We start from the raw sequence: 142,799 nt of genomic DNA, 5'->3' as shown, positions 1-142,799 counted from the left end.
ATTTAACCAGCCACCGCTCAAAGGTTTCCAGAGGAACAAAAGACGCTTTATGGTGCTCGGGGCCGGGCGGTGGGAGGCGCAGCCTTGGGAGGGGGCGGGGCGCGAGGGGATGGAGCCGAGGAATCTGCCCCGAGTAGGGGCCAGGGGTGGGCCGGACCCTGCCTTGGGGCCTGGGGAAGGAGAGAAAGGGGGGCTCTACAGGCCCCAGAGGCGACGTGGTCAGCGGTTAAAAAAAAAAAAAAAAGATAATGGGCCTCGAGGAGCCTGCCTGAATGAATTAATGAAGGGCCGCCCGCCAGCCAGACACGCTAACTGGTTCTTGGCAGGTACTTAGGGGATTAAGTGGTTAAACCAGGAGGCGCATCCCGCCGCCGGCTTCCCTCCCGGCCCGCGGCAGCCCTGCCAGGATTACTTTTCAGCGCTTGAAAGCCCGGCTTCTGCTCGGCCAGGGGAGAGCCTGCCAGAGGAGGCGGACAGCTGTTGGGAGGACCCCCCGGGAAGGGGCCAGATGCGCAGGGCCGCGGCAACCTCCCTGCCCCGCGGTCTGTGTCACCCACTAGCCTGGGAGGGGCTGAGTGCATCGGGCACTGAGCTGAGCTTGTGGAAACAGCCGGCCCCCAGATGTAGGCAAGCAGGCAGACCTGGGGGTTACACCTGGGGGCTTTGAAAAATCAGATTTTTAGACCTGTGTTCGGAGTGGGAAAGAATCTGGCCTTTTATCTCCCTTGTTATCTCCAGGATTGTCAGTGATAGGATCTCACGGGGCCTTGGGCTCATCTGAGGACTCGCTTGCCACATGGGCACAAGGATGTGCTGAATTAACTGTACAAGGAAACTCCTCCTGCCCATGGAACCCAGGGCCGGGCATGCTGGGCAAGCGCCCTGCACTGAGCTGCAGGCCTCAAATACTTCTTGTCTCCCAAATTCAGCTTCTTTCTCTTATTCAACTATTGTTTTTAGTAGTAGTTCTTCTTTCCATGCTTAAGTAGTAGTATTTTCTTTTGTAGTGCTTTGATTGAACCCTGGATCTCAGTAGACCAGGCAAGTACTCTACCACTGAGCTATACCCCAAGCTCTCAACATAATTAGCATGATAGTGATTATTATTATTATTATTATTATTATTATTATTAGGATTGAACCCCAGACATTTTATTTCCAAGGTACTTGTTTTATTCATTATTATTGCTATTAGGTTTTTTTTTTTTTTTTTTTGGTGGTATTGGAGGTGGTACCAGGGGCTTTTCTACCTCTGGGCGATACTTCCCAACCTTTTTTATACTTTATTTGGAAACAGGGTCTCCCTAAATTGCTGAGAGCCTCATTAAGTAGCTGAGGCTGGCTTCGAACCTGTGCGATCCTCCTGCCTCAGTCTCCCAAGCACTGGGATTACAAGCGTGTGTGCCACCACGCCCGGCTCAAGGTACTTGTTTTAAAACAAGGCTTGCAGCTGGGCGTGGTGGCACATGCTTGTAATCCCAGCATTCAGGAGGCTGAGACCTGAGGACCACAGTTTGCAGACAGCCTCAGCTACTTAGTAAGGCCCTTCAGAACTCAGTGAGACCCTGTTTCAAAATAAAGAATAAAAAAAAAAAATAGGGCAGGGGGTGTAGCTCGGAGGTCAAATGTCCCTAGGTTCCATCCCTAGACCTGCAAAATACATACATACATACATACATACATACATAAAAATAGGCTTGCTGGGTTTCTGACAGTCTCACTGAGGCTGGTCTTGAACCTGACTGAATGAATTAATGAAGGGCTGGAGCTGAGGAATCTGCCACAGAGAAGGGGCGAGGGGTGGGCCGGACCCTACCTGGGGTCTGTCTTAGCCTCAAACCTGTGATACACAAGTACTGGGATTATAGGTGTGTGCCATCACACCCAGCAATGATGATAATAACTATTATAATTATTATTTGGTACTGCGGACTGAACCCAGGGGCAATCTACCTCTGAGCTACACCCCCAGCCCTATTATTATTATTATTATTATTATTATTATTATTATTATTATTATTTTGAAACAGGATCTTGCTAAATTGCCAAGGATCTCCTTAAGTTACTGAGGCTAGCCTCCAACCTTTGATCCTCCTGCCTCAGCCTTCCAAGTATTGAGATGACAGGTGTACACCACCATGCCTGGCTCAACTCTTAAGTATTGAGTGCCTACTGTATGCAAGGCACTGTGGATTTAGGAAGGACCCAAACATAGAAGTCTCTGATACCATGGGACCTATATTTTAACGAGAAAATACATAAATATTAGTAAATAAAGCTTGTTCTGGTTATTCTTAATGAATTACTTCCAAACTTAGTGGCCTCAAACAACTATTTTAATATGTTATAGATGCTGTAGGATTGGAATCTGATCAGTTTCAGGAAGTGACTTGTGTCTGCTACAAGTGGCTGGGCGCTGGGCGGCAAGTTTATTTATGCCTCTGGCTGCTGATGCCAGGAGACGGCTGGGGCGGTCAGTCAGAGCTCCCTGGAGCTTGTGCTTCCTCACAACATGGCGGCTTCCAGGTTGGCTTCTGACCAGGTGACTCAGAGCTCCAAGAACAAGTACCCAGGGGAGCGAGGGGGAAGCTGTGCTGCTTTTCCCACCCTGCCTGGGGAGTCTCTTTGGTTAGATGCAAAAGAAGCCCTCCTAGGTTCAAGAGGGAGCAAATTAGCCTCCATGCTGTGGGGGTGCCAAGTTTCTAAAATAATATGGAGGACAGAAAATTCCACTGTGGCCATCTTTGAATTATGCAGTCTAGCACAGAGATGATTTTCGATGGTGCTGAGGAATCTGAGTGCCTGCCCTAGAAGAAAGATGTTCTGGGAACAGAGCAAGTCCAGGGGCTTGGAGATGAACCTCTGCATGGTGTCTCTGAGGAACACAAAAGCAAGATTGCTGCTGGGTGGGCACTGAGATGTGGGATGCAGGATGGACAAGTTCTGACCTCTGTCCACAGGTGCTCTCAGATCCAGGAGATCCTGGCTCTGCTCCCGCACCCAACATCCTCGTAGAAGCGAACCAGCTCATCTCCTGCCAAGCTTAGAGAGGTTCCAAATCAGCTCACTAATAAACCTGAATGCCAGGGACAACTTTGTAGACACAGGTCTACAAAGAACTTACACAATTCAACTCAACCACGTCCCCTCTCTTTCTGCCCTAAACAAGCAACCCCCCTATTGGGTGGGAATCTCTATTTCGGCCTACATCAGTAAAATGCATCCTTCGATTGCTGCTGGCTGACCTGTGTACAGTGTAATGAAGACCCCCTTCTCCCACCCTCTCGTGCTTGACCCACTGGGGCCTGACACAACCTTGTTGGGAACATTCTACCCAGAGATCGTCACGGCCCATCCGCTTTCTCACATAGGGAGTCTTTCTCTTCTCTAATCTTCGAATGTTTCCACAACTACATTTATTTCCCCAGCACTTTCCCCCATCCATGCATAACTGTTCGTTGACCTTATCCCGGTATTTTCCTATAAAGGTTATACGTGGAGCCAGGAGTGGAAGCGCACACTTGTAATTCCAGAACTTGGGAGACTGAGACATAAGGATCACAGATTCAAGGCCAGCCTCAGCAACTTAGCGAGGCCCTTAGCAATTTAGTGAGACCCTGTTTCAAAATAAAAAATAAACTGGGGCTGGGGGTGTAGCTCAGAGGTAGAAAGTCCCTGGGTTTAATCCCTAGCACACAACCCCCAAGGGCTATACTCGCCCAACAGCAGGTGGGCTGAAGTTCTCTTCAGACCCCATCTTGCTAAGTTGCTGAGGCTGGCCTTGAACCTGTGACCTTCGTGGCTCAGCCTCACAATGACTGGAATGACAGGGTGCACCACCATGGCCGACTTATTCTTATTTCACATTAATTAAGTGGCACCCTGCTGAGCATGGTGGTGCATGCCTGTGATTCCAGGACTCGGGAGTCTAAGACAAGATGGTCACAGGTTCGAGGCCAGCCTCAGCAACTTAGCAAGGCTCTCAGCAACCTCACTAGACCCCATTTAAAAAACAAAAGCAAACTGCTTGTGGTGGGGCACGCCTATAATCTCAGTTCTTGGGAGGCCAAGACAGGAGGATCACAGGTTTAAGACCAACCTTGGCAACTAAGTGAGATGCTGTTTCAAAATAAAAAATAAAATTGGGTTGGGGGTGTAGCTCAGAGGTAGAATGCCCCTGGGTTCAATCTTCAGTGTGTACTTGAGTGTGGGTACACACACACACACAAACACACACACACACACCCCAGAAATAAAAACAAAAGGATTGGGGACATAGATCAGAGGTAGAATGCCCCTGGATTCAATCTTCAGTACCACAAATAAAATAAAATAAGGGGTATATTTTTAGATAATGTGAAAATGTCCCATGGAGAGGCAGTTTCTAGGAAGCAGGGTGATTTTTTTTTTTTTTTATTAAAGACACTACCTTGGGCTGGGGGTGTAGCTCAGTTGTACAGCAGGTGCCAAGCATATGGAAGTCTCTGGGCTCCATCTCCAAGACCACAGTAATATTACTGATAAAATCCCACTTCTATTTCTATTGAGGAAGAAATATACTTGGAAATCATATCAATAAAAGAGGTATATGCCCTTATAATTCATATCCCCCCCTCTCTCATGCTGGGGATGGAGCCCAGGGCCACACGCGTGCTGGGCGAGTGCTTGTCCACTGAGTAACACCCACCCACCCACAGCCCATTTATAATTCTTTTCCAAAAAGATCCATGTTGAAGTTTTAAAAGAAATTTGCCATCAGTTGGTTCTTTTTCACTACCCATTGTTAACATTTGGGGTTGTCTTTCTTCCCATTTAAACAATGCATGGATAATTATTTTAACGAATAGAATTACACTAAACGCATTATCTGTAAGCTGATTTTTTTTCAATATACCATCATCCCTCGGTATCTGCAGGGGCTTGGTTCCAGGGTCCCCTTGGATACCAACATCACAGATGCTCAAGTCCCTTATATAAAATGGCATGGTATTTGCACATAACCTACGCAATCCTTCCTGGTACTTTAAATCATCTGTCGATCGCTTATAATACCTAATACAACGCGCGCACTATATAAATAGTTGTTTAGGGAATCGTGAAAAGAAAAAGAAGTCGGTACTTGTTCGGTACAGGTGCACTTTTTTTCTTTATATTTTCAACCCACCGTTAGTTGGGTGGGATGAGGGGCCCACAGATATGAAGGACCGGCTGTATCACACACATTTCTCCATGCTTTCTCGGATTTTTCTATGGCATACTTCTTAAAGGTTGGAGAGTAGCCGGGCACGGTGGCGCACGCTTGTCATCCCCGCGCTTGGGAGGCGGAGACGGGAGGATCGCGCAGGTTCGAAGCCAGCCGCGTGCGCTGGCTTAGGAGACCCTGTTTCTAAATAAAATATAAAATAGGTCTGGGAGTGTAGCCCGGAGGTAGAAGGGTTTCCAGGAACCCCAGTACCACCAATCAATCAATCAATCAATCAATAAATAAATAAATAATAAAATAAGACATGCTATAAGTGTAGCTCAGAGGTAGAACACCCCTGATTTCGATTTCTAGTACCTCCCCCCACAAAAATATACTTTTGATCAAATTCTCCAAAGATGTATGTCCCCCAAAGGTTGCTCTTCTAGAATATAATTAGAGCTAGGCAGGGCATTAGAGACCATCTAACCCAACTGCCTCGCCTTGTAGACAGGGAAAGTGAGGCCCAGAGGTAGCTACTGAGATCTGAGACGAGGAGGGCTTAAAAACTAGCTGAGCTAAGAGTGTCTGAGAGTCCAAGGCAGAGGTTGAAAACAGCCTCCACTTTGAGTTTTGTTCAACTTGAATGTTTTTCCCCAACACTTAAATATCAGTCTCAGGTAGGAGCCTTATGTCCATTTTTTCTTGAGCCTGTATCCCCAGGCACAGCAGTAGATCAAAGGTGAATGTCAGAAACGCGTCAGGCAAAGTCAGGTGATGCAGGCCTGTAATTCCAGGGCTTGGGAGACTGAGACAGGAGAATTACAGGTTCAAAGCCAGCCTCAGCAACTTATCAAGGCCCTTAGCAACTTAGTGAGATCCTGTTTCCAAATTAAAAAAAAAAGAAAAAGCAGCCTGGTGCGGTGACGCGTGCCTGCAGTGCCAGTGCTTGGGAAGGCTACGGCAGGAGGATCAGAGATGCGAGATCAGCTTCAGCAACTTAATAAGACTTTCAGCAACCTAGCAAGACCGTGTTGCAATAAATAAATAAATAAGTAAATAAATAAATAAGATAGGGCTGGAGGCGTAGTTCAGAGGTAGAATGCTCCTGGGTTCAATACCCAGTATACGGAGGGAGGGAGAGAGGGAGAGAGGGAGAGAGAGAGAGAGAGAGAGAGAGAGAGAGAGAGGAAAGAAACCACTTTAGAAGAGACACAAACACCCCAGGCGCCCCAACCCCTCCTGGTGCACTTTATGGGGTTCAGTGCGTTTCAGTATGTGACCCCATTTCAGGGAGCTTCCTCCCAGGCCTTCCTCTGTGTACATGCACAGCCAGACGTGGATCCTATTTCAAGCACATGAGCTCATACTGCTAATCTGTTTTGTCACTTGCCTTCTCCACTAAAAATAGGTTGCTGAGCTCTTCGCGTATCAGCATGGAAAGTTTGCATCACCATTTTTTTGGGGGGGAGGGTTAGGGATTGAATCCAGGGGCATTCTACCTCTGAGCTACCCCCTCCCCAGCTCTATTTCATTTTTTCTTTTGAAACAGGGTCTCGCTAGGTGACTGGGAGTCTCACTAGGTGGCTGAGGCTGGCCTCATACCTGCGATCCTCCTTCTCAGCCTCCCAAGTGGTGCGATTACAACTGTGTGTCACCGTGCCCGGCTGCATCATCCTTGATGGCTGTCTGGTGTTCCATTGCTTAGATGGACCACAACTTATCTATCTGGTCCCCACTCCAAGGACATTTACTCATTGTTGTTGTTGTTGTTGTTGTACATTTGGTACTAAGGATTGAACCCAGGGGCATTCTATCTCTAAGCTACACCCCCAGCCCTATTTCATTTTTTATTTTGAAACAAGGTCTCGCTGAGTTGCCGAGACCATCCTCCAACCTGTGATCCTCCGGTCTCAGCCTCCCAAGAACAGGACTTACCGGTGTGCGCCACCAGGCCCGGCTCCTTCGCCCACTTTCTAATGGCAGTGAGCATTCTTGTTTGGACAAGTCTGCAAACAAAAGGTGAAGTTCCTCGAGGTCAAAGAGTTGGCTCAAAGCACGTGCGTGTGACAGAGGATGCGCCCTGCGGGTGACGTCGTCTCTAGAGGCCCAGTCTATAAGAAGGTGCTGAGCGTTTTATTTGAGGTCCACTGGAGCTGAGCTACTTCTCCCTAACTCTCAAGGATGAGCCCCCTCAAATTAGTTTGGCACTCGAGGCCCACCTGCCACAGCTCTGTAGTGAGCAGGAGCTGAGCGCTCTCGAGTCTTTCCAGAGACTTCAGGGATGAATGACTGTTTGCTGATAGTGCTGGTAAACATTCCGTGGCGGCAGGAGACAGCAGTTCTCAAATACCCCCAAAGCCCCCTTCTTCTTCCTCTTCCTCCTCCTCCTCCTCTTCTTCTTCTTCTTCTTCTTCTTCTTCTTCTTCTTCTTCTTCTTCTTCTTCTTCTTCTTCTTCTTCTTCCTCCTCCTCCTCCTCCTCCTCCTCTTCTTCTCCTTCTCCTTCTTCCCCTTCCCCTTCTTCCTCTTCCTCCTCTCCTCCTTTTCCTCTTCCTCTTCTCCTCCTCCTTCTTTTTCCCCTTCCCCTTCTTCTCTTCTTTCCTCCTCCTCCTCCTCTTCTTCTTCTCCTCCTCCTCCTCCTGCTCCTTCTCCTTCTTCCCCTTCCCCTTCTCCCCCTTCCCCTTCTTCCTCTTCCTCCTCTCCTCCTCCTCTTCCTCTTCTCCTCCTCCTCCTCTTTTTTCCCCTCCCCCTTCTTCTCTTCTTTCCTCCTCCTCCTCCTCCTCCTCCTCCTCCTCCTCCTCCTCCTCCTTCTTCTTCTTCTTCTTCTTCTTCTTCCTTCTTCCTTCTTCTTCCTTCTTCGTACTGGGGGTGGAACCCAGGGTCTTTCTACCTCCAGGCAACATTCCCAGACCTATTTTACACTTTATTTGGAAACAGGGTCTCACTAAGTTGCTGAAAGCCTCCTTAAGTAGCTGAGGCTGGCTTCGAACCTGTGCGATCCTCCTGTCTCAGCCTCCCAAGTGCTGGGATTATAAGCGAGCGCCACCACGCCCGGCTGGGCTTCATTCTTCTTAACAATGTCTTTTCAGCTTCCTAATTGGCCAGCATGTCTACCCAGATGGAGGTAAAATGGTAATATGGACCAGGAGGGTTCTGCACGGATGCCTTTTTTCCAACTCTTAGGTACCAGGACTGCTGGAGCCGGGGCCTCCTGGTCAAAATCAACCTGCTTGAGCTGTCAGGGAGGCATGACTGGAATCCCAAGACTTGGGAGGCTCAGACAGGAGATTTACAGGTTCGAGGCCAGCCTCAGCAACTTAAGGAGGCCCTCAGCAACTTAGTGAGACTCTGTTTCAAAATCAAAAGGGCTGCGGTTGTAGCTCAGAGGTAGAATGCCACTGGTTGCAATCCTCAACATAAAATAATCAACCTGCCAGGTGTGGTGGCGCATGCTTGTAACCCCCACACTTGGGGGGCTGAGACAGGAGGATCGCGCAGGTTCAAAGCCAGCCTCGGCTACTTAGTGAGGCTCTCAGCAACTCAGTGAGACCCTGTTTCCAAATAAAATATAAAAATAGGTCTGGGAGTATAGCCCAGAGGTAGAAAGCCCCTGGGTTCCATCCCCAGTACCACAAAAAACAACAACAAAATTCAACCTGCTGGAACCACGACGTTGCTCGTTAATCCACTGCTTCTCAACAGCTGTGGAATTTAGCATCAGCCATGTGTCAGAAATTGGGCTGGGCTCTGGGGACAGAAGGGTGGGAAAAGGGAAAATAAGACATGGTGTTTGGAAATGCACAGAAATTATTCTTGGAGGCCGAGCATCCAGTGATGGACATCAGGTGCCCCGGGACAGGCAAGCGGGGTTCAGGAACAGAGTGAGGGTGACCGTTATGTTTGTATCGTGTGTTGTTTGAATGCTTAACATACCCCTTGTGCAAATAACAAGACAAAAAAGTTTTGTTTTGTTTTGTTTTTTGGTGGTACTTGGGTTCTTGGAAGCCTTTCTACCTCCGGGCTACACTCCCAGACCTATTTTATACTTTTTATTTGGAAACAGGGTCTCCTAAGCCAGCGCAGCTGGCTTCGAACCTGTGTGATCCTCCTGTCTCCGCCTCTCAAGCACGGGGATGACAAGTGTGCGCCACCACGCCTGGCAAAAGTTTTTTTTTTTTTTTTAATTAAAAGTGGGACCACTTGGGAGGGAATCTAGAGTCCTGAGCGTTCTAGGACACGGGAGAAGGGAGTGGGCCTCCTGCCCTCAGCTCTGCTGCGGCTCCCAAGCTTTCTGACTTCCCCAACCAGAGCAGGGCAGCGTGGCTGTGGCCGCCGGGAGCAAGGGTGCGGGGCCCCCACTCCCCGCCCTGCCCGCCTCCCCCTGAGCACTGTGGGTGAAAAGCCCAGGCGGGGGCATCTTGCTAAGAGGGTTCCTCATCTCTCCAGCCATGAGTTTTGGCTATGAATCAGCGTCCAAGAAACTTCTGTATGAACCAAGTTTGAGGGAGCACAGCCCAGGGCAGGGACTTCTAGGGTCCGGTGGATGGGATATTTTAAACTAGTTTTAAATTGCACAACTACTACTTGCTGCTTGAAAAACAAAGAAAGAAAAAGAAAACAAATAAAACAAAATAAAAGTGTTTAAGCACGGTAAGTGTTCTTTTACCATCTTCAAATCTAACTCCCAAGAGTAGATACCAACAACAGTAACAACAATAAACGCAGACCTTATGGGCACCACTGCTTCTAATGTCTTGCATACTTAATACTTTTAGTCTTTACCTCGGTACTAGGAGACTGGAACAATAAACATCACCCCTTTCTACTAAAGAAACCGAGTCCCAGAGAGGTTAAATAACTGGCCCAGTGTCACACAGCTTAAATGTGTGTGTGTGTGTGTGTGTGTGTGTGTGTGTGTGTGTGTGTGTTTGGTGGTACTAGGGGTGGAACCCAGAGGCTTTCTACCTTCGGGCTATACTCCCAGACCTTTTTCTTTTTTAATATTTTATTTGGAAACAGGGTCTCGCTAAGTTGCTGAAAGCCCCACTAAGTAGCTGAGGCTGGCTTTGAACCTGTGCAATCCTCTTGTCTCAGCCTCCCAAGCGCGGGGATTACAAGCGTGCACCACCACGCCCGGCAACTTAAACGTGTTTGAATCAGGTTTTTAATTCAGGCATCTTGCTCCAGAGTGTAAGTGTGCACTAAGTGTTTTTCTGCCAAATTTATAAATACATTACTTCTCTCTCTCTCTCTCTCTCTCTCTCTCTCTCTCTCTCTCTCTCTCTTGCTATATGCCTCCAATTATATATGCATGCATATATTTTCTAATACATATTTATATGCATATATACATACTTATAATTCCTTATACGTACATACGTTGGGCTTGGTTACCTGCCATCCACAGTGCAGGACACAGAGGTGCTGTGCACAGGCTTTCCAAGGCTCTTGTCTGACTGGAGGTACCATCTGGTAACCAACATGTAAACAGGCTCCAAACTCGTCTGTTGAGCAGCCCGGGGCAACGGTTTGGATAAATGTCCCCAAAGGCTCATGTGTTGCCACAGGGTTGGTCACCAGCCAGTGGTCCTATTGGAAAGTGGTGGAACCTTTTAAAAGAAGGGTATAGTGGGGAGTCTTCTGATCATTAAAGGTGCGTCGTTGAGGGGATAATGGGACCCCAGCCCCTCTCTCTTCCTCTCTCTGCCTCCCGGTCACCCTGACATGAGCAGCTATGCTCCCACCATGATACGCCGTCTCACATCATTGGCCAATGGGGCCAGTCGATCGTGGACCAAAGCTTGCAAACCTGTGAGCCAAAACAAACCTTTCCTCTTTATTAGTTGGTCATCTCAGCTATTTTGTTACGGTAATAGAAAGGTAACTAATACACCCAGGGAAAAATCTTAGACAGATTCACTGCAGGCTCAATAATTTACAGATAGGGAAAGCAAAATGAATCCAGGCATGATGGTGTATTCCTGTAATCCTAGACCTTGCTGACACAGGAGGATAACAGGTTTGGGACCAGCTTCAGCAACTTAATAAGATTATAAGATCTTAGCAGCAAGACCTGTTTCAAAATTTAAAAAATTAAAAAGGGGTGGGGCTGTAGCTCAGAGATAGAATGCCCTTAGTTAAAAAAAAAAAAAAACCAACAACAATAACAAAACAAAAACAAAATTAGTTGCTGGTCTTACCTCATTTTGCAAGAAAAATGTCATTTCTTTCGGAAATATAGTCAATCAAAGCTGTAAAAATAGTTTCTCTCGTCTCTCCTGAAGCCTCATCAGTTCCCCTTCATCTTCTAGATTTAGTGAACATACCCAGCAGAGTCTCGGTTCCTCCAATTTTCTGACACAAGTCCTTGCACATCCTGGTCCTCTGTTTGAGCCATACTTGTTCCTGCCCTCCTCATTTAGCCCCTCACGCACCTAAATGATCCCTTCCTTCTTCTGGTACGGAGCCCACACCCATGGAAATGTTCAAGGTCCAGCGCTGACCCTGCCTCCTCTCCGAGCTTCCTTGGTGAATGTGGAGCCATGTTGACCTCTGCATCTCCACATGCATCTCCACAGTGGTTACTTACAGTTCTGGCTTCTGGCTCGTCAAATCCTCCCCAGCAAGACTGGAGGTAAATTGAAGGCTGGTCTTCCCTAGCACAGAGAACGATGCTTAGCACAGAGCAGGTGCTTAATAAACATGCCTTCCGCTCTGCGTGCCTGGGCTCAAGGCAGCACAATGCTGCAGGGCTCCACTGGCTTGCTATCTTTCTTTCTTCCTTCCTTCCTTTCTTCCTTCCCTTCCTTCTTTCTTTTCTTTCTTCCTTTCCTTTCTTTTTTTCTTTCCTTCTTCTCTTTCTTTCTTTCCTTCTTTCTCTCTTTCTTTCTCTTTCTCTTTCCTTTCTTTTCTTCCTTCCTGTACTAGGGGTTGAAGCCAGGGGCATTCTACCTCTAAGCTACACTCCCAGCCCTATTTTTATTTATTTTTTAATCTTGAAACAAGGTCTCCCTAGGTTGCCGAGGCTGACCTTGAACCTGTGATCCTCCTGTCTCAGCCTCCCAGGTCCTGGGATCCTTTGACTTTCATTCCATAGGTCGGTGGCCAGAAACCAACCAAGTGAGATTTTTAGTTGTAAAAGCTGACTTTCGTGAGTTCAAACGTGTGTGTTTATCAACTGAGTCAGCCAGTGACTCTAATTTGATATTATCTGAAAGTAGAGGGTGGTTACACAGCCGTGCAGGGCTCCTACTGTGCTTATGCCCTCACGGGCTGCCGACCTACTGCGCGGGTCGGTAGCAATAAGGCTTATGTCACTGACTTGCAGCCCTGTGACCGTCGGCTAAGGTAGGTGGTAGAGACCGTGTGTTTATGACTCACCCCTTCATGAGGTCAGATATAATTAGTCAGTGTCCAAGGAAGGGGCAGAAGCTACCCCCAAACTCAGTCATCAGAGGAGAGTTTTGGGTGGGGCTTAGGAACCCAGCAAGGGGTAACGGTGCGGGTCCGACAGCAGTTACTGCCCCACCGGTGCTGGGAGGGGGCGGTAGCTGCTTGGCAGGTGCAGTGACCAATCTGTGACCTGCAGGAAGACAGCGAGGAGTAAATATCCATGACCTCCGTGAGCGGCTCCCATTGGTCACACCCAGCAGCAGCCTGTTGGTACGGTTCCCACAGACCAACACTCGCTACCCCACAAGTAACAGGGTGACATCCCACCCACTTTTTCCCTGTCTCTCTTCCTGTAATGTACATAAAGGCTTCTTAGACCACCTGCTTTGCAGCAATGTATAAGAGGTTTTTTTTTTTAAATCTTCCCTGCTAAATATTTATTTATTTATTTGGTATTGGGGATCCAACCCGGGGGCATTCTACCTCTGAGCTATACCCCAGCCCTCTTTTATTTATTTATTTTTATTTTGAAATAGCCTTCTAGCTAAGTTGCCAAGGTTGGCCTCGAACCTGTGGACCTCCTGTCTCATCCTCTCAAGTACTGAGATTATAGGCGTGTGCCTTCATGCCCAGCACTTAGCATAATGTTTTCAAAGTTCCTCTGTCTTGTAGAAAGGATCGGTAGTCCTTCGTTCCTTGTCGTCCTTGTTGTTGTCTTGTATTGGGGGAGGAATTCAGGGGGTTCATTCTACCTCTGAGCTATACCCCGGCCCTCTTTAGTTTTTTTATTTTTGAAACAGGCTCTCACCAAGTTGCGAGAGCCTCACTAAGTTACTGAGGAAGGCTTTGAACCTGCAAGCCCCCTTTCTCAGCCTCCCGAGTACTGGAAGTACGAGCGTGCGCCACCACTCCTGGCTCCTTCATTCCTTTTAGTGGCCAAGTAATATTCTATTTCATGGGTAGACCACATTGTGATTTCCATTCTTTTTCTTTTTTCGTCTTTTGTGGTGCTAGGAATCGAACCCAGGGGACTTCTACCTCCGAGCTCCACTCCCAGGCCGATTTTTTATTATGTATTTTGAGACGGCGGGGGGGGGGGGGGGGTGCCTCATTAAGTTGCAGAGGGCTTCACTAAGTAGCCAAGGCTGGCCTTGAACTGGATCCTCCTGTCTCAGCCTCCCTGGGCTTGTACTGGGATTACAAAATGCACCACCACGCCCATTCCTTAGTTGACGGGCATTCGGGTGGTTTCTGCTTCTTCTAGGGTTAGGGTTAGGGTTAGGGTTAGGGTTAGGGTTAGCGGCAGTTTTGAGTGGCCCTGCCAAGGACATCTGTGTACACGTTTTTGTGTACCTGTGTGTTCGATGCTCTGAGTATGTGCTGTGTCTCCTCCCTGCCTGGAGCGCTCCTCTTCTTCTCCCTGGCCCCCTCTGTCCTCCTAGGGGCCTGCCTCTTTCTCGCAGAGCCTGCTTTGACTGGGGGCTGTCTCTCCCCTGGGCTCCCACCGCCCACGTCTCCCCAGGTGCACCTGCGCCTCCAACACCATGCTGTCCCCCTTCCTCCCCGTCTCCTTGTTGGCCTCTGAGCCTCTCAAAAGCAAGAGTTAGGACACTGTCCTAACTCTAGTCACACCTAGTGTGGTCCGTGGGATGCTTAGGATTAAATGAACGGACTAGCAATTGGATGACAGCCGAGACTCTCCACAACTCTGCTGTGAATGTGAACCTGGGCAACGAACAGATGGAGGTCCCGTTCCTAAGTTGGGAGGAGCAAAAAGGCTTTGCAGAAGCTGGGCAGATGGCACACACCTGTCATCCCGGGGCTTGGGAGGCAGAGATGGGAGGATTGCAGGTTCGAGGACAGCCTCAGCAGTATGACAAGACTCTCAACAACCTAGCAAGACCCTGTTTCAAAACAAAAAAATTAAAAGGACTGAGGTTATAGCTTGGAGATAGAACTCCCCCGGATTCACTCAGTTCCCAGTACTATACTCCCCGCAAGTCATGTGGGCTAATTGTGGTGGCGCACACCTGTAATCCCAGTACTTGGGAGGCGGGGACAGAAGGATCCCAGGTTCTCGGCCAGCCTCAGCAACTTCTGAGGCCCTCTGCAAATTAGTGAGACCCTGTTTTACAATAAAGAATGAGCCGGGCATAGTGGCGCATGCGGGGAGGCTGAGACAGGAGGATCGCACAAGTTCGAAGCCAGCCTCAGCTGGCTTAAGAGACCCTGTTTCCAAATAAATATATAAAATAGGTCTGGGAGTGTAGCCCAGAGGTAGAAGGCCCTTGGGTTCTGTACCCAATACCACCAAAAAAAAAAAAAAAAGAAATAGGGCTGGGGGTGTAGCTTGGGGGTAGAATGCCCCTGGGTTCAGTCTCCAGTAACACACACACACACACACACATACACACACACTGAAGTCTGAAGACAGAGGTGTGTGTGTGTGTGCTCTTGTCTATTTAGTGAAGGGTTCTACAGGGTTAGAGCATGGGGAAGGGAAGGGAACACCAAGCCTACTTTGGGGGAACATTTCTTCCCCCCGAAATCAGAGTCTCAGTCTCACATCTAGTGGTCCCCTTCCCACTGCTGACCTCTGGGGCTAACCGCGCAGAGGTCAGAGGTCCACCGAGGCCACCCTCGTCGGCTGTCCGCACTGACCAAGATACAAATCTTTCTTTCCGCAGGTTGGTGAAACCCTGTGTCCTTGGAGAAAGCTGGTTTCCGTCTTCCTGAGGGGGAGCCCCGAGCTTGAAATGCTGCGCGCCCCGGCCCTTCGAGAAGGAGGTGGAGGATAAAGACGGCACCTGGAGAGATAGTAGAATCGTGGACCGGGACTGGGGAAGCCCTTGGGAATTCCAGCTGCAGACACAGACACCCTAATGCTATTTACATATAGCACTATATATACACAAAAAGGAGAAAATATGAATCTTATGTATCAGTGCATGCCTTGTCGAGGACGTGGTCCCCTCCCTTTCTACACCTTGCGATGTGAACTCTGATACTTTGTAATCTCTGGGGCACCGGAAGAGAGATGCCGGCTGCTATGTACCTAGGAAACTTGCAGAGACTGGTGGGAATTAGCCTCAGCATCCCCCAACTGCCCGGCATAGATGCACAGATGCTGCTGGAGTAAGAGGCAAAATTGCAAAAGGTGAGAGAGAGAGAGAGAGAGAGAGAGAGAGAGAGAGAGAGAGAGAGAGAGAGAGAGAGAGATCGAGCGAGCTGAGGGCCAGTTTTATAGGGGCAGTGTCCATTTTGTGACACGTCCTAGCCTCTCTCTGTGATCCTGTCTAGACAGGTCGCTAGATCCCACTGTTGCAGCCAGAGAAATAAGATGTGGGTCATTTTTCCCCCCTGCCAATTTAGTGTCTCTGGTGCTTCCCTTTAACGTTGGTGGCGCTACGCGTGTTCTTCTCTGGGCTTTGGTGGCCTTCCATGGACAGGCCCGGAAGGCCAGGGACCCTGGGAGATTTCTCTTTTGCTGTTTCCGATTCTTTTGTTTAAAGAGACGAGACGCCAGAGTGTCACTTGAGGGTCTCTTCTCTTTCTCGAGGTGGGAGCAAGTGCCTCGAGGTCTGGGAAGGTAGGGGGGCGCTGGCTCTGAGGGCCCGACTGGCCTCATCTGTGACTCGATTTCTGCCTCCTGCATCCCTGCAGAAGTGTCCCAAGAGTCCAGCCCATAGCCCCCCCCCCCACAGGGATTTCAGGGCTTAGTTTTTATGAATTAAAGAGCCAAGAAATGGCTACATTGGGTTGTGAGTGATTTACGTGAAAGGCACCATGGGGGAGGGAGGAGTTTTTCAAATGAAATGTACCAGCATCTCACTGACTATCAGAGGTCTGATTCCCTCCCACCCACAACCCCAGGATAAGCTACTATTTTCAGAAGTTTCTAGAAGGGCTAAAAAAAAAAAAAGAGGTGTGCTGGGCTGAGACTTGGCTGCAAAGAACCTTCAGGGAGTGATTATTGTTATTCTTTTTGCTTTCATTTTTTAAAAAAAATCCAACAGCAAGCAGGTATTATTTCTCTGCGTGGACATCACATGGTCACACACTGTCATTTGGTAGCTGAGATGATCAGCCATCTGGGGAGAGTCATTCTCCAAGGCTGGATCTGCAGGTGGCCCCCCAGCACCTAGGAGTGGGGCTCCCGGGGTGGGGGGCTGCGGCACGGGGCTCAGTAGTCCAGGTGCGTTGGCTGAAAGGGAACGTGATCTCCTTACGCGATGCTGACCAGGGTCTTTAGACCATGCAGCCTCTCCGAGTCGCTGCAAGCGAGAGCTGAGCTTTTCTCTCTTTCTTCTGATTTTTAAATCCATGCCTTATGATTATCTAAATAGCCCTTGAAAGAAAAATGCAACTTAGAGTTGCTAAAGCAAGGGAATCCCCCCCCCCCCAAATCCACAAAGCAAAGCAAGACACCTGAATCTTGGGGCCGCTGGCTTCCCGTCCTGTCTCAAACCTTCCAGCTGACGTTTGCAGGGAAACGCAGGGCAGGACGGTGTTGCAGTCCCCACCCAGCAGGGACTTAGGGCAGGTCACTGGAATTGCATGAAACACGTCCACGTGTTGTGTCACTTTCCTAGCCGGACAGGAGACCCAGCAACTCAGTGTCCCGGGGCCGGGTTTCTATGACCACACTTGTGAACGCACGGTCATCAGCTCGAAGGCTGTACCTTCAAGATCACAGTGAGGACACGCTGACCTGTTAGACCCAGGAAAAGGGTGGGTGGTCAGAAGTCCCCCCCCCCACACGCCTCTTAAAAAAAAAAAACTTGTTGATGACATTTCCCCTGGAGGGGCTAAACTCCGAACTGCATTTTGGGGTGGCATTTTGGGGGATTTCAATTTCAGTGAAACCTCGTTGCTGGGAGAACCGGACAGCCTGGTCCTCCCGATGGGAGCTTTGCAGCCAAGTCCCGTGTACATATCCTCATGTATTATTAGAAACTGTGTATTTATTGAATGCTGGCCTTTCCTTGCACATCATTCATTTGGGTGCACTTCTTGACTGCCCCGGCTTTTGACAAGGGGTTGTTTTTAAACGCTTGTCTTTTTTTTATATACGAGATTTGACTTCTTAATGGACACTTGTATTAGGAAATTGAAGTGTGACATATATGTATATACCGCCTCCGCCGTCTCCTGTTGCGTTTCGCGGATTGCATGAGATAGTGGGATGGGCTTTTGTTTTTTAAAAAAATATTCCCACAGTGTGCAAAGCGCTGGCACCAGCCCCCCTCCCCTTCCCTCTGGCTGCCAAGGAACCATCGATTTTGATTAGGAGAGCCTCTGTGAAGAGAGGGAGAGGGAGAGAGAGGGAGAAAGACAGAGAGGAGAGAGGGAGGGAGGCTTGGAAATAAATTTTAAAAAAGACCTCATATCGGGTTTCAGCAGACAGCAGAGAGAGAGACCTTGCAAAGAGCAGGGGGGGGGGGGCTCTGAGATCATCCCTCAGGTTGCTCGCTGCATAATAAGGTGGGGCGCTCATTTTGCCTCATTCCTGGCTCTCAGAGGGTGGGCGACCGGAGGGACCAAAGCTCCTCCACAGGACTTCAACCTTCCAGATTAGGTCCATCCCATTCTGGAAGCTTCTTTTCTTCACCCCCATCCCCCCCAAAGCAAATAAGAGCTCTTTTCAAAGTGGGGGTCCCACTGCCTATCCCCTCTGTCTCGATGCGGTTGGAGGGGCGTGTCTTTGGGGAGCTGCCGGCTGCTGCCCGCCTGCCCGGGTCCCGGGCACCGTGGAGACTGGAGACTCCCTTCCCGCTCCTTTCAGTGGTCTCCTGTTTCTTTTCTGTTATGATGCCGGGAGGGGGGTGGTGATCCAGACAAGCCGTGTGTGTCTGGTTTCACAGTTGATGTAGCCGATCTCATGTAGTTGTTAACTATTCTCTCGTTTCTGACGATGGCAAAATATCACACTTTCCCTGCTGGGAAACCGGGGTGGGGCGTCCTCACCTACCCGTCTTTTATACAAGTATCTTTGGGGGACACTGGATCACGAGGCAGATTTTTTTTTTTTTTTATGAGTGTTTATCCAACGTCAAAAGCTGCAGAGATCAGTTTCTAGGCTGACAGCAAATGTTTTTCTGCAAGCCTCCTTAGGTCAACCGGAAGCAAGCAGAGTCCGAAGGTGGTCAGGGAGTTCAGGGGGGACGAAGGTGGTCAGGGAGATCAGGGGGACAGCGTAGACGCTGCAGCCTGGTCCCGTTCATGGAAGGAAGGTCACATCAAAGGATCATTTTAAAGCATAAGCTGAAAGTTTATTTTTAACAATTGAACTGAGTCAGTCAACATGTTTATTGAGCATCCATAGTATGCCGGGTTTGTAGAATTCCCTTGTGGAAGGGAACCGGCTTGTTGATGGTGGAGGCGCGGTCCCGTCTGGAGCCAGCCGATGTGAAATGCCCCTTTTCCAGGCTGGTTCACAGTTTTTAACAGATTTCTCAGGTCACCACCGTGACCCCCAAGCTTTGCCGGCAGATTGTTATATGGTGTTTGCTGCACGCTACGCTATTGGCTGGACACAATTAAAATAGAGCTTGTGATCTCCACTCGTTCCCAGCCTGAGGACAGGTCCTTTCTGGAAGGCTCGCCTCTGTCGAGTCGTGTGCAAAGTGCTTTTACACATCTTCCCTTGGCGGTCCTGCTATTCCCACTTTATAAGCAAGGAAGTGGAGGCTCTGAGAGAGGTTAGCAACTTAGCCGACAACCGCCCAACCACGGGATGGCCAAGCCAAGGTGGGGCTGGAGTCTGAGTCCCCAAGTGCGCTGCCTTTCGGGTCCCTTTGTGGGGTTTTGCTAGTTTGAGGGCAGGTACACAGGTGTGGCCCTAAGAGACCTGGGAGCTTGACTTAGTTCCCCCAGAAACCGCACCCCACTCAGGGACACTCCAGGGAAGGTCAGATGATTTAGTGGAGAGTTGATACTGAGTCCTAACCCGTGGAGTTCCAGGGCACACTGGGGCCTGTCTGACTTACTCCCTAACTTGGGAAAATCTTTTCCCCTGCCCCCTCCCCCACTGCAACACACAACCCCCCCCCCCCCAGGGTCACCTGTACTTTAAACGCCAAGGAGCCTGTGCACCTTGCTTGGAAGGGTACCTGGAACCTCCAGAGCGGCGACGAGCTTGGGAGCATTCCGTTCTGGGTTCTGGCGTTGCTGGTTCACGTGTTCTTTTGTAAGAGGAATTTCGTATCTCGGAGATGCTTTGTACATATTTGTAATGATTTTATTAAAAAAAAATTGGTTGTGCACTTCTAGCCAAAGGTTTTTGTGTTTTCATTTCCTTTTGGAAGGTTGATCCACAAAGACCACAGTACAGTCGTGGTGCTGTACACCTGTAATCCCAGTACCTGGGAGGCTGAGACAGGAGGATTGCAGGTTTGAGGCCAGCTTCAGCAACTTAGCAAGACTCCCCTCCCCCGCAACTTAGTAAGACCCTGTTTCAAAATAAAAAATAAAATATGTTACGGATTGGGAGAATATGGTTTGTGGAAACCGTTCCCTGGGGACCCCTGCTAGGGTCCCAGACACACTTTCCCCCAACCCATAACAAAACCCAAAACCACCCCAAACAGAAGAAAAAAAACCATGGATTCTTGTCCTAAGAATAAATATGCGTAGCTTGGACCGTTGCTGAAGATTTAAAGAAGTTTATTAGAAAGATAGAAATACAGAAAATAGAAATACAGCCCCATGCCAAAATGGCATGAGGGGATGACTCGAATGAGTACACCAAAGGGCTGGCACGTGGACCGGACTTTTTATACCCATGACCTCCATCTTGTTTGGGTGACTCTGACGTAGTGAACGTCCCTGTAAGGTACCTCCCCCAACCAGGTGTGGCAAGGTGGCTCCTTTCCTGAAGGGCAAGGTCAAACCCCTCCCCATCCTCCCTAGGTCATCAGGTAGATCTCTTTAGAAAGCAGAAGTCCTAGCTCTCCTCTATTGACTTGGTAATTATTTTGAGCTAGGTTAATTTACATTGGAATAACTGCCTGTCTTAGGCAGAGGTCAAGTCCTCGCATAGATCTGCCCCTCACCCATGTCTGCCGCCATTTTGATACAACTATTTTTGAAATATCAATCATCTTCTTTTGAAATATATTAATAATCAGAGCTTTCCCAAATCTTCCTAGGCTGTTCCCAATACTGGTACACCCAGTACCACCACCAAAAAAAAAAAAAAAAAAAAAGAATAAAAAATAGGGCAGGGGGTGTAGCTCGGAGGTTGAATGCCTCTGGGTTCCATCCCCAGATCTGCAAAAAAAAAAAAAAATTGATAGTGAGTGTGTATCCCTGGGCCCCTCCCTGAAGCAGAAGGCCAGACTCTCTCCCCTCTCAAACCCCTAAGGACCCACAAGGGAAGGGTGTGTTTAAACAGGGCCATTGGGTTGAGCAGCATGGAACTGGCCTGACAATCCAAGAATCCAAGTCAACGTGCAAAGCCCAAGTGTACGCACGGCACCATGTGTGTGCCACGGAGCCTGCAGGCCGGTGTCCCCGGAGAAGGGCAAATAGGCCACTCTGGGTTGGGCGCGTTCACCCGGATGTACTTGATCTGGGACACGCCAGGGACCCAGGTTCTAGCGTCTTCCTAATGGGCTGAGATCCCTATAATCCTACCTACCACTTGGGAAAGCTGGGCTGAGACAGGAGAGTCGCAGGTTTGCGGCCAGCCTCAGCAACTTGGCGAGATCCTGTTGCAAAATAAAATAGGAGTGTAGTTTGGAGGAAGAATGTCCTCAGTGCCTCCAAAAAAAAAAAAAAAAAAATAGTGGGTGGGGGCTGGTGGGTTGTTTTTGTTCCACTGACTTCGAGGGGCTGACTTCATCCCCCCCCCCAAATCCTCGCCTCCGAGGCTCAGCACCTGATTGGGCTGGCCAGTGCTCCAAAGCCCACAGTCTGGAGTAACTGAGCTGGGGACAAATGCCTTGGGACATCTGCTGGAGCTTGGGGGAGGCAGAAGCCCTCTGTGCTGCACATAAGCGCCGAGCTGCTGGGGCCATCTTACCACCGGGGGTGGAGAGATGGCGTCCAAGTCGGCATGCAACCCGAGTCCAGCTGTACCTGCAACCCATACTGCTAAAGCAAACAATTAGAGTCCTGTCTAAATTGAAGGTGTTTCCTTCCTTCCTTCCTTCCTTCCTTCCTTCCTTCCTTCCTTCCTTCCTTCCTTCCTTCCTTTTCTTTCCTATCTCTGAGCTACACCCCCAGCCCTCTTTTTTTATTTTGAAACAGGTCTCGCTAAGTTGCCAACAGCCTCCTGAAGCTGATGAAGCTGAGGAGATAGAAAGGAAATAAGCAGATAGGGAAAAGGCCTTGGTAGAAAAAAGTTAATTTCCTGAGTTTCCTGAGGAGCGACAAATGCCTGAAACTCCAAAGGCTCAGAGATAAGAAGGATCAGAGCTTCACAAAGCCATCCTGAGTTTACTAATCAACAAACCCACCCAGCAAGTCTGGCATTCCTGAAAGGAGACCCTTCAAAGGACTTGCAAATGCCCTATGCAAATTCTCCTTGGAATCCCAAAAGTCACCCTAACCAAAAACGGACTTGCAAGTGGTCAGGCATTGGCCAGTCGAATGGCAAAAGGGGGACTTTCCCGCTCGGGACCCCCTCCCCTTTTGGAGAGCTGTTCTCTCTCTCGCAGGTCGTGTTGGCCCTGAGAGAAGGCAGAGTGCATCTGAGGGCACGTGGCTCGGGTGACTCTTGAGTAGTGACCTGAAGGCCTCTGCTGGACATCATGGCTGACCAGGCCCCTAGGGGTGACCTGTACCTCTTTTCTGGCAGATTACGTGGACTCTGGGAGAAAGTAGTTTGCAACTGATGGGCACTTGGCTCGGGCGACACTCGGGTAGTGACCCTGAAGGCAGCTACTGGACCCCGGAGTTCCGACAGCCCCTATGGGGTGTTCGGCCACTTTTCTCTATTCCCTTCTGGCAGATCGTGTGGACTCTGGAAGAAAGCAGCCTGCTCCTGAAGGCAATTCGGCTTGGGCTACTCTCAAGTATTGTCCTGAAGGCAGCTGCTGGACCCAGAGTTCCAGCCCCTTTGGGGGTGTTCAGCCACCCTTGCCCTATTCCCTGCTGCTTCCAATAAACCTTTTACTCCCCTTCCTGAGGTCTGCGGGTGTCATTCTTCGCTCTCCGTAGACAAGAACTCGTCGGGGTTTTATCTCAAGAAACCCCCGTTTCAAAGCTAGCCTCGAACCTGGATCCTCCTGTCTCAGCCTCCCAAGTCCTGGGATTATAGGCATGTACCACCACGCCCAGCTCGAAGCTCTCTTTGACTTGGTTTTCTAACCATGGCAACCAAAAGGCTCTGCCTTGCGACGTTGCCGTGGCTGGCGTCTTTGTGGTACCTCGCGCTAACGATCGACATTAGCCATCGACTACCATCTGGTACCCAGGCCGGCCCTCTGTGAACCAGCCTGCGCATCCTGGGTCCATGTAATCGATCGGAACCCCTATCGCGCCCCACGGAGGCCCTTGCTGACCCCTCTGAGATCACGTGCCCCTGTCCTGAAGCTGTGTGTGCCTTGCTAGTGTTTGAGGCCTTGAGGGCTCCTCTTGGACCTTGGGTGCTGCCCCGTGGAGAACTCCAAGCGCCCACCGGTCCCTCTATCCACCCAGAAACAAGGCGTAGCTGGTGTGTTTCTATGAGCGTGAAAACCATGGGGCAGGATGCTTTCTGAGCTGTGACTTGCTTTGCACCTGTCATCCCAGTGCAGGAGGATTACAGGTTTGAGGTCAGCCTCAGCAACTTAGCAACCTGGAGTCTGGCCGAGGCTGGGCCTCCCCAGAAGCCACCCTGGTCTGTTTCGTTCACTCCCTTACTGGCTCCTCCTGGGAGCACACCACTGATTAATCACACACCCCGCCTCCTCTTTTATTTTGGTACTAGGGGTTGAATCCAGGGCATTCTACCTCCAAGCTACATCCCACAACCTTTTTCTTCAGTACTGGGGATGGGACCCAGGGGCATTCTTGTTCCGAGCTACACCCTCAGCTCTATTTTTTATTCTTTATTTTGAAACAGAGTCTCACTGAGTTGCAAAGGGCCTCACTAAGTAGTAGCTGAGGCTGTCCTTGAACCGCGATCCTCCTGTCTCAGCCTCCCGAATGCTGAGATTATAAGCGTGTGCTACCATGCCCGGCTCCCCCAACCCTTCCTATTTTATTTCATTTTATTTAAACAGCACCTGAATTGCTGAGTCTTGCTACATTGCTGAGAAGCTGGCCTTGAACCTGCGACCTTCCTGTCTCAGCCCCCCAGTACTGGGATTCCAGGCGTGCACCACCGCGCCTGGCCATCACACACCTCTTGACAATCCCTGCTTGGGAGGAAGCGGTGGAAGACTCGCCCCACGAAGTGGTGTCTCACTCGCCCCACAGTGGCCCACTGGCTTCGCAAGGTGACGGGACAATCACACCGTAAACAAAAGTTGCATCGAAAGATGGGATTTATTGGCCGATGGGAGACATAAAGACACCAGACACAGCAGTTTGTCCCGAGCAGAAAAGGACTTTGGGGTTCACTTTACCTCTCCTCCCTAACAGTGGGCATGTTCCCCGAGGCACCACAAATTCTCTTCTTTCTCTCTTTTTTGGGTCCAGGGACATTCTACTTATGAGCTACACTCTCAGCCTTTTAAAATTTTTTTATGGGCCTCACCGAGTTTCTCAGGGTCTAAGTTGCTGAGGCTGGCCTTGAACCTGCGATCCTCCTGTCTCAGCCTCCCAAGTACTAGGATTACCAGTGTGCGCCACCACGCCCGGCTCAGTTTCCTCTTTTTTTTTTTTTTTTTGTGGTACTGGGGTTCCTGGAAGCCCTTCTACCTCCGGGCTACACTCCCAGACCTATTTTCATATTTTTATTTGGAAACAGGGTCTCCTAAGCCAGCGCGGGCGGCTGGCTTTGAACCTGCGCGATCCTCCTGTCTCCGCCTCCCAAGCGCGGGGATTACAAGCGTGCCCACCACGCCCGGCTCAGTTTCCTCTTTTGAAGACGGTGAGCCTTGGTAGTTACAGCCAGGTCCACAGCGGGTCATTCTTATTCCCCCACGTTTGTTAGTCTCAGGTTCTTGTACGCGAACAGGATCATTTCTGAGGACTTAGTGGAACCTGAGCCTGCGAATCATAAAATATTAAGAGCGGGATACAGGGAACCTGATACTTGATTGATCCTACTGGTAACGAATGAGTCACACACTGGCGAGGGTAAAGGAGAAGGGCATTGTTCTCTTCTGATGGGGACTCTTGGCTTCTTTTTTTGTTTTTTTGAGTGTTAGGTAGTTCAGCCAGCAGCCTAGTGTCCGGAGAACTCTGTCCTGGCCACTGTTCCTCCAGAACAGACATGAAGGCCTCTCACCTGGAAGAAAACCTCCAGAGACAGCCGGGAGTAGGGGGCACACACCTGAAATCCCAGTATTTGGAAGACTGAGACGGGAAGATGGCAGGTTCCAGGACAACCTCAGCAAGTACTGAGGCTCTCATCAACCTCGTGAGACCCTGTTTCAAAATAAAAATAAAAGAGTTACGAGTATATCTCGGGGGTAGAATGCCCTTGGGTTCAATCCCCAGTACCACACACAAGAAAAAGAAAGAAAATCTCCAGATGGCGCGCTCCCCAAGAGCACAGAAAATGAAAAAAAAAAAAAAAGATCCCACATGAAACCATCCCAGCAGCTTATCCTCGAGTTGTGACCTTTATAATGCCAGAAGCATGGCTCTTTGTAGAGCATTAAAGATTTTTTTCTGTGTGTGTACCTGGGTATATTGGCAAAACCATAGGCATATTCGACACTAACTTACACTGTTATGTTTTCAGGAATCCAGCAGATAATATACTAGGTGTTGTCACCCAGGGATGGCTACGGGGGGGGGGGGGGTGACTTCCCAGAGACATGTGTAGTTTGCAATCAGGTCTGACACCCAACACACCGCTCTGCTCCATCCCACGTAGATGTTGTTTGTTTGATTTTTTTTTTTTTTTTTTTGTACTGGAGATTGAACTCAGGGGCTTTCTACCTCTAAGCTACACCAGGGTCTTGCTAGGCTGCCGAGAGTCTGGATAAGTTGCCGTAGCTGACCTCGAACCTTCGATCCTCCTGTCTCAGCCTCCCTGTGTTGAGATTGCAGGTGTGCGCCACCACGCCCGGCTCCAGGCGGATACATTAGCAAGTCTTCCTGGCTCTGGTTTCTATGGGCTTGACGGCCAGGGCGATTGCTCTGATAAAAACCAGCTGCACGAGCCCCGTGCCTTCCTTCGCCTCTTCCTCAGAGCAGAGAGCACAGAGCAGTCACATCTATGCAGGCTGTTTTCCTCCAAGTCTCCTTTCTACTTGATTATCCAGGCAAGTGGGATTGTTAACATCACGGCCATCGCCATAGTAACTGAGCTTGAAAGATGCCATGCTGCCCTGGGAGGGAAGCCTTGCTGGGTACCAGAAAGGAGTCAGGATGTCAAGGAAAAGAAGAAATCCTAGTGCGGTGGTACACAGGGCCCAACGTCCCGGATCTCCCGGGAAGCGGGGGGGGGGGGGGGGGAGGCGGCATCTCGGGCTCCTCCATCTTCCCCCTGGGGCTTGCCTGCCAAACTGCTCACTAGCCACACAGACGGCTGTCTCTGAAGGTTGACGGTCAGAGAATAGCGTTGGGAGAGGAGTGGAGCGGGCGGCTTCCCGGCGGCTTCTGCGAGGTCAGCGGTGCCGTCGCGTCCCAGATTTCAAAGTAAGAGGGTTTCAGAGGCAGACGCTGTCACTGAGATCACAGGATAGGGGCCGCCACCGCGCTCTGTGCCCCGAAAAGTTCCTAATATGCATGGCTCCTTTATCTCTGAAGGCCACCAGGGCAGGGAGAGTTGTCCACTGTGGACAGAGCTTAAGAGACGTAGGAGAGGGAGAAGATGGAAGGAGGAGGAAGGAGGAAAAGATTCTGGAAGACACAGTGGAAGCCACATCTGGACAAAGCTGAGCCCTCCTTCATCTTGTAGTACTGAGGCTTGAACCCAGGGGCACTCTACCACGGACCAACATTCCCAGCTCCTTTTATTATTATTTATTTATTTGCAGTACTAGGGATTGAACCCAGGGGTATTCTACCATGGAGCAACATCTCCAGCTCCTTTTATTTTTATTATTATTTTTTGCAGTACTAGGGATTGAACCCAGGGGCAGTCTACCTTCGAGCTACACCCCCGCCCCATTTTTTTATCCTTTATTTTGAAACAGGGTCTCTCTACGTTGTGAAGGGCCTCACCAAGTTGTTGAGGCTGGTTGTGTACTTGCGATCCTCTGGTCTCAGCCTCCCAGGTTACCAGGATTACAACCATGCACCACCACGTCCGGCTTATTTTACTTATTTATTTATTGGTGGTACTGGGGTTCCTGGAGACCCTTCTACCTCTGGGATACACTCCCAGACCTATTTTATATTTTTATTTGGAAACAGGGTCTCTGAAGCCAGCGAGGCTGGCTTCGAACCTGCGCGATCCTCCTGTCTCCGCCTCCCGAGCGCAGGGATGACAAGCGTGCGCCACCACGCCCGGCTTATTTTTTATTTTTTAAATTTTGAGACAGGGTCTTGCTCAGTTGCCCAAGGCTGACCTCAGATTTGCGAACCTCCTGCCTCAGCCTCCTGAGTCTGTGGGATTACAGGCACGTGGCTAACGCCGACTCTTCCTGATACCCCAAATGGGACTGCGCACCCCAGGCAGAGCCCAGGAAAGGAGCAATCGTAAGGGACCATTCTGCGGAGCCGTCACAGGTCGATTTCTGGAGCTGGTGTCAGCGTGATCTGTATCTGAAGTGTCGTGCGCCTGGACGCTGATTCTTTTATTTATTTATTTTTTCTTTTGTGGGTCTGAGGATGGAACCCAGGGGCATTCAACCTCCGAGCTACAACCCCTGCCCTATTTTTTATTCTTTATTTTGAAACAGGGTCTCACTGAGTTGCAGAGGGCCTCACTAAGTAGCTGAGGCTGTCTGCGAACCGCGATCCTCCAGTCTCAGCCTCCCGAATGCTGGGATGACAAGCGTGCGCCACCACGCCCGGCTTACACTGGTTCTTAACCAAGAGGCATCACACCGCCTCTCATGCACCTGGCGCAGCAGGTCTCAGGGGCCCACGCCAGCAGGGTGTGCACGCTAGTGCAGGCGCAGATTTTAAACCAGCCCAGGCTGCGCTGGACACACTGTCCACCCTTGCCAGTTGGTGGCCCCGGGAAAGTTCCTCCACCCAGCTCTGTGCAGTCTCCTCACCCGTCAAAGGGAGGAAGAAGAGCATCTCCATTACGGGGCTGTTGTGAAGACGACGGACGGGCCGTAGCGCATCAGGGTGCTCGCGCCAAGCATACAAGGTGTCAGTGCGCCAAGTTACTCCAGCAAGACAGAGGGGCCCAGCAGTGGTATTTTGAAAACATTTTACGGTGACTCGAATCTAAAGGTTAGCAGCAATCGCCAGGCTCCTCCCGTGTTGGTAGCACCAAGTGCCAGCAACTGGGTACTAGGTTAAACTAAGGTGAGAACTTCAGCGCCTGCAATCCTAGTACTTGACAGCCTGAGTCGGAAGGGCCGCAGGTTCGAGGCCAGCCTCAGCAACGTAGTGAGACCCTGTTTCAAAACAAAAACATGAAAAGGAATAGGGGTAGCCGGGCGTGGTGGCGCACGCTTCTAATCCCCGCGCTTGGGAGGTGGAGGGAGACAGGAGGATCGCGCAGGTTCGAAGCCAGCCGCGCTGGTTTAAGAGACCCTGTTTCCAAATAAAAATATAAAAATAGGTCTGGGAGTGTAGCCCAGAGGTAGAAGGGCTTCCAGGACCCCCAGTACCACTAAAAAAAAAAAAAAAAATGGATGGGGGTATAGCTCAGGTAGAATGCCCCTGGGCTTAATCTCTAGTACCACATAAACAAAGTAAAACAAAACAAAATCCAGGCGTGAACTTCACAGCTGGATGTGGTGGCATATACCCATAATCCCAGTACTTAGGAGGCTGAGACAGGAGGATTGCAGATTTGAGGCCAGCCTTAGTAACTTAACGAGAACTTCAGCAACTTAGACCCTGTTTCAAAATAAAAAGGGCTGGGGCTGTAGGTGAGAGGTAGAATGGCCCTGGGCTCAATCCCCAGTACCAAAAAATATATATATAAAATAATAAGAATAAATAAAATGAAAACTTCACGCATCTCAGATTCCTTGACTTGGAGGGAATCAGATGAGCCTCCTGGGGGGAGGACCAAGGCTGAGACAGGATGGCTTCCCCTGCTGGAGAGGAAATACGCACACGCTATACCGCAGATCCGGAGGAGGGTGAGGGCGGCGAGGTCGGCGCCTGCCTTCGGGGCCGGAGGCGGTGGAGGCAGGAGGCAGGACCTTGGTGCCAGAGGCTATTTTCTAGGACCCCCTGGGGTTAAACCCAGGGACACTGACACATCAGCTTCTGCGTGGACCCTAGTACACCTGGAAGTGTGCAGAGGTGGCCCCATCCTTCCAGCAGCGCAGTGTATCCACGGCAACCGAGCGGCAGAGGGGGCAGGTGCGCTCGCGGTCCAGCCACAGGCAGAGGCACTCCTCACAGAACACGTGCTGCAGGAGGAGCAAGGGGCGCGATTGAGGAGCCAGCGCCCACGGGGACACACAGCCCCCCACTCAGCTCCCGGCCCAGCAGTGGGGCGGCAGCAGAGGAAGGCAGGAGAAGGTGGGGAGGGACACTTGGGACACTTCATTGACATGGGCGTACCAGAATTGAGGTGAATTTTTAATGTTTTGATGCTAAAGATGAAACCCAGGGCCCCATGCATGCTGAGCAAGTGCTCTACACCCCCAGATCCTGGGGAGAGCGAGGAGTGAGCCCTGATGAGCCTGAGGACTCCTGGCTGGGAAGACAGGCTGTGCAAAGGCCCTGAGGCTAGGGCATGCCTGGTGTCTTGGTATCCTGCAAGGAGCATGTGGCTGAGCCAGAGGGGTAGGAGAGGGAGAGGGGGTTGGGGGGCCAGGGGTGTAGATTGTTCAGGGCCTCGTGGGCCATTGTGAGGACTCTGGCTTTTATTCTGAAAATAGTAGGGAGTCATGGCAGAGCTCTGAACAGAGGAGAGACCAGACATGGTTTGCCGTTTAGAAAGACCCGTCTGCCTACTGAATTGAGAAAAGAACAGAGGAGTGGAAAGAAAGGCAGGGAGACTGGGAAGACCAGCAGTCCCACCCATCTTGGACTCCAGTTAGACAAGAGACAAACCCCCTGCCCCTCTTTTCCTTCATCTGCAAAATGGGGACCGTGCTTCCCACACCTCGAGGATGTTTAGCTGACATCTTAAGCCACGTAGCCATGGCAACCAAAGGCAGTGTGGGCACTCTTGACTGGATCTCGGATGGAGAAAATCCCTAGTGATGAGGCTCATTTTGAGGGTCACTGGAATCATTTAAGCATATTACTGTATATTAAATAATATTTTATAATAATTAATTTATTGTACTGGGGATTGAACCCAGGGCCATCCTACCTCTAAGCTATACCCCCAGCCTTTTTTTTTTTCTTTTAGATTTTAAAACAGGGTCTAGTTAGGTTGCTGAGGTCTCACTACTTGTTGATGCTGGCCTCAAACCTGTGATTCTCCTGTTTCAGCCTCCCAAGTACTGAGGTATATCATTTTTAAATTATAGGATTATGGTTAAGGGAGAGTCTGTGTTCTTGGGAGATGCACGCAGAAATATTTAAGGGTGAAGAGTCAAGAAGTCTGCAATACGCTCCCTATTCGTTTAGGAAAAAATCATATCACGAAAAGGCAAATGGGTGTGGTGGTGCACACCTGTAATCCCAGTATGGAGAGGCAGAGACAGGAGGATCACAGGTTCGAGGTCAGCTGCAGCGATGTATTGAGGGTCTGTGCAACTTCGTGAGACCATCTCAAAATAAAAATATAAAACAGAGTTGGGGCATACTGGGGCTATAGCTCAAAAGTAGAATGTCCTTGCAGTAAAAAGAAAAAAAAAATAAAAGACTTCTGGGGGCGTAGCTCGGAGATAGAATGTCTCTGGGTTTAATCCCCAGTATGAGAGATAGAGATAGAGATAGAGAGATAGAGAGATAGAGAGATAGAGAGAGAGAGAGAGAGAGAGAGAGAGAGGAAGAGAGAGAGAAGAGAAGAATGAGGAATCTAAATGAAGAAGAGAAAGGTCTTCATACTGTCATCTCCATCCTTAGTGTAGGTTTGACATTTTTATTTATTTTTTGTGGTACTCTGGATGAAACCCAGGGGCATTCTACCTTTGAGCTACACCACCAGCCCCTATTTTTTTTTATTCTTTGTTTTTAAACAAGTTCTCACCAAATTGCAGAAGGCCTCACAAAGTAGCTGAGGCTGGCCGCAAACCTGGATCCTCCTGTTTCAGCCTCCCAAATGCTTACAAGGGCGCACCACCATGCCTGGCTTGGGTTTGCCATTTTTCAAAATAAAAAAAGTTGGGACTTTTAAATTTTGCTAGCCTCAGCAACTTAGTGAGAACCTGTTTCAACATTAAAAAATAAAAAGGGCTGGGGGTGTAGCTCGGAGGTAGAATGCCCCTGAGTTCAATCCCCAGGACCACACATACACAAAAAGAGTCAGCGAAACCCTCTGTCCTGTGCAAGGCACCTCTGCCCTCTCAGGCTCAGCCCACGGTGGCCAGAGACACCGGCGAGGTGCTGCTGGTCTTCCACCATTCCTGGTGTGGTGGTCACTCCAAGATCCGGGACAGTGGTGTCTTGTCTGACCCTGCGCAAGAATTTTCTTTTTTTTCTGGTACTGAGAATTGAACCCAGGGCATTTTACTGCTGATCTACATCCCCTGCCCTTTTTATTTGGAAACAAGGTCTTGCTAAGCTGCTGAGTGTCTCAGTAAGCTGTGGAGGGTGGCCTCGGATCCGTGATCCTCCTGTCTCACGCTCCAAAGTACTGGAATCGCAGGTGTGTGCCACCACACCTGGCTCTGCCCAGGCATTTTTAATCCAGCTGCGAGAAGACAGGGTGTACCGGGAGAGACACAGAAGAGACACATTCAGAGCGAGGCTTGGACAGACTGCAGAAAGGAAGAAAGACTTTCACCTTGACATCATGTTCAAATAATCTGTGCAACGGAGAAGGCAGTACAGATGGTTCCGCGGCGTACGTTAAGATGCTCAGCCGCGCTTGTAATTAGGGAAATGCAAATCAAACGAACGCGGAGATGGGGCTTGTCACCTGTCAGGCTGGCAAAGCTCGAAAGAGGCTTGGTAACTCTGTGTCGGTGAGTGGGAACGCGAGGGGCCCTGTCCTACTGGGCGTGTGGGCGGATGCTGTCTTTATGGAGGGCAGCTGGGCAGTAGCTATCAAAACCGTGTGCTCTCTGGCCCAGAAATTCCACCGCTAGGAATTCATCCTACCAAGAACTCGCACACATGTGAGCCCATGAGAACTAGTATTTATTCAATCCTGACCATGGGCCAGGCAGAGTTGTGGGTTTTTTTGTCGTGTGTGTGTGTGTGTGTGTGTGTGTGTGTGTGTGTGTGTGTGTTTTACTGGGGATTGGGCCTAGTGACATTCTACCTTTGAGTTATATCCTTTTTTTTTGGTGGTACTGGGGTTCCTGGAAGCCCTTCTACCTCCGGGCTACACTCCCAGACCTATTTTATATTTTTATTTGGAAACAGGGTCTCTTAAGCCAGCGCGGCTGGCTTCAAACCTGCGTGATCCTCCTGTCTCCGCCTCCCAAGCGCGGGGATTACAAGCGTGCGCCACCACGCCCGGCTCTCCTATTTTATTTTGAAATAGCGTCTCACTGAGTTGCTTAAAGCCACACTAAATTCCTGAAGCGGGCCTTGAACCTTCAATCCTCCTGTCTTAGCCTCCTAAGTATTGGGATTTCAGGAGTGTCACCACGCCTGGCTATACTTTTCAATGTTACATTTGAATTAACTCAGTGAATCTCCCCATTTCAAAATCTTTGTGACAGCAGTGCTTGTAATAACAGAAGAATATAAGCTACACATGCCTAGCAATAGAAAAATGGAGTTGGGTGTGGTGGTATAGGCCTGCAATCCCAGTTCTTGGAAGGCTGAAACAGGAGGATTGCAGGTTGGAGGACAGCCTCAGTCATTTGGAGAGGACCCGAGCAACTTAGCAAGGCCCCAGTTCAAAATAAAAAATAAGAAGGGCGGTGTAGCTCAGAGGTAGAATGCCCTTGGGTCTGATCCCCAGTACTGAGAGAGAGGGGTGGGGGGGGAGGGAATGGTTAAACAAATTGTGGTCTATACATAAAATGGCATGTTACACAGTGGTAAATAGGATAGGAGTCAATCTCTAAGTAACTTTTAATTGCAAGTTGAACAGGCAAGGTACAGACAGCTTGAGTAGAATATGCTTTTATTGATTGATTGATTGATTGATTGATTGGTGGTACTGGGGTTCCTGGAAGCCCTTCTACCTCTGGGCTACATTCCCAGACCTATTTTATACTTTTTTTTTTTTTTTTTGGAAACAGGGTCTCTTAAGCCAGCGCGGCTGGCTTTGAACCTGCGCGATCCTCCTGTCTCCGCCTCCCAACAGCGCGGGGATTACAAGCGTGCACCACCACGCCCGGCTTGTATTTTTTTATTTTGAAAGAGGGTGTCACTAAGTTGCTGGGGTTGTGAACCTGTGATCCTCCTGTCTCTGCCTCCCAAGTACTGGGATTATAGGTGCCACCACGCCTGGCTGCAATTTTTAAATACATGCTGTTTTGGAATAATTTTATTATTTATTTATTTTTTAAAAAATTTTTGCGGTACTGGGGATGGAACCCAGAGGCACTCTACCTCCGGGCTGCACCCCAGCCCTATTTTATACTTTATTTGGAAACAGGGTCTCACTGAGTTGCTGAGGGCCTCACTCAGTAGCTGAGGCTGGCTTCGAACCTGCGCGATCCTCCTGTCTCAGCCTCCCAAGCGCTGGGATGACAAGCGTGCGCCACCACGCCTGGCTCGTGGAATGATTTTAGAATTACAGAAAAGTTGCAAACACAGGACAACATTTCTGTATACCTCTCGCCCGGTTTTAGTTCTGATCTTATCTTCTTGCCCTGCTCTGGTACGTTTGTCAAAGCTGAGAAACCCATGTTAACACTTTATTACCAACTAAATCCCCAACACGCATCAGGTTTCACCGAAGTCGTCGTTTCTGATGTCCTCCCTCTGTTCTGGGATCCTAAGCAGGTCCCATATTGCATTTAGTTGTCATGTCTCCTCATGTTTGAATTTTGATTCATGTAAATAGATGATCAACTTAAAAAGAAACAAATAGGCCGGGCGCGGTGGGCACGCTTGTCATCCCCGCGCTTGGGAGGCGGAGACAGGAGGATCGCGCAGGTTCGGAGCCAGCCGCGCTGGCGGAAGAGACCCTGTTTCCAAATAAAAAAAATGTAAAATAGGTCTGGGAGTGTAGCCCGGAGGTAGAAGGGCTTCCAGGAACCCCAGTACCACCAATAAACAAACAAATAAATAAAGTAAAAGAAACAAACAAAAGAAACAAATTAAAAATGAAAGGGAAAACAAACTCCTCTAAAAATCTCACACAGCAATAGCACCAACGACAACAAAAAAACGGTGTTTACGGATGCTAGATGAGGACCCCGTCTCCCGTCCCACCTTCGGGGGCGGCAGGGTGGACGACCATCTGCCTTTCCATTTTTGCTGGGATAAGTCTCCAGGCTTATCCCTCCTCCAGAGAGCCACCCAGCCTGGAACGCATCGCTCTGCCCAGATGCCCTGGGATGCTGCGTGAATTTCTCGTACACATCGCTTACCCCGCCCGCCCCGCTTCATGGTTATTTATGTATGTGTCTCTCTCCCCAGGGAGACCGTGCGCTTCCAGAGGAGAGGACAGATCTGCCTGCCCTCTGTCTCTCCTCTTTGGCGTCTGGTAGGATGCTCTGACCCAGTGCACATTTGCTGAGTTGACACCTTGCCCCTGATGTCAGGAGGAGGAGGACGGACCCACTTAGGGCATTAAAAGCGACTGGCCAGCATTTGACCACCATGGCTTTGTGGTCCTCAACTACTAATGCAAAGAAGTGGCCATAACAACTCTACTGGTAATTATCAGTCCAGTACTAACAATGCTATGGCTGAATAATTCACATTTAGTTCTTTCACTCTGTCAAGTATAATGATTTTTATTAATAGTATTAGTAATATTATTACTTTTTATGGTACTATGGGTGGAACCCAGGGATATTCTGCCTCTGAGCTACACCCTCAGCCCTATTTTGTTATTTCTTTAATTAGGAAACAGGGTCTTGTTAAGCTGCAGATTGCCTTGCTATGTTGTCTCGGCCTCCCAGGTACTGGGATTATAAGCGTGTGCCGCCGTGCCCAGAGATTATGCCCATTTTACACAGGATGGAGGGAGATACAGTAACCCATAGTGGGGAGGTTGCTGAGAACACTGCCGAGATTCATTCTCGGGCTATTCTGACATTACACCGTACTAAATCTGGTATTTCTCCATTGAAGTCATAATCCTGAGGCTCAGAGAGAAGACACAGCCTATCCAAGGCAAACCGGCTACCAGGATGCAAAGTCAAGATTCCAATCTGGGCCTGGCTGACTCTAGTCTTGACCAGATGGGCCCCAAAGACCCAGGCTAGAGCCCTGAGGTTTGGGACAGGTTTTTCCAAAGGCCAGGGCCTTGCTGTGCCCAGCCTCAGTCCCCGGCACCCCACTCACCTGACACAGGAGGATCAGCGGTTCTTGGAACTCGGCCTGGCAGATGGCGCAGATATCGCCGGCTTCCGTGCACTGCTGCCCGGTGGCTCGGACCCCGTAATTCTGTTTGGGAGAGGGAGAGACAGACACTGCCGTGGACCTTTGTGGGAGCGATGAGCGCGGGAGCAGTGTGAGGTCTCCGGGATAAGTGGCTTTAGTTAGGACCTCCCAACACCAACTCACCTGAGAGGTGCAGAGAAGCTTCAGGGCTTTCCTGAGGCCACCCACGCGGCCACAGATGTCAAAGGACTGGAAGGAGAGCGAGACCACAGGTGAAATGGGTGCAAGAGTTGCTTGGTTCTCGGCATCGGGTATCAACACTCCCCTGCTACTTAGGCCACTATGGAAAATAAATGGCGTGCCTGCTGCCTCCAATACCCAGGCCTGGGGCAGGCATTGCTAATCGACCACAGCACCGCTCCTCTGAGCCCAGCCAGAGCCTGATAACCCTTCTCCAATCAGGACGCCCGTAAGTCACTGCCAGCCAATCAGTGGTGAGCATCAATGAGCAGGATAAGCCTCCTTGGTTGACACTGTCTGAATTGCTTGGTTAGAAGGAAAGGGAACTACCTGCATTCCCACAGGAGTTTCTAAAACCCTGGAATTGCAGACTTTGAAATGGTAAGTGTGTTTGTTTGTTTGTTTTGAGGTACTGGAGATGGAACCAAGGGCATTGTACCTCCGAGCTACACCCTCCCCCACCCACCTACTTTTCAGTCTTTTACATTTTGAAACAGGGTCTCACTGAGTTGCAAAAGGCTTCACTAAGTAGCTGAGGCTGTCCGCAAACCTTGATTCTCCCGCCTCAGCCTCCCGAATGCTGGGATTACAAGTGTGCGGCCCCATGCCCAGCTCGAAATGATTAGTTTTAGTGGTTAATTTTTTTTTTTTTTTTTTTTTTTTTTTTTACCAGTACTGGGGATGGAACCCAGTGGCGCTCTACCTCTAAGCTACATCCCCAGCCCTATTTTTCATTATTTATTTTGAAACAGGATCTCACTGAGTTGCAAAGGGCCTAAGTAGCTGACTGTCTGTGAACCATGATCCTCCTGTCGCAGCCTCCCAAGCGCTGGGATTACAAGCGTGCGCCACCACACCGGGCTTAGTGGTTAATTTTATGTTGTGAATTTTACCCCAATTTACACAGCAAAGAAATGGGCTCCGCAATGTCCCCTAGGCCTGGCCGGGGGATGCAGCCGGCTCTCCAGCCTTGGGGTGCTGTCTTACCTTGCAGAGACTGTAGAGGATGATGAGGACCCCTCCCAGGAAGTAGCTGTTGGAAGCGTCGTCCCCCATGATGTATTTGTACCACAGCTGGATGGGGACAAGCGATCGGAACAGCTGGCTGAGCTCCTCGATGACCAGATAGAACTTTCCCTGCAACCACACAAAGAGCATCAGTCATTATTAGCAGTAAAGACCCAAAGGACCACGCTGGGGGGCCCGTCTCGGCAGTAATGACATTCCAGGTCACAGGCAGGCCATTAATCAGCTCCAGAAAGCACTCAGGCCAGCTCTAATGGGGGCCCGATATGGCCAGGGAGCCCCAGCCCCTGCCCCAAGCCCTCACCAACACCCAGCAGCCCAGAAGATCAAAGCCCCAGGATCAGGTTTCAGGGAGGAAGAAACCCTAAGCTTTTGGTTGAGGGATGGAGTGCGGTCAGTCTCACTACAGCTTGGAGAAACGAATGTCAAATGTGGCGGGCCAGTTGCTGTCTCCCCACAGACCACCCTACAGCAGCAACTCAGGCATGCAGGGGACCATCCAAGGAGCCTGGCAGGAGGGCACCTGGAGCACGTAAGGCCCAGCCAGGAGGCTGGGAGGCTGAGAGTAAAGTGATACCCACTCATCCCTCAGAGCTCCGGCAGCTGCTATCTCAGATGGACACCTGGAAAAAGAACATGGCCTCCTGTGGAGGCAGATTTGCCTCTCGTCTGGCTGTGTGTTTGGAAACCTCAGTTTTATTGCCTATGGAATGGGAATTAGATTTCTCACCTGGGAGTTGAGGCAGATGAGTGGAGAGGCAGCCAGCACTGTGACTGCCTGCAGTCAAGTTCCACAGACTTTGCCCATGGACAAGTCCCTCAAACTCTCTGTGGCCTGTGCTATAAAGTGGATATGAAAATAACGCCACCCAGCCAGGCGTGGTGGCGCACGCTTGTAATCCCCGCGCTTGGGAGGCAGAGACAGGAGGATCGCGCAGGTTCGAAGCCAGCCGCGCGCGCTGGCTTAGGAGACCCTGTTTCCAAATAAAAATGTTAAAATAGGTCTGGGAGTGTAGCCCGGAGGTAGAAGGGCTTCCAGGAATCCCAGTACCACCAAAAAAAAAAAAAAAAAAAAAAAAAAAAGAAAAGAAAATAACGCCATCCTCTGTGTCTAGGAAAGGTAGACAGACACCAGGGGTGGTGGTGCACGCCTGTCATCTCAGTATTTGGAAAGCTGAGATAGGAGGGTTACAGGTTCGAGGTTAGTCTCAGCAACTTTGTGAGACCCTGGTGTTAGGTGCATGGATGCCACTATCACTTAGAACTATATTAAGATGTGAGACTTTAATGCATCACTAAAAGTATATAACAAAAAAAAACAATAAAAAAATAGGGCTGGGGGTGTAGCTTGGAGGTAGAATGTCCCTGGGTTCAATCCCAGTACCAAAAAACCAAACCAAACCAAACCAAAACAAGATAGACAAACACCTGTCTTGTGACCCTTCAATGAAACCCTGAAGCATCACTCCAAGAAAAATAGAAACATACACCCAAATGTCGGTGTATGTTCTTAGCACCTTTATTCATAAAATCCCCAAACTGGAAACGGCCCAAATGCCCACGAATGGGAGGATGGAGAAACCAATTCTGTCACAATATATACAAAAGGACAAGAGGATACTACTTAGCAATCACCATCAACAAATGGCTGAAGTCTGCAGCAATGTGGATGGATCTCAAAGGTACCATATTGAATTAAAGAAGACAGTTGTAAAAGGCTCTGTATTGGCCCAGCATGGTAGGGCACATCTGTAATCCCAGTATCTGGGAGGCTGGGGCAGAAGGACAGGAGCCAGCCTCAGCAACTCAGCAAGACCTTGTTTCAAAATTGAAAAAAAAAATAAATAAAACAGGGTTGGGAGAGTAGCTTTGTTCAATTTCTAGTACCACAAGAAAAAAAAAAAAAACACAAAGCTTATATATTGCTTAATTCTGGTTTGTATGAAGTGCAAGAATGGGCCAGAAAAACCTGGGGTGATAGAAATCAGATTGGTGGCTGTTCTTTTTTTCTCCTTTTCTGCAATCCATCCATCTTTCCATCCATCCATCCATCCATCCATCCATCCATCCATCCGCTCTTTCTTCCCTCCTTTACCTCCCGTCTTCCCTCTCCTCTTTTCATTCAAAGCACTTATTATATATTTTAAAATATTGTTTTAGTATTTGTCTAGTTATTGTTACTAGTCACTATCATTTTCGTATCTGTCTAGTTTCGTTTTGCTTCTTCCTTCCTTCCTTTTTTCCCTTCCTTCCTCCCTCCCTCCCTTCTTCCTTTCTCCTTCCTTCCTTCCTTCTCCCTTCTTTCTTCCTTCCTTCCTTCCTTCCTTTCTCTCTTTCTTTCTTTCTTTCTTTCTTTCTTTCTTTCTTTCTTTCTTTCTTTCTTTCTTTCTTTCTTCTTTCTTTCTTTCGTGGTACCAGGGATGGAACCCAGGGGCATTCTACCTCTGAGTTACACTCCCAGCCCTAATTTTTATTCTTTACTTTGAAACAGGGTCTCACTAAGTAGCTGAGGCTGTCTTTGAACCATGATCCTCCTGTCTTGGCCTCCCAAATGCTGGGGTGACAAGCGTGCACCCCCACGGCCAGCTGTACCTGTCTAGTTTCTGGTGTGTGGACTGTACACACCACGCAGAAGAAATGTTTGGCTCTGGGCACATCCTCAGCGCCGATCTCAGAAGCTCACTTAATAACCGGGACCCTCTGAAGCTGAAGATTGCGCCCTCGCTACTCATGCCAACTTCCTAGAGTTTGCTGACAGCGAAGGGGAGCCAGAACACTGCAGAGAGCACTCGACTTTAAGAGCAAGCGCCGATGTCACAGAAAATAAAATCAAGGGAGCAAGTGTCTATGTGGCACCATGCTAAAAGTAGCAATTAGCTGCTGGGGCGGGGCGGGCCACTTTGAGAAGGAGATCAAACCACCGCGGAAAACTGGGCATATCCCAGTGAAACTCTCTCTCCCTAATTAAGCAGTTTTATAATTCCAGGTTTCATAGCATGTTATTTCTCACGACCACCAAGTGGAATGTGTGGTTTTGCTGGGGTGTCAGAGGCAAGGGAAGCGATTGGAGCGGGAGCCGTCTGGCCTGCCTGTCGCCCTCCCTGCGAGAGTTGCTGGGGCACAGCGGTTCTGGGCTTGGATTCTGATGCAGGGGGCGGCGACGGGGAGTTGGGAAGGCGGCTTCTATTCTGATTCCTCGATGCCAGGATAGAAGAGGGACAAAGGGGGAACAGGAAACGCAGGAGCGGCAGAGGCTGGCTCAGGAAGGCGGTGGGGTGGAGCGAGATGCTGGGACGGGGACGCGGCAGAGAAGGGGACTTTCTGAGGACGATGTGCCTACATGGGAAAGATAATTTGAAGAATTATGGGCATGGGGAGGAAGGCAGGAGAGACCTCCTCAGGCACTTGTTAGAATGCAGACTGAGATCAAAGGCAGGCTTATTATTACTTTTTTCTGTATCAGGGTTAGTGATGAATATTTATATGGCTTGGCCAGTTTACAAGTCTCTTGCATTTACCTTCTTATCTACCGAGGTGGGCAGTTATGATGATTTAAAAATATGAGACATGGGATTCCCAGATCAGATCTGCTAAATTGGTGGATGACCTTTTAATGCCTCTGAGTCTCAGTTTCTTCACCTATTAATGGGGCTACACACACACACACACACACACACACACACACACACACACACAGTAGTATGCTGGCAAAACAGCTCTGGGGGGGAGATGCTCCTTATTTGTGTGTCTGCCAATTTCTGTGGTGTAAATACTCCCACAGGGCCAGTTTCAAGGTACCAAGGGCTTAAGGACTTCTTGAAAATTCCCTGAAAAACGTAGCCAGCTCTCATACAAGCCTCTGCATCCTGCATCCCACACACCAGGATGACTTTGAGGATTAAATAAGCTGACAAATCTAAAACTCACTTCACTGGGAGGGCGCAGAACATGATAATAGCTAGAACCGAGCCTGTGACATTCTAGGCATGTGGGCATTACGCTATCACCGCCTTATTTTACAGATTAGACAGCACAGGTTGAAAAGAAATCAGGTGTTGGCTAGGGGCGCTAGCTCAGTGGTAGAGTGTGTGCTTAGCATGCAAAGCCCTGGGTTCAATTGCCAGCAAGAGCATGCACGCGTACGCACACATACACACACATGCACACATGTGGGCACACAAAGAAAAGAAAAAGATATAGTTGGGTGTGATGGCACTTGCCTGTAATCCCAGTACTTGGGAGGCTGAAAGAGGAGGACCCTGTTTGAGGCCGGCCTTGACAACTTAGAAATGCCCTGGTTCCAAATAAAAAGTAATAGGGGCTGGAGATGTAGCTCAGTGGTAGAATGCTCCTGGGTTCAATCACCAGTACTGGGAGAAAAAAATGAAAGGAAGGAAGGAAAGGAGGAAGGAAGGGAGAACAAGTATCAAGCAGATGAAATATCTGTAACCCCAAGTCCAGGACTCAAGAGATCTGACCGCTTTCCCTTCTTTCCCCCCTTGTTTCCCCTCCTCTAGCCACCATGTGGAGAAGCCCAAGCTAGGAGGAGGACCAGGGAAGAGGCTGTGTGCAGGGACCAGCTCTGAGACCACAAGAGGAGAAGCACAAAATCCAGCAACAGTGAGGGGACACGCCTCAGATGTAGGACCTAGGCACATCTGACATTGCGATTCCTGACATTTCAGCGGAGGTACCAGACCTTGAGAGAGGAAGAGGCGTCTTGGATGGTCCAACCTCACAGCCATCATGTGGAAGAGAGATGAGCCATCCCCACCGCGCCCCGAATAACGCCTGACCCACGGGGCAAAGGGCTGTGGAAGAAGGAAGAGGAGCAGGGAGAGTGGGAGGAAGGGAGGGGAGAGAGAGAGAGAGAGAGAGAGAGAGAGAGAGAGAGAGAGAGAGAGAGAGAGGAAGAAATAAGAAGAGGAAGGGGAAAAAGAAGAGGAAAAAGGAGAAGGAAGGAGAAAGAAGGAGGAGGAGGAGTGGAGGAGAAGGAGGAGGAGGAGAAGGAGGAGGAGGAGGGGGAAGAGGGAGAGGAGGAGGAGGAGGAAGAGGGGGAAGAGGAGGACGAGAAGGAGGAAGAGGAGGAGGAGGAGAAGAAGGAGAAGGAGAAGAAAAGAGAAGAAAAAGGAGAAGAGGAGGAGGAGGAGGAGGAGGAGGACAGCAGCAGCAGCAGCAGCACCGGAGATGGAACCCAGGGCCACATCTCCAGCCCTGGGGTCTTCTACATTTTTTTTTTAAGTATAAAAGATATCCTCAGTCTAAAACGTTTGAGAACCTTTGAATTGTGTTAAGCACCCGGTACGGAGTAGGTGCTTGATAACTTCAACCGTTATTATCAGCCTTTCCCCTTCCCTCAGCTGTGAGCGTCACGAGTGCGAACATCTATATCCTCCCGCCTCTTCCCTCTGTGCCTAGTCAGTGTGCACCCCCAACCCTGTCCCTCCACATCCCTTCACCTCTTCCTCAGAGGCCTCAGTTTCAGCAGTGCGCATAGCTATCACAAACACACACAACCGCCTTCTGCTTCCCTTGCAGCTAGGCGCCCGTTCAGTTAGTAAGATAGAGCATAAGTGTCATGTACCAGCTTCAGGGAACCTTTCATTTTATTCTTCCCTCTCCTCCATCCCACAGACTGGAACTGGAATGTGAGAGCTGTTGCTTCTCACCACCATATTGGACCTGAGGGTTTCCCACCCTCAGACCGGTGAAGTTGTGAATGGAAAGGTGTCACACTCTCAAGCTTGGACTGCTTGCCTTTGGGCTCTACATCATAAATAAATAAGTTTTTAAGCTGGGTGTGGTGACACATGCTTATAATTCCAGCACTTGGCCGGGTGTGGTGGCGCACGCTTGTAATCCCCGCGTTTGGGAGGCTGAGACAGGAGGATCGCACAGGTTCAAAGCCAGCCTCAGCTATTTAGTGAGGCTCTCAGCAACCTAGTGAGACCCTGTTTCCAAATAAATTATAAAATAGGTCTGGGATGTAGCCCAGAGGTAGAAGGTCCCTGGGTTCCATCCCCAGTACAGTAGTAGTAGTAGTAGTAGTAGTAATAATGATAATGATAATAATAATAATAATAATAATAATAATAATAATAATGTAAGTCCAGTACTTGGGAGGTAAAGACAGGAGGATCACAGGCTTGAGGGCAGCCTCTGCAACATAGCAAGGCTATTTCACTGTTTCAAAATTTTTAAAAAGTAGGGCTATAGATGTCACTCAAAGGGAGGGTTCCCTTGAGTTCAATCCCCAGTATCACAACAAATAAACAAATATTTTAGAAATTTAAGCTCTAGCCAGGCGTGGTGGCGCACGCTTACAATCCCTGCGCTTGGGAGGCGGAGACAGGAGGATCGCGCAGGTTTGAAACCAGCTGTGCTGGCTTAAGAGACCCTGTTTCCAAATAAAGAAAGCATAAAATAGGTCTGGGAGTGTAGCCCGGAGGTAGAAGGGCTTCCAGGATCCCTAGTACCACCACCAAAAAAAAAAAAAAAAAAAAAAAAAAAAAAATTAAGCTCTATTATTTTGGGTTCTTTGCTGTTCCTATTGGATTCCAATCTTAACACAAAGGGTTTGGAACTCAGCAGATGATCAGCAGATGTTTATTGAGTGAACAAACAAGGGAATGGATGGGTGAGCTGGCTGCCAAAGAAGCTGTGCACGTGGAATCTGCACAGAAAGCCTGGCTTAGAAAATGATGAAGCCAGCCGGGCGTGGTGGTGCCCGCTTGTAATCCCAGTACTTGGGAGGCTGAGACTGGAGGACTGAGGTTTGCAGACAGCCTCAGCTACCTAGTGAGGCCCTCCGCAACTTAGTGAGATCTTGTTTCAAAATAGAGAATGAAAAAATAGGGCTGGGGGGCGTTGCTTGGAAGTAGAATGCCCCTGGGTTCCATCCCCAGTACTGCAATAAATAAATAAATAAATAAATAAATAAATAAATAAATAAATAAATAAAGCTAAGAGTGAGCAAGGGGGTATATCTGCCCAGTGACTGCTGAGCTGGGCACACACACAAAACCACGGTGTGGAGCTAGAAGCAGTGGCCCACGCCTAGAATCCTAGTGCTTGGGAGGATCGAAGGTTGGAGGATAGCCCCAGCAAGTAGTGAGACTCTCATCAACCTAGAGAGACCCTGTTTCACCATAAAAATAACATTTAAAAAAGGGCTAGGGGTGTAGCTTGGAGGTAGAATGTCCCTGGCTTCAATGCCCCTTCCCACATCCTGCTGTGAGAAAGACAGGCAGAAGAAAGGAGAGAAGGAAGGGCAGGTGGGAGGGAGGACGGACTGTGGCGTGGGACGCACATCTCAGCTCTGCCTCTTCCAAGGAGGGAAGACCCTGGCATGGGAATATGCGCAGAGGCGAAAGGTGGAAACCTGGGGTTTGAGTTCTGATTCTCTCACTGAGTTCCCAGAATGTGTTCCTTCGCCCGTTCATACCTCTGTTTTCTCACCGGTGATGTGGGGGTGGCGGTGGTCCCTGCTCCCTGGGGTGGGTAAGAGAATAAATGAGCGGATGAGCTGAGACTCGTGAAGTCCTGAGCCGAGACCTGGCACGTGGTGAGAACTCAGTAAGCATTAGCCGTAGCGTCCGTGGCAGTCTGGCAAGTCTAAGATAGCCCTCGGACAAACTGAATTAAGCCTGTTTAGAGAGAATGGCAGAGGCCCAAGAAGGCAGAGCAGGAGAGAATTGATTTTTTATGTTGCTGTTGATAATGTAAAAATGGTGTTAAAAGTGCGGCATATAGAGGCAGAGAGCTGGGCGTGCATTCTTTGTGGCTCTGCGAGCCCGGGCAACTTGCTTTCCCTCTTTGGGTTGCGGTTTTCTATTGGGTACGATGGAGGCATTGTCCCAGCTCTGATGCTGTGGCCCCGAAATAATTGTAAAACAACCAGCGGACCAGAGCACAGTGGCCCATGCCTATAATCCCCGTACTGCGAGGTTGAGACAGGAGGACCACAGGCTCAAGATCGGCCTCAGAGACGGCGTGGTGGCACACACCTGTAATCCCATTACTTGGGAGGTGAGACGGGAGGATGACAGGTTTGAGCACAGCCTCAGCAACATAGCAAGAGACTGTTTTATTTTTTATATTTATTTATTTATTTTGGTACTAGGGTGGAACCCAGGGGCTTTCTACCTCCGGACTATACTCCCAGACCTATTTTTTTTAATATATTTTTTATTTGGAAACAGGGTCTCACTGAGTTGCTGAGAGCCTCACTCAGTAGCTGAGGCTGGCTTCGAACCTGCGTGATCTTCCTGTCTCAGCCTCTCAAGCGTGTGGATTACAAGCGTGCGCTGCCACGCCTGGCTCAAGATACTGTTTTAAAAGAAAAAAAAAAAAAAACAGTAATAAGAGCGCTGGAGGTGTAGCTCAGAGGTAGAAGGGCCTTGGGTTCAATCCGCATTGCCACACAACACAACAAAAAACAACTGGTGGTGTTGCTTTAGGTTGTAAGTGTCAGAAAACTTACACTAAGAAGGAACTGTTTTAGGTCACAAAATTAGAAAGGCAGGCGTGGCCTTCCCGGCACACCTGGAACCCAAGCAAAGCTCTCAGCATCTCTGTTGCTGTGGTTCTATCTGCCCCTTCTCGTTCCTATCTCTCAGCTCCGGTTGTCTCTGTTTTTGTTTTTTGTGTTTTCGCGGTATGGGGGATGGAACCCAGGGGCATTCTACCTCCAAGCGACACCCGCAGCCCTATTTTTTATTCTTTATTTTGAAACAGGGGCTCACTGAGTTGCAAACGGCCTCACTGAGTAGCCGGAGGCTGCCCGCGAACCGCGATCCTCCCGTCTCAGCTTCCCAACTGCTGGGATGACCAGCGTGCGCCGCCACGCTCATCTCTGCTCCTTTTAAACCTCGTTCTTTCCCGCCCAGGACCAGGCCTTCCGCGGACCAGATGACATTGTTAATCTGACTCTGTGCGGTAGGTTACTCTGAGCACATTGCGAGGTAAACGTTACTAATACCCCTACATGACAGATGAGATGGGGCACAAAAGAGTTGGCTGACTTGCACCCGGTGACAGGTAGCAAGTGCGGGATAAAATGGCAGCCCGTAGCCAATACTCTTACAGCTCGAATTCCCACAGCAGGAGGGAATTTTCTGTCTCCCTGGATTCACCTGTCAAACTGAACTGCAAGCAGCCTGGGATGTACCCGTTGGAATCTAGCCGCCTCCCAGGAACTCAGCTCAGACACCACGTGGTCTTGGGTTTCTCTGATTGGTCAGGCCCGGTCACATGATCTCGGATGGGCGGGTCCCGTTAGGACCCTGGGATAGAGTGGGGTTCTATGGTGAAGGAGGTGTCGAGCCGAGGAGGATGGACAGACAGCCCAGCTGGACCACAGGTGGCTGCAGGACCAAGCGGCATCCGGCAATTCAAATACCTCCTTTAACCTGGGGGAAAACGCGAGGAATGCCTCCAGCCTCCTGGGCCAGCGAGGCCCCTCGGCCTGCAGTCTGTCCCCCTTGTTTCTTCTCTTGGGGCAGCTCCTTAGCCCCCACAGTCGCTGGGGACGGGCCACCCTTCCTGCTCTGGGATGGGCCAGCTGGGCTGGCCCAAGGTCCGTCTGTCAGCCCCATCCCTTTCTACTAGAGACTGAACCCAGGGGCATTCTGCCTCCCAGCTACAACCCCGGCCATTTAAAAACTATTATTATTTATTTTGAAAGAGAGTCTCACCAACTTGCTGAGAGTCTAGAGGCTGGGCTCGAACCTGCAATCTTTCTGTCTCAGCCTCCCAGTCGTGAACGCCACCTTGCCCCGCTTCTAGGCACCTTGACAAGTTTCTGCCTTCCCGGGAAGGTAGCCTGAGGGCCTGCAGGTATTGTAGGGCTGCTGGCCCTACCATCTTCAGGATGAAGCCACACTAGCATGACCCAGTGGGGCTCCTCCATCGGGGGAAGGCTGGGTGGGGCTTGGGGCTCAGAACTAACTTCAGTGTGGTTGGGGCAGGAGCAGAGGTGCTGATGGAAAGAGCTGGAGATAGGAAGGGCTGCTAGAGAGGAAGGCGGGAAGAGAGGACCAGGGACAGGGAGGGAGGTGGATCCAGAAGGGAAAGGGGCCCTGGGCAGAAGGAGAGAAGCGTTATGGTGAAGAAAATAAAGAATTAGCCAGGAACTACACGGCGAGTGCTCTTCGTGTGGGCAGTTCTAAGCAACTCCTATTTCCCAGATGAGAAGCTCAAATACAGGCAGGAGAGGGAAGAGACTACACCAGCGAGAGCAAGAGAGAAGAAATGAACCGAAATAGGAGACCCTGGCTGGCCCAGAGTTTGGCCCTGCAGGGCCTGCGGGCTGGTCCCAAACTCTGGTTACCAGAGGGGATGGATGCTGTTATCATCAGCACCAGTTAACAGGCCAGGCAGCAGCTTTAAGAGGTGAGGTATTGCAGTCCAGAGTTGTGAGACAATAGCAGAGGCAGGGTTTAAATCCTGTCTGATCTCCCATCTGGTGCTTTGAGCCACTAAGAAGAATAGAGAAAGGAATTTAGGAGTTACAGTGAGATGTGGAGGGAGAGAGAGGGAGAGAGAGAGAGAGAGGGAGGGAGGGAGGGAGGGAGGGAGAGAGAGAGAGAGAGAGAGAGGGGTAGAGGCTGGAGAGAGATGGAGAGAGGAAACTGAAAATGGCTGATAAGATTCAAAATCATGAGTACTGGGCTGGGGGTGTGGGGCAGTGGTAGAGTGCTTGCCTAGTGTGTACAAGGTCCTGGGTCCACTCCACAGCAACACACACACACACACACACACACACACACACACACACACACACACACAACAAGCAAAACCATGAGCACCCTTGGTGAGGGGTGCTGTCCAGAGGAGTAAACAAATAGGCCTATGGGCGCTGGAAATGTCATATATGCGAGGCCCAGTATAGTAGCCAGTCGTGGTCACTTGTGCCTGTTGAGCGCCTGAAATGTGACTAATTTGAGCTGAGTTGTACTGAAAATCTAAAATATACGTGGAATTTAGAGACTTCTTAGAAAAAATGAACAAAAAGGCAAAATAGCTCATTAAAATTTTAAATAGATTACATATTGAAATTGGACGCATTAGGTTAAATAAAAAAATTAAAGATGTCGCCCATTCCCTTCTTTGCTTCATGTATCTACTGGAAAATTTAAAATTGTAACTGGGCGTGGTGACGCACGTTTGTAATCCCCGCGCTTGGGAGGCTGAGACAGGAGGATGGCGCAGGTTCGAAGTCAGCCTCAGCAAGTTAGTGAGACCCCGTTTCCAAATAAAATAGAAAATAGGTCTGGGAGTGTAGCCTGGAGGTAGAAAAGCCACTGGTTCCACCCCCAGTACCACCAAAAAAAAAAAAAAAAAAGAAAGAAAATTTAAAATTCTGCAGTAAGACCAAAATTTCCTATTGGACAGATCTGTTGATACCTTAACCTGGGAGGTTACATATGTATTAATATGTTTTAATCGGAGCGCTTTACAGTATATAACGCAAAACATAAGAAGGGGAAGAAGAGCAAGCCAGGATGGACCGAGGCTGAGAGCACGGCGGGGGCGGGGCTGCCGGCCTCGCGGCGCGCGTTGCCAGGCAACGGGCGCCATGGATGACGTCACCGGCCAGCGGCGGCCATCCATCCCCCTCCGGGCGGGCCGGGCGCCCTCCTCCTCCCCCGCCCCCTCCCCCGGGCCCGATGAGATCACCGCGGCGGGCGGCCGGCTGTCCCCGCGCTCCCAACAAATCGACTCCTCGGCGAGCGCCGGCATCTCATGATCTCATGGCCCCGCGGGACGGCGCCGGCCGATGAGGTCACAGCCCCGCGCCCGGCCCGGCGGCCCCCGCGGCCCCGGCTCAGCGCACTCGCGTCTACGCTCTCGCCCCTTGGTGGAACCTTCACTCCGAGGGCCAGCAGAGACCGACCGCGCCAGCTCCCGCACGGAGAGGGCAGCATGGCCTCTGATTCTGCGTCGCCACCTCCGAGCTGCGCCCCAAACCTCTGCACCTGGGCCCCGGGTTCCTCCCGGCTGCACGGACCTCAGTGTGTCTCGGTGTCCTCCATAGCTGCTGTTCTACCTGACAAGCCCGCGGGAGCGTGTGTGCGTGTGCGATGCTAGGGATCGAACCCGGGGGCCTTCTACCTCTGAGCTACACCCCCTTTATATTTAATTTTGAAACGGGGTCTCACTAAGTTGCTGAGACTGACCTGTAACCTGTGATCCTCATGGCTCGGCCTCCCAAGTACTGGGGTTACAAGCCAGTGCCACTGTGCCTGGCTATAGAGTTGTCTGTTTTTAGGTACCGGGGTTGGAACCCAGGGACAGTTTACCTCCGACCTCCACCCCTAGCCATATTTTTTATTCTTTATTTGGAAACAGGGTCTAAGTTGCCGAGAGCCTCACTAAGTAGCTGAGGCTGGCTTCGGACCTGTGCGACCCTCCTGTCTCAGCCTCTCAAGAGCGGGGATGACAAGCGTGTGCCACCACGCCCGGTTTGAAGAGGTTTTATAAGGTCCACTTTAGAGACAAGAGTAGAGGCTCTGAGGGGGGAAGCAACTTCGCTGCAGAGCTGGGATCTGTACCCAGGTCCACTCGGCCCGCAGAGCGTTTCTCTTACTCAACACTGCTTTCTCTAGGAAAAGATAACACTTTCCTGATGACAGGAGGGGCAATACACTTTCCCTTCTCTCTCTCTCCTTCAGAATCAGCCATCAAACCCAATCAGAGAAGATCAGTGAGGCCCTACTAGAGGGCCCCCCAACTCAGCTGCAGCAGATTCCTTCCACCCCAATTTATTTTTATTTTTTGTGGTGTTAGGATTAAACCAGGGGCATTCTACCTTTAAGCTTACACACACCCCAGGTAGGGTCTCCCTAGGTTGCTGACACTGGCCTCGAACCTATGGTCCTCCTGTCTCTGCTTCCCAAGTACTGGGATTACAGGTGAGCGCCAGCACGCCCCCCCCCCCGCAGATTTATAAGCTGCTCACTGGCATGGTGCCGCAGTAGATCTCCAGCAAGCAGGGACCCCCGGGAGGAGCATGGGACGACAGTCACTGTGTGCTGAGACAGGCGCTGAGGAATGGCCTGTCGTGAACAGCAAAGCCGGGGTTATTACCAGATGAGGAACCCGCATCTACTTAAGCCCAAATCAGATGGCTAGGGAGGACCGATCTCAGTCCAGATATTGTTTCCACAGAGAAAGTTCTTTCTGTTGACTTAAATGAGTCCTTGGAATTCTTTCAGTTTCTTCTAGCATTTATTGTAATTTGAAGTTTTGTGTTTGTGTGTTTACTTCTTTAATGCTGGATTCCCCAGCAAAATGAGAGCGGGGGCTCTGTGTGCTTCTTCCTATTGGTTGGTTTCATTTACCATCTTTCCCCCAGAGCTACTCAGTACCTGTCTTACAGTAGAAGACACCTTTTTTTTTTTTTTGAGAGAATGCAAAGAATTGCTGGTTCAGGCTGGTGGGCGGTGCTGATCCTCAGTCCCAGGTATGTCTGAGTGCAAAGCGTGGGCTCAGTCCATACTTTCTAGGAGGTCCAAGCCCCTGGGAACATGTACAGGACTTACGGTACAGTACCTCCTGTCTTGCTCAGAACCTACTCATTCTGAGTGTACTACGGTACTGACAAACTGGACGTTCTGTTTTGTCAACTAGCAGGGTCCCGTTTGGTAATAGAGGGCAGGATGAGGAACTTGGTAGGAAATCAGGTACGGAGGTCTTACATGCCTCTGCCTGCTCTGCTTGTGTCTAATAGCTCAGTGAGGAGGGAGACATAAACATTCCCAAAAGCAGACACAAGGGAATGGTAACCGCAAAGCTCCGTGGTTTCTTGCGGGCAGAAGGAGGGAGAGCAATGGGTGAAACTAGGAGCTATTCGCCAGGGCAGGAGGTCTTGAAGGCATTAGTATATTAAGCTGGGCACATGGGTATTTGGTTTTGTTTTTTATACCTTACATGGGTTACTCTTATTTTTAGTGGTATTGGGGAATGAACCCAGGGATCCTCTACGTCTGAGCTACGCCCCGAGCCCTATTTTATTTTATCTTGGTTTTGAATCAGGGTCTTGCTAGATCGCCAAGAGCCTCTCTAAGTTGCTGAAGCCAGCCTCAAACCTGTGATCTTCCAGTCTCAGTTTCCCAAGTACTGGGATTACAAGTGTGTGCCACCATTTACACCAGCTACGTGTGTGTGTGTGTGTGTGTGTGTGTGTGTGTGTGTGTGTGTTTAAAGCCATAGCTGAAAACTTGGTTGCCCACTTTTGTGTGTGTGTGTGTGTGGTACTGGGGGTGGAACCCAGGGACTTTCTACCTCTGGGCTATACTCCCAGACCTATTTTATACTTTATTTGGAAACAGGGTCTAAGTTGCTGAGAGCCTCACTCAGTAGCTGAGGCTGGCTTCAAACCCGTGCGATCCTCCTGCCTCAGTCTCCCAAGCGCAGGGATCACAAGCGTGCGCCACCACGCCCAGCTTGCCCCTTTTTAAATGGACTATAACAACTCCACAAGGCAGGAGGCGAATTCTTAACCCAATCAATCTGTAGGCGAGGAAGCTGAGGACCAGTTTCAGAGACACTCATCACTTTGGTTAAGATCTTGGAAGAGGGAAATGGTGGGGATGGGATTTGAATCCAGGTCTACCTGCTGTCAATGTGGATGCTCTCAGACACTGCCACGCCAGCCTCCTGAGAACTGGACACTCACTATTAAGCCCAGAGCCTCTGACAAGCGTGGCACTCTCCCCTGCACCTCACTGTCCTCAGCGGTCCTTCCTCTGCTGGCCGAGCTTCCATGCCCAGGAGGAGGAGGCCAGGCACATACCAATGGCTGCCGTCGGCCCCTGGTGCTGGGGCCCTGCTGACATGTCTGTCCCCGGGGTTGGGCTGAGGCCACCCAGGAGTCAGTCGTGTTCATCAACAACAGCAGGAGAGCACCCAGTTTCATTGGCCACGATTCCCATTAACTGGAAGGGCCCAGCCCACGTGCCCCAGCAACTGTGCGCCAGGAGCTTCCTTACAGTGGGGCCCTGTGCCCAGGACCCCGGGGAGGCCTCATTATAAGATGTTGATGATTAAGCCCGAGGTGGCCTGGGACCCTGTTAGCTGTGGAAAGGCGCCTCTTCCCTCTGTCCCAGTCCCAGGAGGATGGATGTGCTTACATGACCCCTGTCAGCTGCGGTCTCAGACACACAAGCTCTGTGCCAGCACTGCCCCAGCCTGGCTGCCTCTTAAGGCACCAGGGGCGAGGTGCAGGGAGGGACAGAGGGAGACAAATGGGCAGAGGGCGCCTCTTATCCTGGTGGTCCAGAGCTCATGCCTTTGAACTAGATAGACCTGCGGACCTGTCCTTTTGCTGAGAGGGTGAGTTTACCTAAGGCACATCACCTCTCAGCCTCAGAGGCCGGTTTCCTGATCTGCACAGTGGAGGGTTTGGTAGGCTGAATAATATCTCCAAAGGTGTCATCTCCCGAGCCTATGAATATGTCCCCTGCATGGCCAAAGGAATTTTGTGCATGTGCAGATTTTTTTTGTGTACTCCAGGGGATTGAACCCAGGGGCATTCTACCTCTGAGTTTCACCCCCAGTCCTATTTTTCACTTTGACACAGGGTCTAAGTTGCAGAGGGCCTTGCTACATTGCTGAGGCTGGCCTGGACTCTTCAACTCTCCTGTCGCAGCCTCCCAAGTACTGGAATTATAGGTGTGTGACCACCACGCTGGCCGAGAACACTTCCTAATCAATCGTGTTGTTTGCACTGGCAAAGTCTGTGGTCATTTGTTACCGCTGATAAGAAACCAATCGGGGAGAGTGTGACTTCTGACTGCCCGGAGGCGGGTATCCAGATCGAATGTCCAGAGCATGTCAGATGGGCTGGCTTCCGTGACAGGATGCCACCAAGTGAGGAAAACCTCCCCAGGGCTCTGAGCAGCTGTGTCTCCTACCGCCAGGACCAGCTGTGTAATTGACAGCGCCTGCCTAGCTCAGAATGAGAATGTCGAGCCCCTTGTTTAAGAGAATTAAGAATTTTGAGACAGCGACAGCAAAGTATTAAAGCAAGTGTGGGGCCCTGCTGAACAGGCCACCGGGCTACGAAGACAGCCCTGCCCCTGCTGAACAGGCCACCGGGCTACGAAGACAGCCCTGCCCCTGCTGAACAGGCCACCGGGCTATGAAGACAGCGCTGCCCCTGCTGAACAGGCCACCGGGCTACGAAGACAGCCCTGCCCCTGCTGAACTGGCCACCGGGCTATGAAGACAGCCCTGCCCCTGTTCTGCGCCAGCCACACCAGCCTCTTGACTGTATCAGGCCTGCTCCTGCCTTCGGGAGCCCAAGCTGTCTTCCCTCCATGTGGCACGCCCCGGGCCCCGCAGACCTGCCTGAGCGGGCCCCTTCTGGCGGCCTTGCTCCATTGGCCCCGTCTCCCAGCTGCCATCCACTGGGCACTTCCTGGTTTGTTTTCTGCCACTGCTTACTTGTCCCAGCGTCTTGTTTATGTAAGTCCCTTGAAAAGAGAACTCTGATTACCCACTGCTGGAGTCACAGGACCTGGTACTCAGGCTGGCACAGCTGGGCTGGACAGGAGATCCTGGTGGAATGAGGAGGCTGATGACGGATGGGAAGAGCCCGGTGTGCTGTACAATTAAGGTGGCTGGCTTCTGCAGTGGAACAGTGACAATTCCGATCATCCTTTAGGGGATGACGGGGGACGGGTGGCAGCTCCTTCCAGGGCCCCCTTTCCTCTGCCTACCTTGTTATTTTCACTAGATAATAGATCGTGGCTACCACTCACTGAGCTACAGTGTAAAAAGTTTCATTCACAGGCAAGATTCCTCCCTCTCTCCCTCCCTCCCTCCCTTCCTTCTTTCCTTTTATACTGGGGATTGCACTCAGGGGCACTCTATCACTGACATACACCCCAGCCCTTTTAATTTTGAAACAGGATCTCCCTAAGTTACTACACCTTGACCTCGAACCTGTGATCCTCCAGTCTCAGCTTCTCAAGTACTAGGATTACAGATATACGCCACCAGTCCGGCTTGGCATGCTCTCACTTAATCCTGACGCTGGTGTGACTGCTGTCCCCATCACAAAGACGAGGACACTGAGGCTCACCCAAGGTCCACGGCTAAGAAGCGGAGCAGCTGCAATTGAAAGGGTTTGACTCCAAGTCCAGCAGAACTTGGCACTGACTGCACACTGCCCGCCTCAGATCAAGTACACGTTTACAGTGTTCTCATTAACTTAGTTACTGTGTTTTATTTATTTATTTATTTATTGGTGGTACTGGGGGTGGAACCCAGAGGCTTTCTACCTCCGGGCTATACTCCCAGACCCATTTTTAAATATTTTATTTGGAAACAGGGTCTCACCAAGTTGCTGAGAGCTTCACTAAGTAGCTGAGGCTGGCTTTGAACCTGTGCCCCTGTCTCAGCCTCCCATGCGCGGGGATTACAAGTGTGCGCCACCATGCCTGGCAGTTTTTGTTTTGTTTTGTTTTGGGATTGAACCCAGGGGCATTCTATTTCTGAGCCACATCCCCATCCCTGTTTTATTTTTTGTTTTGAAACAGAGTCTTTCTAGGTCGCTGAGTTAGCTAAATTGCTGTCTGCCCTTGAAGCTGCGATCCTCCTGTCTCAGCCTCCTAAGCACTGGGATTACAGGTATGGGCCACTGTGCCAGCTAGTGAGCACCTGGGTTAAGGCATTCAAAACAGAAGTAGCCTGAGGCCATGGGAGCACAGGTGAGCCACTAGCACTGCCTGGGGCCATGGGAGCACAGGTGAGCCACTAGCACTGCCTGGAGCCATGGGAGCACAGGTGAGCCACTAGCACTGCCTGGGGCCATGGGAGCACAGGTGAGCCACTAGCACTGCCTGGGGCCATGGGAGCACAGGTGAGCCACTAGCACTGCCTGGGGCCATGGGAGCACAGGTGAGCCACTAGCACTGCCTGGGGCCATGGGAGCACAGGTGAGCCACTAGCACTGCCTGGGGCCATGGGAGCACAGGTGAGCCACTAGCACTGCCTGGGGCCGGGAACAGGCCCAGGCTCCCCAGTGGAGTGAGACCTAAACCTGAGGGCGATGGGGCAATTGGAGGCCAGCCAGAGGGGGGCTGGGGCTAAGGAGATGGTGTTCCAGGGAGAAAGGAGCCATTGCAAAGGCCGGGAAGAGAATCAGAGCAGGGTCCAGGGCGGGCATGTGGGCTAAGATAAATTCTGCCTGCGGCAAGTGACTGGTGAGGTTAGGCTGAGAAGAGAAGAGAGGGCCAGGCACAGAGTCAAAGGCTGCAGGCCCATGGAAGAGACCCTAAACTTCTCCGGAGGACGATTTCATAAGTAAGGAACAGCTCTAGACACAGAAGCCAAGCTGCAGGGGATTCCTGCCTCAGCAGAAGCGGAGACAACCCCACATTTGGTGACACCCTAGCCCAGAGCACTGCGGTGACCTGGTCAAGCCCACGAAGGGAAAGAGAGCGCGCCCTTGCTCTTTCTCTCCTGCGTCATTCCCCTGCCTCTGTTGCAGTCACTCGGCATGTACTTTTGCAGAACTGCTATGTGCCAGGAACCAAGAATGAGGACACAGCAAGGACTAAGTCTCTGTGTGCCAGGACCAGTCTCCCTGGGCTCTCCATTCTCTGCCTCCCTCTCCCCATCTCTCCTTCAGCTCCTTGAAGTTAGGGCTAAGTCATATCCCAACAGCTAAGACTCAGCAGGCACTAGAAACCCTGATGCTAACCCCCTAAACCCACGACTTTATTTGCTCTTCACCAGGCTCCTCACTGCGGAAGGGGATACAGGCTGAGCATCCCTAGTCTGAAAAGCCCAAACTCTAACATCCTCCAAAGCTGGAAACTTTTGGAGCTGTATGGATTTTGGAGAACTTCAGATTCTAGATTTTTCCAATAGGGGATGCTCAAATGGTAAAGCCTGTGCAGATACTCTAAAATCTGAAAAACTCGGAAGCCTGCAACACTTCTGGTCCCAAGCATCTGAGATCAGCGATCCTCCCCCTGTAGCATCAGCTGCTTATACAGATGAAGCAGCAGAGCTCAACACCAGAACGCATCTAGGGATGAACAGCTGAGGGGCCCCAAGGCTGCCGAGACGCAGCCCAGGACTGAGCTAGGTGATTCTTAAGGACAGCATTTCCTTCCCTCTTTGCGCCACCATTCAAAGGTCTGACTTCGGCTCTTCTCAGCCTTGAGGAGAAGAGTTAGAAGCTGGCCTCAGTGGGCTGCTCAGCTGCCGAAAAATAGGAGGGTCACGTGGGAGAGTGCATGTTAGGATCAGATAGAGAATGTCCCCCGAAGAGCTCAGGGTGGTACAGTTAAGTCATGAGGGCCACAATCTCATCAATGGATATATCCACTGTAATGGACTTACTGGGTGGTCACCTAGGCCGGTGGGGTGTGGCCGTAGGGCCTGTGCTTGTGTCTCTGAATTCCCTGCTTGTTGCTTTCTCTGCTTCCTGCCTCCATGATATGAAAGCAGAGGCAGCCTCTTTCCCTCTCTTGCTTCCGGCTTCCATGATGAGAGAAGAGCTTTGTGTCCTCTCCCAGCTTTCTGCCACCAAGCCCTAAGCTTCAGCTCTTGACCTCACATGGACTGAACCCAGAATCTCTAAAATTCTGTGAGCAAATAAATCTTCCTCTAAGTTGCGTGGTCAGTCATTTGGGAGTAGAGCGGGGAGAATGTTGACAGTAGACCCGGTGGTGAGCACCTACCCACGCTGAGATGCCCAGAGCATTGCTACCCTGCTGCTTCAATTTATTTTTTGTTCACCTCAAATCCCCCTAATCCCTGAGGGGTAAATAGGATTACTTTATTACAGATGAGGAAACTGTAGTGCAGAGGGGAAGATACTTGGCCAGAGGCAGTGCTGATCAAATGACAGGATTCAAACTCAAATCTGTCTTTCTCCAGAGCCTGAACTCTTTCTAATCCTCACTGAAATCACAGGGATGGGTTGAGAGTTAAGAAATATTCCCAGCAGGGCTCCATCCTGGCCCCCTTCTCAGCTCGGACACACCCTATCCTCTGTCCAGGGGAAGAGGGATCTCTGGAAGAAATATAGGTGCGGGCAGGGCAGCCCTACTCAGCCGCCTGCCCGTACCCATGGGAACTAACAGCAGACCTGCAGAATGATAGCCCTGGCACAAGTTCAGGGCAAGCTGGATGGAGGAGGAGAAGTGGACGCCTCCTGGGCCACCACAAGGGCTCTGGAAGCCTCTCCAATTATTAGCTGGAGAAGAGTACAACAATCAGCACTAAGCTGGCTACTCGATCCCCTCTCCACCCAGAGTGAGAGGTGGCCACGTACCCACGCTGGGGTTGGATACATAGGGCCGCATGGAGCTGGGAGTTCTGCCCCGTGTGCAGATCCCACCAACCTCACAGTCTCTCATCCTTTCAGGGTCACTGCACACCTGCGAGTGTCCCCGTGCACAGCATAAATGTGGCAGGCATCAACCTCACCCTCGGGGAGCTCAGAGGGCTGTGGGTCTGACTGTTTTGGAGTTACCTGGAAAAACTCGCACATCCACAAAACTGCCTTCCACGTCGGTGCCATGGCTGCCCCTCACCCTCGGCTTTTGCTATGCCTGGCTCACCTCCATTCACGCTCCCAAACCCAGCTCTGATGTCTCCTTGGCCAGGGAGATTTGCTGGGGCTGGCCCCTTGGGTTCCTGCTTTCCTGCCTGCCCCCCACTGCACTGTGAGCTCTGGGCTTGGGAGCCCCAGGTCTGGGGACCCCTGGCCAGGACAGTGCCTGGCACTCAGCTAGTGTCCTGTCAGCGCTGATAGACTATAAAGACAGGAGGGTAAGTCATGTGACCTGAAAGTTGTCATTCAGGGGCCTCTGTTTCCTCATTGGTGGAACAGAAGGTCTTTCTGAGCCAAAGAGCCTGAGAACGAGAGGGGGAGGGTACATCCCAGCCTTTGAGGAACTGGGCAGGCCTCTGGGTATCCAAACTGCACACAGATTATTTTGGCCTGGCCAAATCTCTACTTCCCTCTTACACAAGGGCTGGTTACACTTTCAAATTCTCTCTCTCTCTCTCTCTCTCTCTCTCTCTCTCTCTCTCTCCCTCTCTTTCAAATTTTCTCTGTCTGTCTGTCTGTCTCTCTTTGTGGCACTGAGGATGGAACCCAGGGGCATTCTACCTCTGAGCTACACCCCCAGCCCTATTTTTTTTTGAAAGCAGGGTCTTGCTAGTTTGCTGAGAGCCTTGCTACTGGCCGAGGATGTCCTCAAACCCGCGGTCCTCCAGTCCCAGCTTCCTAAGTACTGGGATTACAAGTATGAACCACCATACCCGATGTTAAGTTCTCTTTACCGGTATGTACGTACTGCAAATGGTTGTAGCCCCATTCAACAAAAGGAGGATTTTGGAAGAGTCTGGATTATCTCAGGTTTCAAAGAAGCTCTGGACCTCCAGGACACAGGACTGCCAGCTCTGGATGAGTGGCTGAGGGAAGGCACTCACTTCCACTCAGTAAGGCTCCAGCTTCCCTGAGCACCTGAGCCACCAGGATCTGGTTAAGATGCATTCCCTGGCATGGCAGGGCTGGGACACTGGCCACACCTCTGCTCCCCCCACTGAATGAATGAATGAATGAATGAATGAATTCTCTGAGTTCTAACTAAGCCTGGCTCCGTGTTCCACCATTCCCGGGAGAGGGCACCGGATGGGCCCTGCTTGGATCAGAGGCCTACCCAGGATGCTCAGAGATGGGTAGAGGAGACTAGGTAGAGGAGAGGAGTGGAGGATGGGCATCCAGAAGCCAAGGCCGGGCCCTGGGCCCAGGTATCCAGTTATTCCCGGAGAAGAGTGGGCTGCCCTGGGCAGGGCCGAGCCAGGCCATTGCTAGACTGGGCCCTTCTAAGCTATCATCTTTCAACCTGAAAATGGATTTCCAGAGGCCCGGCGATGGGGTGGGAGTAGGGTGGGGCGGGGGTAGAAGAGGGAGTGAGAATTTAAATAGCAGCTGTGTTCCTAATTTCCCCAGGAGGAGGCCTGCCGCCCCTCCTCCGCGCTGAGTGTTTGCCATTAAAAACAAACAGTATCATTTGGTTCAATATAAAATGAATTAAAGGAAATTAAACTGCGGGGGCCATGTGGCATGCCTCGTCTCCCATTGTCTGAGGCCGTTTTTCATCTTCCCCAGTGGGGAACAACAGCTTGGGGGGTGTGGAGCTGGGCAGGACGAGGTAAATAAATAAATAAGGCAAAAGACGCAACCTACCCCCCCCCCCCATACCAGGGAAGCCGGGCTCGGGGATCCCAGGAGCTGCTGGGCCCTGTCCCTGCTCTGTCCCTCCGTGGCAGAATGTAGCCTTTGATAATCTTCCAGGGAACAGAAGGACAGGAAGAAGGGAAAACAGAACAAAAACAATGGCCCAAAGTGATGCATGGGCGCCGGGGACAGGAGGGGCACCGGGAGGCTGAGGTGCCTGGGTCGGCGCAGAGTCCCCTGCGCATCCCGTGTTTCAGAGCCACGGCTGCTACCACTGCAGCTGTGGCAGCTGGCGGCAGCGTGGGGGTGGGGAAGGGCAACCATGGGTGGTGGGGAGGGATGCGGGTGCAATGGTGCACCTGTAATCCCAGGATTTGGGAGGCTGAGGCAGGAAGAGGTTTGAGGCCAGCCTCAGCAACTTAGTGAAACCCTCAGCAACTTAGCAAGGTCGCGTTTCAAAATAGAAAACAAAGAGGATAGGGTTGGGGTGCAGCTTGGGGGTAGAATGTCCCTGGGTTTCATCCCCAGTATACACGCAATGAAGCACACTCCTGTATAATCACATAGTGTTTATTATTATTATTATTATTATTATTATTATTATTATTATTTAGTGTTTATTATTATTAAAATTACATAGTTTATTATTATTACATAGTGTTTATTATTATTATTATTATTTTTGGTGGTACTGGGGTTCCTGGAGGCCCTTCTACCTCAGGGATACACTCTCAGACCTATTTTAATTTTGGAAACAGGGTCTCATAAGCCAGCGCGGCTGGCTTCAAACCTGCGCAATCCTCCTGTCTCCGCCTCCCAAGCACGGGGATTACAAGCGTGCGCCACCACGACCAGCGCTGTTATTCTTTTACTATCATGGGTCTCTGGGGCCACCCCTGTGGCACCTAGAAGACCTGGTCTCTCAAGTCATGGTTCTGCCACAGTCTCGCTGTGTGACCAAGAGTCAGGTAACATGCCTTCTTGAGCCTCGGGCCCTGCATCTGTGTGAGGGATGAATGAGTCTCAAGGACAGAGACTGCTAGTGTCTCCCGAAACCCTCTCCTCCTTCCTCTTTTTTTTTTTTTTTTTTTTTTTTTTTGTGTGTGTGTGTGGTACTGGGGATGGAACCCAGGGGCATTTTACCTCCAAGCTACACCCCCAGCCCTACTTTTTACTCTTTATTTTGAAACAGGGTCCCATGGAGTTGCAAAGGGCCTCATAAGTAGCTGAGGCTGTCCTTGAACCGTGATCCTCCTGTCTCAGCCTCCCGAATGCTGGGATGAGGAGTGTGCGCCACTGCGCCCGCTTCCTTCCTCTTTCAAACTAAGAATTCTGGCTTTTGCTTAGGCTTGTTATCCCCAGGGTGACAGGGCAGTGGCCAGTGAGACTGGAGTGAAAGCCACAAGGACAATTCTGGGGAAGTCACCTTCAAAGGGAGAGGGACACATATCCACACATATGCAAGAGTCCTAATAAAACCAGAGTGCACAGAGCCCAGAAGCCTGTGCAAGGGACGCCACGTCCCGACCCCGCCGCGTTCCTTCCAGGAGTGCAAGGGTTAACAGGAAATGGACCAGTGCCATTCTTCATGGAGAAACTCACAGGAGAAAAATCCAATGGTTTCTGATCAAATTTAACAACTGTTTTTTAATTTTTTAATTTTTTAATTTAATTTTTTATCATCATTTTATTTTTTATTTTTTTGTGGTACTGGGGCTGGAACCCAGAGGCTTTCTACCTTAGGGCTATACTCCCAGCCCTATTTTATATTTTATTTGGAAACAGGGTCTCACTATGTTGCTGAGAGCCTCACTCAGTAGCTGAGGCCGGCTTCGAACCTGCGCGATCCTCCTGTCTCAGCCTCCCAAGCGCTGGGATTACAAGCGTGCGCCACCACGCCCGGTGGGTTTTTAAAAATGTTAATAATTAGACTGGATACTTTTGTTGTTTTGCAGTACTAGGGGTGGAACCCAGGGGAGCTCCACCACTGAGTCACATCCCTCGCCTTTTGTTTATTTGTTTGTTTGTTTATTTTGCAGTATTAGGGATGGAACCCAGGGGCATTCTAGCTCGGAGATATACCTCCAGCCCTATTTTTTATTCTTTATTTTGAAACACGGTCTCACCGAGTTCCACAGAGCCTCACTTAAGCAGGAGCCTTTTAAAATTAAATTAAATTAAATTTATTTTGTGTGTGCTACCGGGGATGGAATCCAGGGGGCATTCCACCTCTCTGCTACACTCCAACCCTATTTTTTTTTTTTAATTTGGAAACAGGGTCTCCCTAAGTTGCTGAGAGTCTTACTAAGTTGCTGAGGCTGGCTGCATACTTGTGATCCTCCTGTCTCAGTCTCCCATGTACTGGGTTGACAGGCGTGGGCCACTGTGTTTTTTATTTTAAGCAGGGTCTCACTGAGTTGCCTAGGCTGGCCTTGAACTTGAAATCCTCTTGCATCAGCCTCTGGAGTCACTGAGTATTACAGGCCTACATCTCTGCACCTGGCCAGACTGGATACTTTTTTGGGGGTAGGGGATACCTGGGATTGAACCCAGAGGAATTTTACCTTTGAGCACCACCCCCAACACTTATATATATAAGGCCAGAACGAAAGTTCCACGGTAGGGTGCTTTGTTGGGACCCATAGAGAAGGAACGGAAGTGAGCGGAACCGAAAAGGCCGGAACGAAAGTTCTGCGATAGGGCGCTTCGTCAGGACCCATAGAGAAGGAACAGAAGTGAGCGGAACTGAAAATGTCGGAAGGAAAGTTCCACGTAGGGTGCTTTCTCGCGACCCATAGAGAAGGAATGGAAGTGAGTGGAAGCGAAAAGGCCGGAACGAAAGTTCTGCGATAGGGTGCTTCGTCGGGACCCACAGAGAAGGAACGGAAGTGAGTGAAAGCGAAAAGGCCGGAATGAAAGTTCCGTGATAGGGCGCTTCTTCGGGACTCATAGAGAAGGAACAGAAGTGAGTGGAACCGAAAAGGCTGAAACGAAAGTTCAGCGATAGGGCGCTTCGTCAGGACCCATAGAAAAGGAAGGGAAGTGAGCGGAAGCAAAAATGCTGGAACGAAAGTTCAGTGATAGGGTGCTTCATCGGGACCCTTAGAGAAGGAACGGAAGTGAGCAGAACCGAAAAGGCCGGAACGAAAGTTCAGCGATAGGGCGCTTCGTCGGGACCCATAGAGAAGGAAGGGAAGTGAGCGGAAGCAAAAATGCCGGAACAAAAGTTCCACGTAGGGTGCTTTCTCGGGACCCATAGAGAAGGAACGGAAGTGAGCGGAACTCAAATGGCCGTAACAAAAGTTCAGCGTAGGGCGCTTTGTCGGGACCCATAGAAAAGGAACAGAAGTGAGTGCAACCGAAAAGGCCGGAACGAAAGTTCAGTGATAGGACGCTTTCTCGGGACCCATAGAGAAGGAATGGAAGTGAGTGGAACCGAAAAGGCCGGAACGAAAGTTCAGTGATAGGGCGCTTCGTCGGGACCCATAGTAAAGGAACGGAAGTGAGCGCAACTGAAAAGGCCAGACCGAAATTTCCGCGATAGGGCGCTTCGTTGGGACCCATAGAGAGGGAATGGAAGTGAGCAAACCGCAAAGGCCGGAATGAAAGTTCCGCCAACGGGTACTTTCTCGGGACCCATAGAGAAGGAATGGAAGTGAGCAGAACCAAAAAGGCCGGAAGGAAAGTTCCACGATAGGGCGCTTTGTCGGGACCCATAGAGAAGGAACGGAAGTGAGTGGAACCGAAAAGGCCGGAACGAAAGTTCAGTGATAGGGCGCTTCGTTGGGACCCATAGAAAAGGAACGGAAGTGAGCGGAACTGAAATGGCTGGAACAAAAGTTCCGCGATAGGGTGCTTCATTGGGACCCATAGAGAAGGAAGAGAAGTGAGCAGAACCAAAAAGGCCTGAACAAAAGTTCAGCGATAGGACGCTTTCTCGGGACCCATAGAGAAGGAACAGAAGTGAGCAGAACCGAAAAGGTCGGAACAAAAGTTCAGCGATAGGGCACTTTCTTGGGACCCATAGAGAAGGAACAGAAGTGAGCGGAACTGAAAATGTTGGAACGAAAGTTCCACGTAGGGTGCTTTCTCGGGACCCATAGAGAAGGAAAGGAAGTGAGCGGAACCGAAAAGGCCGGAACGAAAGTTCAGTGATAGGGCGCTTCGTCGGGACCCATAGTAAAGGAACGGAAGTGAGCGCAACTGAAAAGGCCAGACCGAAATTTCCGCGATAGGGCGCTTCGTTGGGACCCATAGAGAGGGAATGGAAGTGAGCAAACCGCAAAGGCCGGAATGAAAGTTCCGCCAACGGGTACTTTCTCGGGACCCATAGAGAAGGAACGGAAGTGAGCAGAACCAAAAAGGCCGGAAGGAAAGTTCCACGATAGGGCGCTTTGTCGGGACCCATAGAGAAGGAACGGAAGTGAGCGGAACTGAAAATGTTGGAACGAAAGTTCCGTGATAGGGTGCTTTCTTGGGACCCATAGAGAAGGAACAGAAGTGAGCGGAAGCGAAACGGCCAGAATGAAAGTTCAGTGATAGGGCGCTTCATCGGGACCCATAGAGAAGGAACGGAAGTGAGCGCAACCGCAAAGGCCAGAATGAAAGTTCCATGATAGGGCGCTTTGCCGAGACCCATAGAAAAGGAACAGAAGTGAGCGGAAGCGAAAAGGCCAGAACGAAAGTTCAGCGGTAGGGCGCTTCGTCGGGACTCATAGAGAAGGAACATAAGTGAGCACAACCGAAAAGGCCGGAACGAAAGTTCCACGATAGGGTGCTTTGTTGGGACTCATAGAAAAGGAACGGAAGTGAGCGGAACCGAAAAGGTCGGAATGAAAGTTCCATGTAGGGCGCTTTGTCGGGACCCATAGAAAAGGAATGGAAGTGAGCGGAACTCAAATGGCCGGAACAAAAGCTCAGCAATAGGGCGCTTTGTTGGGACCCATAGAGAAGGAACGGAAGTGAGCGGAACCAAAAAGGCTGGAAGGAAAGTTCCGCGATAGGGCTCTTTCTAGGGACCCATAGAGAAGGAACGGAAGTGAGCGGAACTGAAAAGGCCAGAACGAAATTTCAGTGATAGGGCGCTTTGTCGGGACCCATAGAAAAGGAACGGGAAGAGAGCACAGAGCGGAACTCAAAAGACTCGAACGAAAGTCCGCGATAGGGCGCTTTCTCGGAACCCATAGAGATGGAACGGAAGTGAGTGGAACCAAAAACCCTGGAACAAAAGTTAAATAATAGATTTGCCCACAACACCTTATTGTGGGTAGATCTTTCTATCTCAGCCTCCCAAGTACTCGGTTCAAAGGGATGCCACACCTGGACATCCTTTCCTAATTCATTAATTTATTTTGGTGTTAATAGGGATAGAACCCAGAGGCTTTCTATATCCAGGACTGTACATCCAGATCTATTTTACATTTTATTTGGAAACAGGGTGTCACTAAGTTGCTGAGTGCCTCACTAAGTAACTGAGGCTGTTTTCAAACCTGTGAGATCCTGTCTCAGCCTCCCAAGCCTGGAGATTACAAGCATGCACCACCACGCCCAGCTCCTTTCCTAATTTAAAAGGAAAGCTGGAGATCAAATGGCACCAGGCCACTGCCAATCAGTCGGACCACCTTCCAGGGTGGTGGAAGAATAGGTGTCCCCTGGCATTTCCCCTTCAGAAAAGGGTGTAAAGATTGTGAGGCAGAATAGAATAAAATACTAGATAGAAAGTAGATGAATTGAGAAGGAAATAAAAATAAAGTTTTAAAATCTGGAAAGTTCCTAATCTCTAACTTCACCCTGTAGGATGGATTGTTTCAGGCTAAGGCCTCAATGAGCCACACCCTTATTCACAAAGGCCCCTCTATACACTAGAGATCCCTGAAATGCTAAGTAAACAAAGGATCCTTGAGTAGGACAATGATTGGACATCAACTATCCACTGCCTCTCGTAGCCAGAGGGACCAAAAGATTTAAGAAGACCCCCTTGCAGGGAATGATGGTGCATTCTTGTAAGCTTGAAGGACAGCCTCAGCTACTTAGTGAGGCCCTTTGCAACGCAGTGAGACACTTTCAAAATAAGGTAGAATGCCCATGGATTCCAGCCACAGCACTGTAAAGAGGACACCCTTGTGAGAGTTCTATAAAAGAAATGAAAAAGCCAAAGATGGTCTTGGTCAACCTCTCTTAAAATTGCCTGCTTTCCCCCCTCAAACCTCTCACTTTCCTAAATAAAACCTCTGCCTTTTCTGACTGGCAAACGCTGAAATTCTTTTCTGCCACATAAACCAAGAACCCCACAGAAGTGTGGTGTTTTCCCATAACATTCCCATCAAAAGGAGCACAGCACAGAAGCCCAAGCTGAAAATAAAAGGGCCAGCAGTTTGCTACCATGTTGTTCCTGCACACTGACTCACTGGTGGCAGGGTTCAATTGCTAAAAGTAAAATTTGTCTTGTCAATCTGCTTTTCAAAGATGTGTTTGAAATCCTGTGTACTGTGTACCTGGAAGAGCCTGAGAAGGTCTGGGAGGGTAGCTATATCCTGGTTCTGATAATACGCTCTGTTATTTAACTTTCGTTCGGGTTTACTGTTCCGTTCACTTCCTTTCCTGTCTATCTGTTCCGATGAAGCGCTCTATTATATAACTTTTGTTCCAGGCTTTTCTGTTCCACTCATTTCCATTCCTGTCTTTTTCTTTGCAGTACTGGAGACCTATCCCAGGAGCATTCTACCTTTGAGCGACTCCCCCAGCCCTAATTTTGTGTGTGCGTGCGTGTGTGTGTGTGTGTGTGTGTGTGTGTGTTACTGGGGGTGGAGCCCAGGGGCCTTGTATCTCCAGGCTATATTCTCAGGCCTATTTTATATTTTATTTGGAAACATGTGTCACCACACCTGGCATTGTTCTTTATTTTTGAAACAGGTCTCACTAAGCTACAAGGGGCCTAAGTAGCTGAGGGTTCACAGGCCTGCACCACCACCCCCCGACTCCTGGGGTTTCTTGGTTGTTGGTTTTTGGGGTTTCTTTCTGTGAAGTTTTATTTTGATCTAAAGATTTTCCTTCACACCAAATGTTATTATAGAAAAAATAGCAAAACTGAACTTTTAGCTTGTAAATATTACTCAGGCAGCAAACTAGTCGGTCAGTGTTGATTTTGAAAATAGATCCCAGAGATCTGGCCTGTCATCCCCGTCCTTGGCAGGCTGAAACACAGGTTCACAGCCAGCCCCAGTAACTTAGAGAGGCCTTCACCAACTCAGTGGGACCATTTCAAAATAAAAAATTAGCCAGGAGTGGTGGCATGCACTTGTAATCCCAGTACTTGGGAGGCTGAGACAGAAGGATCGCAGATTCACAGCCAACCTCAGCTATTTAGTGAGGCCCTCTGCAAATTATAGTGAGTCCCTGATTCAAAATAAGAAATAGGGCTGTGGGTGTAGCTTGGAGGTAGAATGTCCCTAGGTTCCATCAACCACCAGTACCTAAAAAATAAATTTAATAAATAAAAATAATAAAATCAGGCTGGGTGTGTAGCTTGGAAGCAGAATGTCCCTGGGTTCAATCCCCAGTACCACAAAAATAAATAAATACAAGCTGGGCATGGTGGCATACATTTGTAATCCCAGCATTTGGGAGGCTGAGACAGGAAGATCGTGGTTCATGGCCAGCCTCAACTACTTAGTGATGCCCTTTGCAACTCAGTGAGACCCTGCTTCAAAATAAAGAATAAAAAATAAGGAGGGCTGAAGGTGTAGCTCAGAAGTAGAATGCCCCTGGGTTCAATCCCCAGTACCATTAAATAAATAAACAAACTTACAAATAAACACAAAATAAAAATTAACAAAGAGGATAGGTGCCAGAGACCTGCTCCAGCCCAGTCAGAAGTCCCTGAAGGTGGTCGAGGAGCCAGCACACGAGGGGATATGAGAAGAAGCTCTTAGTAGCAGGGGGAAGGTGTCCCTGCCTATGCCCTAGAATATAATTTATTTATACGTGAGTCTAACAGATGACAACAAGCCACGTCACACATACTTTCTCATCTAGTTTTTCATTAACCAAAATTCCACAAAGCAAGCATACCTCAGAGCAGCCTGTTTTTCCCGTTTTTGTTCTTTATTAATTTGTTATGAGGTGAACTATAAAACGTACTACTACTCTACATCACAGATGATAAACTTTAACTGAACTTTTCCTATCTGTCTTAACTACTTAGTACTAAACGTACTGTCTCCACTTTTAAAATCAACTGCTAATCTTATCTGCCATTTTAACCACTAGGTATTCTATTAACTTATTCTGTCCCAACCACCAATACCACACAACTTATTCAATTCCTCATAATCTTACAATGTCTGCACTTAATTTCCTATAATACCTATCAGGTCATCTACCAAGAGGACGCTTTTGTGCCTTAGTGAGCAGGCACCGAGGAGGTCCCTGCCTGGCCAGCCCTCTGTAGGAACGGCAGAGTCCTGACATCAAGCCACTTTCCAATAATATTAACTCTGTGCTTTCCATTCATCATGCATTCTTGTACAGGAAAGTGCAGGGTCAGCTGGAGGTGGAAAAGTATTCTAATGAGCGCCAGCCCCCCACAGGGGATACCACAGTCAACCAACCACCGTTTTTCTTTTTTTCTTTTTTTTGGTGGTACTGAGGTTCCTGGAAGCCCTTCTACCTCCGGGATACATTCCCAGACCTATTTTATATTTTTATTTGGAAACAGGGTCTCTTAAGCCAGTGCAGCTGGCTTCAAACCTGTGCGATCCTCCTGTCTCTGCCTCCCAAGCGCGGGGATTACAAGCGTGCGCCACCACGCCCGGCTTTTATTCTTTATTTTGAAACTGGGTCTCACTGAGTTGCAGAGGGCCTCACTAAGTACCTGAGGCTATCCGCGAACTGTGATCCTCCGGTCTCAGCTTCCCAAATGCTGGGATTACAAGCGTGTGCCACCATGCCCGGCAGAACTCTTTCTATATAGGTCCTTGAAAAATTCCCAACTACACAACAAAGAGCTCTTTCTACATCACTCCAAGAAAAATTCCAATTACAAAAACAAAAAATATGAAAAATTTATATTCTTCGTGCTATTTCAAGCACAAATCTTAAGATATTTTCTAGTCATATTCATATCAATTTCTGGATTATTACAGAACAGCAATCTCTCCCACTCAAAGCAATTTTCAATTTCTTCCAAAGAATCATTAATATTATCATTATCATAAATAACTGAAATCAAGAGGGGATAACGGCTTCGTTTGGGCCAGCGTCTTCCAGCCCTGCGGAATTGGCCTCAGCCGGGCTACACCGGCTGCCGGAGCGAGGCCTAGAGCGACCCTTTCCCAGAAGCTCTAGAGGGAGTGTGTCCCCGCAGATAGTTGATCCCAGACCCTCCCTGCTGAGCAGAAGACACAGACACAGCACTCAGCTGGCACCTTGTTGGATGGGGGACGGAGACGGCTAGGTTTATGTGGCGATTTTGCCAGCGAGGCTAGAGTGTCACCCGTGACACTCAACGCTGCCCTACGAGCTGCTGCGCGGGCATCTTGTAGAGGTGGTGAATGCGCCTTATCAGTTACCTGAAGCGACAGCGCCCGTCCTCTGTCTCCTGCGGGGGCCTCATCTCATCCCTTGAAAACCCTTTAGCGCAAGGCCCAGGTTTCCTCCCGGGAGAGGGAACTCTGCTCAAGGTTGTGGCAGCAGCTCCCGTCTGCATTTCCAGCCTGCCCTATGCACTTGAGACTCGAAGCCCTCAAAACTCTGCAGGCCAGTTCCCTGAAATAAATCTCCTTACGTGCACATGTTCTGCTGGTTCTCTACAGAGTCTGCCTGAAACAGGGATCCGAGAGATGCTCCCCTCATGGACAGGGAGAAGACAGGCTGCCCACTGAGGCCTCTGCTAGACAAGCATGGGGCAAAGAGCAAGGGGTGACCTACTGGGTGTCCAGGGATGCTGTGGGACGCAGTAATGTGATGGAGGCTCTGTGCCCATGTTACGTCACAACCTCAGCTGTGCGTGGTCGTGCACACCCATTATAATCGCAGTGCTCGGGAGGCTGAGACTGGAGGCTCGCAGGTTCAAGGCCAGGCCCAGCAATGTAGCGACACTCTCAGCAACCTACCTACAATAAGTGCTACAGTAAAGCAAGACATGGACAGACAGCAGCTTGTATTCAGCCCTGGAGGAAGTATAAGTTGCTATGGTCACTTGGGGGAAAAAAATCGTCTCTGAGGATTCCAGAAAAAGCCGAAGATACTACATCTTAAAGTCTAGTGATGCAGCTGGGGTGGTGGTGCACGCCTGTAATCCTGGTACTGGGGAGGCCGAGAAAAGAGGATCGCAGGTCGGAGGACAGACTCAGCAACTTAAAGAGGCCCGGTGCAATTTAGCGACAACCTGTTTCAAAGTAAAAATAAAAGTAAATAAATAAACAAATAAACTGAGGCTGGAGATGTAGCTCAGAGGTCGAATGTCCCTAGGTTCGATGTACCCAGGACCACCACCAAAAAATACCTCTAAAAACCCTGGCAATTTCATTTCTAGGTGGCTACATTAGAGAAATGTTTGTGTGCGCACAAGAGACGCCAGTTATGGTACTCTTCATAACAGGAAAAACCTAAAGCAATAGTCTGGCAGTTCATGGTACAGGACTGGCTGGGTAAACCCTGGGTAACTGTATAGCATTTAAGAGCATGCTGAGAAGTGGGGAGGCACATATAATGCGTGTTACACACCCAAGTCACCTGGAGAGCTCGGCAAAGCAGCCAGGCCTGGACCCTGCTCTACAGCCTCCGACTTGGTGGCGGCGGTAGAGTCTTGTGCATTTCCGACAAGCTGTCTGGTGATGCTGAGACTGCCGGTCCAGGGACCACCTCAAAGATACACCACTGTGTTGGACATGATGGCACACGTCTATAATCCCCATACTTGGGAGGCTGAGACAAGAGGATTGCAGGTTCAAGGACAGCCTTGGTAATTTAGCGAGACCCTGTTTCAAAATTTAAAAAATGATAATAAGGGCTGGGTGTGTGTGTTTGGCTCAAAGGTAAAATCCTTAGCAACCCAAACAAACAAACAACTAAAAGAAATCCTGCTGCAAAATGATGTGTACACAATATCACTGGTGTTAAGTTGTTTGCACAAAAAGTACTATATATTATTTATGGATAGATATAGACATGTACAGCAGATAAACTCAAAGTGGGTACCTTGAGGGTTGGAGAGAGAGTGAGCACATTTCAGAGGGTGTGGCAGATATACTGCCAAGAGTTCCCAAAAATCCCACTCAATTTTCCTCCAGTGCCCTCAGGAGGAGGGGAGTTTCCCAGAATCCCTTGCTGCTGGGCGGGACCTCTGCCGAGTCCTAGCCAATGAGGGAACAAGGACAGAGATGATCTGCACCATTTTCTGATGCCCCAAACCTTCTGTGCAACCCTCCCAGCTCTCCTTCCTCACCCTCCTCCGAGTGGAGGTTCCTGCTGAAAGGACGTGGTTCCAGCCTCTCCCTACCCAAAGTGCAGTCCGTGGACCAGTGACCTCAGCATTGCCAGGGAGTGTTAGAAATCAGAATGGGGTGGGGGAAGAGGCCCAGGAATCAGTGTGTGAGCAAGCTTTCCAGATGATTTTTATGCCCATCTGACGTCGAGAAACCGTCCCCGGGAATGTCTTGATGGTGTCCTGGGGGATGGCGGTCGCCACAAGCATGGCCAGTTGGGTGGGCTTGCATTTCTTTAAAGGACTCTGAAGCGAATAAGGAAGGGGCAAGGGGCGTGGGAGGCTAAGGCAGGAGAATCACAAGTTTTAGGCTAGCCTCAGCAATGTAGTGAAAGCTGTTTGAATATTTAAAACTCCAGCTGGGCGTGGCGTGCATGTTTGTAATCCCATACTCCTGAGGCCAAGACAGGAGGATCCGGGTTCGCCACCAGCCTTAGCAATCTAGTGAGGCCCTGTTTCAAAATTAAAAAAAAATAAAAAGGGCTAGGCGTGTGGCTTCGAGTTAGAACGCCTCTGAGTTGAATCCTCAGTATCACCAATACATAAATAAAGTAAAAAACAAACGTATTTCAGAATAACCTAGACCTGAAAAGGTTCCGATTCAGACAGGTAACTACTGCAATATGGAGGAGAGAGGGGAAGAAGCCCAAGGTGCCACCCAGGGCTGGCCACACCCAGGGCTTCGCAACCTCCCTCAGAGCACAAGAAAGCCAGAAGTTTCACCTGCTGCCGCTGCTGTGGGCGATGCTCTTGGGAGCTGGGCGATTCCTTCTCTGAGACAGACAGGGGCTTAATCAGCTGTTATCAGTGTTTTGTGGCTGATGAATCAATCACCACAAATGGGGTGGCCATAAGAGACATTCATTCTCTCTCAGTCTGGAGGCTGGAAGTCTGAGATCCATTCCCCTGGGCAAAGTGTTGACTGAGCCCCGCTCCCTCTGGAGCCTCCCAGGAAGAGGTTGCTCCCTGACCCCGCCAGCTTCTGGTGGTGCTACCGGTGTGGCGCTCATTGGCCTGTGGCCACATCGCTCCCATGTCTGCCTCCCTCTTCACCCTAACTTCAGGGTTAGCAAACTTCTTCTTAAAGAGCCAGACAGTATATATTTTGTCTCAGCTAAAACACACAAATTATATATTTTATAATTAACATAATTTATATTATTTTGTATTTCCTTAAATCTCTTACCATGACTCAATTCTGCCATTGAAGCATCAAGGCCTCCCAAGCGCAAGGATGACAAGTGTGCGCCACTACACTTGGCGTATTTTTTATTATTTATTTATTTATTTATTTATTTATTTATTTATGGTACTGGGGGTGGAACCCAGAGGCTTTCTACCTCCAGGCTATACTCCCAGACCTATATATATATATATATTTTTTTTTTTTTTCAACAGGGTCTCACTAAGTTGCTAAAAGCCTCACTAATTAGCTGAGGCTGGCTTTGAACCCGTGGGATCCTCCTGTCTCAGCCTCCCAAGTGTGGGGATTACAAGCATTCACCACCACGCCCGGCTTATTTTTAATTTTTTAACTTTGTGGTGCTGGGGATTGAACCCAGGTGCATTCTACCTCCCAGCTATACCCCCAGCCCAATTTTTTTTGGGGGGGTCTGGGGATGGAACGCGGGGGTATTTGACCTCCGAGCTACACCCCCTGCCCCTAGGATTTTTCTTCTTTAATTTGAAACTGGGTCTCACTAAGTTGTGGAGGGCCTCACTAAGTAGCTGAGGCTGTCCTCGAACTGCAATCCTCCGGTCTCAGCCTCCCGAATGCTGGAATTACAAGCGTGCGCCACCACGCCTGGCCCCCAGCCCAATTTTTTATTCTTTATTTTGAAACAGGGCCTCACTACGTAGCTGCAGCTGGCTGCGAACCCGGATCCTCCTGTCTCAGCCTCCCGAGTACTGGGATGACAAGCGTGCGGCACCACGCCCGGCTTAGAATTTAGTACAATCTATTCTGTTCAACCCGATTTTGGTGAGATCTGGACTCTCCGCTGCTTGTTTGGTTCATTCATTCATTCATTCATCCATTCATTCATTCCAGGGTCGGAAATTGAACCCAGGGCGCTCTATCACTGAGCTACATCCCCAGCCATTGTTATTTTTTCTTGCTAAGTTGGCCAGGCTGGCCTCAACTTGCAATCCTCCTACGTCAGCCTCCCGGGGTCTCTGAGATGACAGGCACGCGCCTGGCCCCATCACTCGAGCCCTTTAAAGGAAGTGTTTTCTCCAGCTGGTGGCAGAAAGGAAAATCAGGGAGATGTAGAGCAGGAGAAGCATTCAATGCAGTCTTCATGGTTGAAGGTGGAGGGGTGAGTCCAAGGACCAGAAAGCGGCTTCCAGCAGCTGAGAATGACCCCAGTGCACAGCCAGCAACAGGAGAGGACTCTGGTCTTACACTCACACCTGACCACTTGAAAAGGCCCAGAAGTAGACTGGTAACTAGAACCTCTAGATAGGACTCCACCAGGCCCACATTTGACCTTGACCTTGTCCACCACTGGCCTCCAGTCAAGCCCATTCAGACTCTGACCTACAAAACTGTGACCTAATCAAGGGCTGTCTTTAATTTTTAATTTTTTAAAATGGTACTAGAGATGGAATCCGGGGGGCATTTTACCTCTGAGCTATACCCCCAGCCTTATTTCATTATTTATTATTATTATTATTATTATTATTATTATTATTATTATTGTGTGTGTGGGTCTGGGGATGGAACCCAGGGGCATTTGACCTCCGAGCTACAGCCCCTGCCCTATTTTTTATTCTTTATTTTGAAACCGGGTCTCACTGAGTTGCAGAGGCCTCACTAAGTAGCTGAGGCTGTCCGCGAACCGCGATCCTCCAGATCTCAGCCTCCCGAATGCTGGGATTACAAGCATGCGCCACCACGCCCGGCTATTTTATTATTTTTTTTGAAGCAGGGTCTCACTAAGTTGCTGGGGGCCTCACTATGTTGCCGAGGCTGGCCTTGAACCTGTGATCCTCCTAGCTCAGCCTCCCTAGTACTGAGAGGTGCGCACCACCACACCTAGCTAATGGGTATCATTCAAGTTGCTTAGTTAATGGGCACTTGTAGGTAGCCATTGAAAATGAGTATGAGGGGCGGGGGCTTATTATGACCCCATCTTATGGATGAGGCACTTGGCTAAGGTCACAGAGCTGAGAGTGGTGAAGGGAGCCCCAGGCAGGCTTTGGACGCTAGCAGTCTGGCTCCGGGGTTCAGGCTTTTAACATTATGCTGTGCTTTCTATCCACTTAACTGGAACCATCTCCAGGACAAATGAAATAAGTAAATAAAAAGAAAGGAGGGGTTGTATGGAGATCAATCCTGTTTGGATAAGGCTAATTGAGTAGGAAGAGTGTATGTGTAATTGCTTCTCTTTTGTTTTTATTTATATGGTACCAGGGATTGAACCCAGGGGCATTCTACCTCTGAGCTACACTCCCAGCCCTGTTTTATTCTTTTATCTTGAACCGGGTCTCACTGAGTTGCAGAGGGCCTCACTAAGTTGCTGAGCCTCGAACCTATGATCTTCCTGTAATCCTGGGATTACAAGTGGGCACGACCACACCCCCGGCCAGCCCTTTTTATTCTGAAACAGGGTCACACTAACTTGCAGAGGGTCTGGCTAAGTTGCTGATGCTGGCCTTGAACCTACAATCCCCCCCCCCCCCAGCATCCCAAGGACTGAAACTGCAGGAGTGCGCCACCACGCCCATTTTTATTGCTATCTTAGCCATTCCTAGTTACTCAGAATCTAGCATTGTCCCCATAACTGTAACTGAGCAGGTGGCCCTGCAACAGGGCAGCTGCTTTGTAGGCAGAGGCAGGCCTGGTTTTACCCCCTTCTGGGCAGTTAAGGTGAGGCTGTTAATTTGGCCTCATCTATGGTACATTCCCTGGGAGGAAAGAGAAACACACGGGCCTCTGGTCCCTGTGCACAGGAGTCACATTCTAGTAGGAGAGGGGAGACGGGAATAAAGATGAAGTAATTCAGTACAGAACAGGTACCAGCATGCACTAGGAAGGATATAAAACCCTTCGAATAAGGCAGGCTGGAGAAAGCCGCCCTCAACGCGGTGGTCAGGGCGGAGCTCTTGGAGGAGGATGACAGGGAGCTGAGCACATTGGCTCATGCCTGCGATCGCAGCTGCTTGGGAGGCTGAGGCAGGAGGACTGCAAATTTGAAGTTGGTCTTGGTGCAAGTTTGAGGCCGGTCTTGGCAAATGAGCGAAACCCTGTCTCATCATATAATTTGGAAAAGGAGCGGAGATGTACCTTAGAGGTAGAACGCTCGCAGGTTCAATCCCTGGTAGCAAAAAACAAAAGGGAAAAGATACTTTTGATGCTGGGAAGGAGACAGCCCTGCAACACAGGGCACGGTGCCAGGCGGAGGCACGGCAGCGGTGCCCGCAAAGGAAGATGCTGGGTGTGCGTGGTGGGGGGGGGCAGCGCAAAGCCACCGGCGTGGGTGCTCCCGCTGAGCGAAGCCAAGATGCACGAGTTACAAGAAGGCCAACTGGACTGATGGACGGGACAAGGGGCACCTCAAGACAGCCAGCCGGCTGGCTGGCCAGGGTGATGGTGGGGGCTGAGGTCAATGACCAGTGTCTCCTTTTTTTTTTTTTTTTTGGTGGTACTGGGGTTCCTGGAAGCCCTTCTACCTCTGGGTTACACTCCCAGACCTATTTTTTTTTTACATTTTTATTTGGAAACAAGGTCTCCTAAGCCAGCACACATGGCTGCGAACCTGCGCAATCCTCCTGTCTCTGCCTCCCAAGCGCGGGGATTACAAGCGTGCGCCACCACGCCCGGCCCAGTGTCTCCTTTCTGTTTTCTTTTTGGTGCTAGGGATCGCACCCAGGGGCATTCTACCTCTGAGCTATACAGCCCTACCCTCAGCCCTTGTAATTTATGGTTTGGAACCGGGATTTTGCTAGGTTGCTGCGAGAGTCTTGCTAATCTGCTGAGGCTGTCCTTGAACCTTTGATGCTCCTGTCTCAGCCTCCCAAGTACTGGGATTACAATCCTGTGCCACCACGCCCAGCTAGAGCCTCCCTTTTTAACCCAACCTAGCCGCCCAGCATGGCTCTCCCGGGAGGCCCAGGTGTTAGGGTGCCCAGTAGCTCTTCCAGTGCTGGGAGGCACCTGGGAATTGGCGTGGGCAGAGGATGATTAAGAAAAGGAGGAAAATGAAGAGATTCCCAGAGTCCCCGGGCAAGGTGGTTCAGTCAGCTGCACATCAAGGCTGTCACACACCCAAATACCAAAACCTTTCCAATATAATCATTATGATATTGAGAGCCAGCCCACTCTCTCAGCAGACAGCGTGGAGGCCCAGGCAGGAGCAGCTGTGCTGTGAGCCATTAGGGGGGTCCCTGACAGATGTGCCCCCCCAGCCCCACCCCAGCTGCCGACGAAGATCTGTCCCTTTCTTCCTCCCAGACAAGGATTAATGAGGATTCTCGAGAGCGCTCAGACAGGCGAGGAGAGGCTGTGGACCTTCTCTCAGCCGGCAATTTATCTTGGGGGGGGGACCATTCACATCGCTTTTTACAGCTGGATCACGCGCTGACCTGGCACATTAATCTCTCCGAATAAAGTAATAATAATCAGAAAAAGGGAGCTGGAGGGTTGCCAGGGAGGTATTAATTATTGTCACCCACACCTTGGCAGTGCGGGGAAGGGGTGTCAGGGCCCATCCCGCCCCTCCTCTCCAGCAGCACCCAAATGAGAAGGAGGTAAGGTCTCTCTGGCATGGACATGGGGAGTTTTATATAGATGGAGGGTGGGGATTTGGCTTCTAAATCAACTCTTAGGAAATCCTCTAACAGATTCAGGTCCCTCGCGGGGGAAGGAGTAGGGTGGAAAAAACTCAGGGCAAAGGCTCTGGGCGTGGGCGGCCTGAATTCGAATCCAGACTTAGCCACTCCCAGGCTGCGTGACCTCGGTTACTTCCTGCTTGTTTTTTTTTTTTTTCCTGGTGAGAATATAAAATGTTTCAGCCTCCCTGAGAAACAGTTTGGTTGTGCCTCAAGGGGTTAACCACAAAATTACCATATGGCCCAGAAATTTCACATCTAGGTATTTTGCCCAGAAAAGTTTTGTTTAAATAGATGCTTGTTGGCAAATCTTGTTTTAGCCAGGTACGGTAGCACACGCCCATACTTCTTTACTAGACGCCCACCCCTATATTTATTTATTTATTTTATTTATTTATTTTGGTGGTACTGGGGTTCCTGGAAACCTTTCTACCTCCGGGCTACATTCCCAGACCTATTTTATGTACCAGTATTGGGAATGGCCTAGGAAAATTTGAGAAAGCTATGATTATTAGTATGTTTCAAAAATTGGGTGAGGGGCAAATCTGTGCAAGGACTTGGTTTCTGCCTAAAAGCAGGCAACTATTCCAATGTAAATTAACCTAGCTAAAGGTGATTAACAAGTCTGTAGGAGAGGAGAACTAGGCCTTTATCTAAAGACAGATCTACGTGATGAGCTAGGTAGGGTGGAGCAGGGTTTGACCTTGCCCTCCATGAAAGGAGACACCCTGCCACACCTTGCTGGGGGAGGTACCTTACAGGGACATTCACTACTTCAGAACTGTGTAAACAAGATGGAGGTCATGGGTGTAAAAATTCCTTTGATGTATTCATTTCGAGTCACCCCCCCATGCCATTTTGGCATGGGGCTGTATTTCTTTCTGTATTTCTATCTTTCTAATAAATGTCTTTAAATCTTCAGCAACTGCCCAAGCTATGCATATTTATTCTTAGGACAAGAATCTGCGGTAATTTTCTGGTTTTGGTCGTTTTTGGCTTTTGATATGGGTTGGGGGAAAGTGTGTCCGTGACCCTCGCAGGGGTCCCTGAAGAACAGTTTCCTCAAACCATATTCTCCCAATCTGTAACATTTTATATTTTTATTTGGAAACAGGGTCTCTTATGCCATTGAGGCTGGCTTAGAACCTGCTGGATCCTCCTGTCTCCGCCTCCCAAACACGGGGATTACAAGTGTGCACCACTAAGCCCAGCAATTTTTATTTTTTGAAACAAGGTCTCACTAAGTTGCAGAGGGCCTCACTTGGGAGGCTGAGACAGGAGGATTGCGGGTCAAAGCCTGCCTCAGCAATTTAGCAAGGATTGCAGGTTCAAAGCTTGCCTGAGCAACTTGGCGAGGCCTTGTTTCCAAATTAAAAAAAATATATAGAGAGCAGGGGCGGAGGTACATCAGAGGTTGAATGCCCCTGGGTTCAATCCTTAATACAACAACAACAACAAAGATATAAAAAAAAAGATGTTTGCATCTTAAAGGTGCATGGCAGAACTATTTTCAATAGCTAAAAAGTGAAAAAGCCCAAAAGCCCATCATCTGCTTACAGAGTCTCAGCAATCCAGGGGCAGAGGCAGGAGGATGGCAGTTTCCAGGCCGGCCTAGGCAACTCAGTGAGACCCAGCAGCACAGCAAAAAGTATAAAGGGCAAGGCGTGGTGGCGCACGCTTGTCATCCCCATGCTTGGGAGGCGGAGACAGGAGGATCGCGCAGGTTCGAAGCCAGCCGTGCACGCTGGCTTAGGAGACCCTGTTTCCAAAAATAAAAAATAGGTCTGAGTGTAACCCGGAGGTAGAAGGGCTTCCAGGAACCCCAGTACCACCAAAATAATAAATAAATAAGTAAATAAACCTTCCACATCGGATTGCAAGTTCCTGGATGGTGGACGCCATCTTTTAAAAGCAGAACAAAGCTGGGCATGGTGGCTCACGCTTGTAATCCCTGCGCTTGGGAGGCAGAGACAGGAGGATCGTGCAGGTTCGAAGCCAGCCGTGCGCGCTGGCTTAAGAGACCCTGTTTCCAAATAAAAATGTAAAAATAGGTCTGGGAGTGTAGCCCTGAGGTAGAAGAAAGGCTTCCAGGAACCCCAGTACCACCAAAAAAAAAAAAAAAAAAAAGATTCGACACTAGCCTCAGCAACTTAGCAGGACTCTCAGGATCATAGGGAGGCCCCGTTTCAGAACAAAAAATAACAAAGGATTGGGGGTGTAGCTCAGAGGTAGAACGCCCCGGACTCCCCCAGTACCAAAACAATAGGAAGGTAGAAAGGGCTGGAGGTGTAGTTCAGTGGTTCTGCACTCCAGGGTTTGATCCCTGGTACTGCCCCTTCCAAAAAAAGAAAAAGGAAAAGAAAAGTAAAAAAGCTGGGTGTGGTGGTGCATGCTTGTAATCCCAGTACTTGGGAGGCTGAGACAGGATGCTCAGCTACTTAGTGAGGCGAGGCCCTCTGCAACTTAGTGAGGCCTTGTTTCAAAAAATAAAAATAAAAAAATAGGGCTGGGGGTATAGCGCGGAGGTAGAATGCCCCTTGGTCCCATGCCCAGTACTGCAAAATAAATAAATAAATAAATAAATAAATAAATAAATAAATAAAAAAAAAACAAAGATCCTGAAAAGGCAGATATATGAAGAGAAAGGAAGATGAAAAAAGGGTTTTCAGGGCTGGTGGTCGGGGGCTTGGGGTGTGTCTGCTCAGTGAAGACTAGATTTCTTCTGGGCGATGAAAATGTTCTGAACTAAATACAAGTGTTAGTTGCCCAACACTGACAATGTGCTAAATGCCACAGAACAGCATACTCTACAATGGTTAATGAATAATTTTATTATACATGATTTTTACATTGGAAAAAAAAAAAAAACGAAAGAAAGCCTGGTGTGGTGGTGCACACCTGTAATCCCAGTACTTGGGAGGCTGAGATAGGAGGATCAGAGGTTCGAGGCCAGCCTCAGCAATTAGGGATTTTTCTCAGCTACCAAGTAAAACCCTGTTTCAAAAAGCAATAAAGGGATTGGGGTGTGGCTTAGAGGGAGAATGCCCCTGGCTTTTATCCCCAGTACCAAAAAAGAAAAGAAAAAGAAAAAGCCCAAGACAGCAGCCCTTGCCTTAAACGAGGACTTGGCCCACACCAGCCGCCCCTGCGGCTATCTATCAAATTGCCACCCCAGCATTTGAGATTTCTGCCAATTACTTAACTTGGTCTCCTCTCGGCAAGGAGGGATATCGGCAGCATCTGTCCTCTGGGGATCGATCAGATTCAATGAGACAATGCCTCAGTACGCTGAAAATGCCAGGGAGACAGGGCTTTTGTTCACGGAGGTATCCCTGGCATCTTCATCAGGGCCTGGCCCATTGCTGGCATTCAGCAAGTATTTCCTGAACAAATGTCATTGCTTAACACACTGCCTGACTCCTGGTGACTGCTCAGCAGTGTTCAGCCGTGCTAATTACTATTAGTCTGGCTGCCAGATCTCTTTGAGAATCCCTTTGTGGTCTTTGCTAGCACAGAAAAGTGACAACTATTTTACTTGTAGATTTCTGGTGTCATGACAGACTTCTTTGGACACCTACCATAGACAAGAGATTTGAGTTAGGCTGGGAATGGAATCCAGGCTCTCACTGTTGCTATAAGAGGAGGTGGCAGAAGTTTGTACAGCTGGATAGGTACCCATGCATGGATGTCAATCCATCCACACATCCATCTAATGATCTACTATCTACCCACCCATCCCCACCCACCCATAAACCCTTTCATCCATGCACCCATCCATGCACCCACTCATCCCTCATCCATCCATGCATCTATGGTCTATCTATCCACCCACCCACTCACACATATCCCCATCTTTCCATCCATCCATCCATCAATCCCCCATCCATCCATCCATCCATCCATCCATCCATCCATCTATCCTCCTATCCATTCATATATCCATGTGCCCATCCATTCACCCACCCAGCATCCATCTATCCATCCACCCACCTGCCTATCATCTTATGCATCTATCCATCCAACTATCTACCCACCCATCCCACCAACTTATCCACCCATCCATCCATCCATCGACCCATATATCCATCCACTCACCCATCCCTCATTCATCCATGCATCTATGTGTCTATCCATCCACCCACTACTCACACATACCCCCATCTACCCATCTGCTCATATATCCATCCATCCATCCATCCATCCATCCATTAATCATCCATTTATCCATCCACCCATCTATTCTCCTATCCATCCATGTATCCATTTACCCATCTATCTACCAACCCACCATCCATCCAACCATCCATCCACTCACTCAGTAGTCCCCATCCGACCCCTACCCCAGGCAGCCATCCATATGCCCTCACCTGAATATCAACCCACACATCCACCTGCTTTCCCTCCTATGTACTCATTCATCTACCCACTCTTGTACAACAAACAGTCCCGAAAAGAGAGCAGATGTTGGTGACCCATCAACAAATGAACAGAATGCATTTCCTTCCAGAGATGGAGGGGTTTCGATGGGGAGGAGGCAAAGAGAAGCCATGGGAAGGACAATGAGATTAGCTGTTCTTTAAAAAAAGACTGCAGCCGGGCGTGGTGGCGCACGCTTGTAATCCCCGCGCTTGGGAGGCTGAGACAGGAGGATCGCGCGGGTTCAAAGCCAGCCTCAGCTACTGAGTGAGGCTCTCGGCAACTTAGTGAGACCCTGTTTCCAAATAAAATATAAGTCTGGGAGTATAGCCCGGAGGTAGAAAGCCCCTAGGTTCCATCCCCAGTACTACCAAATAAATAAATAAATAAATAAATAAACAAACTGCTCTGGCTGCAAGGAAAAGAAAGAGAAGGTCACAGAGGACAGAAAGAGAAGGCTACTCTGGTCTTGCGGCAGCACAGACTAAGGTGGTGGTGACGGAGATGCGGCAGGGGGCTGGACATTTACGAGTCGTTTAGGAAGGAAAGTGGACAGAACTTGGTTGCTGAGGAGAGGAAATAAAGAAGGAAGAGGAAGAATCCAGGGTTCCTGCCAGGCTGTGGCCTTGAGCATAGAGCCAGTGAGGGGCCACACTCTAAGATCTAGAATGGAGAGAAAAGGCCCAGGCTTAAGGAGAGGCCCTGAGTTCATCCTTGGAACTCTGTCTGCTGCACACCATTTCCTTGTCTGCTTAGACCTTGGCCTGCTGAGACAGCCTCCCTCAGGCAGCCACATTTCAGACTACCCGAACACCGGCTTCCTTAGTGCCAGCTGATTGGATGGGAAGTAATCATGTGACTGGTATGCAGCCTCTTCATTGGCTAGCTGCTGTGTTACAAATGGCTGGTACAAAAGAGGAATTGGATGGACAGACCTCTCTCCCAGGAGCCTGAGTTGGAAAATTCCATGAGGATAGGGCATGTGCTGGTAGATGTGACAGATGAGAGCCCATGGGCTGTGGCTGTAGCCAGGGCGTCACCTTGGAGGCTGTGGTCCCTCTGGTTTTGTGTTCTAGAATCTAGGTCTACTGATAGGAGTGAATTTGTACAATACTCTGCTCCTTTCTGTAACTGGATGCTCCCTCTCTTCTTGCTACAGCTGAGGGACTCAGAGCTTAGACTCATGGGTGACTGCTTACTGACTTGACTCAGCACTTCAGTTTCTGGCTGTGTGGCTTTGAGCAAGTCACTGAAACACTCTGAGCATATAATGGTTTGGATTCAGAATGCCCCTCAGACATGTTAGAGGTGGAGCTTGGTTGCTAAGGAGGGGGTCTTGGGTTGTGGCTTTGGGGACTATATAAGGTCACTTCTCTTCTTATTCTCCCTCTTGCTTCCAGTCTCCATGATGTGAGAGCACAACCCTTGCTCTCTCCCTCTCTCTCCTTCCCATCACCATGTTCTGAGTTCCACAGACCCAGCCTGACATGGACTGAAACTGTGAAATCTCCAGAACTGTGAGCAAATCGGTCTTTCTTCGTCTAAGCTGTGTGGTCAGGTTTTCTGGGTTAGAGCAGTAAGAATGTTGACTGAGACAGCTTATGTACTTGGTGGGCCCAGTTCACACAGCGATGCTGATGATGGCTCAGAGGGTTAATGTATGCAAAGTACTTAGGTCAGCAACCAGCATGTGCTAAATGCTTTGCAAGTGTCTGCTACTACAATTCTTCCTGACTCTAAATAGAACAAGCAAAAAATGGCCATTGTTGACAAGTGTCAGTACTAGCCACCACATGCTGGCTGGAGGAGCTGCCTATAATGGGATCCACTGTTTAGGATTAATCTCCACATCTGAACAAGGGATGAATGGTAGTAATAACAGTGCCTTCTCATGGGGATATTTTACAGTCAATGAGTATAAAGCCCTTAGAATGATGCCAACCTGTAATTACCTAGAACAGGGGAAGCCAGGTATAATGGTTTGAATTTATATGTCTCCCATGATCTCACAGAGAGTAGGCAACCAGGCTGGAGGAGGGGCTCAGTTGCTGAGGAGAGGTCCCAGGGGTGTGGCCTTGGACTTATATATGGTATCTCCTCCCCTTGTTTGCGCCTTCTTGCTTCCAGCCTCTATGATGTGAGCACAGAGCCTTTTTCTTCCCCCTCTCTGCTTCCCACCGACATGCCCTGTGCGCCACAGACCCGGCCTGATCTGGACTAAGCCTCTGAAATCTCCAGAACTGTGAGCAAATAAATCTTCTTTTCCCTAAGTTGTGTGGTCAGTTGTTTTGGACTAAAGCAGTGAGAATGTTGACCAAAACACCAGGTGTGGTGGGAGCAATAATGGCCCCCTCCAAGAGGCCCACATCCCATTCCCTGGAACCTGTGAATATGTCACCTGGCATGGCAAAGGGGACTTTGTTAATAAGATGAAGAACCTTGAGATGGGGAGATGATCTTGGATGATCCAGGTGGGTCCAGGGTCATGGCAGCATCCTTAGAAGATGAAGGCAGGAGGGCCAGAGTCAGAGAAGGAGATGTGGCAATGGAAGAGAGGTCAGAGAAAAAGAAGGCAAGAACCCAACCTGCCATCTCTGACAACAGATGCAGGAAGGCACATAGCCCTGCAGCCATGTTAACTTTTGCCTGATAAACCCCATGTTGTACCTCTGACCTCCAGGGCTATGAGAAAATTAATTCATGTTGCTTCAAGCCACCAAGTTTGTAATAATTTGACACAGCAACTTTAGGAGACAAAAATAGGCCAGGGGAATTAATACCTCTACCTCTCTCTCTTCCTGGACTTGCCACTAGCTGAACTTATTCGGAAGCTGCTGAGGACAGGACCCCAATGACTGAATATGTACAGTTCAGTCTTCTGGGCAGATAGAGGGTGAGAAAGATGGACGGTAGATCTGGAGAGAAACTGGAAGACATCCTGCTATAAAATAATTATCCCCATGTTACAGATGAGGCAGCAGAGGCCCAGAGAGCCCATGTGACTCAGCCAACATTGTCCAGGTAGTCTGTGCAGAGCTAGCAGTCACGAAGAGTAAATACCAGCAGCTTAGGTAGAGCATCCTTGATCCCCAAAGTCCACAGTCCGAAATGCTCCCGAATCCAAACTTTTTGACCTCTGACATGACCATACAAGTAGAAAATTCACACGTGACTTCATGTAATAATCACAGTCAAATGCAGGTATGCTATAAATACTGTTTAAAGTCCCCTTCAAGCTATGAGTATATGGCATATGGAAAAATGAATTTTTTGTATAACTAGGGTCCAATCCCTAATATAGCTCACTAGGTATAATAATTTGGATTTAGGATGTCCCCTTAGCCCTCACAAAAACTGGGCAGCAGGGATGTGTGCCTGAGCTCAGCAAACCCAGCCTGACATGGACTGAACCCTGAAACCTCCAACAACTGTGAGCAAATAAATCTTCCTTCCGCTTAGTTGCATGGTCAGTTGTTTTGAATTATGGCAGCAAGAATGATGACTGAGACAGTAGGTATATACAAATCTGAAAAAACTTCTGGTCAAGGATTTCGGGGAAGGGATACTTCGCTTGTACTGTGAATTATTCATTGAGCAATTTGCTCTGCACTAGGCTTGGGACAAAGTACTTTATACTTTCCTACAAGCAAGAGTTCTTAAGAGGTTAGCACTTGGAAGGAAGGAAGAATCATTACCATCAGTTGACAGACAAGAAACCTAGGACTCATCTCCCCAAAGTCATATAGTTAAGAGAGATGTAGAGCCAGGACCTGGTGTGTCTGATGCCAAAGTCTACATACATAAACACAGCCAGGTTGATTCCTGGTGTTAATTGCATTGTGCCTATTGGTGCGTGGCATGAGCTCAGTAGGCAAATGGTAATGGTTATGATGGTCTTAGGAAAGCAAGAGGAGGCAGCTCAGGACTCCTTTAGGTCTCCTGCTTCCTCTCTTGACTTTTTTCCCTGTGTCTCTCATCTCTAAGCCACTTTTGACTTCTTGGCACAGCCTTTGGGCGCCAGAGTGGTGGCTTCATCTAAGAGAACCTAAACAACTTAAGAATTTTGGCTCAACCAGATCAATACATGTACAGAGAAGAAAGAAATTGGCTCAGAGATGACCCTGGCTAATGGGCGGGGTCAACTGTCACTCAACACGGATGATGGTCAATTACAATCCAGGTCTCGGCCAAGCAACGCCTGGTGCTGGGAGCAGATTTTGACCTTTCTGAACTTGAAAGGCAGTTGTAGCTAGTTGATTTTTTACTGGAGATTGAACTCATGGGTGTTCTACCTCTTGGTCACAACCCGCAGTTATTTTTCATCTTTTATTTTGAAACAGAGTCTTATGAAGCTGCTGAGGTCTCTCTAAGTTGCTGAGTCTAGCCTGGAATCTGTGATCATCCTGTCTCAGCCTCCCAAATACTGAGATTACAAGCACGCGCCACCATGCCCAGCGAAACCAGGAATTATAGGTCTGTACTACCAAGCCCAGAAAAAGGCAGCTCTTTTTACAGAATGGAAATCAGGGGGCTTCAGATATTCTTTAGTCTGTCTGTTTCTGTCCAGAGAATCTTACAGAGAAACTGGCAGCCACTATCTCCTATAGGTGACATTTTGTCCTGGGCCTGCTCAGTCCTCTGAATGTTATTCCCCAAGATCTCTTTATTACAACAACTGCCTGCAGGCTTATAGCACACTGCAAAGCATTACAGCGACCACCACCTCTCCGGCGTCTGTGGTAGGCATCATTAATCGAGTGCCGAGACCTTTCCTTCTGAGCCTCAATCTCCTTTACTCTCTGGAAGCCACAGAGTCAAACCCTATGGAGGCCATCCTTCCCATCCTTCCCTGGAAGAAGCAAGAGCCATGGCGGGTCAATTTGCTTTATACCTCCCTCAGGTGAAATGCAGTTGAAACCTCACTGAGGGAAGTTTTGTGCAGAGTAACTTAGCGTACTTGGTGCATGGCATGAGATCAGTAGGCAAATGGTAACGGTTATGATGGTCTTAGGAAAGCAAGAGGAGGCGGTTCTGCTCTCCCCCATCCCTTCCTCCTCTGGAAGGTGCCCAGCATCCCCTGCGTGGCTGAGGCGACCCGGTGGCTGCGGCCAGTGCCTACCTTGGACTTGACGGCCAGGATGATCTTGGGTAGGGCCACGATGAGGCACTTGAGGGCGATGGTGATGTACTTGAGCACGAAGTCTGCGATCCCCACGATCCAGAGGAGGTCAAAAAAGTCCAGTGTCTCCAGGCTGGGCTTCAGGAATATCAGGCTGGGGGAGGATTCAGAGACCGAGATGTTCATTTGGGGCCAGGCCCTCAGTGGCTCCTACTCACACGGGAGCCCGGTAAACTTCACCTACAGAGAGAGCACTGGCCTTGTTCCTGCTTCTGCTATAAGTCTGCTGTGTGACCTCAGGTGGGTCTCTACTTGTCTGAGCCTTAGTTCCCTTGAGGCTTGATGAAGAGATTGGCCTGGAGCATCGTTACGGTCTCCTCCGGCTTTATGGGTTCACAACAGTGTTTACAAAGGTGGCAAAGGGAAAGCAGGCCAAGACTGCCAAGGAGGGAGAGGGATTGTTATGCCAGGCATCCTGCTGGGCGCTCTGCTCTGCGAGTCTCATTAAGTCCTCCCAGTGGGCCCTGGAGTGAGAATTGCTTATCTCTACTCCAAAAATGAGGACTGGCGGGGTGTGGTGGCGCACGATTGTGATCCCAGCATTCGTTCAGGAGGCTGAGACAGGAGGATCACAGTTCACGGACAGCTTCAGCTACTTAGTGAGGCCCTTTGAAACTGGGTGAGACCATTTCAAAATAAAGAACAAAAAATAGGGATGGGGCTGTAGCTCGGTAGCTTAGAGGTAAAATGCCCAAATACCGCCAAAAACAAAAACACAAATACGAGGACTGTAGCTGGGAGATAGAAGTTGCCCAAGGTCCCTGGTAGTGCATGCCTGCAATCAGTACATGGAAGTCTGAGACAGGGGGTGGGGGTACAGTTTCAAGGTCAGCCTCAACAGCTTACTGAGACTCTCAGCAACTTAGTGGGACCCTGTTTCCAAAAAAATAGTAAAAAATAAAAAGCACTTGGGGTGTAAACTAAAGGTAGAACCCTCTGAGTTCAATCCCAGTACCACCATCACCACCACCAACAAACAAAGTCCGTAGCTATACAATGGTTTAAGGGCATCTGTCTCAGGCAGACCTGAATTTGAATTCAGACGCCTCCAATTGTTGGATCTTGTAAGCCTCAGTGTTCTCACAGTAACCTGGGGACCATCCCCTCGCTCCTATGGTTATAGACAGAAAACACAAATGTCCTACAGCCACCGCCGTGCTGCTGGGGGAAGGGCAATTGTAACTCTCTGCAGTGGGCACTTTTATCCACCCCATTTTGCTAAAGGGGAAACTGAGTCACAGAAAGGTTAAAGTAACCGGCGTGAGGTCCTACAAACGTTAAGGGGCAGAGCGGACCTCACCACACTTCCTGCTCCCCGGAGCCCTCCACGCACTTGCTCCCTGGCCTGTGTGCACCCACGCACCTGTCCAAGACCAGGTAACCTCGCACGCAGGTCCGGCACTTACCTTGAGAGACACACGGGGAGCAGTTTCCAAACTGGTATTGGTCCCTGGACCACACTGAGTAGCACCGCTCCCTGATGCTTCAAGGATGCTGGTGTTCTTTGTAATAATTGTAAGATATATATCGTGGTTTCCTTACGTCGTGCTAGGCTGGAGCTCTATGTACTTTACATATTTTGGGGGGGAGTACTGGGGACTGAACCCCGTGGCATTCTTCCATTGAGGTATACCTCCATCTCTATTTTATTTACTTATTTTTGGTGGTACTGGGGTTCCTGGAAGCCTTCTACTTCCGGGCTACTCTCCCAGATCTATTTTATATTTTTTTATTTTTGGAAACAGGGTCTCTTAAGCCAGTGCCGCTGGCTTCGAACCTGAGCAAGCCTCCCGTCTCTGCCTCCCAAGCGCGGGGATTACAAGCGTGCGCCACCACGCCCAGCTATCTTATTTTTTGCAGAAGTAGGGATTGAGCCAAGGGACATTCTACCTCTGAGCTCCACCCCCAGCCCTATTTCTTACTCTTTATTTTGAAACAGGTTCTCACTAAGTTGTAGAGGGTCTCACTAAGTAACTGAGGCTGGCCATGAACCTGCGATCCTCCTATCTCAGCCTCCCAAGTACTGAGATTACAAGTGTGCACTGAAGGGGGGTCGGTGCAGGAAAGACCCAAGGCCAGCTGTCGGAGATGAGCAAGCAAGCAAGCAAAAGCTTTATTAAGACAGCCCAGCTCCCTTTTATATCAGGCAGCTGGGAGGAGGGGGCTTCCGCTCATAGCAGAAGATCGCACAAAGTACGGGGCATTTACTGATTGGATGGTTCATACCCCAGTGAGTGTGTTATCAGGGGACTGGTTGTTGGGCATCCTGTGGCCCCTTTGGCTGGCTATGAGGTAATCAGCACAATCCAGAAGAGAAGCCGGAGAGGTGCCATCTTTGGCATGACGGGGCTGCTTCTCCTAACGTGCACCACCAGGCCTGGCTCTCTATTTTATTTTGAGTCAGGGTCTCACTAAGTTGCTGAGGCTGGCCTCTGGCAACCCTCCTGTCTGGGCCTCCCAAGTATTGGCATGACAGGTGTGCGCCACCAGGCCTGGCTTACTTGACATATCCAAAGACTTCAGAAGCAGGTGGTAAGATTGTTCCATTTGGAGCTTGGACACTGGGACACGAGGAGGTGGAGTCACCTGCTCCTCATGGTCTTGGGTAGCACGTGGAGCGGGGATTGGAAGAGGCCGGGATTAGAGGCTCTGTACAGAGGCCAGAACGAGTCCTCTGTCTTCTCTCAGGCAGGGAACGGTGCACCCGGCACAGAGTAGGTCAGCAATACTCTGCTGGGCTGGCAGAAAGGTGTGCAATGAGGCCTCTTTATTCACGCACCCTAGGAATAGATCGGTCTGGTTTTTTTTTTTTTTTTTTTTACTGTCCTTTTGAAGCAGCTGGAGTGTGGGCGATCTGTCCTGGCCTGCTCACAGAGCCCTCCATGTCCTGTCCGTATCCCAGCCTGCTTCCCGGGAGTCCTGGCCTCCAGGTGCCGGTGGCCAACCATGCTGCCACCCAGGAAGGGCTGTGTGCCCTGAGCTGGCCTCTCCTACCCCGCTCTTGACCCTTCCCAGGGTCTTCCAAGCACACGTGTCATCCCAGTACTTGGGAGGATGAGATAGGAGGATTGCGGGTTTGAGGCCAGCCTCAGCTACTTAGTGATAGTGAGGTCCTCTGCAGCTCAGTGAAACTGTTTCAAAATAGGGTTGGGGGTGTAGCTCAGAGGTAGAATGTCCCTGGGTTCCAATCCCCAGTACCACACACACAAAAAATTAAATTAAAATAAATAAATCAAGATCTGCCTCGCACTCTCCATTTGGTCTCAAAGAAGCCAGCTGGTGCTCAGTCCCCCCGCAGGAATTTTCGCCCACCGACTCGGTGCTTTTTCTGTTTTTGCTTTGGGGGGAATGGGGGCAGCGGTGCAAAGCATTGCCCCCAGACTGATCATTAAGTTCCCTTCTTTCAAAAGTACTCTGTGAGCTTCAGGAGACTGACGGATTTATGGTCATTTGCTCCTGACTGGGAACCCCCACCCATGATCATTGTCATGAGCCTGCAAATAACGGCAATTACGACACGCTTCCATGTCAACTATTTTATGGTTTACCCAGTTCTTTCATGAATATTATAGCACTTGGCCTTCCTAATTAGCCTGTCCAGGTGGATAAGGCAGGAAAGAACACGGTCCTGCTTTCACAGATGTGGAAACTAAGTCAGGTGCGATGGTGCACACCTGTAATCCCAGTACTCAGGAGCCTGAGACAGAAGGAGGGCAGGGTGGAGGCCAGTCTCAGGAACTCAGGAGACCCTCTGCAACTTAGTGAGACCCTATTTCAAAATAAACAAATTGGGCTAGAGATATAGCTTGGAGGTAGAATGCCCCTGGGTTCAATCCTTAGTAACACACACACATTAGGGCACTCGGGCAGGCCCAAAGAGGAAATGTTATCTGCCAAAGGGCACAAAGCTGGTAAGCAGCAGAATGCAGGCTCTGAGAGTTAGTCATCAGATTTCAAATCCTGGGAGGATTCGCCATCACTATTAAGGGGACCAAGTCTCCTGAGACCAGTGGATCACAGGTTCTAAGCCAGTTTCAGCAACTTAGGCTGTCAGTAACTTAGTGAGACCCTGTTTCCAAATTAAAAAAAAAAAAAAAAAAAAAAAAGGCTGGGGTTGTAGCTCAGTGGTAAAGAGCCCCTGGGTTTAATCTCCAGTACCACAAAACAAAACAAAACAAAACAAAACCCTTCCTTTCCTCATAAAGTTTCTAGCCTCAGGTGTTTTGTTACAGTAACACAAAGCCAGACTGATCCAGAAGGGATTCATGAAGCCTTCATTTCCTCACCTGTGAAACAGGGTCAGAACTACCCTGCTGGGTCACTGAGAGGGAAAAATAAGATAATAGCGGTTCGTATTATTTACAGACACATTATACACACCAGAAAGGACAATGACCCAGGTCTGTTGCCATTTTATTTATTTATTTATTTATTTATTTATTTATTTATTTATTTATTTATTTTTGAGGTACTGGAGATGGAACCCAGGGGCATTGTACACCCTCGGTCCTATTTTATTTTATTTTTTTAGTCTTTTTATTTTTTGAAACAGGGTCTCACTGAGTTGCGAAAGGCCTCGCTAAGTCTGTCTGTGAATCCCGATCCTCCAGTCTCTGCCTCCCACCTTTTTCTTTTATTTAAGCCACTTTCTCTCTCTTTCTCTTTCTTTGCCGCCAGTCTCACTTTGCCCTGGTTTGATGGGGGCTGTAGAGGTCTGAGCCTGGGAATATGGTCATGCCCAGAAAATGGCATGACCAGGAATTTCATCCCAGCTTCTGGGAAACTCCACCTCCTACCCCCTCCACCAGGACCCTGACATTTCAGACGCTGCCGCTAATGCACACTGTGCTACGTGTGGGAAGCCTTGGGTCAAACTCCAAAGACAGCTTTTATGGGACGGCCTCGGAAAGTGTCAAAAGTACTGACTCCTTAAAGCCCACTATCAAAACAGCTGGACGTGATCAGAGAGCCCGACTCGAGTTCAGCCCTGTTCCCTCAGACCCCGTGGCCCTGATGGCTTCTATACAGGGCAATACCATTCTGCTAACATTCTCTTGTTCAACAAGTTTCTTTTTTCTCCTTCCTTCCTTCCTTCCTTCCTTCCTTCCTTCCTTCCTTTTTCTTTCCCTCTCTCCCTCCTTCCTTGTACTAGGAATTGAACTTAAAGATGTTCTACCTCCATGCTACACCACTAGCCCTATCATCATTATCATCATCTCCTCCTCCTCTTCCTCCTCCTCCTCTTCCCCTCTTCTTCCTCCTCCTCTTCCTCCTCCTCCTCTCCTCCTCCTCCTCCTCCTCCTACTACTACTACTACTACTATTCTTCTTCTTCTTCTTCTTCTTCTTCTTCTTCTTCTTCTTCTTCTTCTTCTTCTTCTTCTTCTTCTTCTTCTTCTTCTTCTTCCTCTTCTTCTCTTTCTACAGAGTCTTGCTAAGTTGCTGAGGCTGGCCTCAAACCTAAGGTCTTCTTGTTTCAGCCTCCCAAGTACAGGGATTACAAGCATGTATCATTATGACCAGCTCCGACTTTATTTAAAACAAGGTCTCACTAAGTTGCTGAGGCTAGCCTTGAACCTGTGACCCTCCTATCTCAGCCTCCCAAGTACTGGGATTACAGGCATGCACTACCATGCCTGGCTGATGATCATTTTAAATTATGTTTTTCATTGTAAAAAGCAAGTGTCTGCATGGTAGACTCCAGACTTTGTTTAGGAGATACTTTATTGGTTTGTAAAATCCCCAATTCTGTAATATTAATTAATTAATTAATTTTGTGTGTGAATCACATGTTGGAGCCAGTCTCAACAACCTAGAAAAATCCTGTTTCAAAAATACAAATAAGAGGCCGGGCGTGGTGGCGCACGCTTGTAATCCCCGCGCTTGGGAGGAAGAGACAGGAGGATCGCGCAGGTTCGAAGCCAGCCGTGCTGGCTTTGGAGACCCTGTTTCCAAAAATAAAATAGGTCTGGGAGTGTAGTCCGGAGATAGACGGGCTTCCAGGAACCCCAGTACCACCAAAAAAAAAAAAAAAAAAAAAATACAAATAAGCCAGGCATGGTGGCACACGCTTGTAATCCCAGCACATGGGAGGCGAGACAGGAGGATCGCACAGGTTCGAAGCCAGCCGCGCTGGCTTTAAGAGACCCTGTTTCCAAATAAAAATATAAAATAGGTCTGGGAGTGTAGCCCTAAGGTAGAAGGGCTTCTAGGAACCCCAGTACCACCAAAAAAAAAATAATAATAAATAAATAAATAAAATAAAAATAAGCCAAGCGTGGTGGCGCATGCTTGTAATCCCAGTACTTGGGAGGCTGAGACAGGAGGATCGTGGTTCGCAGCCAGCCTCAGCTACTTAGCGAGGCCCTTTGCAACTCAGTAAGACCCTGTTTCAAAATAAAGAATAAAAAATAGGGCTGGGGATGTAGCTTGGAGGTAGAATGCCCCTGGGTTCCATCCCCAGTACTGCAAAAAAAAAAAAAAAAAAAAAAAAAAATAGGGCTGGTGTGTATCTTAGAGGTAGAACTTCCCTGGGTTCAGTCCCAAGTACCACAACAAACAAACAAAAACAATCAAACAAATAAAATATTAATATAGTTGCTGTTAAGTGACAGGATTAGAAGCAATTCTGATCTTTTCTTAAGATGTGTTTTCTAACTTTTCACTATTAAAACTAAATTACTTTTGGGTATATTCATTTCGAGTCACACCCCCCCATGCCATTTTGGCATGGGGTTGTATTTCTATTTTCTGTATTTCTATCTTTTTAATAAACTTAAAAAAAAAAACTAAATTACTTTTAAGCTGGGCGTGGTGACGCACGTTTGTAATCCCAGTACTTGGGAGGCTGAGACAGGAGGATCGCACAGGTTCGAAGCAGCCTCAGCTACTTACTGAGGCTCTCAGCAACTTAGTGAGACCCTGTTTCCAAATAAAATATAAAATAGGACTGGGAGTATAGCCCAGAGGTAGAAAGCCTCCGGGTTCCACCCCTAGCATCACAAAACAAAACAAAACAAACAAACAAACAAAAAACCTAAATTACTTTTGAGCCAGGTGAAGTGGTGCACACCCATCACCTCAGTACTTGGGAGGCTGAGACAGGAAGATGACAGGTTCGTGGCCAGCCTCAGCGGCCTAGGTAGCAGTGATGGACTGTACAAAGTATCCAGGAAACTCACTCCAACCAGGAAACGGGCGAACCCTGAAGCCCTGGGAAGGAGCTCCGACCGGCGCCACGTGCTCCTGGGAGGCAGGGACGTGTTCCTGCATGGCCTGTGCTTTATGTTTCTAGGTGCCAGGCTGCCAGGGCAACAGGGCTTTCTTTCTTTTTTTTTTTTTTTTTGGTGGTACTTGAAATGGAACCCAGGGAATTCTACCTCCGAGTGACACCCATAGCCCTATTTTTTTTTTTCCTTTATTTTGAAACAGGGTCTCACTGAGTTGCAAAGGGCCTCACTAAGTAGCTGAGGCTGTCCGCGAACCACGACCCTCCTGTCTCAGCCTCCCAAGTGCTGGGATTACAAGCGTGCGTCACCACGCCTGGCGGCGACTGCTATATTTTAAGGAAGGAGATGATCATCAAGGCTAGGAAATACATTCTGTTTCTTTGGCCCCATTTTCCCATCTGCCACCAAGCTGCGCAGAACTCTTAGTCACTAAGTCACAAGGGAAGAGAGTCCCCAGGTCACAGGACATGTGTTTGGAGAGTGGGGTGGGGGACCAGGGAGCCCTTGTGGCTGCCCAGAGATAGAAAGTTTTAGCCCTTAATGCTAAAACACTCTGCTATTACTATGAAAACATGAGTCCTTCACAAAGAATTTATGAAATACGTACGAAGGGAGGAAGAGGGAGGGGGTGGGATATGGACGGAAATCCACCACGTTTAGATAAGTGCGTGTTTGTCTACAGTACTTTGAATCTCACTTTGATATACTGAACTAGTAAAGGTATAAAAATAAATTTTTAAAATATAAACAATAACTGGGCATGGTGCCTGCTCTTGTAATCCCAGCATCAGGGGGCTGAACAGCCTCAGCTACTCAGCGAGGCCCTTTGCAACTCAGTGACACCTTGTTTCAAAAAAACAGGAAGAGTAAAAAATAGGGCTAGGATTGTAGCTTGGAGGTACAATGCCCCTGAGTTTCATCTCCAGTACCGTAAACAAACAAACAAACAAACAAAAACAATAGCCGGTGCAGTAGCGCACACCTGTAATCCCAGTACTTGGGAGGCTGAGACAGGAGGCTTGCAGGTTCGTGGCCAGCCTCAGTAACTTAGTGAGGCCCTCTGCAACTTAGTGAGACCCTGTTTCAAATAAAAATATAAAACAGGGCTGGAGAGTATATGTACATTAAAATACCTTTAAAAAGCTAGTCATAGAGCAGAAAAAAAAAAGTAGTTTCTGATCTCCAGTGGCCAAAGGCAACTAATGTGCCCGGTTTCTTCTGAGGCCTTCTGGAAGTATTCTAGCCCCGCACAGTCTCTGCCGTGCCCACTAACCATTTTGAGCACTTGAAATGTTGCCAGTTGAAACAGACACGGGCTGCGTATGCAAAATGCCAGATTACAGAGACTTAATGTGGGAAAACGGATGTAAAATGTCGCACTAGGAGTTTTTATATTGATTGCTTGTTGAAATGACAATATTTTGGACACAGAGTTGTCCCTCGGTATCTGTGGGGGATGGATGCCAAGATCTTGAGTGGATACTCAAATCCAAAGATGCTCAAATCTCTTTCTATCAAATGGCACGGCATTCTCACAAGATCTACCCCACATCCTCCTGAATACTTAAAACCATCTCTGGATGACTTGTAATACCTAATACAACACAATACCTATGCAGATAGTGGCTGGACATTGTGTCTGTATACTGCCCTCCGCAGAGCATTGACATAGGAAAGACCGGTCTACGCATATTCAGTACAGACATAGGCTTTTTATTTTCTGAATATTATCCATCTGAGGTTGGCTGTAATCCTTGGATGCCAAAACCATGGATACAAAGAACCGAGTAAACTGAGATAATAAAAAATCTGTTATTAAAATTAATTCTTTCTTTTCTCTCTCTCTTTTTTTTTCTATGTAGTGTACTAAGGTGTTCTGCCTCTGAGCTACACTCCTAGCCCTATTTTATTTTTTATTTGGAAATAGGGCCTTCTTAAGTTTCTGAGGCTGGCCTTGATCCTGTGATCCTCCTATATCAGCCTCCCAAGTACTAGGATAACAGGCATCCTCCACCATGCCTGGCCTTTTCATTTTTCTTAATGCAGCAATTAGAAAGTGTAAGACTAAACCAGGCGTGGTGGCGCACGCTTGTAATCCCAGCATTCAGGAGGCTGAGACAGGAGGACCACGGTTCGCGGACAGCCTCAGCTACTTAGTGAGGCCCTCTGCAACTCAGTGAGACCCTGTTTCAAAATTAAGAATAAAAAATAGGGCTGGAGGTGTCGCTTGGAGGTAGAAGGCCCCAGAGTTCCATCCCCAGTACTGCAAAAAGAAAAGAAAATGTGAAATTATATACGTGGCTTGCAATAGATTTCTACTAGAGAGTACTGTGCTAGGCAGGTGTGTATAATAACCGGGTGGAATCTGAGAGTTACAGGCTGACACGGCGCTGGTGCATGGTTCTCTGGCGCCCGGATGCGTACCCCAAACCCAGCAGAGCCCCCAGCTCTTCAGGAGAAGTGGCGACTCCCCTGCTCACCTGTTGTACAGTTGCTGGGAGTTGAATGTGTACAGCACGTACAGGGTGTTCCCTGCCAGAAAGGCCAAGATCCACAAGATGACCAGCACCGACCTCTTCTCCTGGAGACAAAGCAAGAAATCCGTGGGGATGCTACAAGGCCAAAGGCACACATGGCAGAACATTCCAGAACATTCACTGTCTTAAAGGTGTGCATAACAGAACGTTTCGGAACATTCCATAAGAAGTGGAAACTTCACTGTCTTAAAGGTTCATATAGAAGAACCTTCTGGAACATTCCAGAATACTTCCTGAGACGTGGAAACTTCACTGTCTTAAAGGTTCATATGGAAGAACCTTCTGGAACATTCCAGAACACTTTTTGAGAAGTGGAAACTTCACTGTCTTAAAGGCGCACGTGGCAGAATTTGTTGGAACATTCGAGAACATTCCCTACGAAGTAGAAACTTCACTGTCTCCAAATTTTAGAGGAAGCAGGGCTGAAAGAGAAAGGAACTGGCATCTGGCCATCTCACTGGGACCCAAGAAGTCATCCCAGAGAAGAGGACAGAATAGAGAACAACTGCTTGGAAAACCATCTGAAAAGGGTAAAGAGAGCCGGGCATGGTGGTGCACGCCTGTAATCCCAGTCTTTGAGAGGCTGAGACAGGATGAGTGCAGGCTTGAGGAAAGCCTTAGTGAACCTCTCAGCAAACTAGCAAGACCCTGTTTCAAAACAAAACAAAAATGCTGGGGGTGTAACCTGGAGGGAATGCCCCTGGGTCCAATCCCCAGTAACACACACACACACACACACACACAAACACACACAATCTCCAGTAAAACACACACACACACACACACACACACACAATCTCCAGTAACACACACACACACAATCTCCAGTAACACACACACACACACACACACACACACACACACACAATCTCCAGTAACACACACACACAATCTCCAGTAACACACACACACACACACAATCTCCAGTAACACACACACACACACAATCCCCAGTAACACACACACACACACACACACACACACACACACACACACACACACACGGTTTGCAGCATAGACCCCAGAGCCAGGTGGCCTGGTTTCTACTGCCGGGTCTGTGTCCCGGGAACTGTCCAGCCCCAGGCAAGCTGCTGGGCTCTGCATTTCCCCTCCTCATCTGGATGATGGGCACCTATCAGCATCTACCTTACAGCGACATGGGAACTGACAAACACATAATGCTTAGGAGAGCGCCTGGCATGTCGTACGTGGCAGTTTACAATTACTATTAGGAACCGGGCACAGAGAGGTTAAGTTACTAATGATCACGGGCACATTTCCTTTTTGTGGTACTGGGGATTGTACCCAGAGGCAATCTACCTCTGAGATATACCCCAGCCCTATTTTATATTTTATTAGGAAACAGGGTCTCACTAAGTTGCTGAGAACCTCACTCAGTAGCTGAGGCTGGCTTCGAACCCGTGGGATCCTCCTGTCTCAGCCTCCCAAGCGCGGGGATTACAAGCGTGCGCCACCACGCCCAGCTCAAGGGTGCCTATTTTAAGTCTGTGTCATCATAGGCAGATGGAGGTGCTGTTAAGGATGAAGAAGTCAACATGCATTCTGGTCTGGACTCCTGTTGTGGCTTGCTATGGGGCAGGACTTCTTATGAAGACTGACAACCCAGCTGTCAGTTCCAATCCAGATGCTGAAAACTTCTGCTCACATGGTTTCTAGCACAGACCTCCAGGCTACTTCCCTGGACCAACTGTTCAACACCAGGCCATAATACTAGGATTAAATTCATGTCTGTGAGCCAGGCACGGTGGTACATGCCTGGAGTCCTAGTACTTGGGAGGCTGAGACAAGAGGATCATGGGTTCAAAGCCAGCCTCAGCAACCTAGTGAGACCAAGTTTCAAAATAAAATACTGCAAGGTGTGTAGCTTGGAGGTAAAAATCCTCTGGGTTCAATCCCCTGTACCAAAAATGAAAGAAAGAAAAATATCCATACTGGCACACACGTCTGTGAAAGCCTTTCCCAGTCCATACGGGGGTCTCCTTTCTCTAGTCCTGTTCCTTTCTAGTCCCTAGGAAGAAAAACTGGCCCGCCTTCTCAGATGCCCTTTCCCAGAAGCTTCTGGGCCTGAGCGCGTTGCTAGGAGATGTCCAGAGGAGGTGCCGACAGGCCATTCTCCTGTGCCCGTGCCCCGAGAGATGTGCAGGCCCCTCTGCTGTGGATTCTCAAACGCCGGTCTTTTCCTGGCCGGCGGGTGCCTTGCTGGAATAGGATGAGGTCATAACTTTCCCAGTGTAACCTTCCCTGTGGTTTCGGTAAATGCTCAGTTACTGTGCAATTCCAGAGGACTGGCGGCTCCATCCACCTATTATTCCAGGAGCGGTCAAGGTTAACGGCTGCAGAAACCACCTCCAAACAGCACTCTCTTATCAGTGTGATTAATCACGCAGCAGCCCTTTTTCCCAATAAATAATAGATCCCGGTTGAATTCCCTCAATGCAAACCAAAGAAAGGCGTGAGCGAGGCCCCAGCAGACAGAACCCGAGGGGGCGGCCAGCATTCCTAAGTGTGCTGAGGGCCGGGCAGATCTGCGCTCATAGAAAATAAGCACAGACAGGGAGGACTTCCCTGTGACCTTGAGGCGCTCACGGGTCCCTGGAGGCTGGCCCCTGCATCCAGGCATCTCCTCAGCCCCTAAAACTCAGGTCAGGTGTCACTGGAATGCTACTGCATTTGACAAGAAGCCAGTCCCCCAGCCTCCCGCTGGTGTCATGGAACCTGTGCTTCCCAAGCCACAGGAAATCCTGAGAGTCATCCCCCCTGCTCCCCACAAAGCGCATCGTGGATGTCCGCGTGGCCCAGAATGTGCTCAGTCTGCCCTTTTTTTTTTTTTGTGGTACTGGGGTTCCTGGAAGCCCTTCTACCTCCGGGTTACACTCCCAGACCTATTTTTATATTTTTATTTGGAAACAGGGTCTCTTAAGCCAGCACGTCTGGCTTCGAACCAGCGTGATCCTCCTGTCTCCGCCTCCCAAGCGCGGGGATGACAAGCGTGTGCCACCACGCCTGGCGCGCAGTCCGCCCTTTTAATGTCTAGCAGAAAGGGGTCTGTGTGAAGAGGAGACAGGGTCAGGAGGAACCTCTGGCTGTGCCCGGCTCTGCGTCGACGTGTCCCTGTGCAGGTGGACACTGAGCGCCTTCCGGGCCGTGCGAACGTCCATGTGTTCTGTGGAGAGCAGGACGCTGGGGAGGGTCAGAGATGGTGACTGTCGGAGTTTCCTGCGGTTCAGGTTTTACAAAATAACTCCATTAAATGTCTCCTACGCACCAGCCACTGTGCCGAACACCGTCTCTGCAATATCCCATTTAGTCCTCTCGACAGGTCCGTGAATCGGCGTGAACACCGGTGAACCTCAGCTCACGAGGGGTTAAGTCCTCGCGAGCCCATCCTAAGTTGCACCACTGAGTCAGAAATACACGGCGGTGTACACCTCACTTTCCCGCCGTCCCTGCCCGGCGGCTCGGCACACTAGGTGTCGGCTATTTCCCCCTGTGATCTGGTAGCTGACTAGGACTAGCACAACAAATCCCACTCAGGAGAAGACCCAAATTCAAAACCCGAACCGAGTTATTAATAAAAGCAGATCGACGTCAGTTAGAAAGTCAAAACATAGCGGACGACTGTAAGTCAGGCACCATCTAGGGGGAACCTGAGCCTGAGCGCGCCCGGAGCCACCACCTCAGGGCCTGCAGGTGGACGGAGGAGCTGGGATTTGAACCTGGAATGAGCACAGGCTCTGGGCCCAAGTACTTGTTTTTCAATCCTGATGCCTCCTTGCCCGGCTGTGTGACTTCAGAAAAGGCGCTTAGTGCCTCTGAGCCACTGTTTCCTTGGGGGGAAATAACAATTTTTTCCCCTTCTTGCCAGGTTGCTGGGATGAGTCAGCAAGGTGACATCGAGGGGTTTGCACTCTGCTGGACATCTGTGATGACGCTGGTGAAGCCGTGCACCCCCCACCCCCACCACCAGCACGGGGTGGGGGTGGCCTTGAACCACAAGGGTGGCTTGGAGGGAACTATGGGGCTGGGGTGGGCAGTATGGGTGCAGGGCTGCTGCTGAAAGAAAAAGGCCAGCATGTGTAGAGGGGAGGGGAGAAGGACGGCACGTCTGGGGCCTTGCCCAGAGGTGGCAGCGGCAGAACAGCTTCTCAGAGAGGTCTACGCTTTCATCGCCGAGATCTGGAATTACACTAGGGACATGGAGGACTAAGGTCCAGATGACGCCAGGCTGCTGACCAGTTGGCCCTGAGATGGGTCCAGTGTAACGGCCAGGGGCCTTAAAGTGGGCGAGGAAAGCCGGGTGCAGTGGCTCACACCTCCAATCCTAGTACTTGGGAGGCTGAGACAGGAGGATCCCAGGTGCTTCAAAATAAAAAAATAAAAATAAATAGGGCTGGGAGTATAGCTCAGAAGTAGAATACCCCTGGGTTCAATCCTCAGTTACACACACACACACACACACACACACACACCACAAACACACACATATTCTCTCTCTCTCTCTCTCTCTCTCTCACAAGGAAGGCAGAGAGGACAGTCAGAGGGAGAGGCCACACGGCTGTCTTGCAGGAGGAAGGGGACCCCAGGAAAGGCAGGGACGGAGACTCTCCCCATGCCTGCGGAGGGAGCACGGCCCTGAGGACACCTGGATCGAAACTGTAGGGACACAGGACAGACGTCTGACGTGCAGAACGCAAGATCAGAAGCCTGTGTGGCTTCACGCCACTGTGGTCACGCGTGACAGCCCACTAGGTGACCTACCCTCAGCGACACCTGCTCCCGAAGCGCGGAGTTGGCGTAGGCAAAGGTGCTGGCCATCCCGATGCACACGGCGATGCCTGTGGGACAGAGGGGTCCATGGTACCCTCTTAGGCTCATGGGACCCAGCCCAGGACGGGGAGCAGAGCTGGAAAGTGGGCCATCCCTGGTTCCCCCCTCCCTCAGTTCTCCTGACTCAAAGACCCACTCCCCGAAGCCCTGTGTCCAAGGACAGCCTCTGCTGCCTTCCCGGGGCATTTCAGATGAAGCGCCCCACCCCACGAGCTGCAGCGGCCCTCCCCATGCTCCCCATGAAGCCACCCCTGCGCTGCGACACCCACGTGCCCAGGGACTCACCGAGCTTGTGCTGGAAGCACACTTTGGCCAGGAGGATCAGGATGAAGGGCAGCCCCTTCTGCAGCCAGCAGATGACGGCCTTCAGTTCGGACAGCGCAGGGGCGGGCGTCCCCGGCTGCTCGTCGCCGCCTTCCTCCGTGTGCCCGCGGTGGTCGCCTCCCACGTGCTGCAGCAGGGAGCCCCCGCGGTGGCCGCCGTGGTGGAAGTGGTGCTGGGGCTGGCGGTGGGGGTAGGTGCCGCCCTCGCCACCGCGGCCGCCTCCGTCCTCCCGGGACGCTGGCATCTGGATGAAGACGTCCCCGCCGCCGGCGGCCGCGGACCCCAGCACCAGGCTGGCAGGGAAGGGGCTGGCGGGGTGGCTGCTGGCCAGGCCGGAGAAGAGCGCGGGCGGGGAGGCGGCCTCTGCCTTCAGGCTCTGGAACACGCCGCCTTCATCCACACTGGCCTCGGGGCTGAGCGGCTGGCTGCGGTTTCTGCGTGACAAGGTGTCTTGGCTCGAATCTGGCCGGTTCCCCTGAGCTCAAGGGGGCAGTCCAGTGCCTGAGGGAGGTGCTCAGAGGTGTATCCTTTCGTTTTTGCTTTTGCGTGGTATTGGGGATAAAGCCCAGAAGCATTGTACCTCTGAGCTACACCCCCAGACCTATTTTTTATTATTTATTTTGGAACAGGATCTCACTAAATTGCGGAGGGCCTCACTAAGCAGCTGAGGCTGGCCACGAACCTCTGATCCTCCTGCCTCAGCCTCCCAAGTACTGGGATTACAAGCGTGCACAGGCTGAGGTATATCCTTAATCTGACTATATAGTACCTGTACTTGTGGGTAGGGCCTATGGGAGCTCAGTAGGTCCACAGAAGGTCATTAGGGTGGAGCCCCATGATGGAAACCTCCTGCCATTATTAAAAGAAGGATAAAGCCCGGCATGGTGGTACACACCTGTAATCCCAGTTTTGAGGCTGAGGTGGGAGGATCAGGTTGGAGGCCAGCCTCAGCAACTTAGACTCTCAGCAACTAAGCGAAATCCTATTTCAAAACAACAATAAAACCAAAAAAGGGCCTGGGGTGTAGCTTGGAGGTAGAATGACTCTGGGCTCGATCCCCAGGACTATAAGAAAAAAAAAAAAAAAGAGGGTTGGAGAAGATGGAGAAAAGACTCAAAACATCAACATCAGAGACCCAATCAAGTTTTCCCATTAAGTTAAAATGAGGTCATCAGGGTGGGCCCTCATCCAGCATGTCTGGCACATAATGAGAAGAGACCAGGTCACAGACACACACCGGAGACCATCTGGGGACCCGCGAGAAGGTGACCATCTACAAGCCAAGCAGAGACATCAGAGGAAACCAGCCCCGCAGATACCATGCCTGCCCCGGGCCTTCCAGCCTCCGGCATTGTCAGGAAAGATATCTCCATCTTTGAAGCCGCCCAGGCCGTGGCTCCCTGTGTGCCCGGCAGTCCTAGCTGAGAAATAGAAATAGTACTGGCAGCACAGTCTGAGGACTTATTCTATGTCAGGCATTTTTCTGAATGTGGTACATCGATCAACTCATTAAATCCTTGCCTCGACCCTGGAAATAAATATTAATAATATCCCCACTTTACAGACAAAGAAACGGAGGCATTTTTGTGGCACTGAAGATTGAACCCAGAGGCATTCTACCTCTGAGAGACCCCTCCAGCCCTATCTTATTTATTTATTTATTTATTTATTGATGGTACTGGGGTTCCTGGAAACGCTTCTACCTCTGGGCTACACTCCCAGACTTATTTTATATTTTTATTTGGAAACAGGGTCTCCCTAAGCCAGTGTGCTCGGCTGGCTTCAAACCTGCGCGATCCTCCTGTCTCCGCCTCCCAAGCGCGGGGATTACAAGTGTGCGCCACCACGCCCGGCAGCCCTATTTTATTTTTAAACAGGGTCCTACTAGTTTGCTGAGAATCTGCAATCCTCCCGTCTCAGCCTCCCAACTACTGGAATTACAGGTGCAAGCCACCATGCCTGGCTGAGGCTTACATTTCAGTCCGTTACATCCTTCTTAGGAGGGTCAAAAATTCTTTTTTTTTTTTTTTTTTTTGAGATGAAACCCAGGGGCCTTCTGCCTCTGGACTACACTCTCAGACCTACTTTATATTTTATTTGGAAATAGGGTCTCACTAAGTAGCTGAGGCTGGCTTTGAACCTGCGCGATCCTCCTGTCTCAGCCTCACAAGTAAAGCCCGAGTACTGGTTTACATTTCTTGCTGTGATGGTTTGGATTTATTTTTATTATCTTTATTTTTTGTGTGGTGGTACTGGGGTTCCTGGAAGTCCTTCTACCTCCGGGCTACACTCCCAGACCTATTTTTACATTTTTATTTGGAGACAGGGTCTCCTAAGCCAGCGCGCGTGGCTGGCTTCGAACCTGCGCGATCCTCCTGTCTCCGCCTCTCAAGTGCGGGGATTACAAGTGTGCGCACCACGCCCGGCATGATGGTTTGGATTTAGATGTCCCTCCAGCCCTCAGAGAAGCAAGACAGCAATGTTGGAGGTGGGGCTTGGTTGCTGAGGAGGGGTCCCTGGGGGTGTGGCCTGGGAATTATACAAAGTCCCTCTCCTCCTTGCTTGCTCGCTGCTCTCGGCCTCGGTGATGTGAGAGCAGAGCCTGGCTCTCTCCCTCCCTCTCTACTTCCTGCCCCTATATACCCAGAGCTCCGCAGACCCGGCCTGTAGTGGACTGAACCCTAAAATCTCCGAAAACCGTGAGCAAATAAATCTTCCTTCCTCTAAATTTTGTGGTCAGTTGTTCTGGGTGGTAGTAGTGAGAATGTTGACATGACACTCACAGTCTTGGATAAACCCCAGACAGGTACTGACAGCATTCCGCTTCTACAGATAAAGAAACTGAGTCTTAGAGGATGAGCTGGTCAGACACCCTTGGACTACCTGGTCCCGGATTCCATGCTCACTGGGCACCTTGGGCCCTCTGCCTCAGCCATGGCCCCACCTGTCCCATCCAGGCTGCTCATGCTTGCCCATCGATTCCAGCCCCAATTCCTCTGCCAATGACCACCCTGCTCCCGGTTCTCACGGCACCCTCACCTCCCCGTGGGGCTGTTTACTGTCACCAGTTTATTGAACTATCTTTCCCTGGACACCCATGGCCTCCAATCCTGGTTGTATATTATAATCATATGGGGGTGGAGCTTTTAAAAAACAAAGGTGCCCCAGTCCCACTACAGACCAACTGCATAAAAAAAAAAAATCTTTGGGGGTAGATCTCAGCACCGCAGGTTCTTGAGGCCCCCAGCATGCATTTGGTGCCCAAAGCAGAACTTCAGGTTGTGCCATGCTCTGAGGTCAAAGACATGAGTGTTTGCTCCCTGCTGTATTCCTACCATGCCGCAAAGACTTATTGGCATAGACTGTGCTTAATAAATGCTGTTTGAAAGAATGAATGTACAATCACTAAAGGCTCTGAGAAGGCTTGTAACTGAAAAAGATAACTTTCTTTTCTTTTAAATGTATTTATGATACTAGGGATTGAACCCAAGGACATTCTACCTCTGAACTATACCCTTAGCCCTTTTCATTTTTTTATTTTAAAATAGGGTCTCATTAAATTGCTGAGGCTAGCCTCAAACCTGCGATTCTCCTGTCTTAACCTCCCAAATACTAGGATTATAGGTGTGTTCCACGATGACCAGCTAAACTAACTGCCTTTAATTCCATTGTTTCTGAAACTTATTTGACCGCAGAATTTGTTTTCTCTCCCCCCCCCCCTTTTTTTTTTTTTTTTTTTTTGGTGTGTGTGTGGTACTAGGGGTGAAACCCAGGGGCTTTTCTACCTCCGGTCTATACTCCCAGACCTATTTTATACTTCATTTGGAAACAGGGTCTCACTAAGTTGCTGAGAGCCTCACTAAGTAGCCAAGGCTGGCTTTGAACCTGTGCCATCCTCCTGTCTCAGCCTCCCAAGCGCCGGGATTTTCTTTTTTTGAGACAGAGTCTTGCTCAGTTGCCCAGGCTGGCCTTCATCTTACAATTCTCCTGCCTCAGCTTCTAAGTAACTAAGATTATACTTCAGTACCACCATGTCCAACTCAGAGAATTCTTTTCACCCGCGGAAATCCTATTCTTGTGTCGTAGAATGTCTGGACCACACGGGGGGCATACTGGCCTGGAGAAGCCTCAGGGCTGGTTTCTTTGGCTTCGTGAAGTAGGCCCGAGAGTGTACCATCCCTGTGCCACTTGAGGATGGCTCCCATCTCCCTCTCTCCCACCAGGCCCTCTTCTCCCTGCTAACTCTGAAACCCCGGGAAACATGTGTCCTCCTCCCTTGCGCTCTGGAATTATCATAATATTAATAATGCTCACAATAACAGACACCATGGATATGAACCTCAAGGGGCCAAGAGCTCTTTCTGCACTTCAAGAAGCTGAGCTCAGCCACGTCCTGGTAGTGTCCACCAGCCCCTGGAGATGCTCCACTGCCCCCCTGGGGCGCCCTCCCTGCTCCCCCGGGCTCCCTGCCACTCCGAGTTCACAGGGCTCTGGGGACCTCCAGTCCGACCAGGGGAGACTCCAGCACTATTTATAACTGGCTTCTCTTCCCTGAGCCCCCTCCTGCATCCAGCCGGGATTTCAGCCTACATGGGAAAGGATATTCCTTGGGGCAGGGAGTGGGTGGGGGTGGGGGGACAGAAAATTCACTTCCAACTTAACCACTTAAAGGCTAGCGCCAAGGCAGCCTGGGAGAGGTGGATCTGCTCAGACGGGATGGTGGTGTCTCCTCGCTGTGGGACCTCAGGCAACTGACTTCCCCTCTCTGAAATGGGGATAAAGACAGTCCTGACCTCATCAGGCTAATGTGAAGGAGGCACAGAATGAGCACTGGATGCACGGTAGACATTATTTTTCTTTCACGGTCTCTGTTCTGCAAGCCCTCGTGTTTTGCTCGAGAGTAGATGGCAGAGCCGTCTTCAGGGGTCGAAGCGCCCAACAGGTGTGCTTATCACAAGCCAGGGGTTGCGTTTATGCATTTCCCCACCCGTTCCTTCATTCACCCCAACTCTGGATTTTATCATCTGCAAACCAGGGGCGAAGCCCCTTGTCAAAGTCCCTGGAGTTGGTGTCTTCGTCTGTTTTCTGTTGCTATAACAAAATGCCCGAGAATCCATCATTTAGAAAGAACAGAGACTGACTTGAATCACAGTGGTGGAGGCCGGGGAGTCCAAGAGCATGGTGGGTGCTGCATCGGGTGAGGGCTTTCTTGCTGCATTTTAATATGGCAAAGGGAATTGCACAGAGAGACCAAGCAAGCATGCTGGCCTGGGCCCCTCTTCCTTTTCCTATAAGGCCACTAATACCACCAAGGGGGCCCATCCTCATGACTCATCATTACCTCCCAGAGGTCCTACTTCCAAATAGCATCCACATATGACCTTGGGATGATACTTCCGATGCATGGATTCCAGGAGGCACACCCTCACCCCAAACCATAGCAGGTGGGAAGTGGCTGGCTGGGATTTTAACCTAGGGTCATCCTACTCATAGCCAGCAATCTTCCCTGCAGAACAGACGGGCTTGATACCAAGCTTGGTTCCAGTGCTGGTGGATACTTTCTGTGATTTTGAAGCCAAGCCCAGAGTCACAGGGTACCTGTGATGGATGAGAAGGAGGAACAGCTCGGCCGCCTGCTCCTTGGATCTGTGTAGAAGCAGGGAGGCTCTGGGACTGGAAGACACTTACAATCTGAGAACAGACGCCCATGCTATGAGCTTTCTTGGGCTTAAACAGAAATGCCAGCTGCTGAGTGTTTTCGGTTTTTTTTTTTTTTTTTGGTGGTACTGGGGTTCCTGGAAGCCCTTCTACCTCCGGGCTACACTCCCAGACCTATTTTTACATTTTTATTTGGAAACAGGGTCTCCTAAGCCAGCGCACGCGGCTGGCTTCGAACCTGCGCGATCCTCCTGTCTCTGCCTCCCAAGCGCGGGGATGACAAGCGTGTGCCACCACGCCCGGCCTGATGAGTGTTTTAACTGCACGGTTTTAAAAAATATTATTATTGTGTTACTATTATCCTGTAGTTGTCTATTTAGCATTCATTAATCACAGCAAATGAGTGGCCAACCGTTGTTCCCATCTCCCCTGCAATCGAGGGCCCATTTCCCAGGCCCCTCTTTAATTTCCAGCCAATATTTCCTCTGCTCTAAATCATCCAGGGCTAGTAGCCAAACAACTAGAGGCCGTCTCTGTACCCCAGAGCCCACTGACACTATTCGAACCAGCCGATTCCAAGCCGCTGCCCTGCCCTCTTTAGTCTTTTCTGTGGGAAACACAGTAAAGACGGTGGCCGGCATCCCTCCTCTCTCCCCTCTCTCTGTGATCCACACTGGGGCTTCCGCACGTGGCCTGGTGGTACAGTAAGAAAGGTGAGCAATGTGACCCTCTTCCAATACCACTGTCCGCTCCAGAGTTTGTGCAGTGTTACAGACTCAGTGTTTGGCCCCCACCCCCAGGTGCACACGTAGATACCCTAAATCCCCACCGTGACGGTGTTAGGAGGTGCGGGGTCTTTAAAAGATGATTAGGTCATGCGGATGGGGTCCTCATAAAGGGAATTCACACCCTTATAAACAGGGCCATTGAGAGACACCTTGCCCTATATCTTCCACTACACGGAGTTATATAAGCTACCCTGTCTATGGTATTTTTGTTACAGCATTTCTATAAATTAAGATCCCACAGACAGCATGCACTGCACAGGGTGCGGGAGCTATCACAGAAGCAACAGCAGGCCATTGTGTGTTGAGTGTTTAGTATAAGGCCACCGCCGTGTGTTATGATTTGGGTATTATCTGAGTGTTGCCCAAAAGTCCGCATGTAAAGTCTTGGTCTCTGGGGTGGTGGTGGTATTGGAAGGTTCCGTGGATTTTTAAGAGGCCTAGTGGGAGGTCCTTAAGTCCTTGAGGGTTGTGGGAACCTAGTCTTTTTCTTCCCCCCACCTTTTGTGATGTCATCACCTGCTCCCCTACACAGCCATCACAGCCATCCGTGCCTTCAAGTAATGAGGCCAAAGGAGTGGTGCTGAGCCCGCACTAGGCTGCTCAGACTCTCAGCTTCCAAAACTGTGAGTTAAGTAAACCTTTTTTCTTTATAAAGTTAGCTGCCTCAGGCATTTTGTTTTAGAAACACAAGGTGGACTCTCATGCACTGTTGCAAAGAGGTTTCCAGTGGGATCTCCTTTGTGACTCTTTGCTACTAACTCCGAGAGGCAGGTATCTTTCAATCCGGTTTGGGGCTGCCCTTTACCACCCAAAGCCCAGAGTCTTCAGGTGGAACAAAACCAGGGATGCCTACCTTTCAGGTGGAATGCTGTCTGTGTTGCTGCTGTGGCGTCTCTGCATTTTCCTTAACACCTGAAAGCCAACATGTGGGTGAGCCAAGTCTCCCAACACTCTGGTTGCCGTGACAACCACAACAAGTACTGTCTGCGCTCTCTGACCTTCTCCGAACTACACTTTTTATCTTTCCTGCCTGTCAGTCCTCAACTCGACAGTTAATCCACGGCAGAGAGTTATCACCCCATTTCAGAGATGAGGCTGTTGAGACCCAAAGGTGAAGGAGGCCCTCGTGTAAACTGTGCTACGGAGAGAAGCCGGGGGCGATGAAGTGTGCTATGGGCTGGCAGTCAAGAGGCAGCGGTTCTGGACTGATGCTGTGTGACCTTAAACAACCCCATAACCTCCCTCTGCTTCCAGATTCCCCGTATGTTCCATGGGTGAAGTGGCAAAGTCCACCCCGAAGATTCCTTCTATTCCTCACATTTAATCAAGTCGTGATGAAGGTGTGAATTCTCTTAGAGACACGTCACCTGGTTCACTGAGAGGAGCCACATAGACGTCAGATCTCCATGGTGACGACACCGGGGGCGGGCATTCGGGGTTCCTGATGGGGATGTGGCCCCCAGGACCCGGAAAGAGCAGGCCTTCCCTCCTCTTTCTCTCTCCGGAGGGATGCGCCAAGCACACTTCAAACCCTGGATGGCACAGAACACCTGGGTAAGTCATCGCACAGAGTCAAGTAGACAATAAGTCTTGGGACCATCATTGGTAAGTGTAAGCACGGGATTCTGTCTGTTCGCTGTGGGAAGCCAGGGTGTGGCACGTCAGCCCAAGATGGCGCCCGGGCTGACTGCCAAGAATGGTGGTCTTGGCTGGCGCATGTGCTGTTGTCAGTATCACGCGCCTCATGCATGGACTGTGACGTAATGCCTTGTGGTTAGGCCAGTACCCCTATGAGGTACCTTCTAGGGAGCATGGGATGGACATGGGTGGAATGGGATTGGTGGATATTTTGGGAACAGGCTTGGTATGGTATATAAGGAAACTGCTGCGGGGAATAAAGAGGAAGTAGCTTCATCAGCAAGTCGGCGTTCGTGTGTTTCTTCCCTAGGCTCTGCTGGTCAGAGCCTTAGGGTTGTGACAGTTCAGTATCTCTGGGTAGTCTCCTATTAATCCTTCTTTAAGACGTGTGTGTGTGTGTGTGTGTGTGTGTGTGTGTGTGTGTGTAGGTGGTACTGGGATTGGAACCCAGGGGCATTCTACCTCTGAGCTACAACCCCAGCCCTATTTTACTTTTTTAAATTTGAAACAGTCTCAGTTTCAGAGAGCCTCGTTACATCGCTGAGTCTGGCCTCAAACCTGAGATCCTCTTATCTAAGCCTCCCAAGTGCTGAGATTGCAGGTATTTTTTGAAACTCTTAAGGACAATTAAGATCTTAATGGATTTTATCCTATTATAAAAATGAGTCCTGATTGAGGAATACAGAATATATGCTTTTGATCCTCCAGTGAATTTCCTCTACAACCAGAATGCAAATCCAAGCTCCATTCAGAGCCTACTGGTTCTGCCTTATGTAGCACCACCCACTTCCAACCCCATTTCCTTCCCCTCTCCTTTTATGGCTCCCCTCCAGCCTCACCATCTTGTTATTCCTCTAGTAGGTCAGCTTGTCCCTGCCTCAGGGACTTTGAAGTAGCTATTCCCCTTCCCCTGGAATGCTTTTCCTTCTGAAATCTGGACAGCTAGTTTTGTCTGGTCAAATGTGACCTCCTCCCAGAAGCCTTCTCTTCTTGCTCATCCAATCCCACTTAACAGTGCTCTATTTTATGTTCTTCACAGGCTCTCCCAGTCCCTTACATACATGTTTATTAAGATGTAAATGAGCCGGGCGTGGTGGCGAACGCTTGTAATCCCAGCGCTTGGGAGGCTGAGACAGGAGGATCGCACAGGTTCGAAGCCAGCCTCAGCTATTTAGTGAGGCTCTCAGCACCTTAGTGAGACCCTGTTTCTAAATAAAATATAAAATAGGTCTGGGAGTATAGCCCGGAAGTAGAAAGCCTCTGGGTTCCACCCCCAGTACCACCAGAAAAAAAAAAAAAAGTAAATGCCATGAAAAAAGAGATAAGGTCAACCTGGTTTGCTCATCTCCCTAGGCCTTTAGAATGCTACCTGGCACCAAGAGCAGACAACAAGAATCCAGTCAATGAATAAACATCAAGGGCCTTACTTACCTTTGCCCAGATACCCTGCTCCCTGCCCCACCTTCTTTTCAAACTAGAATAGAAATAACAGCGATACACTTGCCATGAGTAGGCTGAGCCTCCTGGCATATTTTCCTGCACCAGGACTACAGATAGTACCAAACTCTTAGTTCAGGGAACCGTAACAGGCTGTAGAATGGTTTCCTCATCCTGGCCAGGCTCCTTAGGGACACTGGGTAGAGACAGTACACCAACTAACCCTCCTTTCCCTCCTGGAAAAACCAAGAAACGGATCAGCAGCACCCTCTTGGTATACAAAGGAAAACTCATTCCGTGTATGTTTTCCAAGAACTCGCACTCTTGTTCAGTACCTTTCCCCACAATCTGTCCCCTATCGCTTGCAACTCCTTGGGTAAAATAAAATACAGAATCCCTAAGTTTCCATCCAGGACTTTGACACAACCTCCTAAATCAAATGCCCAAGGCTACTTTCAGAGGCGTGCTTTTGAAGGGGCTTCAGAGTCTCTGTTGGAAGCGGGCCGTATATAATTATTTCAATATCGAATTCTGGAGCACATTTTTTTTTGCACCTGAATAATTGAATGAAACGCCATGTAACAAACCTTTCTCCACACATTTTCCTGCCTCCCTATGCAGGAGCACACAGACAGACTTCAATGCTTACGATGTTTCAAGTTGTGCCCCGGGGCCCGCACAGGCCCGCCCCGAATGCCAGCCAGAGGGCATCTCCAGCCTCTCGGGCATTGGGAACAGGCAGGTGCACTTTGCACAAAATATCGCCAGGGCTTCTCATTCCTGCGACCCAAGCTCAGCGCATACGCTCTGGGACTGAAAGGGACTACACAGACCACTCCAGGGGAGGAAAATTTCGCGTTTTCTTTTTACCTGTCCAGACAATTCAGCAGCAATCTCAGCAGCATCATTCACATCCAGCCCAGCCAATCACGCGCGCGCCCTGGGCAGCACGTGACTTCCGAGTATTTCCGGCCTCTCGCAGAGGTCCGGCTCAGGCTCGTGCGGCCGGCGCTAGGACCCGGCAACCACACACCTACGATGGCCCGCCTCCTCGCCCCTGAGTTCAGCCAATAGGAAGCCGCCGGCACGCAGGAACCAATGGCGGGGAGGCCGCCGGTGACGCGCGCGGCGGAGGCGGGGTCACGCGGGGCTGCGCGCGCCGGCTGCCGGGAGCTGGCCGGGGCGCTGGGGCGCAGGGCCGAGCTGCCGGGCGCGCAGAGGGGCCATGCCGCCGGGGCCCCGGGCCTGCCTCGCCCCGCGCCCGCGCCGGCATGGTGAACCTGGCGGCCTTGGTGTGGCGCCGGCTCCTGCGGAAGAGGTGGGTGCTGGCCCTGGTGTTCGGGCTGTCGCTGGTGTACTTCCTCAGCAGCACCTTGAAGCAGGTCGGTGGCCCGGGGCTCGAGCTGGGTGCTTCGGGGACGCGGGGTCCCGACCTCGGGGCCTGCGCGGCTTCACCTGCGGGTGCCGGGCCCCGGGGGTGGGGGGCGTGCCCTCGCTCACCCGGCGGCCCCGTTTGGTTTGGGGGGGGGGCTCTGTGTTGGGTCCCCTGGGGTGACTCAGCAGGACCCGCGAGGCGCGCAGCTTGGCTGGGGTGAAATTTTCTTTTCACCAACGCTTACCCCCACCCCCAACCCCAGTTTTCGTTTTTTTCTTTATGTGATAATAACTGGAGAAATGGCTGGCGAGCTTTCACGCGAAATGTTACCCCAAATTTGCGTAGGAGCCCAGCTTGAGTGCTTGAGATTTTAGAAGGGGTGAGCGGAGCCTAGGGTGGACCCAGGACAGCTCCTGGTGATGAGGTTCCGGTACACACACACACACGCGCGCACACACACACACACACACACACACACACACACTTTGTATATATTGTTGCGGGTTTGGGGATGGAACCCAGGGGCATTCGACCTCCGAGCTACACCCCCTGCCCTATTTTTTTATTCTTTAGTTTGAAACGGAGTCTCACTAAGTTACTAAGTAGCTGAGGCTGCCTGAGAACCAAGATCCTCCAGCCCATTGGCACTCTCAAGGGTCAAGTTCGTAAGTAAAATGTATAATGGTATCTCAGTAAAACTAGATGTCATCCTAGTGTTAGTGGATTGGCGGGGATTCTGTGTAAAGGAAAGATGTGTGGCCTACCTCCCATCTTAGACACAAACAGGTGGAGTGTTGCAAGTCTTGCTGGCCCTGGTGAGTGGGTGATCATGTGGACAGTTGGGTTTCTGCTACACTTTCCCACAGTCAGTCAGTGCGTGCAGTTCCTTCTCTGTCAGGTGACAGTCAGTGAGTGTTGTGCGCCAGAACTCAGCCCTCTGGCTTCCTCTCCACCTGACTCAGGTGATCTCTAGCGCCACTGGAAAGTTTCCCAACTAGGTGCTGTTGATTTCCCAGTTTATAACCCCAGCCTAGTTCTGTCCAGAAAACCCCAAATTTAACAGTCTGTTGGCCAACGTGGCATCTTTTATTTTTTCCCCCAAAAATTTCTATGGCAGAGTACTAATAAAATTTATTTTTATTAACCATTTCGGTGTAGTTCAGTGATAGTGTATTTGTAACGTGCAATCATCATCTCTACTAACTCGTTTTAAGTTTTTTTTTTTTTTTTTTTTTTTTGCGGGTCTGGGGATGGAACCCAGGGGCATTTGACCTCTGAGCTACACCCCTTGCTCTATTTTTTATTCTTTATTTTGAAACTGGGTCTCACCGAGTTGCGGAGGGCCTCACTAAGTAGCTGAGGCTGTCCGTGAACAGTGATCCTCCAGGTCTCAGCCTCCGGAATGCTGGGATTACAAGCGTGTGCCACCACGCCCGGCTACTAACTCGTTTTATAAAAACCAAAACTTTACCTATTAAAAGTTAGCCCACCCATTCCCTCTTTCCTCCAGTGCTTGGCATTCACCATTCTACTTTCTGCTTGACATCTTTTTTTTTCTTTCTTCCCAGTAATGGGGAGTAAACCTAGGGGCATTCTACCTCCCATCTATACCACTCCCAACCCCATTTAAAAAAAATTATTATTCTTTATTTTGAAACAGGGTTTCACTGAGTTGTGGAGGGCCTCACTAAGTAGCTGAGGCTGGCCTCAAACTTGGAATTGTCCTGTCTCAGCCTCCCAAGTACTGGGATTACAAGCGTATGCCACCATGCCCGACTTGACATCTCTTTTTGATTTGTTTTGCGGTACTGGAGGTTGAACCCAGGGGTGTTCTACCTCTGAGCTATACCCCAGCCCTATATATTTATCATTTTTGAACACAGAGTCTCGTTAAGTTGCTGAGGTTGAACCTGTGATCCTCCTGTCTCAGCCTTTTAAGCACTAGGATTATAGGAGTGTGCTTGTAGGTTTCTTATGCTTGGCCAGAATTAGAATTATTGGCTCTCCTCTGCCAGTGTTTCATTCCCCTGGCCTTCCCAGTCTTACTAGGGAGCACCACTCCTCATTAGGGGTTCAAGCCACTGATGGCTTGAACCTAAAGTGACCTAAAGAAAAGAACCTAAAGAAAAGAATAATGCCTTATTCTGTAGGTCGCTTCCTACACTTGAAACACGGGGTCTGCCTTTGGGATGTGTCCTCAGTCTGTTCATTTCCCTCAATCATAACTGCTGCCACCCGAGGCCAAGCCACTGTCATCTCTGTCTGGAATGTTGCAGTAGGTAGCTCAGCCTGCTTTCTTGTCTTATACTTAGTCCAGCAGCAGGAGTGATCTTTAACAAGATAAGATTGTAGCTGGGCGTCATGGCACACACCTGTAATCCAAATGTTTGGGAGGCTGAGACAGGTGGATCTCGGGTTTGTTGCCAGCCTTGATAACTTAGAGAACCCTCAGCAATTTAGTGAGACCCTGTTTTAAAATAAAAAAAAAAGGTCTGGGGGTGTGGCTCAGAGGTTGAATGCCCTGGATTCAATCCCCAGTTTTCCCCCCTCCAAACACACACAGGAGCCCTGAATTTTGTTCAGTGCTTTCTAGAATGCAGCTGTCTATTTTGATTTTATCCCACTTGGTGGAGAGAGATTTGATTTCTTCGTTCCTCTATGAGCTCCTTCATGACCTCGTCAAAGCCTAATTCCTTCTAGAGACTGCACCTCTAGTTTTGGGATCTCGCTCTCCCCTATTATCACATGGAGAGAAAGGCTTTTGTCATCGGACCTTGGGGGCATCCGGCTCATAGCACTGTGTAGCCGCACTGTGACCGCACTGTGTGACCGCTCAGGACGCTGGCCTGCTGGCCTGTCCTATGCAGTTCCTTGCTTCCCCAGTAAATGCGATCTTGGAGGTGACTCTGCAGGGTCACACTCTCAGGTTGCAGAAATCGAGGGGACTGTTTTCTTGTCACACCTTACTAACAGTAGGTCATCAGCCTTTCTTCTCTTAAATTTAAGAGATGAAACTTGTGTTTTAATTTGTTGTGTTTGTATGTGGAACATAGTTTCATATATTTAAGGTCATTTAGACTGCCTTCTCTATGAATGACTACTTTATATCCTTTTTTTTCTTTTCTTCAGTACTGGGGATAGAACCCAGGGGTATTTTACCTCTGAGCTACACTCCCAGCCTGCATTTTCTTTCTTTCTTTCTTTCTTTCTTTCTTTCTTTCTTTCTTTCTTTCTTTCTTTCTTCTTTTTCTTTCATACTGGGGACGGAACCCAGGAGCATTCTACCTCTGAGCTACACCTCCATCCCTATTTTTTATTCTTTCTTTCTTTCTTTCTTTCTTTCTTTCTTTATTTATTTATTTATTGGTGGTACTGGGATTCCTGGAAGCCCTTCTACGTCCGGGATACACTCCCAGACCTATTTTATACTTTTTATTTGGAAACAGGGTCTCTTAAGCCAGTGAGGCTGGCTTCTAACCAGCGCGATCCTCCTGTCTCCGCCTCCCAAGCACAGGGATTACAAGCGTGCGCCGCCATGCCTGGCTTTATTCTTTATTTTGAAACAGAGTTCCACTGAGTTGCAAAGGGTCTCACCAAATAGCTGAGGCTGGACGCGAACCCCGATCCTCCTGTCTCAGCCTCCCAAATGTTGGTAACTGGGATTACAGCATGCGCTACCACATCCAGCTAGTTTATATCTTTCATCTATTTTATTTTTCATGTTTCAATCTTTGTTTTATTTATAGTTTATTTTTGCATAGGATGTGTTATACCCTTGACTGTTGGTAAAGTTAAGCGTAATGCACATTTTTGTGTGTGTATGTGTGGTACTGGGGGGTGGAACCCAGAGGCCTTCTACCTCTGGGCTATACTCCCAGACCTATTTTCTATTTTATTTGGAAACAGGGTCTCACTAAGTTGCTGAGAGCCTCACTAAATAGCTGAGGCTGGCTTTGAATCTGTGTGATCCTCCTGTTTCCGCCTCCCAAGCGCTGGGATTACAAGGGTGCGCCACCATGCCTGGCTATCATGCCACAATATTGTAATTAGTTTCTCTTCCTATTTTGTATTATAAACTTTGACCATTTTCCTATCGGGTACCTTTTTTCACTTTGTAAGAATTGCATGTGGATGTGGGCTGAGCATCTGACGCCTGGCCATTCTTAATTTGCAACCTGACAAAGATGAAGCGGCTGCCTGCAGCGCTTGCCCAGTGGTTTTTATAAATGGGATTAAAAATGTATGAGATTTTGGATAAATCTTTTCTTCTGGCTTCTCTTGAAAAATCAGATTTGTTAGCACTAAGTCTGCATTCTGGTCTCGCGACAGCCGGGGCCTAAGCTGAGCTGCATCCATAGGTCATGGGATACGTGCTTTCCTGCCGGCCTCTCCCCATTATGTCCTCCCCTGGCCTCCTGTGGTAGACATCAGGGATGTTCACAAGCCTTTGGTCCTCCCCCTCTGGGCACAGGGGGGACGGATTCTCCTCCCCACCTGGCCCCTTTGGAAGTGTGAGTGGCCAGGCAGCCTGCTTTAGCTCCTGCAGCACTGACTGCTGCTTCCAGGTAGAAACTTTGGGTAGTGTTTTCCCCTCCCCAGCACAGCAAGCTTGGCATCCCTGTGTGGAGAGGGAGCCTTCTGCAGCCTGACAGACAGAGACGAGTAGAACCGTCTGCCCAGCTCTGAGACTTGTAGCACAAGCAAGAGATAACCTGTTGTGTTAAGCCACTTAGATTTGGATTTTAGAATGACCTGGCCCGTCAATTTCCTTAAGGTCTCTGGAACTCTTCAGGGAGTCTGCTTTTTCCCCTGTGTTGACACTTTCACTGATGGTGTACAAGTAGTGGTGGGTAAAACTGGTATCTTAGCATGAATCAAAACATTGGTACCAGTAGCCATTCCATTCTCCATGGCCATACTTGTAGTTTAAAAACCTAATTTAATTTAAGAATGAAGCACGGAAAGTGGTTATTTTTGCTAGTCTTGTGTGTGTACTGCTAGAGATTGAACCCAGGGGCATTCTACCTCTAAGCTACACCCCCCCCATCCCTATTTTGTTTTTATTTTGAAACAAGATCTTGAGGTTGATGAGAGTCTCACTCCTAGCTGAGGCTGTCTTCAAACCTGCGATCCTGTACCAGGTACGGGGCTGTGCCATCACGCCTGGCTTAATTTTCTAGTATCAGTCCTCAAGTACCTGTCTTTTCTGTGTGCTGAGATGGAAAATCCACATCCCAAGCATCCTTCCGCATTTTGAAATGTGGTTCTCTTGCGGCAGTTGAGTTGCCAGCTAAACTAGACACCCCCCACCCACCCATGGGACACCACTTTCACCTCAAAGAATGAGTGACAAACCGTACTTTTTAAAATCTGAGTATTTGGTAGACGTTTTTCTGAAAACGAATGAAGTGAGCCTGTTGCTTCACAGAAAACATCTGACATTATTTTTTGCCAAAGGCAAAATTCAGGCTTTCAAATGAAAATTAGAATTTTGGAAAATGTGTATCTGCTATCTTGGGCTTGAAAACTTCAAAACAGTTAAAGATGTACCCATTTGGTTCCTGGTGAAATTAACAAAAAAAATTTTTTATATGTAATGAAAATGTTGTCAGCATTTGGAAGATCTGCAGAAAATCTGTTCAAAGTGCAAGGCAGATGTGTGGATTTTATTGTAACAGTGCATGAAAAACCCATTAACGTGGCATCAAAGTCCACACTGTACTGAACTGCCTTTTGGCAACAGCTTTATTTAAATATAATTCACATTCATATAACTGTATAGTTCACCCATCTAAAGCATACAACTCACTAGTTTCATAAAGTCACAGTTCAGTCGTCTTCACCACGGTCAGTAACAGCATTTATCATCTTTCTATCCCTGCCTCCCAGCTCTAAATAATCATGAGTCTGCTTTCTCTTTCTATACATTTGCCTATTCTGGATACGTTGTATAAATGGAATTTGATACTATGTGATCTTTTGCGACTGGCTTCTTTGCACTGGCATAATACTTTCAGGATTCATCTGTGTTATGACAGGGATCCTGAGCACCTTCTCATGTCTGAATATTACATTGTAAGCATGTGTGGCATTTTATCCAGTCATCATCGATAGGCATTTGATTGCTTCTCCCTTTTGAAGCTTATGAACATCCATTAAGTTATGTGTTTCATTTTTCTTGGGTTGTGCTTAGGAGTGCAATTGCTGGGTTAGATAATACCCAGTGCTTAACTTTTTGAGGAACTGTATGACTATTTTCCAAAGTGGCTGCAGTGTTTGCAATGAACTTGTGAGGAGCTACGCGTGTCAAGTTGAGGTGTAGTGCTGTGTGGAGTATCGCACAGCGTCAGGCGTAGTTCTCTGCGGCGGCTCTGAGTCTCCTCGGTGTGGGATGGGTCCCCGCTCTTCACCCCCAGCGGCAGGGTGCAGCGACTGAGTGCGGAGCAGGTATGCGACCCTAGCCGTCTCCCTCAGCACACACTCCAGAGGCACGGGGATGAGGAGCATTGCCCCCTCCTCTACTGTTGCTTGAAAAGTCTTTTCACAAAACAGGACAGCATGGCATGAGTTCATTATTATTACTTTGAAATGAATAAATACTTGATTTAAAATGTTCTAAGAATTTTTATTTTTTGCGGTACTGGAAATTGAACCTCTGAGCTACACTCCCATCCCTATTTTATTTAATTAATTATTTCTTTTTTGTGGTACTGGGGGTGGAACCCAGGGGCTTTTCTAACCTTGGGCTATACTCCCAGACCTATTTTATATTTTATTTAGAAACAAGGTCTCACTAAGATACTGAGAGCCTAAGTAGCTGAGACTGCCTTCAAACCTGTGTGATCCTCCTGTCTCAGCCTCCCAAGCGCTGGGATTACAAGGGTGCGCCACCACGCCTGGTGTTTTTATTTTTTATCTTGAAACAGCGTCTCACTAAGTTGCTGAGAGCCTAGTTAAGTTGCCGAGGCGAGGCTGTCCTTGAACCTGCTGCCATCGTCCTATTTCAGCCTCCCACATGCTGGGAGTACAGGTGCGCGCCACCGCACCCACCCAGTTGCTTTGATTTTTGATATGGCAAACATCAACAGCCACAGCTGACAGAGGCCCACATATTGGGTCCCTGATCGGTTTCCAGCACGTTGTGGGTCCCGGGAGCGCGGTCTTGGAGCAGCGCTGCTCTTCCTGCAGGTTTGCTGCTGTTGCCCCGCTGTGGGAGGGGCTTCAGCTGGGCCGGCCACCCCTCTGCAGCCATGTGCCCCGAAGTGGGTTTGCTTATGTAGCCTAGCTCAGCTCCTTCATCTGCAGCAGGGGATGGTGAGCTGGAGAGGAGGGCAGGAGGGTCTGTTTATCCTTAGTGGAGAGGAGGCTGGAGAACGCCCAAGCTCTGGGATCCTGGCTCTGCTCCTTGGGTGAGACTGAACCCGTGGGGCAGGTGCAGCAGGTGCTGCTTTACCTGGGGATACTTGCTAAGCCTCTGCTGCTTTGGGTTCCTCTTTTCTTTGTTTTTTTTTCTGATAATTAATGCTTTGGGGGATAATTTAAATGGTTAGAGATGGGAGCACAGGAATTAGCGTGGGTAGCGGGGATGCCATTGGGGGAGCGGGCGGGTGGCGAGTGGTACCAGGGGCCCAGCACGTTCTCTAAGCAGTGAGTGGTGAACAGCAGCTGTGAGGTGCGGTGCCCGCGGAGTGCCGTACCTACTGGGGGAAAGGAGGGAGACCTTAAGTAAGCAGTGAGTTCAGAGAATGATTTATATGCAGCAGTCACATCGGGCCTGAGAGAGCGGCAGGCGGGCCTGCCTGCGGCGAGGGTCCTGGCGTTGGGCGGGAGGGTCCTCGCTGCCCTCGGCCGTTGCCACAGTGCCCTGTGCCCTGCGAGCTCCGGAAAAGCAGCTGCACAAGCCTCGGGGCTATCTGCATAGCTCCCTGAACACATTAACACCTTTCACTTTGAAGTACTTAAGTGTTTTTGGTGCTCACTTAGATACTGTCTGAAATAAAGTGTAATTAATCGTTAAGGATGCGTTGCTGGTCTGGCTTTTGGCTCGTTTTTTACTGATTACCGAGATACACGAATGTTCTAGAAGGTTTGTCAAGTCCAGCCCAGGCCGGGGAGGAGGCCCCTGGCTGTGCTCTCACCGCCAGGAGCCTCTGCTTATATTTGTGCATCTTTTCCTCCTGTTTCTTCACGTAAGTGAAGAATACTGTTTCTTCATTTAACATATAAGCAGTTTCTTCATCTTGAAAAGCTCTTTATCATTTTTATAGCTAATTTTTTGTTATCAGGCTGCATTCCTCAAATATTAGACATTTGGGTGCCCTCTGGCCCTCACGCCCGCGTCCTTTTCTTGACACACAGAAGCAAATCTCTTAATGGAAACGGTGCCTCGAGTTCACGTGCCTTTCTCTCTCCAAGGGGCCTTGGCCTCATTTGACCTTCATGATGACCCCTGGAAAATACACAGCGCAGTTCTTAATAAACCTCTGACATCAAGGCCGAGTGGCGTGGGCAGTAGCAGCACTTCTGTGGCCCGCAGTTAGGAAGAAGCCCTCTGCGCTTCCCTCCCCTCTGTGCCGCGCTTTGCCCGCTCCCTGGTGTGCCCACGTGAGTCGTAGCAGCGGCGGAGGATCACGCCGACTTAGCCGCTCACCTCCGGATCCTGCTCCTGCAGGGTGGAGAGCCTGACCAGCTTGTCTCTGCATCCTCAGTACTTGGTAAAAATCCCACACCTTTGATTGGCTCTTGAACTAAAAAAAATACACATATATGGTGAAAAGCTTAAAGTTGAGAAACGTGGCAGGCAAGGGGAAGGTTTGGACAGTTTCAGACCCATGTGGTGGAGGATATTTGATGTTCCCTCGTGTCAGCTCCTCCTCAACTCACGCGATCCTTTAGGCCAGGTCTTGAATATTCGTGTTTGAAAACAAGATCAAGTGCTGGGAGAACGGCTGACCTGTTTACCAGGAATGTGGCTGTGAGGCAGAGATCCCCTGCGACACACTTGTCCCTGAACTCCTTTCTTTCAGGAGGAATGACAGGACAGGTTGGGGTAATGTTCAGAGCACTCTAAGCTTGCCGTGAGAGCCGGTTGACTACTCGGATAGGCCTGTTAATAGTTCTGATGGCTATTAGTTCGTCCAGGGCAGCATTTGCAGCCGGCTTGGCTCCAGGGCTCGTATGCAGTTCGCCGCGGTCCCGGCGGAGCCGCGGGGTGTGAGTTTACAGACAGTTAAGCAGGGTGCACCTAAGTGATTTGTTCCAGTTCCCTTGGCTCCCGCACTTAGCTCCCCTCTGCGCCAGCCGAGGAGCACAGATGTTGTTTTTGTGTGACTGTCCTGTGCCACTTCTTTCTTAAACAACAGGGAGAGGCCAAGTAGAAATTAAAGCAGCCATTAGACTATGTTCCATTTAGTCAATTAAAGAACAAAATTCAGTCCTGGTGAGGTTGTGGTAAGACTGTGAACATTCTTACGTAAATGCTGGTTGTGACCAGACTCAGAAAGAAAACCTCAGGAAAGTCTACGAGGGCAAGAAGTACAAGCCCCCGGGCCCGCGGCCCGGGAAGACGCGGGCCATGTGCCGAAGGCTCAGCGAGCACCAGGAGAGCCTGAAGACCAAGCAGCAGCCGCGGAAGGCGCGGCTCTACCCCGTGCGCAAGTGCGCGGTCAAGGCCTGAGCCGCGGCAATAAACACAAGAATGGCAAAAAAATAAAATAAGTAAATGCTGGTTGTGAGCCGGGCGTGGTGGCGCACGCTTGTAATCCCAACACTTGGGAGGCTGAGACAGGAGGATCGCACAGATTCGAAGCCAGCCTCAGCTACTCAATGAGGCCTTTTGCAACTCAGTGAGAGCCTGTTTCAAAAATAAAGAATAAAAAATAGGGCTGGGGGTGTTGCTTGGAGGTAGAATGTTCTTGGGTTTCATCCTCAGTACCACAAAAATGAAAGAAAGAATGTAGGGATCCAAGCCGGGCATGGTGGCGCACGCTTGTAATCCCAGCATTCAGGAGGCTGAGACAGGAGGATCGTACAGGTTCGAAGCCAGCCTCCGCTACTTAGTGAGGCCCTTTGCAACTCAGTGAGACCTTGTTTCAAAATAAAGAATAAAAAATAGGGCTGAGGGTGTCACTCCAAAGTAGAAAGCCTTTGGGTTCCATCCCCAGTACTGCAAAATAATAAATAAATAAAATTAAAATAAAATGCTGGTTGTGTTTCCAATGGTAGATAAAACTTGGGGGAGTTATTTGGTACCATGTAGCATTTACTGCTACCAGTTACTCAGCAGAGTCTTGAGAATCTTCAGACAGCAGTGCCATCCACGATGACGAAAGTCTGGCCTGTGTTGATCTATGGCGGATGTGTTTACTAAATTACGGCACATCAACATGACGGGTTATTACAGAGCCTTGAAAATGTGATTATCGAGGTAATGTAGGTACTTGGAAATGTTTTACTCCCCAATTAGTGTCAAGAAGAGCTGCACGCAGCGCATCCTAATTGGCAGTATAAACTGGGGTCAGAGGCCAGAAGTTAATATGCAAACACAGTATACTTTCATTTAAGGAATGGGATCATGGGTAACTTCTCTCTTTAATGGTGGTGATCTTATTTTTTTTAAACGAACCTTTTATTTTGGAATTATTACAGCTCTATAAGAATTGCAGGGGCAGTGTAGCTCCTGTAACACTTCACCTACTTTCTCTTATTGTTTATAAGCATATTTTAATATTTTATTTTAAATGAAAGATAAGAATATTCCAGAGATGACTAGAGATGATTAATAATTACCTATGCTCCTCCCAGTATGTAATCATCTGTGTGAGCATATCTTTCTCTACCTCTATCTCAGTGCTTACTAACCTGTGTGTGCATAACTGTCATCATAATTATTCCGCAGCCTGTCTTTTGTCTTGATGTACTGTAGACAGTAGTAGTCTGCAACCCTGTCTCTTAAAATCATCTGGATTTCTTAAAAATACTGACACCTGTTCTTTTTTTTTTTTTTTTTTTTTTTTTTGGTGGAACTGGGATTTCTGGAAGCCCTTCTACCTCTGGGCTACACTCCCAGACCTATTTTATATTTTTATTTGGAAACAGGGTCTCTTAGGCCAGCGAGGCTGGCTTTGAATCTGCGTGATTCTCCTGTCTCTGCCTCCGAAGCACGGGGATTACAAGCGTGCGCCACCACGCCTAGCACCTGACACCTGTTCTTATAAAAAAAAAAAAGTTTTTTTGTTGTTGTTGTTGTTGTTGTAGGTAGGCAGGCTTAGAAATCAATTTGTTTTGATCTTTGTCCATGATTTAAGTCAGGTTTAAGTACTGCTGTAGATAGGTATGAGTGAGATCGAGGCTCGATTGTGATAATATGTCCATACCAGTATTTTTCAGTCATTGTCCATACCAGTATTTTTCAGTCATTTCTCAGTTGGGTGTTCAGGGTTTTTGTCTCATTTAAATGGCTGTAGTAACATCCTTGTGCATTCTTGTACATTGTATTTTCTGTAGAATTGCCTCAAAAAAGAATTCACTGGACCAAAGTGTGTGGCATATATATTTTAAATAGTAATAGCTCTTTCCAGATTACTTTTCCTAAATAAATCTTAGTGATTTTAAAGACCTTGTCCATTTTTTAAAGTAAATAAATGCTGTCAAACTTTCAAGGTTTATTCCCTTTTGCTTAAAAAGTGGCAGGTGTGTGTGTGTGTGTGTGTGTGTGTGTGTGTGTGTCCGTCCTGGGGATGAACCCAGAGCCTTGCACATGGTAAGCAGGTGCTCTACCACTGGGCAACACTGCCAGTCTTTTTGTTGTTGTTGTTTTGTTTGTTTGTTTGGACCAATTCTTCTGCTTCAGCCTCTCAAGTAGCTGGGTTAGAACGTGTACCACTGCGCTCTGCACCAGGTAACTCCTAGTGGTCAAAGCCACAGAACCGACTAGAGTGGTCAGTGTTAATGACAAATGTTTAAAGCCCCTACATGCCTTCGGGAGGGAGACTTTCGTAATTGTTTTGTCTTCCGGTAATAAACTGAAGCATTCAGAAGATGAGTATCTTGTGCTTGGCTTGTTTTCTGGCACTTGTACAGAAAGACTGATTTTGAAAACTGGATCACTGTCTGGGCGTGGGGGCACACACCTGCAGTCCCAGTGTTCGGGAGGCTGAGACAGGAGGATCACAGGTTTGAGACCAGTCTCAGCAATGTAGCCAGAACCTGTTTCAAATAAAAAATAAAATGTGCTGGGGGCAGAGCTTGGAGGTAGAATGTCCCTGGGTTCCATCCCTGGCGCTGCTCCCCACCCAAGAGAGAAAACTGGAGGACTGCCCGGCCTGGCTTCAGGCTAGGAGAAAGGGGCTGGACTCTAGGCCCAGGGCCGCTCTTCCTTCCTCAGGACGGGATGGCTTCTGCAAAGAAACAAGTCCTGAGGGTGCTTACTCAGTGCTCTTCCACAGAATACCTGCGGGCGTTGACACCCTTCATCTGCCCTCAGCGAGCCCCCAGTTCAGTCTTCCCATGCTCGTGTCACCCAAGTGTAAGTGACCTTGTGCTCCGGATGTGTCTGACCCAAGTTTTGAATTCTATTCCACAGTATATTTGCTTTAATGTAAAAAAAATAATGTGTCATCAGAAAGAAAAAGTTGTGAACTTTTTTCTTCCGATTTTTTTCATGAAATGAACACTTACACCCATGTCTCATGTTCCTGCCGTCCCGGGCCACGCATGTAAGTACACCAGCTCTGAGGCCTGTCCCTCACTTGCTAGTTTCTCCTACAGGTTTATTTATGACTGTTGAGACTGTGCTGACACAAGGAAGTGCAGACACCTGTAGCACAAGCCTTGTGGTGTGAGCGACCTCTTACTCTAGCTGCAGTGAGAAGTTGGGGAGTTTGCCGGGAAAGGCCTCACCTTCCTTGACGGTCTCTTCGTAGGAGGAGAGAGCTGTGAGAGATCGGAATCTCCTCCAGGTCCAAGACCACAATCAGCCCATTCCGTGGAAGGTGCAGTTTAACCTGGGCAACAGCAGCCGGCCGAGCAATCAGTGCCGAAACTCCATCCAAGGGAAGCAGCTCATCACGGACGAGCTCGGTGAGTGCCCTCCTCCCGCGGCAGAGGGAGAACACACTGAGATTCGGGTCGGAGAGCTGGGGCTTGACAGGGAGTCCTCCACGTGCATTTTCCCTTCTTGGTCTTTTACAGCATTTCTCATATCTTTGTCCTTTACATCCTACTCATCCTCCCAGGGTCCCCTGACACCAGAGGAGCTTGGGCTCATGACTTAGCTCACAGTTCCTTGTGTCCGCAGCTTCCAGTGTTAGCATTTATCATCCCTCAGTCCCTGGGCGGCTTCCTGCCGGTCTCCCCTCAGCCCCGGACAATCTCTCCTCTTCTTAGTGGTGAACTCTGTAGAATAAAAGCTTCGTTTTCCTCCAGATAACCTGAATAAATACAGTGTTGACACTCAGGAAATGCACTTGTTGATGGACGGACCAGATAATTTCATGAATCATAGATTCAAAATGTGTTCATCTTACAGAGAAATTGTCAAAGGAAGGCTTTCTCGCTTCCCTTAAGCTGTAAGAAAGAAGATGCCTGCAAGGATGAGCCGGCTCCCAGGCACCTGCTCAGGCTCCTGAAGTGGAACTCTTGCTAACGCCCTGCCCGCGCTGATTGAACTCCCCCACTTCCTGAGCACTGGGCTGCAGGCACTCTTTGCAAGTCTCATGGACTTGTTTGTGTGTGTGTGTGGCACTGGAGATTGAACCCAGGGCATTCTACATCCAGCCTCACCCCCAAACCCATTTTGTTTTTATTTTGAAACAGAGTCTTACTAGGTTAATGAGACTCTCACTATTTGCTGAGGTTGTCCTCGAACCTGTGATCCTCCTATCTCAGCCTCCCAAGTACTGGGATTGCAAGGATACACCACCACGACTGGCTTCTCATTGACTTTTACAACAATATGATGTTAGATACTGCTAGTTTCATTTTATAGGTTAAAGAACTTGCCCCAAATTGGCAAGGACTCTTATAAACCGTTAACACAATGGTGGTGGTGCCGGTTAACTCTGGGGTGTCCTACACCCAACCCCTACACTGAGCTACACCCAACTCCTATTTTTAAATTTTTTTTATTTTGAAACAGGGTCTCAGTAAGTTCCGGAGGGCCTCGCTAAGTTGCTATGGCTGGCTTTGAACCTGTGGTCTTCCTCTCTCAGCCTCCCTAGTACTGAGATTATAGGCACTTGCCACCGCACCTGGCTTGTAGATGTAAATTTTATCCTATTTCAGAGACTCTCAGAGCAAGTGGGTTATGAAGAGTATGATATTGGAACTGCTGCAGGTGGGCTTGTGTCGGAATCCTCATCTACACATTATGAAGCTGAAGTTAATAAGTCACATGTCGTCTTTAAAATGAAAAAGTGCGTTATTGCTTAAAAAATTAACATGCCCCGTACAATGAAAAACAGAACCTTCCCCCAAATCCCAGGGTCATAAGCCGGAGGTGGGATTACTTGGAAAAGAAGGAACGGCAGGTGGGGCTTGGCACCCGGGGCAGAAGAGCTGAGGGCTGCTGTGCCAAACGATGCCAGGGACATGCTCTTGAGGTCACGAGGAGACGCTGACGGTACTGCGGAGTCAAGCTGAGCGGAGGGAGATGAGTGTGCGCAAGGTGCACAGCTCGCCAGGGCAGCCCGTGACTGGTGCTTTGGCTTGGTGGAGTTCAGGGCCTGTTTCTTACCGAATGAGGCAATCCAACATTTTGTGCAGTCTGTTGTTTTATTTTATCAAAGCTAGCAAAAGAATAATTTTCTTCTGATTTAGGTGAGACAAAGATGTGAGACTCCTTGAGTAAAAAGTCCCAAGAATCAACCACCTAATCAGTGAGCTAAAATTCAAGAGCCGTAGGTTTTGTTCGCCCTCCATGCATATGGGAGAAGTGGTTGAATAAAGACTTGCAGCGTGCCTGCCTTTTCCCAAGCAGATGCCATCACGCACATGGCTGGGGTTGCACATTATTAAGTAAGACAACCAATTAGAATTACACACTTGTCAAAGGTTGGAAGTTAACTTCCCAGGCAGTAGCAACACATTCTGAGGTTGTGATCTCACACGACTCCTTGTTGAAAACAGCATTTGCTTGAGTAGGTTTATGATACCGAAAGAGAGAAAGTTAGATTTGCAGGTCTCAAAGCTTAGTGCTGGAAGTTAGCACTGGGAAGAAGCAGAAGGCCTGAAGTGCTGACGCCCAAGACCTGGGGAAGAAAGGAGCAGGAAGGCGATTCAGCAGGTAGAGTCTGGGTCCCTGATACGCTCCTGACACAGAGTTGCTGTGTATTTTGAGCAGACTGTTAAGAAAAGTTTTGGCTTATTTGTTTTGTTTTTTTTTTTTGTTTGTTTGTTTGTTTTTTTGGTAGGGATATAATTGTATATAATTCCCTGTAAAGAAAACGAGTAGAAATAGCTGGGAAGAATCCCAGACACATTCACTGTGACATTGGTATCATCCTCTCTAATTAGGAGACAGAGTAGCATGGTTAACAACAGAAGACAAGGGTCTGGATCTTTGTGTGTTGGGAGGGGTCAGACCCAGAGATAGTCTGCTTCCGAGCTCTGCCCTTAGCCCTATTTTATTTTGTTTTTTAAACAGGGCCTCAAGTACTGCGATTAGAGGCACCACCACACTTGGCTTGATCTTTTGTGGCTCCGTTTCTCAAGTGCTAAGCCAGGGCCCGCTAGTCCCCTCCATCCTCGTTATCCTCCTGCTGCCTCTTGCTCTCACACAGACTTTGTTTTTCAGAGCAGTTTCTGAAAACAACTTACATTCTCCAGGTTGTGTTCTCCAAGGACTGAGAACCTGGGCATTTGGAATGAATGATGCCGGGAGCAGCTGCTCCACACCTGTGGGCCTTGCACGTACCTGTGGGCCTCAGCGTGCCCCTGGGAGTTTACCGGGAGCAAGTGGCGGCCCTCACGGACTTACTCTTACATTTTTCTACCCCACTCCCGGAAGGATGTAGAGAAATGTCTATCTAGCAGCTCGAAACAATAAGTTAGCGTCTGTAAAGAGATTCTTTCTCTAAAATCGAACCTGAATTGACGGGGTTAGAGATGTGGAGAGAATTAGGAGGTCATCTCTTTCTGGGTATTAGAGAATTGCATTCCCTGATATCAGAAGGCAGTTGAGTTCCTGGTATACATGTACAAATAATCTAAATCAGTTCATAAAGTTAGGTGGGACTGTTGCTATTTGAAAAATCTTCCAGATGACTAAACAAACAGCAAGCACTTAAAAATATTTGTAAGGAGTCTTTTGTTTGTTTTTTAAATCTGGAAAGATCTCCGTGGGTGTGGTGGCGCACACCTGAATCCTAGTATTTGGAAGGCTGAGACAGGCTCGGTGGGTGTGGTGGCACACACCTGTAATCCTAGTACTTAGAAGGCTAGGTTATTGAAACTGGCCTCAAACCTGCCTTCAAGGCCAGTCTCAATAACTTAGCAAGACCCTGTTTCATGAAAAGTAAAAAATAAAACAGAGCTGGGGGTGTAATTTGGAGGTAGAACACCCCTGGGTTCAATCCCCAGAACACACACACACACACACAAGGAGCTTACAGTTGGGAGAATGCCTTGGTTCTTCCTATTGTTCAGAATCTTGTTTGAAAGAGTATCCTCAGTACCACCAGAGAGAGAGACAGACACGTTTCTCTTAGGCACAGACAAAAGACTCTTGGCTTGCGCAGGCTGGACAGAGAGGCGTGGCGTGGCATGGCTTGACGCGCCGGTGAGGCTGAGCGCGTGGCTAGCAGTAGACTGACGGCAGTCCCTGAAGCTCCTGTGGAGCCGGCTCTGCCGCAGGAGGCCCTATTTGGGCACATTGTCCGTCAGCCGCATTGATGCGTAGGGCGCCTGGGCTCCGGGTCCCGCCTCCGCCTCCTGCTGGTGCGTATCTTCCTTGCTGCCCATGGTCACCGGGTGGAGAGTGTGTGCTAACGCTCTTCTGTGCCCTGCAGGGTATGTCTGTGAGAGGAAGGATCTGCTGGCCAATGGCTGCTGTGATGGCAGCGTCCCGGGCACCAAGCAGTATTGCTGCGACAGCTGCCTGGCCAACGGCTGCTGCCGCACCTACGAGCACTGTGTGTCCTGCTGCCTGCAGCCCAACAAGGTAGGGGCGGCCGCGGCACTCACGAGGCTTTTCGTGTGGGGTCCTTTGATTCTAAAGCCCACTGACTTCCAAGGGTTCCTGTGCAGAAGGAGCCATTGTGCTTCTGATCAGGTGCCAGTACCTCCGAGCCCGGCTCCCCTTTCCCTCCCTGCCCGCCATCTTCCCTTAGCGGAGGGAGCTGTCCAGGGCCACCTTGCGATGGCGGGGCCTGGGGTTGTGACAGTGTCTAACTTCTGTTTCCATAGCAACTTCTCCTGGAGCGCTTCCTCAACCGGGCTGCCGTGGCCTTCCAGAACCTCTTCATGGCAGTGGAGGACCACTTTGAGCTGTGCCTGGCCAAGTGCAGGACCTCGTCCCAGGTCAGCAGCGCTGTCCCCCGCTGGGGAGGCGGGCAGTGGGAGAAGTCCCAGGTGTGCACTGGGCGGAGCCACACTCGCCTTGCTGGTGGAATGATAGTGCCGGAATATCGGCACCAGATGTAGCCAAGTCGGGGGAGGAAAGTGTGTCGTTGGCTCGAGGTCCAGCCAGCTTGCGTCTCTGCTGTGCGGCGACACGTTTGCCCTCTCAAGAGGAAGCACAGAATTATTTATTTAAGTCCAGGTAGAATCCTAATAGTTCGACTGCAGGGGATGGCCCCCCTCCATCTGCCTGAAGTTTGACTAAGGCTTCCCAGCAACCTCTTATTTCGAATGAGCAGTAATTTGTTCTGGGACGGAGTTGTGGTTTGTTTTAGGATTCAGGGGATAGGGCAGGTAAGAGTTTAAGGATCCAGGAGTGAAATCTGCTGCTGTCAGGCTCTGGGCAGGTGTCGCACGCTGCCCTTGGCGCCGGCCTCGTCCTTGGGCGTCGGTGCCGCACCTGCCGCCGACAGCGGCTCCGTCTCTGCTTCCCTTCCCCGGCTCGGCTTCTGTGGCTGGGCAGTTTTGTATCTCTCTGTGAAATCCCCAGACGTGTTTCTTAAACAAGCACAAGCACGGTCCTAGGGCTTCTGCCCTGGTGTCTCTGAGAGAGCGGACTCGCTTGTCATCCTCCGGCACTCGCACACCTTTGGCCAGGTTTCCGTACCCGCCTTTTGAGTTGATGCCCTCTCTGGGTCTCTGGTTTGCTCTGAGAGCGTCCTGTATCCTCGGGTAAGTGCTGGGGCTCAGGGAGTGTTAGGAAGCGGTAGGAAGTTCTGCTGGCCTGATTTTCTCCGAGAGCGTTCCGCCTGAAGGACCTTAGCAGGGGTGTGGAAGAAGGTTGAACACACGACTCCTGTGATTCACATTCTCTCTCGTTCAGAGAGATGCTAGAGAAGGCAAAGTGTTTCTTTCCATAACTGATAAACCCAAGAATTATTTCCAGTCTTAAGTGAAGCTACTGTACTTTCTGACTTGATCTTTTTATTATAAATGGAGACTTCCCAATTCCCAATTTAGTGGTTTGAGAACAGTATTCCAAGAAAGAGAAGACTTAGCCTTGGTTTTAGGCTAATTAATGAACACTAGCCCAGCCAAAAACTCAGGTTGCTTGTGTGAAAACAAATTGCTGAGGATCGGCCACTGGGGACAGCGGCTTGAGACCCCGCCTGCTGCTGCAGCCAGCTGGGGCTCGTGAGGTGCCCGGGGCGCGGCGCCGGCCAGACCTCGCGGAAGCAGCCGGAGGAGCCTCCCTTGGTCTCTACAGGGCGCTCTGAAGAGCAGGCTCAGGTGCAAGTGCAGCTTGGATCTTAATCTGTCAGGTCATTGAGAAAAAGTAGTCGTCCCGAGCTGAGAAACAGTGGTCTCGTATCCGTTCTCATGCTCCTCACCGGTGCTCAGTGCTGTGCTGGGCCTTTTCCTTTGTTCTAGAGAGTTCTGGGAGCTTCGAGTTACTTTTGGAGGACTGTCTGGTGTCCTGCAGGGAGTGCCTGCGGCCGCCTGCCCCTCCTGCTCCCGAGGAGGGCCTGCCACCTGCCTCACTCACGGCACGCCTGTCCTTTGCCAACAGAGTGTGCAGCACGAGAACACCTACCGGGACCCCATAGCGAAGTTCTGCTACGGAGAGAACCCGCCCGAGCTCTTCCCCGCCTGACGCGCACTGGCGCTCACCGCCCAGAGCCACGCCGCGGCCGGCGCTCACGTGCAGACGACGAGGCACTTCTGAGCTGTCATTTGGCCGGGGACGCTCTGCAGAGCGGCTGCAATGCCGGCCGGCCCACCTGGAGAGCCTGGACGGCCTTCACGGGAGACTCAGCCCCGACACCCGCACGGGGACCGGTGACTGGTGTCCCCAGGGCCAGGTGTCCACTCCCAGGGTGAGACTCAGCCCTGACACCCGCACGGGGACCGGTGACTGGTGTCCCCAGGGCCAGGTGTTCACTCCCAGGGTGAGACTCAGCCCCGACACCCGCACGGGGACCGGTGACTGGTGTCTGCCAGGCCAGGTGTCCACTCCCAGGGTGGCCCGAGCCCTTGCCCTGTAAAATTATTTATTGGACTTCTTTGGAATAGTGGGGGAAATACAGTGTTTTATGTAGGGAAACACCTTGCCATTCTAGTAGCATATGCTCAAGAAAATTATTTCTTTTGGCATTCTTGTGTTCTTGAGTTAATTATCCCTTCCCTTAGATAAAATGGCTTGTCTCTCAGAACAAGGATATTTCCTCTAGGTAGTTGTTTTGGTTTTGTTTTAACATCTCAGGAGTGGGTCTTGAACATGACCTAGCAACCACAGGCCGGCCTCTGGAGTGCTCTGAAGACGCAAAGACGGGCGGCCTCCACGGGCGGCCTCCACGGGGAGTCGCAGGCAGTCGGCGCTGGTGGCCCCCGCCATTTCTCGTGGTGTGTGGGTCCAATTTCAGCAGGTGTGCTCAGCGTGTACGAGGGGCCGCTTCCTGCTCCCGCCAGCGCCCTGGGCAGCCTGCGGCGTGCAGCCTTCACGCCTTCCTGCTTTCACTTCTGGGGATGGGTACCGAGTATACATGTTCAGCTTCCCTTTCATTCCTGAAGAAGAAAAGAAAGCCCCCCTTCTACTCTGAAACCCTCAGCGGAACGTGCACGTGCCCCTCGTGCGTAGAGAGTGCCACACATGTGGTTGCTGGTGTGTCCCGGACCCGGTAGCTCAGAGCACTGCGTTTTCCGACTGTGATGCCTGGTCCTTCTGGTCAAGGCCTGCAGAGCTTGGTGCTACGAGCATGACACAGTATCCGAGGGTGCCCTGTGACTGAGGGGGCGCGGTACCCACGCCTCCTTCCACACGCCCTCACCCACCCGGGGTTCTGCGAGGTCTTTTTCACTTTTTATTTGTTCAAGTGGACCCGGGAGCGGACGCTAACTCATCTGCTTTCAACAACTTTTTCCCGTGGAGTTTTTTCCTTTGTTCCATGTTTGCGCTCTAGCTGTCTCTGCACCAGGCGCGGTGGAGCTGCCTGTAATCCCAGCACGTGGGAGGCTGAGACTGGAGGATCCCAGGTTCACGGCCAGCCGCTGCAACTTAGGCCCTCAGCAGCTTAGCAAGACCCTGCTTCAAAACTTAGTGAGACCCTGTTCCAAAATTAAAAATAGAAGCCGGGTGTGGTGGGGCACACTTGTAATCCCAGCATTCAGGAAGCTGAGACCGGAGGATCGTGGTTCATGGACAGCCTCAGCTACTCAGTGAGGCCCTCCACAACTCAGTGAGACCTGGTTTCAAAATAAAGAATAAAAAAATAGGGCTGGGTGTATAGTTCGGGGGCAGAATGCCCCTGAGTTTAACCCCCAGTAACACACACACACACACCACATATACGTGTACTGAATATTGAGTGTCTTAGGTTAAAGGTAATTGGGTAAATCAAAGTGTTGCCCTCAGTTCTAGATCTTACTTGCCTGTGTGTTGCTGCGGTTTTAAGCCTATGTCCTGATAAGGAGGAACATGGACTAGAAGAAGCTCTGAGGCAGGCGTGGGGAGGAGGGCAGGACCCGCCTCCGCTGTCCCTCAGTGCAGCGCAGCTCGGGGCTCTTGGACCTGCAGAAGGGCCTTGAAGAGCGGAGACTTGGTCCTCCCACCCCTGAGGCTGCAGGGAGCTCTGAGTGCTGGCTGCCCGAGAGCGCGGCCCAGCTCACGAGGCTCTGAGCATAGATTTTCCCATCCTCAGACTTTGCAGGTAATTTGCTTGCCTACGAACATTCCTTTCTGGGCATACCCTTCACAGGCAGGTTGGGATTGCTCCTGGACGCCAGTAACTACTGCTTATCAATGGCATAGCCGGCTCCCAGGCCTTCACCTGCAAAGCGGCCACCTCGCTCCCTCTCCCGGCCGGCTGGGCCTCCGAGCACCCGGCTGCTGCTTGGCAGGAGTCAGCGTGGCGGCTCAGCCGCGAGCAGGGCCAGCTGGCAGCGGAGGCTGCGGACGGAGGGCTCCTGGGCGGGCGGGAGGCGGCACAGGTCGACTGTCATCGTTGCCCTGACTGTTAGAAGCCACTCAGGCTAAAGAGAACTTCCAGGTAATTCAGAAATATCTAAAAATGAACATTTTAACCTAAATCACACAGCCTGGATGTAAGTAAGCACCAGCTATTTTTCTGTTCTATCTTTCTAGGCAAAAATGACACTCTTTCATCTTGAATACATTTCTTATATGTCACATAGAGGCCTATATGGTAATTTTGTATGTACGTGTGTGGTACTGAGGATTGAACCCAGGGACACTCTACCTTCTAGCTACACCCCCAGCCTTTTGATTTTTTTTGTTTGGAAACAGTCTCGCTAGGTTGCCGAGGCCGTCCTTGAACCTGCGGTCCTGTCTCAGCTTCCCGAGTACTAGGATAACAGGCCTGCACCACCACACCTGGCTCTATACAATGATTTTTGATGGCCACCTATTGCCGTTCCAGGGACATGAGGTGCTAGTGTTACAAATCTTCCGCTGGGGTCATTTAGTGTGTTTCCAGAGTTTGTGGTGCTTGCTGCATGTTTGTGTGTTTTTCTAAACCATTTTTACCTCATGTTTATGGAGCTGGCTATTTTGTCATACCCCTGATAACCCTGTGCTTGCATGTCTAAACTTTTCACTAATGGGTATCAGTGTGCTACGTTGTATTTGTTATTTTTTTAATCCTAACTTTCCATCTTATGTGTATCAAAACTCATAATGGAAATGAATTCTGGGTTGCAAAAGAGGATTTTTTTTTTGCACCTGTCTATAAGTCTTTGTTCATAAGTTAGACAATTATATATACAAGTACTATTAATTTGTATTTAATTTTTAATGAAATCAACTCCATTTATTTATTTATTTATCTTTTTCAGTGCTGGGGATGGAACCCAGGGGCATTCTACCTCCAAGCGACATCCCCAGCCCTATTTTTAAAAATTCCTTATTTTTGAAACAGGGTCTCACCGAGTTGCAAAGGGCTTCACTAAGTAGCTGAGACTGGCCATGAACCTTGGTCTTCTGTCTCAGCTGGGATTACAAGCATGTACTACCACGCTTGGCCGCCACCGCTGCCGCTGCCTCTTCCTTTTCTCGTTTTCTTTCTCTTTCTTTCTTTGTGAAAGAATGGTGTGTGTGTGTGTGTGTGTCTGAAAATTGAACCCGTGGTGGGGTATTCTACCTCGAAGATACACCTCCCAGTCCTATTTTTTATTCTTTATTTTGAAACAGGGTTTCACTAAGTAGCTGAGACTGGCCGTGAACCACAATCCTCCTGTCTCAGCCTCCCAAGAACTGGGATTACAAGCGTGCACCACCACCCCTGGCACCCTTTTTGTTTTGAAACGGGGTCTCTAGGTTGCTGAGAAGGTCACTGAGTTTCTGAGGCTGGCCTTGAACCTGTGATCCTCCTGTCTCAGCCTCCAAGCACTGGGATTACAGGCCCGTCTCATTCCATATTTTTATTGACCGCTGATGCTATCATCCATACATGGAGAGTTGCCCCTGTGGTCGACCTGGCCAACTTTTTTCTCTTGCTGGATTTCTCTAGAGCACTTTTAAATGAAAAGAGCCTTAAATCCCTTCTCTCATCCTGTGATAAGCAGAAGTAAGTAACTCACCGATTCACACACTCATTCTCCAGTGATCGGGGGCACTGGTTCTCAACCAGGGCCAACTTGCCGCTCACCCCACCGACCAACATTGGGCAAAGTGTGGCCACATTTTTTCCCCAACTTGGAGGGTGCCTCTGGCATCTCTTAGGTCACCCCGGGAGGCCGATCCACCTCCCATGGTGCCAGGACAGCCCCACGACACAGCATCTTGGCTGCAGACAGAGGTGGAGGGCCTGGGGCGTCGGCCCTGAGCTGAGCAGAGGCGCTCCCGGTACTGAGTGCCGACTTCATTAGCTCCCTGCCCTTCGTGCGCTAGGCTGTGATGCTGCTGATTAAATTACCCTGCGGCCCCCTGGGATGGTGCTGCTGCAGGCACGACTTCACTGCCCTGCGCGTGTCCTAACCGCGCTCCAATCCGCTGTGCAGACCCTCCTGTCCACAGAGCCAGCCGGAGGCTTCGAAACCTCAGCCCTGCCCTCCACCCCAGCAGGTCTAAATGGAGTGACTTCACAGGTGGGTGGGAAAAAGGTGTGGGCCCGTCATTACAGATTCTATCTAGAAAAAAGGGTCATTCTATTGAGGAAGATACCGTATGAGTAAGTAGGAATAATAAAAACAGGTTTAAGAAGGAAGTCATCCAGCTGGGCAAGGCAGTGCACAGGTGTAATCCCGGCACTTGGGGGGAAACAGGAGGGTCACAGGCTGGCAGCCAGCCTCAGCAGCTTAGCAAGGCCCTACACAGCGCAGTGAAACCCTGTTTCAAAATAAAAAATAAGGCTGGGGTGCAGCTCAGGGGTAGGATGCCCCTGGGCTCAGTCCCCAGTAACACACGCACACAGTAATCAATGCCTATAATCTCTATCTGGAAAGCTGAGACGGGAGGACTGCAGGCTCAAGGCCAGCTTCAGCCACTTAGGGGGGCCCTCAACAACTTTGCAACACCCTGCTTCCAAATGAAAAAATAGGGCTATCGGGGTGTAGTTCAGAGGTAGAACACCCCTGGGTTCAATTTTCGCGCACACACACACACACACATACACACCTCTTTAATGACAGTGAGGTGTGATCTGCGGTCTGAAATCTTGAATTACTGACAGCAATGGTCGCTCATTTAGCAAACACTACTCTGTGTGTGTGTGTGTGTGTGTGTGTGTGTGTGTGTGTGTGCGATTCTGCATGAATGGGACATTCTATTAAGCCATATTGGGAGATGTCAAGAAAGAAATGTTGACTGACACTACTGAATAGACGCCAGTTGTCACACACTGGGATGGTAAGTGTGACCATGTGTGCTCCTCTGGACGTGTCCCGGACGTTGGCCACGCGCGTGGTCTCCCAGGCGTGTTTCTAGGTAACTCGTGGTGCGAGCTCTGTGTGTAGCATGCTAGTTTGATGGACAGAAGCCCAGGGATTGACAACCTTGAGTAAATGGGCCTTTCTAACTCTGGTCTCCCCATCTGTCAGTCAGTTGAGGGTAATTGCTAAGAAATCTTGCAGATCAGCTGGGTGTTGGTGGTGCTCACCTGTAATCCAGCCCTAGAGAGGCTGAGACAGGAGGATCACAGGTTCAAGGCCAACTTCTGTAACTCAGCAAGACCTTGTTTCAAAATAAGCCAGGTGTGGTGGCACAGGCCTATAATTCCAGTACTTGGGAGACCGAGACAGGAGGCTTGCAGGTTCAAGGACAGCCTCAGCAAGTAGTGAGACTCATCAACCTAGCCCTGTTTCAAAGTAAAAATGAAATAAGGCTGGGAGTAGAATACGCCTGGGTTTAGTCCTGTGTGTGAGAGACACAAAATAAGTAAATAAAAATTTAAAAATCATTAAAATTTTAAAATGGCTTGGGGTGTAGCTTAGAGGTAGAATGCCCTGGCTTCAATTTCCAGCAATGAGAGAGAGAGAGAGAGAGAGAGAGAGAGAGAGAGAGAGAGAGAGACAGAGAGAGAGAGAGAGAGAGAGCCAGGCAGGGCCTTGATAGACATTGCTCAGCAAACGGGTTTCCTTTCATTTCTTTTGTATCGCACAGAAGAAACCTTAAAATGTACAAACCTAGCCAGGCATGGTGGTCCGTGCTTGTAATTTCAGTACTTAGGAGGCTGACACAGGAGGATCACAGGTTCAAGGACAGCCTCAGCAAGTAGTGAGACTCAGCGCCTAGCAAGAGACAGCTTCAAAGAAAAACAAAATAGGGCTGGGGGTATAGCTCTGAGGTAGAATGCCCCTGGGTTTAACCCCCGGTACCACACAAAAAACAGTTCAAAGCTACAAAAGGGACAAATTAAGATTCCTGACCCCCAAAATATTACCAGTGATTAAAGCCCCAATGAAAAGTTTTGCCTGTATTTTGTAGATAAGCGTGCATTGTGAATTAGAACCCTGCGGACCTGTTACTGTTACTTTAAAGGAATGGCTCCTGGTAGATTGATTCAATCCAATTACAGCTAATTCATGGCCGTGCAGGAAAGTGCGCTTTCTGCTTATATCATCCAGCCTTGGGAACTGAAGCCTAGTTAGAGGTTAAAACGCCTTAATAATTGCACACGGGTTGGCATTTCTGCACCCTTTTTTCTTGTCTGATCTTATGCTGTGGAGGGAAAAAAACGTCTTTTTGTTCTTCACAAATAAATTACAGGCATTTTCTGCAGCCGGAGTTGACCTGCATTAAGCCACCCTCGGAGCACCCCGCCCTCCTCCAGAGAAAACCAAGGAAGGGGGGAGGGGGAGGGCGAACGCCCCTCCCGACTCCTAAAGATGCTGCTCCTTCCACTGAATCACTAAATGCAGAAATTTTAAAAATAGAATCCTCAGCTGGACATGGCAGCCCACTTTAGTAATCCCAGTATTTGGGAGACTGAGACAGGAGGATCGCAGATTCTGGGCCAGCCTCAGCCATGCAGCAAGACTCTCAGAAACCAAGTGAGATTCTGTCTCAGAATAATAATAATAATAATAATAATAATAATAATAATAATAATCTGGGTGTGGCGGCGCACGCTTGTCATCCCAGCATGTGGGAGGCCGAGACCGGAGGATCGCAGTGTGCGGACAGCCTCATCTACTTAGTGAGGCCCTCTGCAACTCAGTGAGACCCTGTTTCAAAATGAAGAATAAAAATAGCCTGGGGGTGTAGCTCGGAGGTAGAATGCCCCTGGGTTCCATCTCTAGTAACACACACACACACACACACACACAATGTTTGAACTCAAGGCAGCCTGTATCTACCCAAAAGCCACCTCTGCTCTGCCAAGTGTCTATTCTAAGGACATTTTATTTGTTTGGTGTTGTGCATGTGTGTGCGCGGGGGTGGGGGTATGATATTGGATATGGAACCCAGGGGCATTCTACCTCTGAGCCACAAGCAGCCCTATTTTACTATTTATTTATTTATTTATTTATTTATTTATTATTTTTTGGTGGTACTGGGGTTCCTGGAAGCCCTTCTACCTCCGGTATACACTCCCACGGGCTACACTCCCAGACCTATTTTTTTTTTAAACATTTTTATGTGGAAACAGAGTCTCTTAAACCAGCGCGGCTGGCTCCAAACCAGCGCCATCCTCCTGTCTCCGCCTCCCAAGCGCGGGATGACAAGCGTGCGCCACCACGCCCGGCTTACTTTTTATTTTGAAACAGGGTCTGGCTAAGTTGCTGAGGCTGGTGTCAAACCTGCGATCCTCCTGTCTCAGCCTCCCAAGTACTGGTCCCCAGGCCTGCGCCCCCACGCGGGCCAGGACTTCGGTTTTGAAAGCTGTCTCTCTGGCATTCCTGACAGACCTGTGTGGAGCTGGGCTCTGCGGTGCTCCCCTGGAGACATCGGAGGTGGGGCGGCCCCATCCAGGCTGGACTCAGTTTCCCTGGCGGTATGCATCTGGCCAGGCCTTCAGCAGAAGCCGTTGCCCGGTCCATGCCATCCTGACCTGCCGGGGCTTTGCCGGCAGCCTGCTGACTGCCAACCCGGAGCCGGAGATAAATAGTCCTGCGGCAGCTTCGCAGTTGGCCGGGCTAATTTATTTGACAGAAATCGGCTCGGTGACCTGATTTAGCAGGCGAGGAGCTGCGGCGGGAGTGGACCGGGAGCCCCGCGCGCTCCCACCGCAGCCTCGCACTTGGCGGGCCCTTGGTGGGGAAGAGAAGATGGAGACCGGGGAGGCTCCTACACCGACAGTTGCTCTGGGCGCCACTGGGTGGCACCCGTTTCCTGGGTTTCCCACTCAACCTGCCGGGTCCCTGTGTAGAGCATCCTCTTCCACAACAATGAAGCGCGGTCGGTAGATGGGGAGCCATCCGGGCGGGGACTCAGGAAGGGGGCCATTGGAGAGCACGGATGGAGGCTGCTGCGGGGGCTGAAACCCTGCCCCGGCTGCCTTTCCTGGACCACCGCCATCCTCCAAGACCAAAAGTAGGTTAGGCTTCTTTGCTCCCTGGGGCTCCATCCTGCACCTGGTCCAAGCGTTCCCTCGGAGGCAGGCGGCCACTGTCACCTTCCGGGCCTAGAGGACGACGCTAGTGCTCGGTTCCATTTTCCTCCAGGTTACACCACGAGATGGAGGAGTCATGTGCAAACCCCCAATATTTTTTTAATTTTGCTACTGGGGATTGAACCCAAGGCCATTCTGTCTCTGAGCTACACACTCCCAGCTCCCCCCACTTTAATATTTTCTTTTGAAACAGGGTCACATTAAGTTACCCAGGGCTTCACTAAATTGCTGAGGCTGGCCTCGAGCCTGCAGTCCTCCCGTTTCAGCTTCCCAAGTGCTGATTACAGGCGTGCACCACTGCACCAGGTCAGTTCTCCTGTCTAAGTGTCTGTGCTCTCTAGGCGTGTCCAGGCCAGCCCACAGCTCTCCAGCTCTGCACCTTGCTTAACGTTGACTGTCTTCTGCTGCGCTAAAAGGCTGTGTATTTAATAGTCCTAGCAATCGCGCCAGGGGCAGGCGAGTCTTTTCACCCAGCAATGTGAGGGGAAGAGCTTTCCACGTTAGTCTAGCCCTTGTTTTTTTTTTTTTTTTTTTTTTTCTTGCAGTACTGATGATAAACCTGTCCTAGCCTCCCAAGTACTGGGATCACAAGCGTGTGACACACCCAGCTTTTTATTTTACTTTATGGACACTGGAGATTGAACCCAGGGCCTTGTGCACACTAGCAAATATTCTTCCACTGAACTACACCTTCAGCCCTTTGTTTGAGACCCTTTTTAAAGCTTATTTGTTTTAATCTTTTATTAAGTAATCTTTTATTTTATTATTAATGTTTTAATCTTTTATTAAATAATCTTGTCATTTATTAAACTCTTATTACCACCCCACATCATAATGTAGTTTATAGTGTTAGTGACATACACACGTACTCACAGCACTTGGTGTGAGACAGTTTTGCCAAGCTGATGAGCTTTGAACTTGAGATTTTCTTGCCTCAGTTTACCTGCAATCTGATTACCAGCATGCTGTACCTGTCAGCCGGCTGCCGATTCTTTATTTTACTTTGTTGGTTTTTGGTGAGCCGTGCATGGTCTCTGTGAGGCACAGCCTCCGAGCCCGTCTGGCCATTTCTTGGCCAAGTGTTGCGCTAACGCAACCTCGCAGGATCATGTCGCCATCTGCTGGTGGAGATGGGCAAGTGCAGCCCCAGGAACCTTCAGGAGCTAGGATATTTTTCCTCCTACACTTCTGGACAGTGTCAAAACGCATGGGGTAATTTTTTTTTTTTCCTTCCCATTCTGGCCTACTGCTGCTACTTGTAAAACCTTCCCATAGTTAGAGGCAGTGTTTAAATATTACACTACGATGCGGGTGTAGTGACACATGCCTGTAATCCCAGTACTTGAGAGGCTGAAACAGGAGGATCGCAGGTTCAAGACCAGCCTTGGCAGTTTATTTTGAAACAGAATCTTGCTGTTGGCGAGAGTCTCATTATTGCTGAGGCTGTCCTGTAATCTCAGTGCTGGGATTATAGGCTGGTGCCACCATGCCCGGCTCTATTATTTGTTATTTATTTATTTATTTATTTAATTTTTGTGGTACTGAGGATGGAACCCAGGGGCCTTCTACCTCCGAGCTACACCCCCAGCCCTATTTTTTTTTATTATTTATTTTGAAACAGAGTCTCACTGAGTTGCAAAGGGCCTTACTAAATAGCTGAGGCTGGCCAGAAACCCAGATCCTCCTGTCTCAGCCTCCCAAATGCTGGGATCACAAGCGTGCGCCACCACGCCAACTAAAGCCTAATTTCCAAAGACAAAATGAAGGCAAGATTCAGCCCTCTGGCCACAGTCTTCGGGCCCCAGGACTAATCTCAATTGCTCGCCCTGTTTTTTTTTTTTTTTTTCCCATGTGGTCGCTTAGTTTATATATATATATTTTTAGGTGGTACTGGGGATTCAAACTAGGGGCATTCTACTTCTGAGCTACACTCTCAGACCTACTTTATTTTTTATTTGGAAACAGGGTCTCTGATAAGTTGGGGAGGGCTTTGCAAGATGCTGAGGCTGACCTTGAACCTGTGATCCTCCTGTCTCAACCTCCCAAGCACTGAGATTACAGGTGTGCACCACCATGTCTGGTTTATTTGAGCTCTTTTAAAAATTTATTGACTTCCGGGAAGATGGCGACGGAGAAAACCTGGGCTTACGAAACCCCGCTAACAACCAATCTCTATTACCACAAAATCAGTGCCTTTCATAGCCAGAAAACACCATCAGCAGAGAAACAAAAAATGTAATTACAAGGGACAGAGGAAAAGAGGGCTGGAAAAACGAGGCACCAGAAAGAAACCAGCCCGCAGTGCTGCAGCCGGAGCCGCAGTGCAAAGCGGCAAGCGCCATTTTCCCTTGCAGCACCAGGCCCAGGAGAGGAGGGGGACTCATAATGGAGCTCAGAACCAGAGAGGAGATAAGCTGGCCTCACGCCCGAGGACGCGGCAGCAGCACCTTACTGCCGGGGGCAGCGGCGAGTTCACCGGACGGCACCAGACCAACGCATTCAACAGCTCACCAGGCTCCAGAGAGGAGCGGCGGGCAGCGAGCCGAGGTGAGCCACTGCGGATCAGCCGGGAGGAATTCGGCAGATTTCTCGGCGCAGGGAGCATCTAAAGCTCCCAGAGGCTGGGCTCAGCACACCCTGCAGGGACTCAGAGCGGAGCTCAAAAACAGAAAAGAAATATACCAGCCTCACGGCTGAGGGCATGGCAGTGGCGCCATATTGCCACCGGCGGCAGCAGCAGCGAATTCACCGAGTCCACTACAGCTCCATCTGCACACTCAACAACAGTGAGTCAAATTGCGGCCCCTAGAGGAGAAATCCCAGTACTGTACTCCCAGGGACTTGACCCAGTGGGGGAGTGGTGGTGGCAGAGATATCACACCATAGAAGAACGCCCAACCTGGCACCCCCCATGGTCTAAAGCAGCCTAGATTGACTCCCAGGGTCTGAGACTCTGCGATACAACCCAGTAAAGGAGTAGTGGGGACCGAGATAACACAGACTCAAGATCCAGAGTACCATAAGTAAGTCGTAGTGATCCAGGGAAGAACCCAGAGAAGGCACAAACTTCCTAAATCATGGGAAAGAGGAATAACAATGGAGCAATGAATGCCCACAACCCCACAACATCAGAACCTGATAAAACAGAAAATCAGAGATTTCTAGAAGATCAAATCAGGAAAATAACTGTAGAAATAATAGAGGTGTTTCGAAAAGAATTCAGAGAGAGCCAAAAAGAGATAAAGGATGCAATTAATGAAGTAAAGGCCTCAGTTCAAAGTACAAACAACCAATCGGTTCTCCACATGGAGAATAGAATAGAATCTCGCTCTTAGAAGATGATCATTCAAAAAATGAACGCATAGTTTCTAATTTAGAAAAAAAAATCCGACAGCAGGAATCTGACATTGAAGAAATATGGGCCCATTTTAAGAGAGCTAACCTAAGAATAAGTGGAATAGAGGAGGGAAAAGAAGGTGAAACCAAAGGGATCAACAATCTCTTCAAGGAAGTAATAGCAGAAAATTTTCCAAACATAGAGCAAGAGGTCGATACACAGGTCCAGGAAACTCATAGAACTCCCTTTAGAGAAGATCAGAGAAGAGGATCCCCA

At 49.6% G+C, this 142,799-nt stretch overlaps 2 protein-coding genes across 4 annotated transcripts; one reads left to right on the top strand and one right to left on the bottom strand.

Annotated features, from left to right (window-relative positions):
- Positions 1–29,035: 29,035 nt before the first annotated feature.
- Positions 29,036–108,504, bottom strand: RNFT2 (ring finger protein, transmembrane 2; the record flags this gene model as incomplete). Its single annotated transcript, XM_080717438.1, has 10 exons — positions 29,036–29,170; positions 35,301–35,402; positions 35,523–35,588; positions 36,567–36,716; positions 85,671–85,824; positions 95,439–95,539; positions 100,275–100,351; positions 100,629–101,101; positions 107,967–108,025; positions 108,481–108,504. The coding sequence occupies 10 exons, from the start codon at positions 108,502–108,504 to the stop codon at positions 29,036–29,038; spliced, it is 1,341 nt and encodes a 446-aa protein (XP_080573564.1).
- Positions 108,505–111,459: 2,955 nt separating this feature from the next.
- SPRING1 (SREBF pathway regulator in golgi 1) lies at positions 111,460–130,773 on the top strand (the record flags this gene model as incomplete). Of its 3 annotated transcripts, XM_080717434.1 has the most annotated exons (5): positions 111,460–111,570; positions 124,487–124,643; positions 128,570–128,721; positions 128,967–129,080; positions 130,690–130,773. In XM_080717434.1, 5 exons carry the CDS (start codon positions 111,460–111,462, stop codon positions 130,771–130,773), a joined length of 618 nt encoding a protein of 205 aa, XP_080573560.1. The 3 variants fall into 3 exon arrangements, with proteins under 3 accessions (XP_080573560.1, XP_080573561.1, XP_080573562.1); XM_080717435.1 differs by lacking the exons at positions 124,487–124,643; positions 128,570–128,721; XM_080717436.1 differs by lacking the exons at positions 124,487–124,643; positions 128,570–128,721; positions 128,967–129,080.
- Positions 130,774–142,799: the final 12,026 nt, after the last annotated feature.

Source organism: Muscardinus avellanarius, assembly GCF_963383645.1.
Source record: "Muscardinus avellanarius genome assembly, chromosome: 21".
NCBI classification, from domain to species: Eukaryota; Metazoa; Chordata; class Mammalia; order Rodentia; family Gliridae; genus Muscardinus; species Muscardinus avellanarius.
This window is presented reverse-complemented; position numbering and strand designations above follow the sequence as displayed.